At 38.0% G+C, this 144,179-nt stretch overlaps 1 protein-coding gene and 1 pseudogene across 1 annotated transcript; one reads left to right on the forward strand and one right to left on the reverse strand.

Annotated features, from left to right (window-relative positions):
* The first annotated feature begins 8,868 nt into the window (after window positions 1-8,868).
* ARSJ (arylsulfatase family member J) lies at window positions 8,869-110,402 on the forward strand. Its single transcript, XM_049885463.1, has 2 exons — window positions 8,869-10,131; window positions 106,054-110,402. The coding sequence occupies exons 1-2, from the start codon at window positions 9,734-9,736 to the stop codon at window positions 107,453-107,455; spliced, it is 1,800 nt and encodes a 599-aa protein (XP_049741420.1). The 5' UTR covers window positions 8,869-9,733; the 3' UTR covers window positions 107,456-110,402.
* A 23,784-nt stretch (window positions 110,403-134,186) lies between these two features.
* LOC126076839 (ras GTPase-activating protein 1-like) lies at window positions 134,187-137,062 on the reverse strand (annotated as a pseudogene).
* Between the last annotated feature and the right edge of the window lie 7,117 nt (window positions 137,063-144,179).

The following is a 144,179-nucleotide window of genomic DNA, read 5'->3' on the forward strand; positions in this document are numbered from 1 at the left end:
CTCATAACATGGATGAATCTGGAGGGCATTATGCTGAGTGAAATAAGTCAATCACAAAAGGACAAATATTGTATGAGAACACTACCGTAAATACTCATGAAAAGGTTTACATACAAAAAGAAACAATCTTTGATGGTTACAAGGGAGGGGAGGGATGGGGATGGAAAAACACTTAATACAGATAAATGGAAACTTTGGTGACGGGTAAGACGGTACACAATACTGGGGAAGTCAGCACAACCTGTACAAGGCAAGGTCACAGTAGCTCCATAGGCACATCCAAACTCCCTGAGGGACCAAAGTGCTGGTCTGAGGGCTATGGGGACCACGATCTTGGGGAATATCTAGCTCAGTTGGCATAACATAGTTTACAAAGAATATGTTCTACATTCTACTTCAGTGAGTAGCCTCTGGGGTCTTAAAAGCCTGTGAGCACCGATCTAGGATACTCCATTGGTCTCACCCCTTCGAGAGCTGGGAAGAATGAAGAAAACTAAAGATACAAGGGAAAGATACTGCACACATGTGGACCACATCTACCACAGCCTCCCTCAGACTGAGTCCTGAACAATGAGATGGTACCTGGCTCCCACAACTAACTGCTCTGATAGGAATCACAATAGAGGATCCCAAAAAGAGCTGGAGAAAAATGTAGATCAAAATTCTGACTCAAAAAGAAAGATCAGACTTGCTAGCCTGACAGAGACTGGAGAAACCCTGAGAGTATGGCCCCCAGACACCCTTTCAGCTCAGTAATGACGTTACTCCTGAAGTTCATCCTTCAGCCAAAAATTGAACAGGCCCATGGAACAAAGCAAGATTGAAGAGGCACACCAGCCCTGGGGCAGGGACTAGAAGCCAGGAGGAACTGGAAAGCCAGTAATGGGGAAGCTAGGGTTGAGAGGGGGGAGTGTTGACATGTTGTGAGGTCATTAACTAATGTCATAGAATAATGTGTGTACTGACTGTTTGATGAGAAACTAGTTTGGTCTGTAAACCTTCATCTAAAGTACACTTAAAAAAAAAAGATTAATTCTGCTCAAAGGTTAACAGTTGGTGAGGAGGAGGCAAAGGCTAAAATGGAGTTGGGGCTTAGACCCAGGCAGTCAGTCACTTTGACAGAGATAAGTGCCTCAATTTTGGAACTCTCACACATATACATCACTTTAATAGCACTCATCATAACTATAACTAATCATCCAATATCAATCCTACCAGTGAACTAAGCTTTATAGAGGCAGAGATCATGCCTATCTTATGCCCTCTTGTATGCATCTCCAATGTCTAGAACAATGACTGGAGAATGGAGCTAAGGTAGACCCTCAGTAGGTGGCAGTAGAATGAATGGCAAGGTAGGAATAAGGAAAGAACAAAGAGGAAAAGACACCAGTATATCTTGGAAACCCTGGTGGCTTAGTTCCTAAGTGCTACGGTTCCTAACCAAAATGTCCACAGCTTGAATCCAGTAGGCGCTCCTTGGAAACTCAATGGGGCAGTTCTACTCTGCCCTACAAGGTCACTATGAGTCAGAGTTGAGTCAGTGGTAATGGGAATATCTCGGAAATTGATTGAGAGAGTGTGGGAAGGATATGGCTGAGCTGGGTGGGAGAATAGTAGAAGGGCCTGCCTATACAAGTTAATAAAGGAAATGGTCATCTACTGGGAGAATGATAATGAATAACAGTATTTTTGGTAGAAATGAAAGTAGAGGGAGGTCATCCACAAAGGTTTTCAGTTTTGAGGAATTAGGAGGCCCAAAGTGAACCTGAGCCTGAGTGTGGCTAAAGAGGAGCTAAGTAGGAGGTAGGGTAATTAAAGGGGTTGAGAATTTAAGAAGCCTGGGCAAAAGGAGCACTTACCCCGGACCCCACCATATAGAGGGCTACACTCTGTCCCTCTTCCAGTCCCTCCTCCAGAAGAGAACTGTTCCACCCAGAGACTACATACATCCTTCTAGATTACATTTTTAATACCTCTGACCCCAGAGTTCCATGTACAGATCTCTTTCCCTCATCTGTCTTCCTAAGGGTGGACAACACAGCCATTATCTCCCCTCTGGATCAAGCAGAGAACAGGAGATGGCTATCTTAGGGAGCTGAGGACAATTTGGACATGTGGTCTGGGGTGTCCGCATACATGTATCGAAGGCCCATGTGGTGCAGGAGTAGGGGTAGAAAGAGAATGGAGTGAGCCATGGGCTGGGAGCCAGGGGCTGCTCAACACAAACCACCAATTTATAATATGGAACTGTGACAAGTCTGGGAATTCTAATCTTGAATCAGACTTTTGGATCATTTTCGTAGTTGGTATACTTTCCACCTCCAAAATTGTATCCTTTGTTTCCTTCTTAATTCCTTTTCTCTCTCTTTAATAAAAGAGAATGCAGGATTTCTAGGGCAGAAACCAGTTGGACAACAGCTACTTTTATGAGGTCATATTTCAAACAGGAGTCAGAAGGAGGAATTCGTTGTAAAGGATTGGAGGATGAAAGCCTTTTTTTTTTTTTTTTTTAACAATTCATTAGCTTGATTTATAATTGTTAGATATTTAGATGTATGACAGATAGGATTCCATTTTTATTTTTGGCATAAATCCTGTAATGTTAGGGGTGGACCTGGCCAGGATGACTACATTACACTAGAAAGCTATGATTCTGAAATGATCTTTCACTGCAGGTTGGCATTAACTGGTTGTGGACTTCTCAGTACCAATAACTTTTAGTTTATATGGTAAGTTAACTGAACTATTCCATAACCGCTAACTTAAGTTTAAATTTCTACCCACTCTTTGTAGAGCAAAACTGAGTCATTCAATTACTGAGGCTCAGGAGTCCCCGTCAGCAAGAGATCTTTTGAAATCAGAGAAATGGAGAGAGACTAGGAGATTGTGTTGCTTGATGGTTACAAAACATTTTCATGTATGCTATCTCAATTTGATTCTTATAGCAACCCTGTAAAGTAGATAGAAAAGGTATTTGAGAAAAACTCAAATTCAAAGAGCTTGTGGTAAAATAGTAGAACTAAATCCTAGTCTTCTATAATTCTTTCATTTTTCAAATAAGGAAAGGAGTGTTATAGTTGCAAAATTTGAGATTTTTTTTTTTAATAAAACAAGGTATGTGAACATGGAGTGAATTTAACCATGAGAAGGTGGAGTAGTAGTGTTTCAAAGACACAAATTTCTCTAGTTGACTTCTGTTTGAAATCTCTCTGACTTCATCAATGCAGCTGTTGACCACCTGGTTTCTGCCCTAGAAGCTCTGCATTCTCTTTTACTAAAGAGAAAGAAGAGGAATGTAAGAAGGAAACAAAGGATATAATTTTAGAGCTGGAATTCATCAGACTCTTTATTTTTACTTGATGGCACTGAAGCTCAGAAAAGTTAAGTGAATTGCCCTAAATCACAAGGAGATAAAGGGAGGATCCAGAACCTGAAAGCACATCTATCTGACCAGAACTCTGAGGCTTCCCTCCTCTCTGTGGCCTGTCAAGTAGACTTGGCTTCCTCCATTTTTGTTCTTTCTTCTTTATGTTTTCTTTTCGTCCTTTATTCAATTTAACACTATCTCTGCCCAGTTACTCAAACTTACTAGTTTAAACCAATCATAAGATAAGCATGCATTTATCTCCTGTATCACTTGTATGTATATATTTTTATATAGTTATAATTCTTATCTATAAAGCATTTTGCATTTTTATTTTTACTATGCATGGCATTATAGACATTTTTTGTTTCTTTATGATATTCATAATTATGTCTAATGGTTATAGTATTACATCAAGTTACTTAATCCATTTTCCTATAAATTAATATTTAGGCTATTCTAATGTTTTCTATTATAGATGCCTCTCTCATGACCATCTGCAGGCATATATCCCTTTTTCTTCTATTGAATTATTTTCTAAGGATAAATGTCAAAGAATGATATTATTGAATGAATGTCTATAGATATTTGTATGGTTCATGATATGTATTGCCATGCTATTTTCTAAAAAGGGGTGTGATATATCAAACCAATGCTCTTGCTAGAGTTCCAATTTCATCCTGATCTCACCAAAATTGCATACCATATACCAATCCTTTTTCTAAATTAATAGTATACAAATGTAGCATAAGCTTGTGAACTTCCTTTCATTAAATATTTCTACTTTCTTTTGATACATTTACCTTGGGTTAAGTATTTGTACAGCTTCTTTACATATTTATTATTGATGATCATGTGACTTTTCTTATAAATTTGAATGAACTCCATATATGGAAAACATATAAACTCTTTGCCTGCTATATCATTGGAAATAATTATTCCATTTTTGAGTTTAGGCTTATAATTAACCTTCATACAATTAAAAATTATGTATATGTATGTGATTATACATATATATTTGTTGTTACTGTTGTTGTTAGGTACCTGTGCATCCATTCCAGCTCATAGCAACCTTATGAACTGGAACAGAGCTAAATGTTGCCCAGTCCTGTGCCATCCTCACAATCATTGCTATGTTTGAGCCCACTGTTGTAGTCACTGTGTCAATCCATTTCGTTGAAAGTCTCCCTCTTTCACTGATCTTCTACTTTACCAAGCATGATGTTCTTCTCCAGAGACTAGTTCTCTCTGATAACATGTCCAAAGTAAGCAAGACAGTCTCACCATCCTCACTTCCAGAGCATTCTGACTGTACTTCCTCTAAGACAGATTTGTTCATTCTTTTGGCAGTCCATGGTATATTCAATGTTCTTCACCAACAGCATTATTCAAATGCATCAATTCTTCTTTGGTCTTCCTTATCAATTATGTAGCTTTTGCATGTATATGAGGCAGTTGAAAAGACCATGGCTTGGGTCAGGACGCATTAGTCCTCGAAGTGACAACTTTGCTTTTTAACACTTTAAGGAGGTCTTTTGCAGTAGATTTGCCTGATTTTAATGAATTCTCCTTCCCCATCAGATAACATAACCACAGCATAGTTCTTTAACCTAAAGAATGTATTGGCTGTAGAAATTTTATACACTATGGCATTGTCTGATTCTTTTCTTTACTCCTTCAAATCTCCCCTTGCAAATGCCCTAGGATATATTTTACTCTATTTTTCATCAGGCCTTGCTTCCCTCAAAAACTTTCAATAAACTCAATGCTCTCAAGGTAAAATTACAACTCTTCAAATTTTTACAGACTGTAGCAGCTCACATGTAGCCTCCATACCCTTGAATGCAGCTCAGAAATGACTTTAATATATGATTTACTAAAATATTTCATCATGGTATACCCTACTCAAAGAATATCATTACACCTAATGCCCCAGGATCAAGTCCTAGTTCTTCATGGCTTTTCAAAGCCCCTCAATAGCTGGTGTCACCTGAACTTTCTAAAATTATATCCCATACTGTTCCAATTCTAATGTAATTTCAACCAGTTGGTCTTTTCTTTGATCTGAAATGTCCTTCCTTTAACTTCCTCTCCTCCTTTCCAAGTTTCAATCATCCTTTAAGGGATAGCTTTTAGTCCCACCTCCTGATTTAGCTTCAAAGAGGACTTCAGTATATACTGATTTCATCTCTAAGCAATTCTGTTTTTCTCATTTTTTTTTTTTTTTTTTACTGAATCAAACAGTACCTTTAATTTGTATGTAACTATAGGAGGCTGGTGGCACAATGCTTAAATGCTAGACTGATTACCAAATGGTCAAGGTTCAAACCCATCAGTGACTCCTCAGGAGAAAAGACCTGGAAATCTGCTCCCGTAAAGATTGTAGCCTATAAAACCCTAAGGGGCAGTTGTACGCTATGAGCCAAAATCAACTCGATGCCACCTAACAACAACATTCCATAGCTAGAAGAGTGTCTTTGTAATGTGTAACTTATCCAAGCTGAAACAAACCTAAGACAGGAATCTGTAAGGGAAGCTTACAGGGTAGTTACGGGGGAGGGGGGTCTTTAAGTTGGGACTTTATGGGATGTTACAACTATTGCTTAGAGTTCATGAAACACAATCCTCTAATGAGAAATTCAAAGTTTATGTACTTACAATATCACTATATATACAATGAAGCATAGGGCACGCAAAAGCCTCTGACTTCACTCTCCGTGTCTTACATACGGATGTGGAAATGACCCTTACCCCCTTCCCACTGTGGGGAAGGCACCGAGCTGACTTTGATTTTCCTCTTTGAGTCACATCTCATTTGGTCTACCGTGGCATGACCATTCTTGTTTCTGGGCTATTACTAACTGTAAATAGTTCTTAGTTTTCCTTAGCGTTAGTCCTATTGACTCCACAAATGGCTTTTTAGGGCCAGAGTTCTGTCCTTCTAGCCTGAGTGTGGTGAGTCTGCATGCCTTCTGTGGGGATTAGCATGCTCTAACTCTGGCAGCTGCATTCTCTCTGTGCTGTGTCACTGGGAAAGGTTTTAAAGCCTGTTTGTGGGAAGCATGGGCTTTGAAGCCAGATAGATTTCTAAACTCCCTGCAAAAAAGACTACATAAGCGCTATAAAGCAACTCTCATAATGTTAGTGTAGAAGGAAAGGAGATAAACTTTAGAAAGCACTATTATAATGGAATATATATATATATATATGTATATATGAGCCCTGGTGGTACAGTAGTTAAGAGCTCAGCTGCTAACCAAAAGGTCTACAGTTTGAATCCACCAGCTGCTCCCTGGAAACCCTATGGGGCAGTTCTACTCATAGGGTTGCTATGAATCAGAATCGACTCGATGGCTACAGGGTTTTTTTTTTTTAATACATATATACATATTCAGCTTACCTATCTATCTATCTATACTTATACATGTATGTATGGATGTATATCTTGGTATATAGACCACTGTAAGTATTCAATAAATGTTGACATTATTTTTTTTTTCTTACTCTTGCTTGAAATCTAAACTGAAAGGCCTTTTTTTGTGGCATAACAACATGGGCACTTCTCATCCTATGTCACTGACTACCCTCTAACTAAATAAAAGTGGCTGGATTGATCTGAATGTATGTTTGCATCTTTTCCACTGAAGTGCCTTGTCTGGCCCATGAAGGAAGGTGCCCTACCTCAGAGTGCTTTTTAATTGCCCAAGATTCAGTACACTCATTATATATCTGGCAGTTTAACTCACAGGATTGCTAAGATCCCCTCTTCAAACATGACTTCTAAAACTGACCATCTCCCCATGTACTAATTAGAATGACAACAGGGAAAAGCTTAGACTAATAGAAGCCCAACCCATGGTAGCAACATGAATTGCACTAAGCACCACTGTGTGTTTCAAAGTTGTTAAGCTTCTATTTTACACATGTTTTGCCTGGGAACTCAACAGGAACTTTAGCAACAGAACAAATTAATAATAAATAGCTAATAATGGGGGAAGAACCATTCAGAAAATGAGGGTGAGAATAGTTGCACAACTTGAAGAATGTAGTCAACGTCACTGAATTGTACATGTAGAAATTGTTGAATTCGTTTATGTTTTGCTGGGTGTACATTCACCAACAACCATAATAATAAAGCCTCGAGAAATCAAAACCCATTGCCATCGACTAGATTCCGACTCATAGTGACCCTAGAGGACAGAGCAGAATTGCACCATAGCGTTTCCAAGAAGCAGCTGATGGATTCAAACTGCTGACCTTTTGGTTAGCAGTGCAGCTCTGAACTACGACACCACCAGGGCTCTGAAGACTCAAGGAGCTCCAAAACATAAAGAAATAAATAGGTAAGTGAAGTCTAGCGTATGCTTTAGTCCACTGGAGAAATCTGACATTTTACATGCCAGCCCATAGTAGGTATTCAATAAATAACTGTTGAATGAATTTGAAAAAATAAATAACTCAAAGCCTCTTGGCATCGATGGCCTCCTCTATAAAGAGGTAAGTACTTTTCCTTTTTTTTTTTTTTTTTTTTTGAGCAGGGCCTTAAAAAGTTTTGATTCCATTAAAAGCAAGTTTATCTTCACAATCATGACAAGCTTTTTCAATGGTTTTCTTAACCCAAAAGAAAAAGCAGACATAGTTTTAAAAAAGTGATGAAGTTCCCCGAAATACTGGATGGGAAACCACGAGGCGACTTTTCTTTCCTGCAGGAACGCAGACCGGCTTCGCGGTTCTTGAGGGTGAAATGTAGAACGCTTCCTACTCTCCAGGTTCTTGGGTTGGCTGGGGACACCCTGTGGGTAAATTTGAGAAGGGTAAGAAGGAGTAAGCAATTTCAATATCTTCATCCTCTAAGGAGAAGCTAATGAGGAAGTCAGACTGTGAAGGTCAACTATTGTGAGAGGAAATGAACTGAACAACTGTAGGCCGTGACTATTTTAAAAAAAAAAAAAAAAAAGGGAGAAAAGAAGTAGGCAAAATTGGGGAGGGGGCCGGGGGGAAAGAAGGACTAGTAAAGGAAAACCACAAGAAAGAGGAAACAGTACGTCGCGCTGATTGCTGCTTCTCCTGTTGCTTCTCTCACTCCCTGCATCCGCAGCGATCCCCACCCAGCAAGGAGCTAAAACAAGTTTGCAAACGCGGCCTTCGGCCTGAGCAAGCGGGCTCCAAGTGCAGATCCACGAAGAGAAGCACCCGCTTCACCCTTCTCCACTGGCGCCGCGGTCGTTCTTACCCCTCTCCTGCTGACCGACGAGAGAGGGCAGACGGCGGGATGGGAAGCAATAGCTCTGGAGGACACCCCAGGATCCCAGAGGGCTCGGGCAGCCGGCAGCTAACTCTCTCTCTTTTTCTGGCAAAACCTCCCTCCCTCCTGCACGCTCCTCCCGGAAAAGAAAAAGGAAAGATCGAACCTCTAAGCCGGCCTTGCTGCCACCCGCCTCTTCCTGGGCCAGCTAAAGCAGAAAGGACCGTTCTGTGATTCACTGGACAAAGGGGGAGGAGGCAGCAGAGAAGTCTCAAGTGCCAAAAAACTAAGTGAGTTAGCTGACAGAACGCGCGCGCTCGCAGGCGCCTCCGCCGGGTGCACCGACTCCGCAAGGAGACCAAGTGGGCTCTGCGTGGACTGGCTGCCGGGGCAGGGACCCCGCTCAGTCCCCACGCCCTCCAGCGACCCCGGAGGACTCGTTGCCCGAAGTTCCAGAGAAAGGAGTGGTTAGCGGGAGAGGAAGATCAGGAAACTGGGCTTTTTTTTTTTTCCTCACTTCGCCGCCTGAGGAGTGTCGGGAGATTCTCAAACGCCTCAAATGGACCGGGAAAAATAAAGCGCCCTGGAAAAGTGGAGAAAGTGATCCGACAGCCGGTCCAGAGCGAGACGCGGCGGCTCAACTTTCCCAGTGTTTTCCAGGTAAGTGGACCACTGGGTGCACCGTCGATCCCGCAGCCAACAGTGCTAGCGCGCCCTAGAAAGCCTCGGCCCCCAACTTTGAGGACGTGTGGGTCATGAAACTTACTGTCCTGTGTGATTCTCAATTCCTTACTTGATTTTTTTCATTGGAGAACTCTTCAGTGGAGACATTAACTTCTTTGGTAGAAGCTGCTCTAGGGAATGAGGGAGAGAGGAAAGTGAAATCTGTTGGAGAAGAGTGACTCCTCCTTAGGTTCCCGAAGTCCCGTCTCTTGGACCATCACTTCTAAAAGAGAAGGATTAAAGTTGTTGGACGTGTTGACAGCTGCGAGGGGCACAAGACCTCATTCCAGGTGAAGACCCTCCACAGCCTGTCCCGTCTACCCCTCTGTGTGCATGTGTGCGCCGGCCGCGGCGGGGAGTGCGTGCTTCTGCGCTTGGAGCTTCAGCTGGGACCAGAGTGAATGGCCCCCAGGGTCTGCGCGGGGCCGCCGCCTCCGCCGCTTCCGCAGGTCTGGGTCTGGCCTGGAAAGATGCTAGCCATGGGAGCGCTGGCAGGCTTCTGGGTCCTCAGCCTCCTCACCTATGGTTACCTGTCCTGGGGCCATGGCTTGGAGGAGGAGGAGGAAGGGGCCATGCGAGCTCAAGCTGGAGAAAGAATGGAGACCAGCACAACTGCCACCTCCCAGCCCCATCTCATTTTCATCCTAGCGGATGATCAGGGATTTAGAGATGTGGGTTACCACGGATCTGAGATAAAGACACCCACTCTTGACAAGCTCGCTGCCGAAGGAGTTAAACTGGAGAACTACTATGTCCAGCCTATTTGCACACCGTCTAGGAGTCAGTTTATTACTGGAAAGTAAGTATTACTGGATCTTTTATTTATTCCTTGGAGAAATCTTAAGCATTTAATTAAGATTCAGCCTGTGATTTAAGGGAGTAACAGAAAGTATGAGGAAAAAATGAGCGAATGAATGGGTGAATGAATGTATGACTGATTTAAGGTATTGGGTCATGGTGAGTATTAAAATGAATACCCTGTTAACGTTCTGGAAAGTCTGGTTACCTTTCCTTACCCTCAGAGTCTTCTCTGAAGTGACTTCAGAGTTTATGACGCCATCAGGGCTTGCAAACACTCAACCACCCTCAAAAGATCTCCAGAAGTGTCTCCTGTTGTAACTCTATCCTGACTTTTGAGCATGTTCACATTTTGTTTCAGATGTCACAACCGTCACTAATAAGAAAGGCCAAAATATTTCTGGGACTCATGATTTGTTCTTAAATTTAGCATTTAATTATCAAAGCGATAGGTCATCACAGAGAGGAGGCCTAGGAAACAGATGGAAGGCATTATAAAATATGACCAATGTAATTCTGACTCTGCTTAGGTCTTTGATAGGTAACTTTTTCTTGTGGGATCATTAATACACAGTACAAATAAAGGCCGTATTTAATTATCAAGGCAATTCTCAAAATACAAGAAATTCAATAGTAAATATTCAACAGAAATTGAACTTCCTTTGAAGGTTTCCGCTGCTGATTCTCACATCTCTGAAACTTTCCTGATTAACAAAAATAAGATGATTTGGATGCTCAAGTGTTCATAATACTGTTGTCATTTTGCTAAAGAGCTAAATCTTCTACTTAAGGTGTTCACACATTTTCATGTTTTTACTCTATCCTATTAGAATATAGGTTACTCTAACTGGTTTGGATGCCCAAATTCAGCCTATGGAACAGACCTAAATTAGGAGTTGAGGGTCAAGCTACCACTGGGACAACCTACCACTGAGGCAGAAGAGAAGCCTTTGTTGGTTTTAGTCTATATATCTGGTGATTTCAGTTGCAAGGAAACCTTGATTCAGTGAAGTTGTTCTTGGAAATAGATCTTGTAAAAGTAGCCAGTATCCACTGGAAAAATAAAGACTATTTTGTAGGAATCTCTGTCTTGCAGGGACTTTTGCTTACAGCATGATTTCCACTACTTAGCAAACTGTCAGAACTTAGCGTCACTGCCAGAAAGGAAAAAAAAAAAAACCTCATCCTTCCTTCTCTTTAGAGAGAGAAAAAAAGAAGCTTTGCTGTAGTCCAGAGTCCTTTTAAAGGTTAATTGTGGCAAAAGGAAGTCAAGAGTATTGGACACTTATAAAGGAGCAGATTGTTGGCTGGAAAATAATAAGTCCATGTGGTGGCCTGGAAGTCAAATTCATGTCTAATCGCAACTACTCGTATATTTAGTTCATGAAATAAATGTGTCGTAAACGCTTACTCAGTCTCTTCAAGTAATGCATAGAATTTAGATTTACCCCTATCATCATTAATTGGAAAACATAGGACTAAATTATATGATTTTATCTTTCACAATAATGCATATGTTCAAAGTTTTTCACCAAACGAGAATTTAGTTCCTAAATGTTATCTTCCACTGATAAACTGTCTGGGTTTAATATCTTAATTTTTATGATGACTTAATTAAAGAAAAGAGAAACTAAGCTGGAAATAATTCCTGATTTTTCCCTTTGGCCAGATACTGACTCTCCTGTACTTTCAATGCCGTCAGACATTAATGACAGGACATCTTTTCCTATTAAGATTTGCTGTTCAGTGCAACATGTTGTGAAACTGCTTTGTTACCAAAAAGTTCACATAGCTACTGCAGTTTGATTCCAATTTCTATTTGAATTACACAGTTGAGGATGCTTTCACTTGCAGTCTTCCTTTTACACAAATTGCTGGAAGGAATTATAACTTTCTTTTGAATGAACACAGACTAACAGGAAGAAAGTGGCTATGGGCTAGTTTGGGCTAAGTTTCAATAATGTAGAGGAGCCAGGAGGATATGATCATTTGTCCTTTCCAGCAGGACAAATAGGGATAGTAAAATGCCTGTGCTTTCTGGATCCTATAATGTAAAAAAGGAAGCCATGAAAACCTAAATGGACTGAATTATTTTAAGGTAAAATTAAGCTATTGGAAATGTGAGAATATTGCAATATCTCTAGGTTACAAAGAAAACTAGTTTAAATAATTGATGCTGAAGTTGCTTTTGATGGTATTAGCAAACCTACTCTCCTCTTTACATTTTGCTAGTCAAAGTGTAAAATCTATTTACTTCCTCTGTACAAATCTATAGCAAATTCCAGATTTCTTTAATAACATACATGATATAAGTCTGGCAATACAGAGCATCAGTCAGTTTCTCAATGAGCATTCATTGTGTGCCAGACTTGGCATTGGAGGCATGAGGAACAGACAAGAAACAATCCCTAATCTCTAGAAAGTGGTTCCCAAATCCGAGTGTGCATAAGAATCCTTCAAACTTCCAGGTAAAATGCAATGGGCGCAATGAATGATTCAGCTTCAGCAGGTCTGGGGTTGAGCCTAGAAATCAGTATTAGTTTAATGTACAGGTTAGGTTATTCTGATAAGAACACTATTCATAATAAATTAAAAGTATTATTATTGAATGCTAGCATCTATTGAGCAGTTACTGTGTTCTGGGATAATGCATTTTCTCTCCTTAATCCTCACAATCATTCTATGAGGTAGTTGCTATTGGTATCCCTATCTTATAGACTCAGCAACAGATTCCGAGAGGAGTAGTGGTGCAGGGGTTCTGTACACTGGACTTTGAGAAACAGCACTGTAGGCATTTATAGTCAGCCTGGGGAGATGAAAGTTTTATTGAAAAACTGGCTACCTGAAATGAATTTATTTCAAAGTAATTTTCTCATCTTAGCAATTTTTTAAGAATTTTTTTTTCAGAGAAATGACACATTTTCTTGTCAAAAGAGGTCGTAGCAATGGATACATAAAGAAAATTACAACTTCTACAAAATTGAGACATGAGTTTTATGCAGTCGGACTTCAAAGTAGGAAAGGTTGACAGTCTGAACAGGATTTTTAAGTTTGACAAGAACTTTGTTTTTACTATTTTGTTACTCATTTATCCCTCTTGAAGTACCACGATGATTGTTTTTAACAAATGCAGAGGCAACCCAAGTCATGTGTGCCAGTTATAATCAGAATATTTGATGAACTTATTTTGTTTTAAGACGAATTTACATACTTTTCTACATAAGGTCATAGGTCCAGTGATCCCCTCCAGGCAATATTATTGAGAAAAAATGTATGATGGCAGTTTAATCTGGAAAATCAAGATGCTAAAAAGGCCTTATCAGAGAATAATTTGATTCATTAAGCCATTCATTCAGCAAAAAATAGTGAGCTCCTAATTAATGCCCAACGCTTTTGTGTCATTGGGGAAATACTGGTGAACCAGACAGAAACCCTCCCTTCAAGGATCTTATGGGAAAGGACAGACAATAAATGTGCACCAAATTACACATATGATTTCACGCGGTGGTGATATTATGAAGAAAAACAGAGTAGGGTAAGTAGAAAGAGAATGATGAGGATGGTGGTGGTGTTTTCAGTAGAATGGTCTGAGGGGACCTGAAAAGTAAGGCAGAAGCTATGCGAAGGCCTGGAGAAACGACATTACAGGTAGAGGGAAGAACAAGTGCAAGGGTGCTGGTGCAGGAATGAGCTTGACATGATCAAGAGTTTAAGGCTCTTAGAAAAAGTTTAAGGCCTTAGACAAAGAAGGGCAGTGGTTGAGAGGAGTGACCAAGAGGATGGTGTTGGGAAATAAGTTTATGTGGATGTATGACATAGGCCAAGGTTAGAACTTTGGATTTAATTCTAAATGTTACAGAAAGCCATTGTGAAGTACTGAGCAGAGAAAAGGCATATCTAATTTGCATATTTTAAAGATTAAATCTTATTACTGTTGAAAAAATAGAATCTAGGGAAGCCAGAGTAAAAGCAGAGGGACCAGAGTCCTGGTGAGCAATGAAGAATGGGGGCAGTGACGGTGGTGAGAAGGATAGCACACACAGAGAAAAATGCACAAATAATAGATGCATAGCTCAAAGAAGGAAACCCTGGTGGCGTAGTGGTTAAGTGCTACAGCTGCTAACCAAAAGATCGGCAGTTCAAATCCACCAGGCGCTTCTTGGAAACTCTATGGAGCAGTTCTACTCTGTCCTATAGGGTTGCTATGAGTTGGCATCAACTCAACGGCAACAGGCTTTTAACGGGTTAGCTCAAGGAATTTAAAAAAAAAAAAAAAATCAAGAAACAGCATTACCAGTATACCAGAAGCCTCGCTCAGCCTCTTTCTGAACATTTGTCACTATCCCTCTCACTGCTCACTAAGGGTTATCACTCTCCCCACCTTATATAAATGGAATTACAGAGAATATCCTCTTTCCTAGTTAGCTTTTTTGTCTCAACTTTGTGTTTGTAAAGTGTTTTCATGTTGTTGCCTGTAGACATAATTCTTACTTCTCATTACCGAATAGTATTCCTTGTTTTAAATATACCATAGCTTTCTTATCCTCTGACAGACATGTGTCTCTCAGTTTGTCGTACTGTGGGGGCTTGTGTGTTGCTGTGATGCTGGAAGCTATGCCACCAGTATTCAGATACCAGCAGGGTCACCCATGGAGGACAGGTTTCAGCTGAGCTTCCAGACTAAGACAGACTAGGAAGAGAGACCCGGCAGTCTACTTCTGAAAAACATTAGCCAGTGAAATGCTTATGAATAGCAGCAGAACATTGTCTGATATAGTGCTGGAAGATGAGCCCCCCAGGTTGGAAGGCACTCAAAAGATGACTGGTGAAGAGCTGCCTCCTCAAAGTAGAGTCGACCTTAATGACATGGATGGAGTAAAGCTTTTGGGACCTTCGGTTGCTGATGTGGCACAAGTCAAAATGAGAAGAAACACCTGCAAACATCCATTAATAATCAGAACCTGGAATGTGTGAAGTATGAATCTAGGAAAATTGGAAATTGTCAAAAATGAAATGGAACGCATAAACATCAATATCCTAGGCATTAGTGAGCTGAAATGGACTGGTATTGGCCATTTTGAATCGAACATTCATATAGTCTGCTATGCTGGGAATGACAACTCGAAGTAGAATAGTGTTGCGTTCATCATCAAAAAGAACGTTTCAAGATCTATCCTGAAGTACAATGCTGTCAGTGATGGGATAATATCCATACACCTACAAGGAAGACCAGTTAATATGACTATTATTCAAATTTATGCACCAACCAGTAGGGCCAAAGATGAAGAAATAGAAGATTTTTATCAGCTGCTGCAATCTGAAATTGATTTAACATGCAATCAAGATGCATTGATAATTACTGGCAATTGGAATGCAAAAGTTGGAAACAAACAAGAAGGACCAGTAGTTGCAAAATATGGCTTTGGTGATAGAAACAATGCCGAATATTGAATGATAGAATTTTGCAAGACCAACGACTTCTTCATTGCAAATACCTTCTTTCACCAACATAAATGGTGACTATATGGACCTCGCCAGATGGAACACACAGAAATCAAATTAACTACGTCTGCAGAAAGAGATGATGGAAAAGCTCAATATCATCAGTCAGAACAAGGCCAAGGGCCAACTGCAGAACAGACCATCAACTGCTCATATTCAAGTTCAAGCTGAAACTGAAGAAAATCAGACCAAGTCCATGAGAGCCAAAATATGACCTTGAGTATATCCCACCTGAATTTAGAGACCATCTGAAGAATAGATTTGACGCATTGAACACTAGTGACCGAAGACCAGACGAGTTGTGGATTGACATCAAGGACATCATCCATGAAGAAAGCAAGAGATCACTGAAAAAACAGAAAAGAAAGAAAAGACCAAGGTGGATGTCAGAAGAGACTCTGAAACTTGCTCTTGAGCGTCGAGCACCTAAAGCAAAAGGAAGACTTGATGAAGTAAAAGAACTGAACAGAAGATTTCAAAGGGTGTCTCAAAAAGAAAAAGTAAAGTATTATAATGACGTGTGCAAAGAGCTGGAGATGGAAAACCACAAGGGAAGAACACGCTCGGCATTTCTCAAGCTGAAAGAACTGAAGAAAAAATTCAATCCTCGAGTTGCAATAGTGAATGATTCCATGGGGAAAATATTAAACGATGCAGGAAGCATCAAAAGAAGATGGAAGGAATACACAGAGTCATTACACCAAAAAGAATTAGTCGATATTCAACCATTTCAAGAGGTAGCATATGATCAGACACTCAGGGTACTGAGGGAAGAAGTCCAAGCTGTTCTGAAGGCATTCGAGAAAAACAAAGCTCCAGGAATTGATGGAATATCAATTGAGATGTTTCAACAAACAGATGCAGCGCTGGAGGTGCTCACTCGTCTATGCCAAGAAATACGGAAGGCAGCTTCCTTTCCAAATGACTGGAAGAGATCCATATTTATGCCTATTCCCAAGAAAGGCGATCCGACCGAATGTGGAAATTATAGAACAGTATCATTAATATCATACGCAAGCAAAATTTTGCGAAGATCATTCAAAAACGGCTGCAGCAGTATATCAACAGGGAATCGCCAGAATTTCAGGCTGGCTTCAGAAGAGGACGTGGAACCAGGGATATCATTGCTGATGTCAGATGGATCCTGGCTGAAAGCAGAGAATACCAGAAGGATGTTTACCTGTTTTTTATTGATTATGCAAAGGCATTTGACTGGGTGGATCATAACAAACTATGGATAACACTGTGAAGAATGGGAATTCCAGAACACTTAATTGTGCTCATGAGGAACCTTTACATAGATCAAGAGGCAGTTGTTCGGACAGAACAAGGGGATGCTGATTGGTTTAAAGTCAGGAAAGGTGTGTAGCAGGGTTGTGTTTTCCACCATACCTATTTAATCTCTATGCTGAACAAATAATCTGACAAGCTGGACTATATGAAGAAGAACTGGGCATCAGGTTTGGAGGAAGACTCGTTAACAACCTGCATTATGCAGATGACACAACCTTGCTTGCTGCAAGTGAAGAGGACTTGAAGCACTTACTAATGAAGATCAAAGACCACAGCCTTCAGTATGGATTACATCTCAACATAAAGAAAACAAAAATCCTCACAAGTGGACCAATGAGCAACATCATGATAAATGGAAAAAAGATTGAAGTTGTCAAGGATTTCATTTTACTTGGATCCACAATCAACACCCATGGAAGCAGCAGTCGAGAAATCAAAAGACGCATTGCATTAGGTAAATCTGCTGCAAAGGACCTCTTCTAAGTGTTGAAGAGGAAAGATGTCACCCTGAAGACTAAGGTGTGCCTGACCCATGCCATGGTATTTTCAATCACATCATATGGATGTGAAAGCTGGACAATGAATAAGGAAGACCGAAGAAGAGTTGACGCCTTTGAATTGTGGTGTTGGTGAAGAATTTTGAATATACCATGGACTGCCAAAAGAATGAACAAATCTGTCTTGGAAGAGGTGTGGCCAGAATGCTCCTTAGAGACAAGGATGGCGAGACTGCGTCTTTCATAATTTGGATATGTTGTCAGGAGGGATCAGTCCCTGGAGAAGGACATCATGCTTGGCAGAGTACAGGGTCAGTGGAAAAGAGGAAGACCCTCAACAAGGTAGATTGACACAGTGGCTGCAACAAGGAGCTCAAGTATAACAACGATTGTAAGGATGGCTCAGGACCGGGCAGTGTTTCTTTCTGTTGCGCATAGGGTCGCTATGAGTCGGAACCAGCTCGACGGCACCTAACAACAACAACATTCTTATCCTCTCTATTACTGATGAACATTTGGGTTGTTTTCAGTGTTGGGCTACTATGAATAGTGCTGTGTGAACATACTTGTATAGGTTTTTTGGCAAACGTATGTATGCTTCTTTCTTGGATATCTATCTAGGAGTGGAATTGCTGGGTTATGGGGGTACGTAGGGCCAGTTTTTGTAGACTCTGTCCAACTGTTTTCCAAAGCGGTTCTTCCAGTTTACAGTCTCACCAGCAATGCTTGCAGAGGTCCATTTGCTTCACATCTTTATCAACATTTGTTTTTGGTTTTCATTTTAGTCATTCTGGTGGCTATGCAGTGATAGAGCATTATGGTTTAAATTTGTATTTCCCTGATGACTAAGTTGAGCATCTTTTCATATATGTATTGACCATTTCAATATCCTTTTTTAAGAAGTGTCTTTTCAGATTTTTTGCCCACTTTCCCATTATATAATTGCCTTTTCCTTATTGGCTTGTAGGAGTTCTTCATATATTCTAGATGAGTCTTTTGTCAGATATATGCATTGCTGATATCCTCTCCCATGCTGTAGCTTGCCTTTTCACTCAGTTAGTAGTCTTTTTGCTAAACAGAAGGTTTTAGCTTTATTGTGACTAAACTTATAATTTTCTACTTTTTATGTCCTTTTTAAGATATCATTGCCTACCCCAAGGTGATAACAATGGTATATTTTTCTAAAATGTTTTATTTTTATATCTAAACCTACAGTTCATATTGAATTAATTTTTAGTATGGTGTGAGGCAGAGTTCAAATTTAATTTTTTCCATCTGTATATCCATTTGACCCACACCATTTAAAAGATCATACTTTCTCCACTGCACTGCAGTGTCATCTTTTCCATGAATCAGATGAACATACATGATTAGGTCTGCTTCTGGAATCTATCTTGTTCATTGGTCTCTTTGCCTATTCTTGTGTGGATACCACATTCTCTTATTTAAAGAGTGTAAGTCCTCCTGCTTGTTTCTTCTTTGGAATTGCCTTGGCTATTCTTTACCAGCTCATTCATTTTAATATGAAAAGAGGGACAGGGTGGGTGTACAGATGCAAATAGGTTGGAAGATTTGGTTATGGTAATATGAGGTAGTTCTTTTCTGAATTCTCCTACTTCCTAAGTGAAATAATAAATGAGGTCATTCACTGAGAATGAGGATCTGGAGGTTTAAAGAGAAAGATAGATATGGAATATCCTTCTAGAAGAGTGAGAAAGTGAATTGAGTGGGAAAATGCAGTAAAAGTACTGACCAGCAATGAGAACCCTCTTGAGATTTGTGGTCATAAATTTAAACAGAGACCAATCATTGGGTAGTTTGTTTTTCTCCCACCATGCTTAGGTGTTTGTGTGCAGAAGCAGCACAGTTGAAGAGGTAAATTTAACTAGATTTGGGGCTTTGCCAAATGAATAGAGTGGTAGATCATGACTCTTAACTTGGCAAGGAAAGGGAGAAGACTATAGAGGGCTTATGTTCTGTAAAAAAGTGTCGAATCAATGCATTGACTGGATGGAGTTGAAGTGAGAACACTACCATAAACTTGAAAAACTGAAGAGGTAATGATGGTAGGGGCAGTGTATGCTTGAGATAAGATTTTGCAAGTCGTGCAGTTTTTATAAATGATAAGTGAGTAAGTGCTAAGGTGAGATGGAGGAAAATATCTTTGGGAATGAGGAAGGAAAGGTATAAAAAGGCAGGACATTGGATTAATTATTTCTCTGAATATTAAAATCATTGGGAATGATGAAAAGTAGTAGTAAAGAAGACAGTGACCCAGGTGCTGGAATCATCTGTGAATAAGGAGTACACCCACTGCTGCCAAGTTGATTGCTACTCATAGGGACCCTAAAGGACAGAGTAGAACTGCCCCATAGGATTTCCAAGGAGCGCATGGTGGATTCGAACTGCCAGCCCTTTATTAGCAGCTGTAGCTCTTAACCAGTACGCTTCCAGGTTTTCCATAAGCTTAGAATTAGGCAAAGGACTTTAACAGGGAAAAATAGTGAGTTTGTTGCCTAGATTTTCAAGAGAGTTGAAGTTTTAAAGGGAGATGGGCGCGAACATTGCCTAGAAGTGCCAATGAGGAACTAGGAGGACCCCCAGCCATGCTGCAGGCTCTGTAGTAATTCGGATGTGCATACAAGACCAACCCCAAGTTGAGGAGTAGCAGGGATAGTCAGCAGTTGCCTGGAGCAAGAAGGTGGAGAAAATATTTAGGGAAGGAATTGACGTTATAGGAGATTATGCTCGTGACTGACTTTCAGTAACAGAGTACTCATTGGCAAGTTTTAGGAACTTGGAGAGGAAAGAGATTGAATCAGAGCAGAGGATGTACAGAGATGTGGAGACTAGAACCTGAGTGAAAATACATCAGGAAGACTGAAATTATGGCGAAGATTTAAATAAACATGGCTGAAAGGCTTTTTCCAGATGATCTCTTAGGAAATGGTAGGTGTTCGGTTTTAGCTGTAGTCTCTTTCTGGAGACTGGTTGATCCAGCCATCCTGGTTGTCCATCTTCAACTTCTGCAGCCATGCTGTGTACAGTGAAATGCACAGTCAGGAGCTCTCAGGGCCCAGTTAAGTTCAGGAAGACCGGATCCACATAGACCTCCTCTGTGCACTGCAGTAGGCTGTTGAGGCAATGGAGTAAGGTCTCCAAGGAGTTTTCATAGTATTGCTTTAAGATATTAAATTATCAGTTGACAATTGTCCTAGTGTTGGAAACGCTGACAAAGCAGTTTCTCTCTGCTACTCTCACAGGAGAAGAGTCAAAGAAGCAAAGGGGAATAAAAACCAGTTACTACAGAGTCAGTTCCAACTCATGGTGACCCTATGTGTTTCAGAGTAGAACTGAGCTCCATAGATTTTCATTGGCTGATCTTTAAGGAGTAGATCACCAGACCTGGCACCTCGGGGTAGATTATAACCACCAACCTTTCGGTTAGTAGCTGAGTGTTTAACCGTGGTTATTCCATATCATAGACATGTGTACACACACACACACACACACACACACTTCCCCTCAGCTTGTATTTGAAACCTAAGGATCATGTGTGCTTCTTCTTCCATCCACTTCTTTTATCTTTTCGTTTTAGCTAGTATTCTACACCCAGAGGGACTCAATAAATATCAGTTACTAAGAGTTCACTCATTACATTCGTCAGTATTTGGTTAATACATAAACATCTAGAAAAACTTAAATGTTTATGGTTAAGAGTTTAGAAGAAAAAGGAGATTCTTCAAAGCTTTGCATTGTCTTTGAAAAATGAATATAACAACAAGCGGAAAGAGTGGCTTTAAAACCTCAGACACGTTCTTTTCAAAAAGAATATCTCAGTAGTCAAGAATATTCAACAAAATAGCTACCCTTTTTCTATGGAGCCATATGGATTTTTCTAACAGTGGAATCATGGTCAGGTAAGCTATTGGCACTCACTTACGATCAAAGTTTCTGCCTTCAAATGACCCTTTTTAAAAGACATGCTTTGAAGTGAATTCCTATTCAGGTAATTCTGTTGTGCTTCCTGAATAGCTATTCTGAAAGGTAGAAATTTACACAGGTGCAGAGGCTGAGAACATCTTGTTTCATCCAGGTGACCTCTCCCAAACATCAAAGATGGAAGGAGCAAAAGACTTGGAGTCCCTGCTTCTAATATGAGCTCAGTATGAAAGCTTCCTTTATTTCAAATTTTGATATCATCCATTTTTTTTCCTATAGCAATATTCTAGAATTACCTGATTTAATCTTCTTATGTAAGTATTTTACTTTGATATAGTGTTGATCAAATGTACTTTTATCATTCTAGACATTAAATATTCCCATTTAATATTCTAGGTATTAAATATTCACATTTGAGGCATTTATGCCTCTCCTGTGCTCTATTGCAAAAGAAGTTTTTTACCTCTAATATTTTACTCGGCATTTCTGGAGCCCTGGTAGCATAATGGTTAAGAACCCAGCTGCTAAACAAAAGGTCAGCAGTTCAAATCCACCAGCTACTCCTTGGAAACCCTATGGGGCAGTTCTACTCTGCTCTATAGGGTCGCTATGAGTTAGAATCAACTCAAAGACAATGGGTTTTGTCTTTTTTTTTTTTGTAATCTTTTACTCCCTCTCTCCTAATACATCTAACACATTTGCTGCACTAAAATATGACTTCCATTACATCACCACCCTCGGCAGACACCCTCCCTGGTTCCCCACTGACTACCCGAGAGTGGGAAAGAAATGAATTTTTACTAAGGGCCTTCTTTGTGCTAGTCACTTTTCAGACATCCTGTCACACGACCGTCACATCTACCCTGAAGGTAAAATATTTTTATTATTTTGGAAAATATTTAGCAAATGTCTTCATTTTATGGGTGATCTATGAAGGTTTTAGAGGGATTATGTACGTCCGTCATGGTCACACAGCTTCTAAGAGGCAGAGCGTCTATTTGAACCTAAACTTGTGTGACTTCAACAAAACCCTTGCTGTTTTCATCTCCACATTCTCCCTCCTGTGGAAATCGTGGACACTTTAGTCCAGTCTTCAAATAAATTTTTCAGCCTTGTATTCCTCTTCCTACCTTCAAACTTTTTGCCCCAGAAATGTATAATTCACTGTTTCTCGAGCAGATCTCACAGTGACTTCCTGTCTTCTTTTGCTCATACTGTTTCTGCTCCTTGGAATTCACACTTCACCTCTCTCTTTGCCCAAATGCCAACCACTCATTAAGACTCAGCTAAAATTCCACTCTCCCTGTACAGCTTTCCATGATTCCCTAGCCAGAAATAATTTATCCCAACAGTGACCTTTCAAAATTCTTCCTATAACTATCTTATTATGCATGATTTTCCACCTTGTTCAGAGCCATTACTCTACCTTTTACCTCCCTTGCCGGTCCCCTTGTAACCAGACTCTGATTTATAATCTTCATAAATCACACAGCACCCAGCCCAGTGCTTTGTACTAAAAAAAAAAAAAAAAAAATTAATAGGTACTAAATAAATGTGTGAGGAATGAAGGTATGATGAATAGATGAATCAGTATTTCCTTCTGGCAGGCAAAATGATAGAGTATAAATAGCGTAGACTTTATAGTGAGGAAATCTAAATTACTGTGCTGATTCCACCAACAGATTACAGTGACCTTGAATAAGTCATTTAATCTTTCTGAAACTCCATGTTTTCAACTGTATAATAGGGATAATGACAATATATACCTTACCAAACTCAAAAGTTACTCAGTTGACCAACTGAGGTAATAATGTATGAAAATACTTTCTTACTACATGCTCTTTGAGTTATCACTCCAGGGTACTTATACTTCCCCCAAAGTGCTATGAACCCTTACACCTCTCTTCCCTTCTAAGCAGGGTTCCCTTTGCTGTAATACCTATAATTCTTCTCCGGGAAAACTCCATTGCCTCCTTCCAGATCCTCTATCACCTTCATCTCTCCAATCCTTTTCTGACCGTATTCTCAGCCCACCCCAGATTTCTGTTTTGCATGATTCCCTCTTAATGGAAGTGCATAGAGAATTGCCTGGCATAATGTATTAGACGCTCAGTACATGCTAGTTTTAGGTTTACGTGAATCCTTTGGGGCATTTATTTTAAACAGGAAAGGAAAAATCTTTCCAGAGACTCAAAGAACTACTCTTCTACATTTTATTTCCAAAATGGGCATATGTAGGAGCCTTGAATGAGGACAGAAATGAGGACAACACTCACGAGCCTTTTGGGTTTACCTTAAATAGGCTTTTACACAATTTCCTTTGGGGTATAATAAGATGAGGTAGCCAACATATACTGATAGAATTCTTAGTGCACAAAAGGATGCTGAGTGTCATTTTTTTTTTTCCAACCCTTTCATTTTATAGGAATGAATGGCACGTCTCAGCTGAGAGAGTAGGAACAATAATAAAATCTCTCTATCACATAAGCCACACCAAATCTACCAGCTACCTAGGCCTGGGCCTGATAGGGAGACATGGCAGAAAATAATCAGTAGGTAATTATTTCCTTACTGAGGAAATATATCAGTATGCATTTGTCAATCTTGGTTGTTCTCAGTCTTGGCAGTTGGTGAAGACAATAAGGGAACTAGAACTAGATGAGGAAGAGCCTGGGAAAACTGACTGGACCCCATGGTAGTACTGGATTGCTCCACACACATTGTCCAAACAGGCTTGGCAAATATGGTTTGGCAAAATTCAGCATCCAAGAAGGTCCAAACCAGCAGGGGAACACAGCAGCAGGAACTTGGGTGGCAACCGACACTTGATTAAATTAGATTCATGACCACAGATCTTAAATGAGGCCTTCATAAATGTCCATCAGTCTTTCTATTTTCCTCTAGTATGTGTCCCGTTCTTCAGAACTACTGTTCTAAAATTTCTTTTTCTGTTCAAACTACCAGTATCTTCTCATCAGCTCATGACCTTACCTCAGAATTCTGCTGAAAGAACAGAAGCAAAAATAAAATACCTCTATCATGTGTTGCTGTTAGCTGCTATTGAATTGATTCCAACTCATGGCAACCCCATGAGTCAGAGCAGAACTGTTCCGTAGAGTTTTCAAGGCTATAACCTTTCAGAAGCAGATCACCAGGACTGTCTTCCAGGGGGCCTCAGGGTGAGTTTGAACCACCAGCCTTTTGACTAGCAGCTCAGCACTTTACCAATTGCACCACCCAGGGATTCCCCCCTACCATAGTACCCACTGCTGTCCAGTCTATTCCAACTCATATTAGCAACACCAAATGTGCCAGTCTACAGGTTTCAATTAAAAAAAAAAAAAAAAATCTGTTGCTGTCAAGTCAATTCTGACTCATAGCAACCCTATAGGACAGAGAACTGCCCCATAGAGTTTCCAAGGAGCGCCTGGTGGATTCGAACTGCCGACCTTTTGGTTAGTGGATGTAGCTCTTTACCACTGTGCTGCCAGGGTTTCCACTGTATCAATAGACATTTGTTTTTTGCCTTCCTGTCTGTATCAGGGATTGAAGTACACACACCTGTCATTCCCCTTGAGTTCCCTCTTCCCTCCTCAAGGAATTGATTCCTGCAATTTTACTCTTTCTCTCCTTTGGTATTAACTACTTGTCTGTACGTTTGTCACACAGTGGTAACTTGCTTATTGCTATGATGCTGGAAGCTATGCCACCAGTATTTCATATACCAGTAGGGTCAACCAGGACGGGCAGGTTTCAAAGGAGCTTTCAGGCTAAGACACACCAGGAAGAAAGACCTGGTGATCTACTTCTGAAAACTAGCCAATGAGATCCTATGTATCACAATAGAACATTGTCTGATTTAGTGCTGGAGGATAAGCCCCTTATATTGGGAGGTGCTCAAAATAGACAGTGGCCACAAGGGACTCGAGCATACTGATGATCACGAAGATGATACAGGACTAGGAAATGTTTCATTCTGTTGTATGTCAGGTAGGCATGAGTCAGAGCTGACTCAATGGCAAGTCACAACTCCTTCATAATTAATTTTTCCAACTCTACTATATCTTTTTCATCAACATGTAAATGAGTTAAGTTCCTTCTATCTAAAAACAAAGCAAGAAGCTTGCTTGACGTAATTTATCTGCTGTCCTGCAGAGCAAAATTCCTGCAAATGTTATTTGTACTTGCTAACTCACCTCAGCAAACTCTACTGAGACTGTTCTGATGCTTGTCAACATCATTTGAGACCTCCATGCTTTCAACTCGGTGGTCCTCATCTTACTCAACCTCTTTATAGCATTGGACATGAGTTCTCCATCTTGAATCAGTTTATCCTCATATCTTCAGTAATCTGTTTTTTGCCTACCTTAATCCCTGTTTACTTTCAGGCTTACTGTTCTCAGTTCAAAATCTAGTGTGCCTGAATCAGTTCTCATTGTTCTTTGTTTACATTTTTATACTTTCTTTTCCAGTTCTGAGACTTTAAATGCCATCTATGTGTCAATGCTTCTTAAATCCACATCTTCAGCTCTGACTTCTCCAAGCTCCATGCTTGCATAAGCCAATGCCTACTTAGCATCTCTATTTGAATGACTAATAATATTAATAAATAAAATATATGTCCAAGGCCATTTTCTGATCATTTTACATGCGTTAAATCACTTAATAGTTAAGAAAACTAAAAAGTTGGTATTTTATTCACCCATTTTACATATGAGAAAACTAAAGTGCACAGAGGTTAAGTAAGTTGTCCAAAGACTATCTGTCTCTGTCTCTCTTTGCCTGTGTGTCTGTCTGCCTCTGTGTGTGTGTGTGTCTGTCTGTCTCTCTCTCTGGCATCGCCCAGTACCTCAAGTCAAACACTTGACAGTCATCTACCACTTTACTCTGTCTCTTCTTCAGAATCTCCTTCATCAGCTCTACCTCCAAGGTATCCTCCCAATGCATCAAATTCTTTCCATTTTATTTACTACCAATTTTTTTTTTTATCCAAGCTACTTCTTTACACATACTGCTTAAAATCTTTAAATGTGAAATAAGATCATACGTTATGCTTTCCCATTGGAGAACTAGAGAAGTCGTCACCCATTAGTCCAGAAATATATATTTTTCTAGAATATACATTAGGATTAGGGAAATCTGACACTTGGTATATACATGGGTGCTCAGACTTGGTAACAGCAGTAGAAATTCCAGGCCTCACTGTCTTCTGGATTGGAGTGCTGATCCATGCCTGCATTCTAGGATTAGCCTCAATAACTAGGCTAGGCTGTAGGTGCTGCTTACAATCTTTAAATGGGATATAAGACCTGTCTTCATCTGGGTGCTCTAGAGAAGCGATACCAGTGAAGCTTGTATGTATCCATAGATAGATTAAGCTCAAGGAAATGGCTCATACGACTGTAAAGGCTGGCAAGTCCCAAGTCCATGGGCCAAGTGTCAGGTTGGAGGCTCCTCCTGACTAATGTAGCTGCAGTGGCTGACGAACCCAAGATTGGCAGGTCAGACCTCAGACTGCTAGATCATGAACTACAAAGGCTGATGAATCCAAGATCAACAGGTAAGATGCCAGGCTGCTGGCTCACAGCAGGTCAGATGGCAGACCACTGGCTTACAGGCTGCAGAGGGTGACAAATCCAAGACTGGCGGGTAAGATGGCAGGCCGCTGGCTCACAGGCTGCAGAGGCTGACAAATCCAAGATTGGCAGGCAATATAGCAAGGCACTGGCTCAAGTTCCAAGAGCTGGAGGTCAGATGATGATGAGCCAGATGCAGCGTCCAGAGCAAGCAAGTGAGCTTTACTAGAATGTCTATAAATATATTGGATGCTGTCTGTAATGCTAGAAAACTCCCCTTACAACTGATTGGCTGATCGCATCAGATCACATCATGGAGATGATTACATTTGGCATAACTGCCAAATTACATCAGTACATAACTGCCAAAACACTGAGAATCATGGCCCAGCCAAAGGTGACACACAATCTTAACCATCACAAGACTGTACATTATGTTTCCCTATTGGAGATCCAGAGAGGTAGTCACCCAATTTGAAAGTTCAGAAATAAGTATTTTACTAGAATATATATTAGGATGGAAACCCTGGTGGTGTAGTGGTTAAGTGCTGTGGCTGCCAACCAAAAGGTCAGCAGTTTGAATCCACTAGGCACTCCTTGAAAACTCTGTGGAGCAATTCTACTCTGTGCTATAGGGTCGCTATGAGTTGGAATCAACTCGACTGCTATAGGTTTGGTTTTTTTGGTTTATATATTAGGATTAGGGAAGTCTAAGACTTGGTGTACTCATGGATGCTCAGACTTGGTAATAGCAGTAGAAATTCCAGACCTCAGTGTCTTCTAGGTTGGGATGCTGATGTATACCTGCATCCTAGGATAACCTCAGCTGGGCTAGGCTGGATGTGCTGGTAAAATACAGAGACGCCCTGTCAAAGAGAATTTTAGGGTTTATTTAATCCTCTAACCTGGTAGTGAGGTCCATTCATTCTAATTCTGATAATACATCTCTTGAATCTATCTTTCCATTTCAGTTATTAAGCTATACTGCAATTTTGATCAGAGAATTTAATATTAAATCTGAAGAACTCAAGAGCTTAAAATTGGTTTATCAGACTTTTACAATTAACTTTTGAGTTGAACATTACGAAGTTAAAGCCTGTGGTGCATCCTTTAAACACTCCAGGTTCTTGCACAGCGTCCAGCCATAATAATTGAATGTGAACTGAGTTTAGGCTCATAAAATTAAAGTTTAACTTGGCTTAGGGATTTTTTTCTTTTTTTAACATTTAAAAATACAAACTCAAATACTTGAAATTCCCAGGTGGTGCAAATAGTTAAGTGCTTCACAACTAGCTGAAAGTTTGGCAGTTCAAACTCACCCAGAAGTGCCTCAGAAGACAAGCCTGCCAATCTGCTTCAGAGAGGTCACAGCCTTGAAAACCCCGTGGAGCAGTTCTCCTCTGCGCATACGGGGTTGCCATGAGTCAGAATCGACTCAGCAGCAACTAACAACAACAGCAACATTGCTTCTGTTTCTCTGGACAGTTCTGATTGCTACAGTGATCCTTGACCTAATTGGGCTCTTTGTTTTTATTTGCCTGAAATTCATTCATTCATTCATTCAACATTGAGCACCTGCTCTTTATCAGGTACAGTTCTAGGCACTGGGAAACTTAGCAGTGAACAAAACATACAAAAATCCCTTTTCTCAAGGTGTTTGTATTTATATAAATGAAATATATAATATGTGATCCAACAGAATGTGGAAATTATCAAACAATATCATTAATATCACATCTAAGTAAAATTTTGGTAAAGATAATTCAAAAAAGGCAGCAGCAAGACATTTACAGGGAATTGCCAGAAATTCAAGCCAGATTCAGAAGACATTGAGCCAGGGATGTCATTGCTGATGTCAGATGGATCCTGGCTGAAAGCAGAGAATACCAGAAAGATCCTTACCTGTCTTTTATTGACTATACAAAGGTATCCAACTGTGTGGATCATAACAAATTATGAATAACATTGCAAAGAATAGGAATTTCAGAACACTTAACTGTGCTCATGTGGAACCTGTACATAGACCAAGAGGCAGTTCGAACAGAACAAGGGGGATACTGCATGGTTTAAAATCAGGACAGGTGTGCATCAGGGTTGTATCCTTTCACCATACTTATTCAATCTGTATGCTGAGCAAATAATTCAAGAAGCTGGACTATATGAAGAAGAATGGGACATCAGGATTGGGAGAAGACTCGTTAACAACCTGTGTTATGCAGATGACACAGCCTTGCTTGCTGAAAGTGAAGAGGACTTGAAGCACCTACTGAGAAAGATCAAAGACCACAGCCTTCGGTATGGATTACACCTCAGCATAAAGAAAACAAAAATTCTCACAACTGGACCAATAAGCAACATCATGATAAATGGAAAAAATATTGAAGTTATCAAGGATTTCATTTTGCTTGGATCCACAATCAACACTCCTAAAAGCAGCAGTCAAGAAATCAAATGATGTGTTGCACTGGACAAATATTCTCCAAAAGACTTCTTTAAACTGTTGAAAAATAAAGATGCCAGTTTGAGGACTAAAGCATGTCTGACCTAAGCCATGGTATTTTCAATTGCCTCATATGCATGTGAAAGCTGGACTGTGAATAAGAAAGACTGGTGAAGAATTGATGCATTTGAATTGTGGTGCTGGCAAAGAATGTTGAATATTCCATGGACTGCCAGAAGAACGAACAAGTCTTCCTTGGAAGAACTACAGCCAAAGTGCTCCTTGGACTTAGTCTCACATACATTGGACATGTTATTGGGGGGTCCAGCCCCTGGAGAAGGACATCATGCTTGGTAAGGTAGAGGGTCAGTGAAAAAGAAGGCTCTCAACGAGACAGATTGACACAGTGGCAGCAACAATGGGCTCAAACATAACAATTGCAAGGATGGCACAGGACTGGACAGTGTTTCATTCTATTGTACATAGGGTCACTATGAGTCGGAACTGACTTGATGGCACCTAACAACAACAACATAGTATGTTAGAGGACAATACGCTCCTTGAAGAAAATAAAGCAAGAAAGAGAAGAGGGAGTTTCTTGGGTTGGGAAGGCAATATTATGGAAGCCAGGGGTGGCCTCAAATAAAAAAGGAGACAAGGAAGGGAATCTTGTGTGTAGCTGCTCCAGGCAGAAAAACAGAAAATGCAAAGGCCATGTGGCAGAAGCACCCTTACTGTGTTCAAGTACCATTTAGAGGCTCAGAGTGAGTGCAGGAGCAGGTAACAGGAAGTGAAGTAGAAGTGTTTAATGGAGCCATATGCTGTAGTGTGATACAAGCCAAAGCAGGGACCTATTGGAGGGTTTTCAACAGAGGGATGACATTATCTGAGTTAGGTTTTAACAGAAATGTTGAGAATAAATTGTAGAGGTAAGTTTGTCAACAGGAAGGCCATCACAATTACCTATGTGAGAGATGGCAGAGAATAGAGAGGGGTGATGAAAAGTGGTGTGATTGTGAGTATATTCTACAGGTAGATCAGATAAGATTTTTGGATGGAATACAAGTGGGATGGGAATAAAAAAAGGAGGAGAAGATGTCTTCAGAGTCATTCATTCTGTTATTAGCAAAAAAATGCTTGCTAAAGCAGACAAAAAGTTACTACTGATCACAAGTTGCGGGAACCTGTTCAGCGGTAACATTTTGAACTTCAAAGCCCATCAGGTAATGATAGCCTTTGTCTCTCTCCTCTCCATTGCCTGACTCCTTTAGGCTTTACTTTGAGTAATTGCAGTAATATATATATATATGAGTCGGAATTGACTGGACGGCAACAGGTTTGGTTTTTGGTTTATACATATATACAAAAACCAAACCTTTTGCCATCAAGTCGATTATGACTCATAGCGACTCTATAGGACAGAGTAGAACTGCTTCATATGGTTTTCAAGGAACAGCTGGTGGATTCGAACTGCTGGCCTTTTGGTTAGCAGCCAAGCTCTTAACCACTGTACCACATGTATATGTGCATATACATATGTGTATATGTATTTGTTATTATTAGGTGCTATGGAGTCGGTTATACATATATATTTATATGTGTTTGTTATTAGGTGCTGTGGAGTCGGCTATACATATAAAAAAATACATATATGCATATGTGTGTGTATATATATATATATATACACATATATATAGAACCTTTTTTTTTTTTAGCAGTGTGGTTCAGGAAAAAAGCATAGTACGTGGAGTCAGAAGACCTGCATTTGAGTCTGATCCAGCCACTTACTAATATTTCAAAAGAAAGACAAAGCAGCCCAAGGGATGTGGTGGAAGCATGCCGTGTGAGGACAAGGATGGCTGTGTGGCCCTAAGGCAGTCCTGGGGTCGCATTGACTGGGTGAATTTGCCATTCTCCATCACCTTGCTGCCTCGGGCTTGTAGGCACAAACGCTGAACATTATGACCACTTCCAGATTTGCTCAGACAGTTGATGAAAAAAGGAAACCAACCAGAAGAGCCAATGTATGAACTCAACATTCCTCTCTGTTTCCATCACAGTGAAAATGCTGCTACTTTGGACTATTGATGGGTTTAAATATCAAGTGTTCACCCACCCACACACAAAAAAATTAATTTCTCTTGGGTTAGTGTTAAGCCGAAAGAGTATGAGTGGTACCTGGTGGTTGGCTCTGCTCCTGAATTTTTAGAGTTATGATTTTTAAGGTTTTACTTCTGGCAAGATTTAAAAGAAAAACTTGAGGCACACTCATTTGTCAGCTAATAATGACTAAAAATATATCATTTGCTTCTATTTTTAGAGAAAAATCGTTTTTTAAACTTTACCACATTGGTGATCTCTTCGTTTTGTTCTCCAAGTGGAAAGCATGCACTAAACAGTTGATGAACTACCCTGACTCAGTTGTGTTACTGCTGGCTTCTGCTGTTGTTTTCTGGGCCAAAGAGTTAACAGCTGTTCAGACACTGAGGAAAGCTTTATTGATATGAATGTTTGTTTTAATGCATTCACCTTAGTTACCACCCCAGTATTGAAATCAAAAGGTCTAGCCTCAGTCTGATATAACATGTTAACCCAAAGAACTAGCAATATTCAACACTGTAAAAAAAATCTCACTGATGCAAAAAAAAAAATTTTTTTTTTCAGTCATAGCAACCCTATAGGACAGGGTAGAACTGCCCTGTAGGGTTTCTGGGGCTGTAAATCTCTATGGAAGCAGACTGCCACATCTTTCTCCCACAAGGGGCTGGTGGATTTGAAAAGACCACCTTTCTCTTAGCAACCAGGTGCTTAACCACTGCACCACCACGGCTTCTATTTCTTAAATAATGCTGAATCTAAAGAATCTTTTACAATTTCAAATCCCTCCTCTAAGTCCCTTTGTGTGAAACTTTAGTCAAGCCATTGTCTTGTGTTATAGATTGAATTGTGTCCCCCCAAAATATGTCTTGTAAATCTTAACCCCTATACCTGTGGGTGTAACCCCATTTGACAACAGGGTTTTCTTTGTTATGTTAATGAGACCATGTAAGTGTAGGGTGTGTCTTAAACCAATCATTTTTATACATAAAAGAGCAAATCAGGCACAGAAGCAAGCAAGCACAAATGGGGGAAACATAGATGCCACGTGGAGATCACCAAGGAATACCAAGAAGAAACCTGGAGATGCTGAGACAAGGATTTCCCCCAGAGTGGGCAGAGAGACTTCCCCTATAGCCAACTCCCTAAATTCAGACTTCTAACCTCCTAAACTCTGAGAAAATAAATTTCTGATCATTAAAGCCACCCACATGTGGTATTTCTTACTGCAGCACTAAGAAACTAAGACATCTTTGTACACAGTTGTTACTTATACTTTGTAAGTTTTGGAGGCCTCCTCCTGGTCTCCTGAGCGGGGTTTGAGTATCATTTTTTCTAACTGTAGGTACTCAGTGGTGTAAACAGTTTATACTCGGTTGTTAACCTAAAGGTTGGTGGTTTGAACCCATCCAGTGGCACCATGAAAGAAAGGCCTGGAGATCTGCTTCTGAACTGTCACAGCCTTGAAAAACCTATGGAACAGTTCTACTCTGTAACACATGCAGTCTCAACAGCAGTGGGGTTTTTTTTGTTTTGTTTTGTTTCTCCTAGCTGTGGAGCTGCACTGTAGTCTCTTACTCCTATTACTTATTTTTGACCGGGAGAAACTGGCCAGTTCATACATGTTTGTCTGCTGTAGGTAAATTAGTTTATTTCCTTTTGGTTTTGAAACTTGTTCTGTGGTTTGAAAGCTCTTTTTTACACAGTGCAACTTTTTATTCAAATGAAATCTTTGATGGAAAAGCCTGATGTATAAAACAGATGGACCCAGAGCTGCTTGGGGAGGTTCCTATCCTAGAGCACTCCTCTTTTCCCTCCTCTGAGAAAGGTTTGAGGGATTTCTGCCCAATTTCCAGGGCTGCTGGGTCATAGCTTGAAATATTCCAACCAATTTAATCTACTTTAAGTACTTTTCCAACACATCAGGGAGATAATTTACTTGATTTATTGCTATAACTGAGGACCTTGCTGATAATGCAGTCATCCTCAAGAATGACTCAGCAGCAGCAACAACAAAATCTTAAATATCTTTTATAAGAAAGATTGTGTACAATCTCTGAAAACACTTTGATTACTTTTTTATATAAATTATGACTTTCATTTTGATGCATACACCAGAATTGATTATAACTATTAAAGATGAAATAGTTCAGTAATAATCACGAGGCGTTGTATCGCTACAGTGGAGGTGGGCACGAAACTCTTTAGCAACCAAACCAAGGTATATGGAGGTATGGGGAAATAATAATGAAATAACAATGTCTGTAAAGTAGAGAAGACTTTTTAGATAGTATCAGACTTTCATATTTTTCTCTTGTCATCAAATATCATTTCAACAGCCCATTAGAGAGGGATGAGTATAAGGAAGCTATTATACAATAGCCAAGTTGTGGGTCCCCCACATGTCTGTCAGTTTGTCGTACTGTGGTGGCCTGCATGTTGCTGCGATGCTGGAAGCTACGCCACCAATATTCAGATACCAGCAGGGTCACCCATGGCAGACAGACTTCAGCTGAGCTTCTGGACTGAGACAGACTAAGAAAAAGGACCCGGCAGCCTACTTCTGAAAAGAATTAGCCAGTGAAAGAAAACCTTATGAACAGCAGCAGAACATTGTCTGATATAGTACCAGAAGATGAGGCCCCCAGGTTGGAAGGCACTCAAAATATGACTAGGGAAAAACTGCCTCCTCAAAGTAGTGGTGTTGGTGAAGAATACTGAATATACCATGGACTGCCAAAAGAATGAACAAATCTATCTTAGAAGAAGTACAGCCAGAATGCTGCTCAGAAGCAAGGATACTGAGACTATGTCTTATATTCTTTGGACATGCTGTCAGGAGGGATCAGTCCCTGGAGAAGGACATCATACTTGGTAACGTACACGGTCAGTGGAAGAGGAAGACCCTCGACGAGATGGATTAACACAGTGGCTGCAACAATGGGCTCAAGCATAATGATTGTGAGCATGGCACAGGACCGGGCAATGTTTCATTCTGTGTCACATAGGGTCGCTATGGGTCAGAACCAACTCGACAGCACCTAACAACAACAAGTTGTAAGTGGAAACACTGGTGGCATAGTGGTTAAGAGCTACAGCTGCTAACCAAAAGGTCAGCAGTTTGACTCCACCAGTTGCTGTTTGGAAACTATATGGGGCAGTTCTACTCTGTCTTATGAGGTCACTACAAGTTGGAATCGACTCAACAGCAACAGGTTTGGTTTTTTGGGGGTCAGTTGTAGGTATGGGGGCAGTGGTGATTCAATGGTAGAATGGTTGCCTTTCATGTGGGAGACCCAGGCTCGATTCTAGCCAACACATCTCGTGTGCAGCCACTGCCTACCTATCACGTGAAGCTCCAGACTAAGACAGACTAAGAAGAAAGGCCTGGTGATCCACTTTTGAAAATTAGCCAGTAAAAACTATCTGGATCACAATGGTTCTATCTGTAACCAATCATGGGGATGGCACAGAACCTGGCAGTGTTTAGATCCGCATGCATAGCATCACCATGAGTCAGGGGCCATCTTGACAACAGCTAACAATAACAACAACTAGTTGAAGGTAAGCATGTTACAGAACAGGTAGTGGGTACTAACACTTAATATTTACTGTTCTTCAACGCATGTTCTATAAAGTCTACTATAACGCTATCGTCTCATTGTTATTTCCCTAATGCTACAACAGGGAAACCAATAGGAAGCTGTTCGGATGAGAAATAAGAGGCTGGAAAAACATAAAGATAACAGTGAGAATGCAAAAGAGAACAAATATTCAAGAGACAATCAGTAGTAGAAAGGACATTATTTAATGCCTAATTGGACATAGAGCCAAAGTAAAGAGAGGAGAATGTAGAGGATATTTAGTCAAAGTTCTGTTCGGATGGCTGGTAGATCATCATGCTTCTGAGGAGCATTCTGGCTGTACTTCTTCTAAGATAGATTTGTTCATTCTTTTGGCAGTCCATGGTATGTTCAGTATTCTTCGCCAACACCACTACTTTGAGGAGGCAGCTTTTCCCTAGTCGTATTTTGAATGCCTTCCAACCTGGGGGCTCATCTTCCAGCACTTTATCAGACAATGTTCTGCTGCTGTTCATAAGGTTTTCACTGGAAGCTCCGCTGAAGTCTCTCTGCCATGGATGACCCTGCTGGTATCTGAATAGCAAAATAGACATTAACCAAAATGCAAGGCAAGGAATAGTCTGATTTTAAGCTGTGCTATTTGGTTTTGTATTTGCATTCCATTTTTCAGAAACCAAATACCATTTGATGATATGCAACCACATGAGCACGTTTTGATGAAGCAGTTAATTCCATGTTAATAGCCAAATGGTCCAAAAAAATCATGCTAAATAAATGAACACAGTGAACAGTCCATGCAATTTTTTGCTTAAACGCTGGACATCATCATCGTACCTATGTAAATAGAAGAATTATTGCAAACTGAGGTTCCCCTAATAAAAGTTGTAAATTCAGAAAAGTTAAGACCTGAAACCAGTAAAATGCTGTTTCTCTCTTATTCTGGTCTCTTGTAAAAGCTAAAAATTGTGTCCCCCTTGAGGGTGTGAAATTGTTCACAGATACACATATGTCCCTAATGTTCTTAATAGCTAAGTGTCTCATGGAGCTTGATTACTCCGACTCATGTTTGGCCAGAATGATTCAACGTTAGCGAAGTGATTCACTAGGTCAGAACTAGTCTGTGCATTTGCAACATTAAACAGAAGAGTTTTGAAAGGAAATGTCATGCATATTTAGAGGCGAAGCTGTTAATGGGGCCGAACACTAGTCTAAGAAATTATTTCCCCCACGGAGTGCTGCTGGCCTGTGAAGTTTATGTTCTGCATGAGCCATTGAGAAAAATGTCGACAGCAACTTGAGGCAGATTACTTAATTTAACCATATGTGTCTGAAAAGAAATTTTCTCTACAGACAGTTCTAGTTATTATTAAAAATATTGCAGTCTTTTTAAATTGCTATTTTAAGAATGACATCATTTTTATTCCCTTCGCCCCCACTTCAAAACATGAATGGCTTTGATTCTACAGAGGTTATTACAAGGGCCAATAGAGTAGAAATGGAGAAAATGGGTATAACCTGAGTGAAGGATTTGGCCGTGAAACAAATGGAGGAGAGAAATACTGTGGTAGTGTAACCCTTATGGGCACCTGTAGTACTTTTTCTGCCTCTAAAAGCTATTGGGAAGCTACTGCACCACTGATAGTGCATGTTGCTGCAAGGCAGGGGTCTTTATGACTGTTTGAAACTGAAGAAATGAGTGTGTGCCACAAATTACCGTTTTTACAGGGTGTTGTGTGAGGTGTCTGAATTTGGGGTAGGAAAAACAGAAATGTTGAAAATTTTTCTTTGTTACACATATGTACCGATAGACTCTGGTGGGGACTCTGGGTTATACTTAATTGTATTTCATTTGTACCACTAAACACTTAGGGTAGGCTTGTGGGAGGGGCAAGAAAAAAAAAATCCATACTGCCTACCAAAAATTCAGACACACTCAATGATTCAACAGGCTTCTGTTAATGAAGACTCATGGTATCAGCAAAAAAATCAAAGCAAAAAATAATTGATTCACAAACGGGTTAAAAAGTGGTAGGTTCAAAGATAGGATGTTTTCAAGATAGATCATATGCTTGGAGATATGTGTGAAAGCATAGGAAGACATGGGGAACTAGTTAAAAGGAAATGATTGAAGAAATGGGAAAGGGAAACGTGTACCACCAACACCCTCTCTTCAGCCTGTTTGGAATTTTACTTACCATTCAAGATCCTACTCAGTGTCAAAGTCACATCCTTCTCTAAATCCTCCATGCCTTAAATTCTGTTATTATTTATACATTTTCATGTGTGTAACAGCTAACGTTGTGGGGGTTCAGTGGTAGAATTCTCTCCTTCCATGCGGGAGACCCAGCTTCAATTCCCACCAAATGCACTTGAAACATAGCCACCACCCATCTGTCAATGGAGGCTTGGGTGTGGCTGTGATGCTGAACAGGCTTTAGTGGAGCTTCCAGACTAAGACAGATTAGGAAGAAAGGCCTGGTGACCTATTTCCAAAAATCAGCCAGTGAAAGCCGTATGGGTTGGATAGTCCAGTCTTGTTGTGCATGGAGTCGCCATTAGTCAGAGGCTGACCAGACTCATGATATAGCACCTGACCTTTATCAAGGCTAGTGGTTTAAAGATATTCCTTGGTTATTATAGGTACCTGGCTTGGGGAAAATAGTACAAATAGAAAAATAATTTATAGATTCCTTAATTTCTCAACACATAATTAAATATTAGTTATAACATTAATAATAACTATGCCTCTGCTATGGTTATGTGCATAATTTTTTACTTAGCATTAATTTTGCCTATTTATTTGTCTCTCCAATTAGATTGGATTTTCTTAGCATATTTTATGTACAACAGCACTCAGTAGAGTGGCTGTTTTCTCATCTGCTTTTTAACAGACTACATCACTCGGTTGAAGTTGAACTCAGTAGGATTTCTGTTCATCCTTCTTTTCCAGGCTATGTTTGGAAGGAGAAAGTAAGAGGAAATACAGGCTCCAGGCAGTGGCAACAGCTGGAAGGCATCTCTAGTTAGATTCCAGGTGAACTTGGGCCACGTTCACTACTTTCCATGTGCTAGCTTAGAGTTTCTTTTTAAAAGGTTCCCAAAACAACATGCAAATTTAAAAAGATTTACTGCACTTGTGTATGTCACTCAATATGAAGTTATTTTTCTTGAGCACCTTAGCATGGAGCTTAGAATCCTAAAACGGAGTCCTAACTTAGAAGATGTTATCCAGAAAGGATATCTTAGAAGGTCTGTGTGCTTCACAGATTTTGCTATTTATCCATAATCATTTTAATACCACCATTAGATCATAAAATTAAAAGATGTATTTAAGCCATGTAAATTAAATTCTATGTGACTTTTAAGTTGTTTTTCTCAAAAGCAATTTGGAGCCTTTCTTTGCAAGTTAATGCTATTTATTTGTTTTTAAGAAACACAAAAGAAGCACACCAATGAAACTGTTTGGATTTGATATAAAAACAAATCAGTGGTCATGAACAATGAAAACACATGTTGTGCATTTGTGATTCTGGTTTTGAGCTCAGTCAAGAGAGAGCTTGGGGTTCTTGGTTTTGTTTTTCAAGCTCTATCCTGGAAAGATTAATATAAGATTTTCCTGCTGATAGGACAGAAGATGATATTGATTGCAGAAGAATAACTTTAAAGAACAATTTCTACTCTCAAATACATAATCTACCTATCTTTACTTTCTGTGTTCCAATAAAATTAATTTCTTATTAGCATTGCAAACATAAAGAATTTGTTTTTTCATTCACTCTTCTCTGAAATTAATTTTTAAAAAGAAGAAGAAACTCCTGATGTTGAAAGATGCTAATAAAAATATGGAAATACAATGGTAGTAATACCTTTTAGAGAATGGTACCTAAGAGAATTGTCACCTTAGCAAGGCACGAGACATCATGAAGCCTTTTATTGCTATTGATTTACCGTGTAATGAGTCTTCCTCAAGGCTCCCCATGCAAACCTTGCTGGAAAACTTTTCATATTAGGAGCTGCTCACAATTATTAAAACCATTAATTATTCTAAAGCAAAATGCATCCTCTAACTTATGACAACTAATATAATTGTATAGGTTCATCTTCCTGGTAAAGTGGCAAAAAAAAAAAAAAAGTGGCAAGAGCCTCTGAAATGGTCCATTTGCCACCAGTCTCATTTCTTCCGCCATTTTTCCTTCATTAAGCCACTGGAATTGTCTTTCTGAATTATGCATCATCTGGCACTATTGTCAATTGAAAAGTATAAGGCTATTAGCAATGTGGGACCCACAGAGTCTCAACACCTCATCTTGGCATAAAAGACCCTTCCAAAGTCAGTCCCTCGCCATCTTTGCAGACTCCTTTCTCACCACCTCCAACTGCCCTATTATAATCTAGTTTTACTGATCACATCGCCATTTCCTGAGTTTATTTCTTTCTCATACCTCCATGCCTTCTCACACGATGTTCCCTTTGATCCAACTTATCCTTCCAGACTCAGATCAAATATTATTTCTTTCTCTGATTCCTGCAAATGAGTCTCTCCCTTTTTATTCCTGTACGTTTTACTTTCACTTAACTAGTAATATAGCACTCATCACTAGACTCCCCAGTACACTTTGAGCTCCTCAAAAACTTTGGCCTTCTTTTACAAATTTACATTTGCCCCAGATTCTAGCATCATATGGCACATAGTAAACAAATATTTGTTAAGTGAATGTGTGGACCCACTGATTTCTACTGTATTTGTAACATTTGCTAATATTTTAGCTTTTAACTTCATAGATCCCTTTCTTTTCAATTTTTCCTGTTAAATGTTTTAAGAGAACAATATATTAAATATGGCCTGTATGAAAGTAAGCCTCCTTTGTATTATGAATAATTTGGATCTTAATCTTTTTTTATTCTAAATGTATGTTTTTCATAAAGTAGGCTCTACCCTACTGTCTCTCAAAATCACTACCAACTCATCTCCCCTGTTATTCTCATATTCGGAAAGAAATGAAATAAGAGATTTTAAACATTTTGTGTTCTTGTTTAGCTAAGGCATATAGCTCAATAGATGCTCAACTTCTCCAGTGCTGGTTTGAAAAAATATTATATTTTAATTCATGTGTCTTTGTTAATATGTCCCATATACTACACATCTAGTCTTGGTTAAGAGATGGAGCCCAATGAATAACTGGTTATAAATTAAATGATATATTTTTTTAGCTAATGAAAAAACCCACTGCTGTTGAGTCGATTCTGACTCAAAACGATCCTATAGGACAGAGTAGAACCACCTCCCCATAGAGTTTCCAAGGAGCGCCTGGTGAATTCGAACTGCCAACCTTCTGGTTAGCAGTCGTAGCTCTTAGCCACTGCACCACCAGGGTTTCCAGGTAATGAAAGAGCAGCCTAAATAAAGTCAGTTGGAAATATAAAGACAAGTAGAAGAGAAAAGGAAGAAAAGAAATTATCATCAAACTATAAGCCAAACAACCAGCATCTGGGTGTAGTTGTAGAAGCATAAATATATACTGTGCATTTTCCAGATGGTTTTATCCTTTTTGGGCTTGATCATTAATATATCATCTAAAAATACAGTTCTCTTATATTCCTATCTCCCATAAATTCAAATCAAGTCTTTTACAGTCATAAAATTGTTTTGTCCTTTCTGAATAAAACACATTAATTTTACTTACTATAAATGAAAATATTTTATCTGTTCTATTCATTAATATATTAATTTTCTAATTAAAACTAGGATATAATAAGCAGAGATTGAATTATCTGCTTTGTCATATCATAAGATGAGATATTGTTTTCTTAGCACAATTAGGCAAGACTTTTATTTCTTTCTGTAGCAGCACTGGATGTGATCCATTTCCTTATGTTAAGTTGGAGTTACATGATAAACAAACAATCCCAAAAAAGTAATTTCCATGAAAAAAAAAAAATTCTAAGAGTAGAAACTTCCAAAGCTTTCTCTGATGTAAAAAAGTCATTAAAGCACTCAGCTGCTAACCAAAAGGTCAGTGGTTCAAACCCACCTGCCACTCCAAGGCGAAAGATGTGGCAGCCTGCTTCCGTAAAGATTACAGTTTTGGAAATGCTATAGGGTCACTATGAGTCAGAATCGACTTGATGGCAGTGGGTTTGGTGTTTGGTTTTCGTTTTATTTTCAACCACATGATCCAGAAATTTCCCCTTCATAACTAGTTTTAAATCCTACTTAGGCTTCTTCTGTGGAGCCCTGGTGGTACAGTGGTTAAGAGCTATGGCTGCTAACCAAAAGGTTGACAGTTAGAATCTACCAGCCACTCCTTGGAAACCCTATGGAGCAGTTCTGCTCTGTCCTCCAGGGACGTTATGAGTCAGAACCGACTGGATGGCAATGAGTTTTTTGGCTTTTTTAGGCTTCTTCTGTCCTTCCTCATACTCAGTGGACTTAGAACACCATAAGTTATCGTTCTCATAGCTTATAAATACTTGAACTCTTTCCTTAGCATTCATTTCCTTTAGCTTTTGTTTTTGTGGAGTTTTTTTTTTTTTCCTTGCTTAATCATGGCTGGATTACACATATAATAAGAGCTCAATTAGAGATAAGTGTTAGTGAAGCATTGTAGTCTTCAAAAACTATATAATAATTTATATAGATACATTTATATTATACTTCATATATAATAAATTCATTTTTGTGAGAAAAAAATTTTTGTGACAATAACTAATCTCCTTTTAAAATAAACAAAAGAAAATAGGGAGAACCCAACTAATTTTACATGTTTACTAATAGGGGTGGATTTGCATGAAATTTTTTTTTCACTTAAGAAAGTATACATCAGTAAAGGTAAGCAGATAGGTTACATGTAAATTTAGTGGATATATCATTTAAATTCCTGATATTTGACCTATAAAAATGATACTACAGAATCTAACACTTATGTTAATAAAAATAAGATATAATGTCAAGAGGTAGTAAATACTGTACGCAAAAATAAAGCAAGTACGCAGAATGAGAGAATGAGGAGAGTTGTTATATAGGGCACTCAGGGAAGGTGTCTGTGGAGAGGAAACATTTGGCACCTGAATGATATGAAGGATAAACTAAGCTAAAATTGGATAAGGCTGAGGAAACAGCAGTGGCAAAGGTCCTGAGATTATAGCCAGCTTGGCAAGTTTGAGAAATGGCCAGTAGGCTGGTGTGGATGAATGACCTGAGTGTGGTAGGAAATGAGAACAGAGACAAAGTCAGGGGCCAGACCATATATGGTCTTTCATTCCATGGCCAGGACTTCAAAACTTAACCAAGCGTGATGGGATACCTATCACTGGAGGTTTTGAGCAGAGGTGTAACATGATCTAGTTTATATTCCAAAATGATTTTTCTAGTTCTTAGAACTCAGTCAGAGTTTATGGAGTAGTGTTGCTACAGTCTCACAGAATAAAGGATGGTACATCCCCTAGGATGCAGCCCTGGTGGTTAAGTGCTTGGCTACTAATCTAAATGTCAGTGGTTCTATCACACCAGTCACTCCACAGGAGTAAGATATGGCAGTACGCTTTTGTAAAGATTTACACCCTTGGAAACTCTATGGGGCAGTTCTGCTCTATCTTATAGGGTCAAAATTGACTCAACAGCAATGGTTTTTGTTTGTTTTTTATATATATATTTTTTTTTATCCCCTAGGATAAGTGAAATTTTCTTTCTCTACTCAGCCTTTTGAATATTGGATTAGATTAAAGAGATCTGGTCCCCAGAAGCAAATGCTGACCCCCAAACAAGCCTCTCACTGCAATCTCTGGGCCCGTCACCTGCACAAATGCAGAGTGTGACTCCCCATGCTTCCAAATCAGGCTTCCCCACTCCTGTCCCAACCAAAATGTTCAGAAACAGGGAACACCACAACACCTCATTCTAGGCTCCAGGAACTTCCACAAATTATCTACCTACTATGGTCAGCTGGCCCAGCTTGGATCTTTGTCACAGATCCCATCCCACTAGTGAAAGAGTCAATGGTGGTAGGGCAACGTCAGATTCTTACACATCTGAAGCTCCTGAGTTAATTATAGGTCCTTCACTGAGACTCCTATACGCTGCCACCAGAGGTTTGATGAGAACCAAAGAGTCACTTTATTTTGGCTGGTGGCCGGTTTGAAATCTATAAATAGGAAACTAGCTAATTAAATTTTTGTTTCTATTACATTTATAAAGTTGTAATTGGTGATGTTTTCAAAAATAGTATTCTGATTTTAGGCTCTCAGAACTTTATAAACTATTCCTATTTCAACTAAATATTTTCATGTTTTGCCCCAAGTAAGGGTGAACTTGCTTTCCTTAAAAATTTGAGAAAGAAAAAAAAATTTTCTTTTTTTTGAGAGAATTGTCTTCTAGTATTCTTGAATATTTCCAGGATAGGAAGATTTCAGTGCTTTTTTTAAAATGTGAGCTCAAACACGCTTAACATGAGAAGAAAAACTCTTTTGGAATTACCTTAAAGAGTATGCTAATTAAAATTACCTTAAAGAGTTATCCATTTGTCCCTCAGCAACCTGAATATATATCCTTTATCTTCAAAAACAGTGATAATTGGGACAAGACTTTTGTCAAAGGTAATCAAAATCAGTGTGCTTTGAAACTTTATTTACAAAAAAAAAAAAAGTCATTTTAGATCAGTGTTCTTCATTCTGAGGCATCTCATTGTTTGTGATTTATTGGCCCATTAGTGGAGAGTACATGTCAGTGACCATGAGGATCCCTGGGTAGAGCTCTAAGGTTTTGTTTTGCTCTGTTTTTTAACAGCTACCATCTATGCAAACAGCACACTTCAGTGTGTGGAAAAATGTCTTTGATCACAAATGGCACTACATAAAATTGTTTAAATAGATTGCAATAATGTTTTCAATTTAAAAGAGTTTGCTTCCATACCACAAATGGCTCAGAATCCTAATAAAAGATTAAACTATAGCTTCTATTGCTGACAGTACTAATTTTCTAAAAATTATATCAAAGATATAATCACCACATTATATTGTCCCTAGGACATCCCCACAACATTATATCATCCCTATAATGTAGACATCATCCATGAAGAAAGCAAGAGGTCACTGAAAAGACAGGAAAGAAAGAAAAGACCAAGGTGGATGTGAGAGGAGACTCTGAAACTTGCTCTTGAGCGTCGAGCAGCTAAAGCAAAAGGGAAAATTCATGAAGCAAAAGATCTGAACAGAAGATTTCAAAGGGCCTCTCAAGAAGACAAAATAAAGTATTATAATGACATGTGCAAAGAGCTGGAGAGGGAAAACCAAAAGGGAAGAACTGAAGAAGAAATTCAAGCCTCGAGCTGCAATAGTGAAGGATTCCATGGGGAAAATATTAAACGATGCAGGAAGCATCAAAAGAAGATGGAAGGAATACACAGACTCATTATGCCAGAAAGAATTAGTTGATATTCAACCATTTCAAGAGGTGGCATATGATCAGGAACCGATGGTACTGAAGGAAAAATCCAAGCTGCTCTGAAGGCATTGGTGAAAAACAAGGCTCCAGGAATTGATGGAATATCAATTGAGATATTTCAACAAACAGATGCAGCACTGGAGGGGATCACTTGTCTATGCCAAGAAATATGGAAGACAGCTTCCTGGCCAACTGATTGGAAGAGATCCATATTTATGCCTATTCTCAAGAAAGGTGATCCAACCGAATGTGGAAATTATAGAACAGTATCATTATTATCACAAGCAAGCAAAAGTTTGCTGAAGATCATTCAAGAACGGCTGCAGCAGTATATCAACAGGGAACTGCCAGAAATTCAGGCCGGTTTCAGAAGAGGACGTGGAACCAGGGATATCATTGCTGATGTCAGATGGATCCAGGCTGAAAGCAGAGACTACCAGAAGGATGTTTACCTGTGTTTTATTGATTATGCAAAGGCATTTGACTGTGTGGATCATAACAAACTATGGATAACACTGTGAAGAATGGGAATTCCAGAACACTTAACTGTGCTCATGAGGAACCTTTACATAGATCAAGAGGCAGTTGTTCGGACAGAACAAGGGGATGCTGATTGGTTTAAAGTCAGGAAAGGTGTGGAGCAGGGTTGTATTTTCCACCATACCTATTTAATCTCTATGCTGAACAAATAATCCGAGAAGCTGGACTATACGAAGAAGAACGGGGCATCAGGATTGGAGGAAGACTCATTAACAACCTGCACTATGCAGATGACACAACCCTGCTTGCTGAAAATGAAGAGGACTTGAAGCACTTACTAATGAAGATCAAAGGCCACAGCCTTCAGTATGGATTACACCTCAACATAAAGAAAACAAAAATCCTCACAAGTGGACCAATGAGCAACATCAAGATAAACAGAGAAAAGATTGAAGTTGTCAAGGATTTCATTTTACTTGGATCCACAATCAACGACCATGGAAGCAGCAGTCAAGAAATCAAAAGATGCATTGCATTGGATAAATCTGCTGCAAAGGACCTCTTCAAAGTGTTGAAGAGCAAAGATGTCACCCTGAAGACTAAGGTGCGCCTGACCCAAGCCATGATTTTCAATTGCATTATATGCATGTGAAAGCTGGACAATGAATAAGGAAGACCGAAGAAGAGTTGACGCCTTTGAATTGTGGTGTTGGCGAAGAATATTGACTATACCATGGACCGCCAAAAGAACGAACAAATCTGTCTTAGAAGAAGTACAACCAGAATGCTCCTTAGAAGCAAGGATGGCAAGACTGTGTCTTACATACTTTGGACATGTTGTCAGGAGGGATCAGTCCCTGGAGAAGGACATCATGCTTGGCAGAGTACAGGGTCAGCGGAAAAGAGGAAGACCCTCAACAAGGTGGATTGACACTGTGGCTCTCAACGAGGTGAATTGACACTGTGGCTGCAACAATGAACTCAAGCATAACAATGATTGTAGGGATGGCTCAGGACTGGGCAGCGTTCCGTTCTGTTGTGCACAGGGTTGCTATGAGTCGGAACCGACTCGATGGCATCTAACAATAACAACAACATAATGTAGACTGGAAACCCTGGTGGCGTAGTGGTTAAGTGCTATGGCTGCAAACCAAAGGGTCAGCAGTTCGAATCCGCAAGGCGCTCCTTGGAAACTCTGTGGGGCAGTTCTACTCTGTCCTATAGGGTTGCTATGAGCCGGAATCGACACAACGGCACTGGGTTTGTTTTTTGTTTTTAATAATGTAGACTAAGTTATATAACATTTTGAAGAGAGGGAGGGCAGTATAGTTTTAACACCGGACTTGGAACCAGAAGACCTCATTTTGGAGTGGAAAGTTGACATTTAAAACACTGCGTTTTGCTATGTGAGCCTAACTAAATAGCTTTTCTTCCCTAAGTCTGTTTTCTGATCTATAAATAAGGATGATATTAGTTATGAAGGTTAAATAAGGCAGTATATAGACTGGGAAGTACTCTGCATATGTTAGTCATTGCTATTTGCATGGCATTTATTGTGCTCTACCTGCTGTATGAACCTGGTGCTTGGAAATACCAGGCAGATCTCATCGATGTATTTTCTTGTGTATTAAAATCTATGGCATAGCCTCTGCAGAATGGCATGGAACCTGGGCTTCCAGATAATTCCTTTGATTCTTTTTTCTGAACCTACTGTTTAATTATGCTGTCATTTGGATTACCGTGAGTCCTTATAGATTTAAAACCTAAAAGATGTTGATTAATAGTGTTAATATTTGAATAATAATGTATCTTTCTTTTCACTTTGACATACTTTAGCTAGAATTTGAGGGGTGGGAGATAAGTGCAGTGTATTTGCCATAACTGTCCAAGAACTCTCTCAAACTAGGTTTATACAGCACCATTGGATCTGGTGAAACTCTGAGAGGTGGCTTTAGTTTATTCCTGATGATGTCTCTGTTTCTTTGGTTCCTTCTATTATCTACCCTTCCATTATCTCCTGCCTATGTTGGAGAAGTACAGCCAGAATGCTCCTTGGAGATGAAGATGGAGAGACTGTGTTATCAGGAGGGACCAGTCCCTGGAGAAGGACATCATGCTTAGTAAAGTAGAGGGTTAGTGAAAAAGAGGAAGACCCTCGACGAGATGGATTGACACAGCAGCTGCAACAATGGGCTTAAACACAGCAATGATTGTGAGAATGGCACAGGACTGGGCGACGTTTCGTTCTGTTGCACATAGGGTTGCTGACTCGACGGCACCTAACAACTTGTTAACAGTACCTTGATCTCTCTTTCCTCAGATTTCTCCCATAATTAATTTTATCCATCTGGTATAGGCTCAGAAACAAACGCTTGTATGTGCACGTATGCTAAAGAAAACAGTCAAGACATTGAAAGGAAGAAAAAAAAAGTAGCTCCATTTACAGGAGAAATGAGGGTACCAAAATAACACAGGACAGATAAGTACACAGAGAATAGCAAAGGGAAAGGCATTACTGCATTAGAACAAATTGAAAATCATCTCTAAAAGGTTCCAGGCAGCTGGCTCCCAGGGAATAGCTGTTGAGTGTCCATGGACATCTTAGAAACAGTCCACCTTTTAAAAGGCCTGTCTCTATTTTCAGCAAGTGGACCCTTGGTGAATCACTGCCCAGTATGAGTTAGGTTCATCCGTGGAAACCTTTGTCTGTCTTTGGGACAATTTTTGCAGCAAGAGGTAAGAGAGACAGATGCAAACTTTTAAAGTATGATTTTATATTTAACCTTTAATGAAATAAAAGAAGATATTTTTGGTTTTTGAAACAGAGAGCTTCCCAGGTATTTTGTTGGAGGCAGAAGTTGAAACAAACGTTTCTTTTTTTTTCTTTTACAAGTATTTAAAACATATTTCCTCAAAAAGGGTAAAAACATAAGCAAATAATATGAATTATAGGTCTATATTCCATAAATTGGATTTTTTTTCTATTTCATATTCCTCGATGATTATTTTTGTTTTGTTTTATTTTTTTGGTTCATATCCTTTATTTTATTGTGCTTTAGATGAAGTTTACAGAGCAAATTAGTTTCTCATTAAACAAATAATACATAAATTGTTTTGTGGCGTTCATTGCCAACCCACAACATGTCAACACATCCCCCTTCTCCACCTCGGGTTCCCCATTACCAGCTTTTCTGTCCCCTCCTACCTTCTCATCCTTGCCCATGGGCTGGTGTGCCCATTTAGTCTCATTTTGTTTTATGGCCCTGTCTAATCTTTGGCTGAAGGGTGAACCTCAGGAGTGACTTCAGTATGGAGTTAAAAGGGTATCCAGGGGCCATACTCTCAGGGTTTCTCCAGTCTCTGTCAGACCAGAAAGTCTGGTCTTCTTTTGTGAATTTGAATTTTGTTCTACATTTTTCTCCAGCTCTGTCACCCTCTATTGTGATCCCTGTCAGAGCAGTCAGTGGTAGTAGCCAGGCACCATCTAGTTGAACTGGACTCAGTCTGATGGAGGCTGTGGTAGTTGTGGTCCATAAGTCCTTTGGACTAGTCTTTCCCTTGTGTCTTTAGTTTTTTTCTCATTCTCCCTTGTTACAGGTGGGGTGGGACCAGCGGAGTATCTTAGATGGCCTCTCACAAGCTTTTCAGACCCCAAATGCTACTCACCAAAGTAGGATGTACAACATTTTCTTTATAAACCATGTTATGCCAGTTGAACTAGATGTCCCCGGAGATCATGGTCTACAGCCCTCAGCCCAGTAATTTGGTCCCTCAGGGAGTTTGTTTGTGTCTGTGAAGCTTCCATGACCTTGCCTTGGTCAAGTTGTGCTGGCTTCCCCAGTAATTGTGTACTGTCTTACCCTTCACCGAAGTAACCACTTATCTATTGTCTATTTAATGTTTTTCCCCTCCTCCCATTTCCTCCCTCATGACCATCAAAGATTGTTTCTCTCTGTGCGTAAACCTTTTTGTGGGTTTTATAGTAGTGGTCTCACGCAATGTTTGTCCTTTTGTGATTGACTTATTTCACTCAGCATAATGCCCTCCAGATTTATCCATGTTGTGAGATGTTTTGAAGATTCATCGTTGTTCTTTATTGTCACATAGTATTCCACTGTGCCATAGTTTATCCATTCATCTATTGATGGGCACTTAGGTTGTTTCCATCATTTTGCTATTGTGAATGAAGATTTATTTGTTTATTTATTTATTTTTTAAGATCAGAGAAAGCTTCTGTGGAAATATTAATTTTAAGAAAAAAATTGTATTAATTTCAAGGAATCTTTTATTTACATATTCCAGGAAGGATGGAGGCAAAGGGATATCCTCGTAAAGAGGTTTCCATATATTAAAATATTTAATGAAATATTAGTGACTCTAGGAACTCAGAGGAAGCCCCCTTCAGAAACCTTAAAATAGATTTTGTTGGTAATATATTATTTTAATTACTTTTTTGCTATTCTTCTAGGTTTTAAGACCTCTTCTCTATTTTAGGCACATTTGATGTGCAAGTTGAATATATGACTATTTTAGAGGCAGGAAGAGCAGAGTAGGGGGTATACAAGAATAAAGTAAATGGCATAGGTACTAGCCGGGACTTTACTTCAAAAGTGTTTTGTAATATTGGAGGATTCAGTTCGGCAAACATTTATGGAACATCTGTTATATACTAGATACACTTCTCTGGAGAGAAATAAACCTGAGTTAGACATAATATTTGCTCTCAAGGAGTTAAACTTCTCCTGGGCAAGTTATTTAAACCAAGTTCCTCATCTGTAAAAAGATTACTTTTATTAACCTCTAAATGAAGAAAGTAGTTAAATATTTAATTTCTTAATTTAGTTATAGATAAATATTTAAGGTTATCTACTTGTGAAATAATGTATTTAGAATATTTTGTATAATACATAATTTAATATATAATATTTTTTGATATAATTTAGAATAACTTTGAATCTGACATTTGTCGTAAGAGTTTTATTCAAACCTATGTCATGCGTCTTTGACATCGGTGACCTAATCATCTCTTGAGCTACTTTTTGAATCATCTTTCTTTTTTCCCAGAGCACATTGTCTTCACTTCCATCTAAGTCACCTAAGATTCAGCACTTTTTAAATCCTTTTATCATGCTGCCACGGGTCATTTTATCTCCATTCATTTATTTACTCATCCACCTACGACTGGTTTTGCATATTCTAAAATTCAAAGCATTTTATCCTTTTACATATTTCCTCCCTTAAATAATTCATATGCATTTTCACTAGGTGGATCTGGTGCCATCTTTCTGTGACCATTATTTGGAACTAAAAGGTACAGTTTGTATTTGAAATTCAAATTATTACTGAATTTTTTCCTGGGACTAAGTTTGTATTAAATCCCATGAATTATGAGTCTATCTTCCATAAACTGAATGTTTCAGTTGCATTAAGAAAAAAAGTCATACTGTGTGTTTCGAAAGGAAGCTTTTGCCTCAGAACTTTAAAGAAAATAGAATGTATATGTTTGCATTCTCCTTAAAAGAAGAATGAACTTCAAACTGTGAAGGACTGATGAAATAGGATTACTAGGAAATAGAGCCCCAAGATAAATGGAAGATTGGAAGATATGTCCACTCTCCACAAATTCTCAGAGAAAAGACCAGGTCTTTGAAGCAGATTGCCACAAGCTTTTGTCATGCTTTCTTCCCGAAGTTCTAATCACTGAGTCAGGGTATATCAGAATTCAACATAGACAGTACGTGCTTTGGAGCTCAACAGACCTCTGCCCAAACCCAGTTCTGCCACTTGAATTTCTTAAACCTTGTTTGCTAGTTTCGTCTTGTGCAACTGGGATAATATTACTTCCCAAAGATTGTTCCAAGGACGGGAAATATTGTTGGTCATTGCTAGACATATAGTAGAAAATAAATCATAGTTGTCATTACTAAACCTATACTATTTTGATCTTAGCTTTAAACACAGACTTAACCATGACACTAAAACTCCTCGTGACAAGGCTATTTTCTGGCTTTGAGATCAAACTTCCTAAAATTGTTTGTCATTGTGTGTTTTCCTACACAGTACTGACTGGCTGATCCATCTTGATCTTGCCCCATTTCTATCGAGGTTCTTATATGAACCATTTCTAAACCAGAATTTTTGGGTAAGCCTCAGAAATCTGCCTCTCCTACAGAGAGCTAGGCTTCTCTAGCCTATTGGTCTCATGGTCCTTCCAACCAGCTGTCACTGAGTCCTGTACTTATTTTTCAGCCCGCTATTGCCCTCTAGTGACTGCTTTTAGCACTACCTCACACGGGAGTTTATCCTCATATTGAAAAAAAACACTTGGTTATTTGGGCTAAGAGATTGTAAGAAGTTAGTTGACTTGAGAATCAACACTGGATTAAAATTACGTGCCATGTGGTAAACATTAATATGGGCATAAATATTTAAAATCAGCCACTGAAGACTCATGAAAAGTAAGAATATAAAAAATTGAAGACATAGTATCTCAATATCAAAAAGAGAAAAAGCTGGCTTCTGGATAGAAGACAAATAAACAGATTGATTCATGGTGCCCTGATAAAAAATTCTACTTGATTAGGCAGTTGATTGTTATTGAGTAAGGTAGTAAAGGAAGAAGTGATCATTAAAGGTGCTTTTTTTTAGGTTCACTGAAAACAAATCATTCCTCCTGAGATATCATTTAATTTTCTTTCGGCAGGGCAACATCAGGGAAAGTTATAGGTATGAACCAAAAAAACCCTTTGCCATCGAGTCAGTTCCGACTCATACTGACTCTATAGGACAGAGTAGAACTGCCCCATAGGGTTTCCAAGGAGCGGTTGGTGGATTTGAACTGCTGACCTCTTGGTTAACAGCCAAGCTCTTAACTACTGTGCCACCAGGCCTCCAGTTATAGGTATATTACATCTCAATTTCAATAAGGCTTAGAAAAAGAGACGATTATCTTAAATTTAAAAAATAGACTGGATGGTAGTAAAATTAAGTTTTAAAAAAGTCTGCTCTTCAAAGTTAGTTGAGTAATAAATCAGTTAACCTATGTGCATGTCTCCAGGAACATTTTGTAAGGCTTTGTCCTGAGTTAGTTTTGTCCTCTCAAAATATATAATAAATGATTCAGATGAAGACATGGAAGACATACTTACCAAAATTAAAAGGATGGAATAGCTAACACTTTGGATGGCAAAACTATCTTCTAGATCTTTAAATGAGGAATGGAGAAAGCATCAAAAATGGAAAGTTCTCCATGTAGATTCACAAAATAAGTTGCTCTTCTGAAGATGCAGGAAAGCTGCCTTCAGAACGGTTTGTGGGGGCGGGGGGGCCCTGGTGTTTTAGCTGCCTGCAAGCTCACCATATGCCAGTAGTGTGATGTGCTGCCAAGTAAGTTAATATGAGACGTAATGAAATGTAGACTTCAGATCACGGGGTAATAGTCCTGCTGAACTTTGCACCGTTCAGACCACATCTGGAGTATTGTGTTTAATTCAGAGTGCCAGATTTTGAGAGGAATACCGACAAACTGAAATGCTTGCCAAGGAGGGGACCTGGCAACCAAAGAGCATAAGAATTGGCTGAAATAACTAAGACAGCTCAGGAGCATGGTAACTGTCTTCACGTATTTGCAGAACTGTAATGTAGACAAGATTTTATGTTTATTAAGATTCCAGACAAGTAGACCCTGGATCAATCCCAATTAGAACCTTCTATCAGAACACTATTCAGAAATAAAATGAGCTCTCTGGTGAGACCGTGAACTTTCCGTTGCTGGACGCATTCTAGAACAAGCTGTAGGACTAAGTAATGAGTGTGGTTCTGGGTTTCTAATGCCTCCCTCATAAATCTTCAATTTTTATGATTCTAGTTCCTTTCCTTTTTTTTAACATTTGTTGCTGTAAACATAGAAAACATAATTTATTTTCTTTTACTCCTAACTCATCCTCTGAATCCTTAGTCTTGTACAAGTTGGACAGGAAAATGCCATAAAAAATTCAGGGAGATTATGGCCAAGCCAGTATGCCAGTGCTTCAACTGTATGTAAATTTTTTAAAGAATAAGAAGCTGTCTCAGAACAGACTTCAGGAAAAATAGTTCTCATTCCTATACCTAAAAAAAAAAAAATGGTATAATCAGAAAAACATAGCCTTACGATGTGCAAACCTTTAATGGGTAGCTATAAAAATAAAGAGAATACAGCCACTTTAGCATAAACCTAAGGAGCTGATGTGCAATATTTTGATATTCATATTACAAAAGCAAATAGAAGTTATATACCACCAGAATTTGCAGGCCTTTTGAATCGATCTTTTCTCTCTGCCTCTCTGCCTCTCTGCCCCCTCTCCATTTATCTCACAGCTGTAGCGTAATGTTTCTCAGTAGAATGATTGAGTGTCCATTTCCTATGTTTCTCTTGAGCTATACCCTTACCTTATTACCAAACCAACTGCCCGTCCAGGGCTCATCCGGCTGGTGCCCCTACATCTACAGTTCTAGGAACAGCTTTTCCCTTCGCCAGCTGGCCATAAAGCAATGGTGAGGGTGAAGAGGGAGACAGGTATTGGGGAGGTATAAAAGGAATGGGGTGGGAGTAGAACAGAAACGTCCTTTCTTCTCTGTGATAGATTTCCTTCACAGAGAATCTAGACAGCTGAGATCACCTCAAAGGGAGGGAAATGGAGAAGCTGTTCTTTCAGAAGCAGGTTTTTCTTTCCAGACAGCCCAATATTATTAGTCCAGTGTGATCACCTTTTAGTACATTTTATTAGGATTTCTTCCTATTTCCTGAGAAGCCACATAGTTTGCATCTGTGTAGCACGCATTTCTGTGGAGCCCTGGAGCCTTGGCATTCCCAAATTAAAGGCAGGGAAAATCTAAAGGAAAGAAAATCCTCCACAATTCCTCCAACTCCAAAGGGATTTTTAAAAAATCAAGTGGAGGTAAGACTGTGAGCCATTATTACAAACAGCTACTTCTACTTTCACGGGGTGTTGGGAGGCATAGGAGCTAATAAAATGGATGTGGAATGCAGTACTCTACAAATTTCAAAAGTGCATTCTCATCACCAAAGAAGACATTCAGGCAGCTAACAGACACATGAAAACACTCTCAGATCATTAACCATTAGAGAAATGCAAATTGAAACTACAATGGTATCTCACCCTGACAATACTGGCACTAATCCCCCTAAACAGAAAATAACAAATGTTGGAGATGTTGCAGGGAGATTGGAACTCTTATGCACTGCTGGTGGGAATGTAAAATGGTACAACCACTATGGAAAACAATATGGCGCTTCCTTAAAAAGCTAGAAATACCATACAATCCATCAATTCCACTCCTAGGAATATATCCTAGAGAAATAAGGGCCATCACATGAAAGACATATTATGCATATCCAAGTTCATTGCAGCATTATTCACAATAGCAAAAAAAAAATGGAAACAACCAAAGTGCCGATCAACGGGTGAATGGATAAACAAATTATGGTACATACAAACAATGGAATTCTATAAGCAACAACTGAGAACCATGATGAACCCTGGAAACATCTCACAACATGGATGAATCTAAAGACATACTGAGTGAGATAAGTCAATCACAAAAGGACAAATACAGTATGAGACCACTACTATTATAAAAACCCAAGAAAATGTTTATACACACTGACACACAAAAAACAATCTTTGATGGTTATGAGTGAGTGGAGGGGTGGGGAGGGGAAATCACTAACCAGATAGTAGACAGGTGTTAACTTTGATGAAGGGAAAGACAAGAATATAGGGGAAGTCAGCACAACTTGACCAAGGCAAAATCATAGAAGCTTCCTAAAAATACAAAAACCAAACCCACTGCCATCAAGTTGATTCTGACTACGCACATCTAAACACCTTGAGGGATTGATTTACTGGGGCTGAAGGCTGGGGACCATGGTCTCAGGGGACGTCTAGGTCAATTGGCGTAACATACTCATAAAGAAAATGTTCTACATTCTACTTTGGTGAGTAGCATCTGGGGTTTGAAAGCTTGTGAGTGGCAACCTAAGATACATCTATTGGTCCCGTCGCATTCGGAGCAAAGAATGAAGAAAACTAAAGACATAAGGAAAATGTTAGTCCAAAGGACTAATGGACCACATGAACCACAGCTTCCACCAGCCTGAGCCCAGAAGAACTAGATGGTGCCCGGCTACCACCACTAATGGCTCTGACACATATCATGATAGAAGGTTCTGGACAGAGGGGAGAAATATGTAGAACAAAATTCAAATTCATGAAAAAGACAGACTTACTGGTCTGACAGAGACTGGAGGAACCCACAAGATTATGGCCCCCAGAGACCCCGATAACTCAGAACTGAAGCTACTCTCGAAGCCTACTTTTCAGCCAAAGATTAGACAGGTCTGTAAAACAAACATGAACACACATGAGGAACATGCTTCTTAGTTCAATCAAGCATATGAGACCAAATGGGCAATACCTGCCCCAAAGCGGACAAGAAGGCAGGAAGGAACAGGGAAACTGGATAAATGCACACAGGGAACTCAGGGAGTGAAGGGAAAGGGGGAGAGTGCTGACACGTTGTGAGGATTGCAACCAACGTCATAAAAAATTTGTGTATAAATTTTTGATTGAGAAACTAATTCGGGCTGCAAACTTTCACCTAAAACACAATAAAATTTTTTAAAGAAAATTCGAAGTGTAAAGCCAAATACAATCCAAGAAGCTTGGAAAAGAGTGTGGGGTAGCTACCACCAACTCACCCACAACACGGTGCTGCACTCTGTTCTGTGAACTCCTGCAGTAATATGATTGTTAGTCAGTACGTGCTTTGGAATTTGATCCTAAAATATGATTGCCTAGGCATACAGCAATAAAATCAGCGAGGCATAGTATATAAATAATTCAGTGCTAAAAGAATAACATTAGCAGTATGCTAGGAAAAAAAAACCCTAGAATATGGCATACTTGCAGCTATTAACAGGGCATCATAAAGTATAAGTGGTTTGGTTTTAAGATAAATAAAACTGCCTAGATATTATAAGATATGACATATCGTAGCTTCAGAGTTCCAGGGAATGCTCACATCTTTGTTAACTGTAAAGATGTTCCGGAGGAAAAGAATAATGTTAAAGTTTTCCATGGTTCAAATTTCTTGGTGAAGACGTTAGTATTTACTGATCATATATAGTTAGGATACAGCATAAATCTCAATGAGTAATTCCCTACATAGGCTCATATGAGTAAGAAAGCAGAATAAAACAGTACATCACTCACAAGCGTAATACTTCATAATATGATAAACAAAATACTATAATATAGTTTGATTAGGTGAAAGCTTTAGAGACTTACTTGGCAAAATGCTGTAATTGAAAAAGTAATATCCAAATAAACTTGGTAATAATTGACTCTACATTTTATCATCTTGTGCTTGCTCAAAGAAAGTATAAGTTTTCTCAGACTAAATGAGGGAGAAAAAGCAACATTTATCACGTAATCTGTAAAATACAGTCCATATAATTTGTTAATTTAATTTTTGAAGGAGTTTATTCTTTACCAAATGAAGAAAACTGCTATTTTCTACTTTCAAATCACTGTTAGAGGACCTAAAAAATTTTGCACTTTGAAATAGTTGAATATATTTGTCAGTATCATATAAAGCATCTTAAAGACCCTCCCAAAAAAAAGCCAGTGCCGTCAAGTCGATTCCGACTCATAGTGACCCTATACAACAGAATAGAACTGCCCCATAGAGTTACCAAGGAGCTTCCAATTTGTCTTAATGACAAATTATAAAAATCTAATGTTTTCCCACCAAGTTCATAGAATTGATGAGAGGTGATATTCATTAATATATTTGTAAGCGACTCACCAAACATTGGATACAATTTCATTTTGCTGATGTCTTACCTGTAATGGATCAAGGTTTGAATATATTTGCTTTTAAATTATGTACATAATTTTTGTCATTACAGCATCTTTAACAATTTTTTTTTATAATTTTTATTGTGCTTTAAGTGAAAGTTTACATATCAAGTCAGTCTCTCACATAAAAACTTATATACACCGTGGCACATATTCCCAATTATTCTTCTCCCCATGAGACAGCCTACTCCCTCCTTCCACTCTGTCTTTTAGTGACCATTTGCCAGCTTCTAAACCCCTCTACCCTCCCATCTCCCCTCCAGGCAGCAGATGCCAACATAGCCTCTGGTGTCCACCTGAACCAAGTAGCTCACGCCTCACCAGCATCCCTCTCCAACCCATTGTCCAGTCCAATCCATGTCTGACAAGTTGGCTTCAGGGATGGTTCCTGTCATGGGCCAACGGAAGGTCAGGGGGCCATGATCACTGGGGTCCTTCTAGCCTCAGTCAGACCATTAAGTCTGGTCTTTTTAAGAGAATTTGGGGTCTGCATCCCACTGTTCTCCTGCTCTCTAAGGGGCTTTCTGTTGTGCTCCCTGTCAGGGCAGTCATTGGTTGTGGTCAGGCACCACCTAGAACTTCGGGGCTCAGGATGATGCAGTCTCTGGTTCATGCTGCCCTTTCTGTCTCTTGGGCTCGTTATTATCTTGTGTTCTTGGTGTTCATTCTCCTTTGATCCAGGTGGGTTGAGACTCATTTATGCATCTTAGATGGCTGCTTGCTAGCATTTAAGACCCCAGATGCTGCTCTTCAAAGTGGGATGCAGAATGTTTTCTTAACAAATTTTATTATGCCGATTGACTTAGATGTCCCCTGAAGCCATGGCCCCCAAATCCCTGCCCCTGCTTCACTGAGCTTTGAAGCATTCAGTTTATTAAGGAAACTGCTTTGCTTTGGTTTAGTCCAGTTGTGCTGATCTCCACTGTGTTGAGTGTTATCCTTCCCTTCACCTAAAGTAGTACTTGTCTACAATCTATTTAGTAAATACCCCTCTCCCACGCTCCCTCTCTCCACTCTCTTGAAATCACAAAATTGTGTGCTCTTCTCAGTTTAAACTATTTCTCAAGATCTTATAATAGTGGTCTTATACAATATATGTCCTTTTGCATCTGACTAATTTCACTCAGCGTAATGCCTTCCAGGTTTCTTCATGTTATGAAATGTTTCACAGACTCATCACTGTTCTTTATCAATGCATAGTATTCCATTGTGTGAATATACCATAATTTATTTATCCATTCATCCATTGATGGGCATCTTGGTTGCTTACAGCTTTATGCTATTGTAAACAGTGCTGCAATAAACATGGGTGTGCATATATCTGTTCGTGTAAAGGCTCTTATTCCTCTAGTATATATTCCGAGGAGTGGGATTGCTGAGTGGTATGGTAGTTCTATTTCTAGCTTCTTAAGGAAGCACCAAATCGATTTCCAAAGTGGTTATACCATTTTCCATTCCCACCAGCCGTGTATAAGTGTTCCAATCTCTCCACAGCCTCTCCAACATTTATTATTTTGTGTTTTTTGGATTAGCGCCAGCCCCGTTGGAGTGAGATGGAATCTCATTGTAGTTTTGATTTGCATTTCTCTAATGGCTAATGATTGAGAGCATTTCCTCATGTATCTGTTAGCTGCCTGAATGACTTCTTTAGTGAAGTGCCTGTTCATATCCTTTGCCCATTTTTTAATTGGGTTGTTTGTCTTTTTGTGGTTGAGTTTTAGCAGAGTCATGTAGATTTTAGAGATCACGCACTGGTCAGAGATGTCATAGCTGAAAATTTTTTCCCAGTCCGTAGGTGGTCTTTTTACTCTTTTGGTGAAGTCTTTACATGAGCGTAGGTTTTTGATTTTTAGGAGCTCCCAGTTATCTGGTTTCTATTCGGCATTTTTAGTAATCTTTTGTATTCTATTTATGCCGTGTACTAGGGCTCCTAACGTTGTCCCTATTTTTTCTTCCATGATCTTTACCATTTTAGATTTTATCTTTAGGTCTTGGATCCATTTGGAGTTAGTTTTTGTGCATGGTGTTAAGTATGGGTCCTGTTTCATTTTTTCGCAGATGGATGTCCAGTTATGCCAGCACCATTTGTTAAAAAGACTCTTTTCCCCAATAACTGACACTGGGCCTTTTTCAAATGTCAACTGCTCATATGTGGATGGATTTATATCTGCATTCTCAATTCTGTTCCATTGGTCTATGTGTCTGTTGTTACCAGTACCAGGCTCTTTTGACTACTGTGGCGGTATAATAGGTTCTAAAATCAGGTAGAGTGAGTCCTCCCTCTTTGTTCTTCTTCTTTAGGAACGCTTTACTTATCCAGGGCTTCTTTCCCTTCCATAGGAAGTTAGTGATTTGTTTCTCCATCTCATTTAAAAATGTCATTGGAATTTGGATCAGAAGTGCATTGTATGTATAGGTGGCTTTTGGCAGAATAGACATTTTTACAATGTTAAGTCTTTCCTATCCATGAGCAAGGTATGTTTTTCCACTTATGTATGTCCCTTTAGGTTTCTTGCAGTAGTACCTTGTAGTTTTCTTTGTATAGGTCTTTTACATCTTTGGTAAGATTTATTCCTAAGTATTTTATCTTCTTGGGGGCTACTGTGAATGGTATTGATTTGGTGATTTCCTCTTCAATGTTCTTTTTGTTGATGTAGAGGAATCCAACTGATTTTTGTATGTTTATCTTGTATGCTGATGCTCTGCTAAACTCTTCTATTAGTTTCAGTAGTTTTCTGGCGGATTCCTTAGGGTTTTCTGTGTATAAGATCATGTCATCTGCAAATAAAGATAATTTTACTTCTCCCTTGGCAATCCAGATGTTCTTTATTTCTTTGTCTAGCCTAATTGCTCTGGCTAGGTCCTCCTGCACAATGTTGAATAAGAGTAGTGATAACGGGCATCCTTGCCTTGTTCCTGTTCTCAAGGGAAATGCTTTCAGGCTCTCTCCATTTAGGATGATGTTGGCTGTTGGCTTTATTATGTTGAGGAATTTTCCTTCTATTCCTACTTTGCTGAGAGTTTTTATCATGAATGGGTGTTGACTTTGTCAAATGCCTTTTCTCCATCAATTGATAAACTCATGTGGTTCTTGTCCTTTGTTTTATTTATGTGGTAGATTACATTAATTGTTTTTCTAATATTGAACCATCCTTGCATACCTGGTATAAATCCCACTTGGTCATGGTGGATTTTTTTTTTTTTTTTTTTGATATGTTCTTGAATTCTATTGTCTAGAATTTTGTTGAGGATTTTTGCATCTATGTTCATGAGGGATATAGGTCTGTAATTTTCTTTTTTTGTGCTTTCTTTAGCTGGCTTTGGTATCGGGGTTATGCTGGCTTCATAGAATGAGTTAGGTAGTATTCTGTCCTTTTCTATGCTTTGAAATACCTTCAGTAGTAGTGGTGTTAACTCTGAAAGTTTGGTAGAACTCTGCAGTAAACCTGTCAGAGCCAGGGCTTTTTTTGGTGGGAGTTTTTTGATTACCTTTTCAATGTCTTTTTTTGTTATGTGTCTATTTAGTTGTTCTACTTCTGCTTGTGTTAGTTCAGGTAGGTAGTGTGTTCTAGGAATTTATCCATTTCTTCTAGGTTTTCAAATTTGTTAGCATACAATTTTTCATAGTAATCTGATATGATTCTTTTAATTTCAGTTGGGTCTGTTGTGATACGGCCCATCTCATTTGTTATTTGGGTTATTTGTTTCTTTTCCTATATTTCTTTAGTCAGTCTGGCTAATGGTTTATCAATTTTGTTAATTTTTTCAAAGAACCAGCTTTTGGCCTTGTTAGCTCTTTCAATTGTTTTTCTGTCCTCTGATTCATTTAATTCTGCTATAATTTTTATTATTTGTTTTCTTTTGGTTCCTGATGGTTTCTTTTGGTTCCCGATGGTTTGTTTTGTTGCTCTGTTTCTATTTGTTCAAGTTGTAGGGACAGTTCTTTGATTTTGGCTCTTTCTTCTTTATGTATGTGTGCATTTGTCGATATAAATTGACCTCTGAGCACTGCTTTCGCTGTGTCCCAAAGGTTTTGATAGGAAGTGTTTTCAGTCTCTTTGAATTCTATGAAATTCTTTATTCCCTCCTTAATGTCTTCTATAACCCAGTCTTTTTTGAGCAGGGTATTGTTCAGTTTCCAGGTGTTTGATTTCTTTTCCCTGGTTTTTCTGTTATTGATTTCTACTTTTATGTCCTTATGGTCTGAGAAGATGCTTTGTAATATTTTGATGTTTTGGATTCTGCAAAAGTTTGTTTTATGACTTAAAATATGATCTATTCTAGAGAATGTTCTGTGTGCACTAGAAAAGAAAGTATACTTTGCATCTGTTGGGTGGAGTGTTCTGTATAAGCCTATGAGGTCAAGTTGGTTGATTGTAGCAATTAGATCTTCCATGTCTCTATTAAGCTTCTTACCGGATGTCCTATCCTTCACCGAAAGTGATGTGTTGAAGTCTCCTACTATAATTGTGGAGGTGTCTATCTTACTCTTCAATTCTGCTAAAGTTTTTTTATGAATCTTGCAGCCCCACCATTGGGTGCATAAATGTTTAATATGGTTATATCTTCCTGGTAAATTGTCCCTTTACTCATTATGTAGTGTCCTTCTTTATCCTTTATGGTGGATTTAGCTTTAAAGTCTAGTTTGCCTCTTTTTTGATGGTTGTTTGCTTGATATATTTTTCCCCACCCTTTGAGTTTTAGTTTATTTGTGTCTCTAAGTCTAAGGTGTGTTTCTTGTAGGCAGCGTATAGACAGATTGTGTTTTTTAATCTAATCTGCAACTCTCTGTCTCTTTATTGGTGCATTTAGTCCATTTACATTCAGCATAATTATAGAGAAGTATGGGTTTAGTGCTGTCATTTTGATGCCTTTTTTTGTGTGTTGTTGACAATTTCATTTTTCCACCTACTTTTTTGTGCTGAGAAGCTTTTCTTTGTAGATTGTGTGTTCCTTCTTTTCATAGTAGTTGAATTTATTTTTGCTGAGTCATTATGTTTATCTCAGTTTTTATTTTGAAGTTTGGAATTGTTAGACCTCTTTGTGGTTACCTTAGTATTTACCCCTATTTGACTAAGTAAAACCTAACTTGTATCGCCCTGTATTGTCTTGGTTTCCTCTCCATATGTAGGATCTACGCCTCCTGTATTTAGTCCTTTTTTAATTATTGTAATCTTTTACATAATGACATCAATGATTCCCTGTTTTGAACATTTTTTTTTTAAGTAATCTTATTTTGCTTTTGTGATTTCCCTATCTGGGTTGATATCAGGATGTTTCGTTCTGTGACCTTGTGTTGCGTTGGCATCTGATATTATTGATTTTCTGACCAAAGAATTTCCTTTAGTAATTCTTGCACTTTTGGTTTAGTTTTTGCAAATTCTCTAAGTTTATCTGTAAATGTCTTAATTTCACCTTCATATTTGAGAGAGAGTTTTGCTGGATATATGATTCTTGGCTGGCAGTTTTTCTCTTTCAGTGCTCTATATATGTCATCCCATTGCCTTCTTGCCTGCATGGTTTCTGCTGAGTAAAAAATAAAAAAGAAAAGTCCAAACTTATTCTTATTGATTCTCCTCTGTAGGTGACTTTTCATTTATCCTTGGCTGCTTTTAAAATTTTCTCTTTATCTTTGGTTTGGGCAAGTTTGATGATAATATGTCTTGGTGATTTTCTTTTGGGATCTATCTTGTATGAGGTTCGATGAGCATCTTGGATAGATATTCTTTCATCCTTCACAATGCCAGGGAAGTTTTTTGCCAACAGATCTTCAACTAGTCTCTCTGTATTTTCTGTTATCCCTCCCTGTTCTGGAACTCCAGTCACACACAAGTTATTCTTGATAGAGTCCCACATGATTCTTAGGGTTTCTTCATTTTTTTTAATTCTTTTATCTGATTTTTCTTCAAATATATTGGTATCATTTGCCTTATCCTCTAACTCCCCCACTCTGCATTCCAATTCCTTGATTCTGCTCCTCTGACTTCCTATTGAGTTGTCTAATTTTATTGTTAATCTTTCGAATTTCTGAATGCTGTCTCTCTATGGATTCTTGCAGCTTATTAAATTTTTCACTATGTTCTTGAATAATAGTTTTGATTTCTTCAACTGCTTTATGTGTGTGTTCCTTGGCATTTTCTGCATATTGCCTTATTTCATTTCTGAGGTCATCCCTGATGTCTTGAAGCATTCTGTATATTAATTTTTTATATTCTACATCTGGCAATTCCAGGAATGTATCTACATCTGGGAATGATTTTGATTCTTTGATTTGGGGGTTTGTAGAAGCAAACATGGTCTGCTTCTTTAAGTGATTTGATATCGACTGCTGTCTCCAAGCCATCTATAAGATATTGTAGTGTTTTCTTTTATATTTGCTCACTGAGTCTTATCTTCTTGTTTTGTTTTGTTACAATACACCCAGATGGGCTACTAGATTGCACTATCTTGCTGTAGCTTTTGAATCACTTATGTTTATTACCAGCTGGTTTGAGCTGTTACCAGATATATAAGCCTATGAGTCCATTCACTATTCTTGAATAGAATCAGCTCAGGTGTCCTGATAATAGGTCACCTAGTGTGTGGTGTATGCTCTCACCTATTAACTTAGAGGAGTAGTGGTGATGGTTGTATGCATCAGTTTCTAGTAGCGGCAGGGTGTCACACTCTGAGGAGGGCAGGATGCTGACAGCCTTCCCCCAAGTGTCAGTGAGGTAGGAGTGGCTCTATTCTCTGGAGCGCGCTGGTGGGTGGGCTCTGCAGCTGTACCTTAGGCACCCAATGTTTGTACCTCTATAGATTGGTAGGCATCAGTATCCTCAGACCCCTTTAGCAGGTGGCTAGGTGGTGCAGGTGGAGCCTCGGGCCTCAGTTCCCTGGTGTGGATCAGTGACCTCCAAAACTTGCCTTTCCATTGCTCAGCAAAAACAATTACAGTCAAATTGCTATCAGAATTGTCTTTGCATTATAATAGCCACCTGGTTCCCTGTAGGGATGAAAGCCAAAGACTGTGGGTCTCTTATGCCTGGAAGGAGTTGGTTCTGTATTGTTATTCCAGTTTAGGGAAGTCAGGGAAGGATTTTTCCTTTGATCGTTAAATGCTGCTTTTCTAAGGCCAGGAGAATGGGTTAGAAAAGAAAGAAGAAGAAAAAAAGAAAAAAACGGCAGTGCACTTCACTCTCTGGCCCAGGGAATTCCAATGTTAATGAAGCCGGCTGGGGCAGGGAGGGGAGGAATCAGATAGATAGTAGAGAGTAGCACGGCAAGATAGACAAGGGCAAGATAGACAAAGTTACTTATCTTCTTTGGTGAGGACTGTTTTTTCTGAGATTCCAGAGAGGTGTGTAGCTTGCATGCACTGGCTGGATACCCGCTGAGACTGCCCCAGAGGGTTGGGGCTAAGTCCTGTGCTTATGCCGTCTCAGGAAGGCACAATCAGCTCCTCCACGTTTAGTCCAAAGCCCAGCACCAAGGTTTCCTGTCTGGGACACTGTGCTCCAGGCTCCAGAAACAGCCACTGCTTCCCCGTGGTTTTTTGTTTGCCTGTCAGCCACATCAGTGTGCAGCCTTTGTGCACTGGCTGGGTCCCCTCCGAGGTTGGTCCTGGGGGTTAGGCCTGCATCTGTGCTTGCTCCGTCTCAGTAAGCCACAATCAGCCCTACCACTCTGGCACCAGAGAACTGCAAGGGCTCAAGGCTGTGGTGTGGCACACTGGCTCCAGAAGTGGTCGCTGCTTCAGCGCATGGCTTTTCACTCCCCTGTCACTCAGGTCAACTCCGTAGTTCTGTGTTTGATGGTCAGGGTTTGTAGATTGTCCTATATGTAATGGATTCACTTGTTTTTTTGAGTCTTTGTTGCAAGAAGAATAAGTGGTCCCCCCCTTAGCCCTCCTTAATAAACTTATAATTGAAAATGAATAAAAACATTTAGGAAGAGAAAATAAGACTCTAGAAACCATCGCACAAGAAAAATAAAGCCATCATAATTCAAATAACTTAAATTATTTTAATTCTGTATTTTGTTTCCTCGTGAACTTCCCACTGAGCTCAGCTGTAATAATGTGTATAAAAGTAAATTGTATGATTTATGCAAACACAAAGTATTCTGGCTGCATTATTATTGCTATTATTGAGGTCAAGAAATGCAAATTTATGTAAATTACAGTAGAACCTGGAAATGGAGGCATATTAAATGTATAAATCATGTATTTATTAACGTGTGTGTGATTTCTTTTTTAGTCTAAAATATTCAATGGAGACCACGTGCAAATTTTCCATATAAAATATGACATATTTAAATTATCTTCAGTCTTGTACATTCTTTTCTTTTAGTTATAATTTTTTAGGCTCCTAAATATGCTTCCTGATTCACAAAGGAGAGTCTTCTTTGTGTAAACCTTCAGCGTGTGTACCTGCATCATTGCACTTATGCATAGTGATACACAAGTCATTTAAAAGATGGCAGTTATGTTTAGAATTTCTTTTCACTTTAATTTTGGAGACCAAGCATGGTCCCAATTGTTTCCAGTTCTAGGAAAACATAAAGGAGGCTAGTAAAAAAGAGGAGAAAAAGATATCTGGCAAAGAGTGAGAGAGTAAATGTAGTTTGATGTGACCTACACCTCCTTTATTTTAACCATCCCAATAACCACAAAGGACATTGTTATTATACATAGGAGAAAAACTGATACTTGGAAAAAATTTGAAGAGTGGAAGGAAAGTATGATAAATTGTTTTGCTTGATAACTCTGCCTGCAACTATGAACAGATTGATATTTTTAAGCCCCGAAACCTTGGTGGTGTAGTGACTAAGAGCTACAGCTGCTAACCAAAAAAAAAAAGGTCGGCAGTTAGAATCCACCAGGCGCTCCTTGGAAACTACGGGGCAGTTCTACTCCGTCCTTACAGCATTGCCATGAGTCGGAATAGACTCAACTGCAGCAGGTTTTTTTTTTTTTTTTTCTAAAGGTTCCTATGCTGGGCTCCTGGAAACCCTGGCGGCATAGTGGCTGCTATGGCTGCTAACCAAAAAGGTCGGCAGTTGAAATCCACCAGGTGCTTTTTGGAAACCGTATGGGGTAGCTCTACTCTGTCTTCTAGGGTCTCTATGAGTCAGAATCGGCTGGACAGCAGCGGGTATGCTGGGCTGCTAACCAAAAGGTGCTCAGTTCGCACCCACCAGCCACTTCTTGGATATCCTATAGGGCAGTTCTACCCTGTCCTATAGGGTTGCTATTAGTTGGAATCCACCTGATGGCAACGGGTTTGGTTTTTGTTTTTTTCTTTTTTTTTATGCTGACTACCAAATTTGTTAGTTCGAAGCAGAAGAAAAGTTGTCCAGAAATTACTTGAGACAATTATTTGTCTTTTCATTAGGAAGAGACAAGAAATCAAAAGACAGGCAAAATGCAAGTACTTCTAAACAATGGTTATATCTGTTTATATAGATATCAGATACATAAAGGTAAACTGCATTAAAATATTTAATATGTAAATGAAACAATGTGATTTATGATATTAATTAAGCTAGTTTTCTCATACTTGTTTATAATCTCTCTTTTTGAAAAAATGACCAAAACTAATTTCTCTACAATCTGAGGGCTTTAGTAAAAATCTCATTTACTCAATATTAGGAATAATATTACCTATATATCTACAGATCAATTATAATCCTAACTATTAACATTTTACTTATTTCTGCTTCTATATCATTATCAGAAATGGGCATTTTAAGAGAGACAACCAAAGTGCAAATCACAGTGATCATGTGCATTAGGATAATAAAACTATTCCTTGACTTCCAATGCATTATTGTTACTCTTTGGTAATGTATATCTGAAAAGTTAAAAGTATTACCTTATCCAAATGTTAAATAAACATGTCAAGGATTTTATTAAACTCATTCATTAAGGGGAGGGCCATTAAAATGCCAAGATAGGCTCAAATGAGAATTTGAACAAGAATATATATGCCATCAAGAATGATGAAATGAAATTGTTAGTAAGTGCGAAACTGGGTAATATTCATAGGGCAAAAAATATTTGGAGTCATCACTTCTATAAGGGCAGAAATCAGTCGTATCTCTATAGGACAAAATCCATTTACAGTACATTTCTATGGACAAGAATCATTTGTATTGCTCTCAGTTTTCCACAACTTAAACTTCAGAGTTGTAAAATAGCCTAGTCAATAGTAATAAACACACCCCTATTAGAATTTACAGGGGCATTAGTGGTTCAGCGGTAGAATTTTTGCTTTTCATGAAAGAGATACCAGTTTGATTCTTGGCCAATGCAACTCATGAGCAGCTACCATCGGTCTGTCAGTGTTGCTAAGATGCTGAACAAGTTTCAGTGGAGTTTCTAGCCTAAAATGAACTAAGAAGAAAAGCCTGGTGATCAGCCAATGAAAATCCTATAAAATCGCAATGTTCTGATCCTCAGTCACAATGATCTGATCATGAGGATGGCTCAGGACCAGGCAGCATTTCTAGAACTGATAATACCAAAGGATCTGCTAGAGCACTCAACCTCCCAGAATTTCCCTGAAAGGACACCAAGCGTTATGGATTGAATTGTGTCCCCCCAAAATACGTGTTGTAAATTCTAACCTCTATGCCTGTCACTATAATCCCATTTGGAATTAGTTGTCTTTGTCATGGAACAGGATTAATGCAGAGTGTGTTTTGAGTCAATCTCTTACAGATTATAAAAGGAGCAGATTAAGGAAGCAGGGATGGAGGAAGAGAGATGCCAAACTACATGAAGACCATCCAGGAGCAGAAGCTCAAAGACACAAGGCCCTTCCTTCAGAACCAATGGGAATGCTTTCAGTCTCTTTCCATTGAGAATAATGTTAGCTGTTGTTTTTGTATATGCCCTTAATTATGTTGAAGAATTTTCCTTCTATTCTCATTTCACTGAGGGTTTTTATCAGGAAAGGTTCGATTTTTATCAAATGCCTTTTCTGCATTGATTGAGATGATCATATCCTTTTTCTTTTTTTAATTTATATGGTGAATTACTTTGATTGATTTTCTAGTGTTGAGCCATCCATGCTTCCCTGATGTGAATCCCACTTGATTGTACTGTATTTTTTTTTTTTTTTATATGCTGTTGAATTCTATTAGCTAGAATTGGAAATTTTTGCAGCTATATTCATGAGGGATATTGGTCTGTAATTTTCTTTTCTGGTGGTATCTTTACCTGGCTTTGGTATCAGAGTTATGCTGGCTTCATAGAATGAATAGAGTGAGTATTCCTTCTTTTTTGTGTGTTCTGGAATAGTTTGAAAAAAAACTGGTATAAACTCTCCTCTGAATGTTTTGGTAGAGTTCTCTAGTGAGGCCATCTGGGAAGGGTTTTTTGTTGTTATTGTTGTTGGGAGTTTTTTTTTTTTTATGACTTCTTCAATTTCTTCTTCTGTTATGAATCTGTTCAAGTTTTCTACCTCGGTTTGTGTTAGTTTAGGTAGGTAGTGTATTTCTGGAAATTTGTTCATTTCTTTTACATTTTCAAATTTGTTGGAGTATAAGTTTTTGTGATATTCTGTTATGATCCTTTTTACCTCTGTTGGTTCTGTTGTAATGTCTGCTATCTCATTTATTTTGGTTATTTGCATCTTCTCGTTCTTTTCCTTTGTTAATTTAGCCATTGGTTTGTTGATTTTACCGATTCAAAGAGCCAACTTTCAGTCTTGTTGATTCTTTCATTGTTTTCTGCTCTAATCTTTATTTCCTTTCTTCTGGTGACTGTGGGTTTCTTTTTCTGCTCTTTTTCTATTTGTTTGAACTGTAGGGTTAAGCTATTGATTTGAGCCTTTTTTTTTTTTTTGATGCATTTATTGTTATAAATTTTCCTCTGATCACTGTTTTTGCTGTATCCCAAAGGTTTTGATAAGTTGTATTTTCATTCCCATTTTATTCTAGGAATTTTTTATTTCATTTGAATTTCTTCTGTACCCAGTGGTTTTAAAGCAAGGTGTTATTCTGGTTCCACGTATTTGATTTTTTTTCCGTGTTCTTCCTATTATTGATTTCAAGTTTTATAGCATTGTGATCAGAGAAGATGCTTTGTATTATTTTGATGTTTTTTAAATTTATTGAGGCTTGCTTTGTGGCCTAAAATATGGTCTGTTCTAGAGAATGATCCATGTGGGTTGGAGAAGAATGCATATTGTACAGTGACGTGTTCTGTATATGTCTATGAGATCAAGTTGGTTGTTTTTGTTATATAGGTCTTTTGTGTCTTTGTTGAGTGTCTTTCTAGTTCTGTCCTTTGTCAAAAGTGGTGTGTTGAAGTCTCCTACTGTTACTGGGGAACTGTCTATTTCTGTTTTCAGTGCTGTTAAAGTTTGCTTTATGTATTTTGGAGCTCTGATATTAGGTGCATACATATTTATTATGATTATCTTCTCTTTGTTGACCCTTTAATCATTATACAACGCCTTTCCTTGTTTCTTGTGATGGATTTTGACTTAAAGTCTGTTTTATCAGAGATTAATATTGCCACTTTCACTCTTTTTTGGTTGTTGTTTGCTTGGTATATTTTTTTCCATCCTTTGATTTTTAATCCATTTATGTCTTTATGTCTAAGGTGTGTCTCTTCTGGCAACATATTGATGGGTCTTTTTTTTTTTTTTTAATCTATTCTGTAGCACTCTGTCTCTTGACTGGTGCATTTAAACTATTTACATTGTGTGATTTTTGATAGGTATGAATTTATGGCTGTCATTTTGATAGGCTATTTTTTGTGGTGCTGATGATTTCTTGGTTCCACTTAATTATCTGTGCTGAGTTCTTTTTGTTTATGGATTTTCTTTTCTTTTCCTTCATTGTTGTTAACTTTGTGTTTACTGAGTCTTTATGGTTTTCTTCTTTTTTATTTTGGTGGGTAGCTTTATTAATTTTCTTTGTGATTACTCTGAAGTTTACCTTTATCTTCCTAAGCTTAAAACAGTCTTTTTTTTCTTGGCATCACCTTGACTTCCTCTCCATATGGAAGTTCTATAACTCCACCATTTATCCCCCCTTTTTGTTTTGAAGTTGTCATTGTTTACAGATTGGCATCTCTGGGGTTCCCTGTTTTCAGTTTTGTAGTTTTATTTCACTTTTGAGAAGTCTTTGTCTTGGTTGGTATCTGGGTGATGCTGTTGTGTGTCTTAATCTCAGGTTGTTACCTGATGTCATTTGTTCTCTGTGTGAAGGACTCCCTTTAATATTTCTTGTAACGTTGGTCTGGTTTTTACAAATTTCTTCATTTCTGTTTATCTGGGAATGTCCTAGTTTTGCCATCATATTTGAGAGACAATTTTGCTGGGTGTATGATTTTTGTTTGGCAGTTCTTTTCTTTTCAGGATTTTATATATGTCATCCCATTTCCTTCTTACCTGCATGGTATTTGCCAAGAAATCAGAGTATATTCTTATCGGTGCCCCCTTGTAGGTGATATTTTGTTTCTTCCCATGTTGCTCTTAGAATTCTTTCTTTGTCTTTGGTTTTGGAAAGTTTGATTATGATACGTATTTGTGACTTTCTTTTGGGGTCTATTCTGTATGAGGTTCATTGAGCTTCTTTGATGGAAACCTTCTAATCTTTCACGACATTAAGGAAGTTTTCTGACAGTAAATCCTTGAAAATTCTCTCGGTTTTTTTTTGTTTTTTTTTTTTTTGGCTCCTCCTGGAATTCCAGCCATGTGCAAATTATCTCTGTTAATAGTTTTCCACATATCTCTTAAGCTTTCTTCACTTTTCTTCATTCTTTTTTTCTGATTATTCCTTGAATAAATTAGTATCAAGGGATTTGTCCTCTATTTCATTGATTCTTTCTTCCATTGATTCAATTCTACTTATATGTCCTTCCATTGAATTATCTCTTTCTGATATTTTGTTGTTAATTTTCTTGGTTTCTAGTTGCTGTTTTAGGATATTTTCTAATTGTTTATTTTGTCTTTTTGTTCTTGTATTGTTTCCCTGAATTCTTTTAGGGTTTTGCCTGTGTTTTCCTTGGTTTTCTCTGTGTTTTCCTTGATCTTAAGGATACTGTGTGTAAGTCTTTTGAATTCCTTATTAGGTAGTTCCATTACCATTTCTTCCTCAGAAAGGTTTACTGTCCTTTTATTCTGGTCACTTGCTTGAGCTGTCTTGTCCTGTTTCTTTATATGATTTGATATTGTCTGCTGTCTCTGGGGCATTAAGATGTTACATATGTTTATGATTTTTTGTTTTGTTTTGATATACCATTACGGGCTGATTGGGCTCGCTTCACTGATCACTTGTCTGGTAGTACAAGAGCATTGACCATGTGAATTCAGGTGAATGCAACAGTGGCAGGCAGGATGAGCCTGTGTCACTGTTCACTGTGTGTGTGAGACTGTTAAAGGCATGTTGAGCAGGCATTGTCTGCTGTTTGTCATCAGTCCAGTGGTGCAGGAGTGCTCAGAGTCACTCACTAGGAGGGCGGGCACAGTGTGAGGGTTGGGGCAGATGGGTAACTGGCAAATGTGCAGATGCTCTCTCTGCCCATTCAGCAGGTCATCAGACAAGGGGGGAGGGACAGATGGGTGGTCAAATAGTGTGCAGGCACTCTCCCCACTTGCTCAATAGGTCAGTGGGCAAGTGGCAGGGTGGGCAGGTCACACAGGTGCTCTCTCCATCTGCTAGGTGGGTCAGTGGGAGAGGGGTGAGGCAGGCAGGTGGCCAGGAAGTGCACAGGTTCTCTCTCGCACACTCAGCAGCTCAGCAGGAGAGGGATGTGGTGGGCAGGCAGCCAGGGGACATGTAGGCACTCCTTCTGCCCACTCAGTGGGTTCATGGGAGAGGGGCCAAATGGGGAGGTGGCTGGGGAGTGCGGAGGTGAGGAGCAGGGCGCCAGACAGTGTGGAAGCTTTCTCCCCTCCTGCTTGGTTGGTGGGAGGGGGTGGTGGTAGATGGGGCTGGGTGGCGGGAGGAAGCAGGGGCTCATGCTATGATCCCCAGCATTTGGGGCTCTAGGGGTGAAGTTCATGCCTCTTATCACCCGGATGGTGAGGGGAGGGGGAGTGTTCTCCTCTGGTCGCTGGATGAGGGTGCCTGTACCCCCACCAAATGTGAGGAGGAGGAGGTGGCTGCCCAGAATCTGTTTGAGTGGGGAACCACCTGCTGATGTTCTGTGGCTCTACTACTCCATGCATGTCACCTGCCCTAGTGTTCAGGGACCACCACTGCTGAGTCACCCTGTCTCTAGATCCTGGCTCCCTCCCTGCTCTGTGGATGCCAGGATCCCTGAATCTCTCACCCTCCTTTCTGTATTTTCCCTCCTAAGCGCCAACACCTGTCCTGCTCACCTTGTTTCACTCTGGGTATGTCTATACAGTTTCTCTGTCTCCTACCGGAAGTTCCATAACGTTGCCTTCCTGTGTTTCTCACCAGGATTGCTGCTGGTTTTGTCTTAAGATGGCCACACTGTGCTGGGCTGGCTGGCAGGACATCTCCACTCCATATCTCTCTTCAAGTGCTGTTTTTGTTCTGTTTTTTCTTCCAGTTGGTGTTTGATCTAAGTCTTTATCCTTTCATTTCATGTTCAGGACTCCAGGACTGTCATCTGTATCTGTTTCACTTGGTTTCTTGGATCTTGCTGTAGAGGGATGGCATGGTGTGTCTGACTAAGCCACTATCTTCCTGCAAACTCTCATACACTCTTGACTCTTTAAACCTCTAATTTTCTAATATGTTATAATAATAATAATGTCTGTCTCAGAATTATGTTAAGGTAGGTAATGAATGGAAATGTTTTTGAGCATTCTTGTTTATGAATTTTTGTGGCTTTAACTTGGTAATAGTAATTTAGCATTTTGTCTTGCTTCCAGTAATTTATATACATGTACTATTGCTTCATCTAGATTGCAGTTTAATTAAAAGTGGAAATTGTATGTTACTTTTGTTTCTGCTACTGAGTTTAGTGTGGTGCCTTTCACACTAGACATTTAATTCATGTTTTTAATTTGAATTAAGTGACATTTTATAATTTTGAACACATCTGTCTTGTATTATGATTATTTGGGGGTTTTCAGCAATTCACTGATACCAGATACTCTGTTTTGTAGCAAGACACTTCAGGGCATATAGACGATGTCTTCTTATCTTTGCACCATTCCATTAGACTACTAATAGATTTTCTTCCATGTGATAGGAACTAAATAAATATTTGCTGAAGCAAAACATGAACACAAAGGAAGAGACTCCTGTTTTCTCTGAGATGCCACAGAAATACATATGGGCTTTCTTATATATTGAGAAAGTGTTTGTTTCATTTTGCAACTTGCAAAGTTCTTAGAAACTCTGAACAGAGCACCTTTTTTTTTTTTTTTTCAGAATATGGGGTGTGCTTTCATGTTGCTGTACAGGTCACATTTACTTATTCAGTATTCTAGAAATATCTGTGAGCCTATACATTGGTTTGGAAACCCTGGTGGCATAGTGCTTAAGAGTTATGCCTGCTAACGAAAAGGCTGGCAGTTTGAATCCACCAGGCACTCCTTGGAAACCCTATGGAGCAGTTCTACTCTGTCCTATAGGGCCGCTATGAGTTAGAATTGACTGGATGGTAATGGGATACATTGTTTCAGGCCCTGCGAGGAGTACAGTTCAAATGTAGAACCAAAATGGAAAGATCTATTTGCTCTCTGTTCATAAACCCTCGAAGGCTACTCAGCTGGCAGGCTATCTCGTTTTCTTTTTTCCCATAACCTGGAGTTTTACTTCAGGGAGAACATTGTAGACATAGGAAGAGAACTAGGAAATCAAATGTGTAAGGAACCTCTAAGAACATTACCCCAAGAGTAATCTATCTTAACACTACTCAAATTCAAGAAGTATGCATGTAGCCTGTGAAGATACTTGGAATTAATGTGACAAAAATATTTTCTCTCATTTGAAATTTGTAACCCATTTTGAATTTATTCTTTAATGTACCTCTTTTTTAGAACCAATTCTAGGCAAACTTATAAAGTGGATGAAATTCATCGTTAGTAACTCCACCTCCATTCTCTGGCTTTTTTTGGTCTTTATCCATACTTCCTAGGCATTTGGTGCTTTCCTGCTGCTTTGATTCTGAAGGACCTAATTCTCACTAAGGTTTTAGTGTACCTGTGGTCCACTTTCAGTGCAGTGAGTTTCTCTTATATGGCCTGTCTAGCCGTAGGTTTGCATTTCTCCCAAAATGATTGATCAGACAGCAAACTGCCAAAGGATTGGTTGGTTTGCTATCCACATAAGCAACTAATAATGCACCTTATAGGATTGGTCAGTTTACAATCTGCCTATAAGATTGGTCAGTTTATGAAAGCAACACCTTGAAATTGACAGTTTTCCTATATGAGCAGCCAATCTCACAAAAGTTTTTTGAGGACCTCCTGATCAATAGCCTAGAAAGAAGCGAATCCTTTGGACCCAGGGTCCCTGCATGGGAAACCTCCTAAACCAAACCAAATCCATTACTGTCGAATGGATTTTGACTCATAGCAACCCTATAGGGCAGTAGAACTGCCCTATAGGGTTTCCAAGGAGTGGCTGGTGGATTTGAACTGCCGACCTTTTGGTTAGCAGCCAAACCCTTAACCACTGTGCCACCAGTGACCATTGATAACCTCCTAGATCCAAGTAAAGGTCTGTACTGAGCTGGTTACACTGAGCTGATAACACTAAAGACTAAAAAGAAACAGCAGCAAGCACAGCAGAGCCAGACAGCAAAGAAATGTGGCAGTGGTGCAAGCACCAGGAACCACAGACCAGCAGATGGCAGTGGTGGGTGAGGTTGCCAACGGAGCTGGGCGCCCCCTAAAGGAGAAGCAGCTGCAATCTAGGCCCATACAGGCAGATGCCCCAGCAAAGTAAGTGGCAGCGTGGAGGCCCAGCTGGCTTGCCTTTGGCAATGGCAGAAGTCCCAACTGTGCTGAGAACTGTAACCTGAGAGCTAAGGGGAGGCCTGTTTTGAGGGGCTAAGAAGTTGTCCAGTAAGTTCTGTTATTGTCATATTACAGATGAGGAAATTAAGGCACAGAGAGGTCAAGTTCACATGGGTAATAAGCCTTGGAAGTAGAATTTTAACCCAGTTTTACTTTAGAGAAGCAAGGACCAGTAGAACTTTATTTAATGATGTAGATATTTTATATCTGTACTGTGTCTATTGAACACTTGAAATGTGACTGAGACACTGAAGTTTCAATCATATTTAATTTTAATCAATTTTAATTTAAATAGCTGTGTGTGGCTAGTAAGGAGCCCTGGTGGTGCAATAGTTAAGCATTTGGTGGTAGTTTGAACCTACCCAGCAGCTCTGCGGGAGAAAAACCTGATGATCCCATAAAAAAAGAAACCTGTAGAGCAGCTCTACTGTGTTACATGAGGTCACTATGAGTCGAAATTGACTTGATGGCACGTAACAACAACAACAACAACATGTGAATAGTGGCCACCCTGTTGGGCAGTATGCAGCAGTCTAATTCTACATCACTGTATTCACTTCGGAAACCCTGGTGGCATAGTGGCTAACTAAAGGCTAACTAACTAAAGGGCTGGCAGTTCAAATCCACCAGGAGCTCCTTGGAAACTCTATGGGCAGTTCTACTCTGTCCTATAGGGTTGATATGAGTCGGAATCAACTCAGTGGCAATGGGTTTGGTTTTTTGGTTTGGGTATTCACTTCATCCACTTTTAAATAAGGACAGTGTAAGCAGGATGTTGGAAATGTACATACCACTGGCACTGTTTTAGCTATGTGGCTAATTAAACCCATGTTTTCTTTTTAAGAAGAAAATATAAAAAGAAATTAAAGAACAAAAACTTTCCTGTCTAAGCTTTTATTGAACAATGAAGAGAATCTAATACTAATTAGAGAAACTGGTCTACGGCTGATATCTTGAAATAAAATTTTACCTCTTTCTTAATTTTTGTTTTAATATTTTCTTTTGAAAATTAAGTTGATTTCAGTTTACTTTAATCTACACAAGGCTGAAGATTTAAGAGCTTGTTCTCCAAATTTTAGCTTCTGTATTGTTAGTCCCTAAAAGTTCAAGAAATGCCAATACCGTTCAAGAATAATATATTTTAAGACACTTTTAAAGGTATCTTTTATTATTCAAGTAATAAGCCATTCAACATTTTTGTATGTAATATGACAGATTGCATTGTTCCATGGTGTATATTGGAAAGGTGGTTGACTAGTACTAAAGTAAATTGCTTTTATATAATCAAAAAAGAAAAAACTGGCATGTTTAATAAATCACCAAATAAAACTTTATGAATTAATGTTATATTGTTTCCTTGTATTCTGAGACTCTTTGAGGGTATGTAATTATAAAAATTAACAGGCTTTCTTGTTTTTTATAATGTGTGAGTGAAAGTACGAAGACTAAATATTATCATTTTCTCCATAATTAAAATATAATAGTGATTGATGGAAGTTGAATATACTTCCATAAATGACTGCATAATATGTCTAGTATACTAGAAAAAAAAAGCATACCAGTAAAGTTGATAGAATGATGATATATTACACCTGCTGTAATTAAGCATAGAACAATAGCTAATCATGAAAGAATAACTAGAATATTTGTTAATAATCCTCCTGTTTATACCTCAAATATGAAAATTAAGTGTTAAATTATATTTCCGTGCTGATTATTAACTCTTAATAATTGAAACTATTGAAAATTGAATAACAGTACTCGATTTGGGTGAGTTTTTAATTTCACACCAAGAATTTCAGCTCAGTACTTTCCTAACATAACATCTTTAACTAAGGCATGAGGTATCAAGCAGAGGGCTATCTTGGAACAGAAGTATAGACACAGAGATATTGCCTGGATTCTTTTTTTTTAATATAGTGTCTATATTTCATATAATTTTATAAAATGTATATATTAGTCATTACTTCCTCACAAACTATGATTGACATTACTCTCACATTTAAATAGGGACGATGGATCACAGGGCAGAAAATAATCGTCCTTCCATGTTGTACAGGCATGATGGCTGTTATTTGATTTAGTCTTAGAATTGTTTGAGAATTCATGACTATTTGCCCATTTGTTTAGACTCATTGTCCACCTGAAGTTTTAACCAAGCTACTCCATTCCTGGTTGGTGTAGACCAGGCTGTCTGTTTGTGGCTGTTGTTAAAGATGAAATTGTACATTGCATTTAGATTAGAAACTGCTGGGTGCAGCCTTTATTTCAGTGGTTTTGAAAGGAAAAAGATGGACTCAGAGTGACTGAAGCTTTCTGACTAGGCAGCTATCCAATGTGGTGAGTTTAATTAACATAAAACCTGGTGTGATTATTCCTAGAGTGATGACTTAATAATTGCTAAACTGGTGGCTTTGTTTATAGCCTAGGTGAGCAAAATTTCCCTTAACAAGCATGTTTAATCAGTTTTTCTGGTATCTGGAGCCCCAAGTCTCTTAGTTAAAAATTACATTGTTGTTAGATTAAACAAATTTTGTAGTGTCAGGTAAATAATTCCAAAAGCCTCTTGTACCTTTTCAATAAACATTAAATTTAGGAGTTGTCATTCAAGATAATGAGAAAAAACAGCATCTAAGAGAAACTCAGCTAAGTCCTTTATACACACACACCTCACCCCCAGTCCCCTAACAGCCCGGGTTCTTTGTGCTCTTCCTTCCCTTACCGAAGTGAGTAGTGTTCAGCACAGCTTGTGGAAGTCACAAAGCACTTATGTCAACAGAGTTCTTTCCTCTCAAGGCTGGTCATCAAATACCATTGTGTCCTATAGTTTGTTTTTCTTTTCACCAAAGCTAACTTGAAGTTTGAAGCTTATAATTTTTCTTTCTACACTCTGTGGTTCCACAGTTATGGTCATTTTAAAAATGTGGAGACTATGCATATTCTCTACATTTCGTATCAGGGAGTTTTTAACAATATCCTACACTCTCTGTTTGATGAATCTAATTCAGTTCCATACAGTATCTACACATGACTAAATCCCGCCATCTCATGATTGCAGTAAGCCCAGTTTTAATGCTCCAGGATGTTATTATTAGGACCATTGTTCCAGATTTTTGTCTCACATTGTTTTCTGAGGGTCCCCCCACAATGTATTTATTTTTATTTGTACTGTGGTAAAATATATAACATAAAAGTTGCCATCTAAACTATTTTTAAGTGTACAATTTAGTGACATTAATTACATTCACAGTGTTGTGCAAACATCACCACTGTCTATTTCTAAAACTTTTTCATCAACCCAGACACTCAGTACCTATTAAACAGTAACTCCCCATTCCCCTCTTCCTTTGGGTAGTATTGCCATCTTAACAACGTTAGGTCTTCCAGTACGTGAACACAGGCTGTTTTTCCGTTTATGTAGATCTTCTTTAATTTCTTTCAACAATGTTTTATAGTTTTCAATGTACAAGTCTTTCTCTTCCCTGGTTAAATTTATTCCTAGGTATTTTATTCTTTTTGATATTATTGTAAATGTTTTTCTTAATTTCCTTTTCAGACTGCTCATTGCTAGTATATAGAAATTCAACTGATTTTTGTATGCTGACCTTATATCCTGCAACTTTGCTGAATTAATTTATTAGCTCTAGTAACTTTCTTATGGATTTTAGGGGATTTTCCCTATATAGGATCATGTCATCTGCTGATATGGTTTTATTTCTTCCTTCCCAATTTGCATACATTTTATTCTTTTTCTTGCCGAATTACTCTGGCTAGAATTTCCAGTGCAATATTGAGTAGCAGTGGTGAGAGCAGGCATCTCTGCCTTGTTCCTGATCTTAAAGGGAAAGCTTTTGGTCTTTCACCATTATGATGTTAGCTATGAGTTTTCATAAATTCCCTGTATCAGATTGAGGAACTCCCCTTCTATTCCAAGTTTGTTGAATGATTTATCATGAAAGAATGTTGGATTTTGACAAGTGCTTTTTGTGTATAGATTGAAATGATCATGTGGTTCTTTCCCTTTCTTCTATCAATGTGGTATATTACACTGGTTTCCTAATGTTGAACCACCCTCGCATTCCTGAAATAATTCCCACTTGGTCATGGTGTTTAATCATGTCAATATGGTGTTGGATTTAGTTTGCTAGCATTTTGAGGAGGATTTCTGCATCTATAGTCATAGGGGATACTGTCTGGAGTTTTCTATTCTCGTGGAGTTAATGTCTGGCTTTGGTATCAGGGTGATGGGGTGTCAGGTCTTCTTTAAATGTTTCACATAATTTCCTGTTGAAATCATCTGGTCCAGGATTTTGTTGTTGCTTTTGTTGGGAGTTTTTTGATTACTGATTCAGTCTCTTAACTTTTTGGGTCTATTGGGATTTTTTATTTCTCCTTGAGTCAATTAAGGTATTTTATGTGTTTCTAGGAATTTATCCATTTCATCTAAGTAAATTTTAATCTAATTTGTTGGCATACAGTTGTTCATTGTATTCTCTTATCATCCTTTTTATTCCTCTAGGGTCAGTTTTAATATCTCTACTTTCATTTCTGATAAAAAGATATTTGCATCTTCTCTCTCTTTTTTTTTTTTTTTTTGGTCAGGCTACTTAAGGTTTGTCAATTTTGTTGATATTTTCAAAGAACCAACCTCTGGTTTTGTTTAATCACTTTGTTATTTTTCTGTTCTCTGTTTTATTTATTTCTACTCTGATCTTTGTTATTTCCTCCTTTCTGGTAACTTTGGGCTTAGTTTGCTCTTCTTGTTCTGGTTACTCAAGTTGTAAAAGTTTGGTTATTGATTTGAGATCTTTTTTTAATATAGGTGTTTGCCTCCAGTTCTTAAGAGTTAATTGTCTACTTCAATGGCACCACTTAATCTCATGTGACTAAGGGTAGTCACAGCCTTCTGTCATTGTTCACCACACTCAACCCTATCCTGTTTGAATTTTTTGAGTCAGGCCAAACTGAGACATCAGCCCCTCAGGGAGCCCCCAAACATATCAGAACAGACACACTGAATAGTCCACCACCAAAGTCTGCCCTACTCACTTCTGTAGTGAGTCAGAGATAAGGCCCCCTCTTTGAGAAACAGATCGTGGTCCACCTCCACCACAATGCAAGCTGCTGATCCAGGAGGGGGAAGGGCAGAGACAATAGGGAAAAACAAAAGTTTTTCTATCAATTAAAAGCTGCCTTTTTCTTTTTCAGCATATGGACAGTTGCTACACCCCTCCACTTGTTTTTCAGAGTTCTTGCAGAGTTGAGTTTACAGATATCTCGTTACTTTCCTTGTTGACCATGGTGGGGGTGGGGTCAGGACTGTGGTCATACTTACAACACCATCTTCCCAGTAGAGTCCCATTACTTTTTTTTTGTCATTGTCAGGTGCTTTTCATCTGGCCCCAACTCATAGCGGCCTTATATATAATAAAACAGAACGTTGCCTGGTCCCGCACCATCCTCTTTTTATTTAATGCCTTCTAAAATTTGGAAACCCTGGTGGTGTAGTGGTTAAGTGCTACTGCTGCTAACCAAGAGGGCAGCAGTTCGAATCCACCAGGTGCTCCTTGGAAACTCTATGGGGCAGTTCCACTCTGTCCTAAAGGGTCGCTATGAGTTGGAATCGACTCGAAGGCAGCAGGCTTGGTTTTTTTGTTTTTGGTAAAGCTTGTCAATGGCCCAGATTAAAACGATCAAGAATATGAATGTAACATTTGTGGTTGTCCTGGACTTTGTGACTATTTAAAAATTCTAAAACCTCCTTATTGTTCTAAAATGTGATGATACATTCTAAAATGTGATGATATTCTAAATGTGATGCCTTATTATTCTAAAATGCAGTGATTCTAAGATGCTTTCCAGACTAATTTTCCCAGAGTAGGCACTCAAAGCAGACATTGCCTATGACTCATGAATCTTCATGGACTTTCACTTGATCTGGACTTTGAGGCTCAGTGTGTGTCACACGTCTTCAGTTCACCTCCAAAGACACATACAGGCATCTGGATACCTTATATTTATCTTTTTAAACAAAGTGTAAAACAAAATTTTGGAAGAATTCAGCCCACCATTCAGCTTTTAATTGCTAAAAAATGTTATTGGTTCATAAAATGTTAGACCTGTTCTTTGGGAGCCTTTTCCTCCCCGACTGACACTGTCCTATTATAAGAATGAGGGAATAATGATAATCTGTGGCAGAATGGTGATATTAATTTTTCTGATTCTCAGAAACTACCTCTAAGGTCATACTTCAACAAATATGCAGAGCAATATCAAGCTAACTTCTGTTTTATTAAAATTTGAAAGGGAATGGAGAAATGTGTGCAATACATAGAAGTGGTTATCTTATATAAAAACAACCTGTTTCTAGTTCTTACTGTAAATTTTTGATAAAATTTGGCCAAACTTATTTTATAGAGAATGATTCTTTTAGATATAGAACTATTTCAAGACGCGGTTTATCTCTATAGGAAGTATCTGCAGGACTCTGTCTTGTACCTGTTATTTAATAATGATAACTAGACTTGCATGGTATCTCCTTTTACAAAAGACCTTTACAAATATTGCCTTATTTAACTTTCATCATAAGCTGTTTAGAAAGATGGGTGTTATGATTATGACCATTTTAAATGAAAGTCAGATGTCACTTATGGATTCCCTGCTCCTCAGAGATTTCGTTAGCCGAGATCCACAGCCCATTTCCACAGTCAGGGCAAGCCAAGGCCTTTCTCATATGTCTTTGTCTTTTCTCTGGCTGCATCTGCCAATCTTCCAGTTTCTTCCTCTTGTGACTCTGAGTCATGAAGCTTTGCCCTACTCCTTTTCCCTGCTGTAATAGCCACAGGTTTCTGCCATCCCTTTGGCCATCCACTTCACACACTATCCCTTCTCAAAGTCCACACACACAATACGTGTCCTTCCTATCTGATAAACAGATGATGAAAGGTAGGATCCAAATTATGGAGCGTGATCCCAAAGCTATATTTTGTGAGCTCAGATCCAGAGCTCTTTTCATTAGTAACAATATCAACAATAACAATTACTATTTGCTTTGCACATTATAGTTTACATAGCCATTTCATTTATACTCACTCGTTGAATCTTGTGAATAACCCTGGGAGGTAAGCATTCTTGGACCATTTTACAGAAGCAGATGTGGATGCCTAGAGATGTGACTTATTTAAGGCAATGCCTGTAATTTTTTTGTCGCCTGAGTTCACCCTTTCCTTTGAGATTTCACTTATATAAAATTGATTTCAACTCCAATCCACATTTTATGGGAAATTCAGCAGTCTCCCAGTGATCTCTGTTAATTACTAAGGATTCACAGTCTCATGGTCACCTCTTGCTACAGCTGAACTCCTGATCTCAGCTGAATCTCATCTTCTAATCCTCAGGGCAACCAAATATAATACAGTCTTTTTAATTTTTTTTTTTTAAGTTTCTTAAAAACCAAAGCCACCTACTCTGAAAGATGGAGGAAGCAATATAGAAAATTTTCATCACTAACATGAATTATGACAACATTGGCATGCTGTTTTGACTTTTTAAAATATTTTTTTCATCCTGCTACAGAATTAGTAGTGGATTCAAGATGAAACTTTCATGCCAAGCTTATTTTTTTTTTTAACTACAAAATAATGTTTCATAAAATAATTTATTACTTACGTTTGGTAATGGAGTATTTTTAAAATGTAAAGGAATAATGTTTGGCACTATTTTCTTTTAATGAAACCAAATAAAAAACCAAACCCATTGCTGTCGAGTGGATTCCGATATATTAATTAATTAGCATTGATTAATACGTTGTTCTTGAGTGTCTTCGAGGCGATTCCAACTCATGGTGACCTATAGGACAGAGTAGAACTGCCCATAGGGTTTCCAAGGCTGAAATCTTTATGGAAGCACATTGCCACATCTTTCTCCTACAGAGCAGCTGGTGGGTTCCAGCCACCTACCTTTCAGTTTACAGCCAAGCGCTTAACCACTACACCGCCACTGGGGCTTTTATGATTGATACATCTGTTCAACAAAATTTTTTTAATTGTGCTTTAGGTGAAAATTTACGGAACGAATTAGTTTCTCACTAAACAGTGAATGCACAAATTGTTTTTTGACATTGGTTGCCACCCTGAGTTTCTTGTTTCCATTTGTCCAGATTCCCTGACCCTTCCTTTCTTGTCTTTGCTTTTGGGCTGGTGCACTTTTTTAGTCTCATATACACGATTGAACTATGAAGCACGCTCCTCATGTGTTTTAGTTTTTGCCCTATAGATCTGTCTAATCTTTGGCTGAAGGGTGAACATCAGGAGTGACTTCGGTACTGAGTTAAAAGGGTGTCTGGAGGCCATACTCTTGAGGTTTCTCCAGTCTCCGTCAGACCAGCAAGTCTGGTCTTTTGTGTGTGTGTGAATTTGAATTTTGTTGTACATTTTTCTCCTGCCCTGTCCGAGGTCCTCTATTGTGATCTCTTTCAGAGCAGTTGGTGGTGGTAGCCAGGCACCATCTAGTTTTTCTCTATTCAAAAATTTTAACCATACAGTAATGTTGACAAATTTAAGACATCAGTGGTTCTTATACTAGTATCTTCAATTTAAACTTGATGGTCATAGGACCCCTTTGAATTCTTAAAAAATAACTGAAGACCCCAAAGAGCTTTAGTTTATATGAGTTACATCTATCGGTATTTACCATAATAGAAATAAAAACAATTTTAAAAATATTTACTTATTCATTTTTAATTATTTACTAATTCTTAATATTATTATAACCATTACATATTAATGTAAGATATAGTTACGAATATACCTGATTCACCAAAACAAAATAATGAGAAGAGTGACATTATTTTTCATTTTTGCTAACTCCTTTAACATCTAGCTTAATAAAATATAGCTGGATTCTTATTGATATATGTTGCTTCTATTGAAGTATATGAAGATAATTCAATTTTATAGAGATATGTAGTTAGAAAAGAGAGATGGATTTTAGTAACATTTTCAGATAAATATGGATATTCTTTGATGCTACACCAAAATTTGGTAAGTGGTGGTTTCTTAGAGATTTTTATTTATTACTTAGGGATTCTTAAACTCTCTTACATGAGACCAAACATAAACATTGTTTTTCCAGCAACCAATAGTTTGGGAGAATATACTAAGTTCACAGAATTCTAGTGACTACATTGGACTCTCTACTCTTTTCTATTTTGTTTTCTGTGTGCCAGACACTGCTCTAAGCACTTCACATAAATTAACTCATTTAATCCTCATAATAACTCCATAAGAAAGGTGCTATTTTTAATTCTGTTTTATGCAGATAAGGAAACTGAGGCATAGAGAGTCTCTGAATTAAGTTTGCTAGTCTAGTCTTCAGCTATGTGTTTTACAGGATAGTAATTTCAAAGTAAAATAAACCTCATGAAAACAATGAGTAAGAGAACTAGAAGTTATTTTCTGTAAAGGTGACATATTGAACACTTCAGTAATATATTGGTAAATTACAAAAACAAATCATATAATCCTCTTTTGTTAGCCCAAAATCACATATTATTCCCTTAATACACCTCTAATTATATTGTTGTGAGTGATCTATGTTTTTTAACTTAGGTTTCCAATATAATTTTTATAAATATGACATCTTAAGAATCATATTAATATAGCTTCTGTCTTAGTTATCCAGTGCTCCTACAACAGAATTACCACAGGTGGGTGGCTTTAACAAACAGAAATTTATTTTCTCATAGTTTAGGAGGCTAAAGTTCTGAATTCAGGATGCCATCTCTAGGGGAAGGCTTTCTCTCTCTGTCGGGTCTGAAGGGAAGTCTTTGCTGTCTTGAACTTCTGCTCCTGGGCGATCTTCATGTGGCTTGGAATCTCTCTTTCCCCATCTCTGCTACCTAGCTTGCTTGTTTAATCTCTTTTATATATCAAAAGAGATTGACTCAAGATACACCCTATACAAGTCCTGCCTTATTAACATAACAAAGACAACCATTTCCAAATGGAATTATAACACATATGTTAGAGATTAGAACACACATTTTGGGGGGGGCACAATTCAATGCATAACAGCCTCTAAATATAATTTTTAGCTAATCATTGTGGAGGGGTGGCAGGTAGAGCTCAGCATAAAGGCACAGGAAAGCAGGGCACAGGCACTAGGAGAAACAGCATCATGAAGGACAACTTTTGCTGTGGTGAATCTTAATGGTACTTTCTGGGAGAACTTTCCAGGATGCAGTCAGCTGAAGAATTGGGACATGCTTTGCCAGAGTCATTGATGTCGTATTTGTGTAATATTTTGTGCTCTATTTTTTATGGTGTGAGTTAGTTTTATGGATTGAATTGTGTCCCCCCAAAATGTGTGTCAACTTAGCTAGGCCATGATTCCCAATATTGTGTAGTGGTCCTCTATTTTGTGATCTGATGTAATTACCCTGTATGTTATAAATCCTAACCTCTATGATATTAATAAGGCAGGATTAGAGACAGTTATGTTAATAAGGCAGAACACAATCTACAGGATTAGGTTGTATCTTGAGTCAGTCTCTTTTAAAATATAAAAGAGAGAAACAAGCAGAGAGGAGAGGGACCTCCTACCACCAAGAAAGGCCAAGAGTGCAACACATCCTTTAGACCCAGGATCCCTGTGCTGAGAAACTCTTAGACCCAAGGAATATTGATGACAAGGACCTTCCTCTGGAGTGGACAGAGAGACAGCCTTCCCCTAGAGCTGGTGCCCTGAATTCGGACTTCTAGCCTCCTAAGCTGTAAGAGAATAAATTTCTGTTTGTTAAAGCCATCCACTTATGATATTTCTGTTAAAGTAGCACTAGATAAACTAAGACAGGGATAACTCATGCCGCCTATATCGGATGGAATATCCCAGCTAGGTTTAATCATGAAACCTCCCTTCTGACAGAAAAAATAAGAATTAATAACATTAAAGCACACCAAGGAAATTTTTGGGAAACAAGTTTATCTCCACTTCTGGAATATATTAAGATGCTTGAAGTCTTAGTCAGGCAATTAAAACATCGGTTAGTTTTTGTTTCTAAATCATTACAGCTCAGCATACCATAAATATTTCTATAGATTCAATAAGTTTTTGAACACTGTCTCTATTCAGAATATATTCATTTTGTAAAAACAAAGCTGAGTAATTGACAAGTAACTTGAATTTCCCCATACAGCCATGTGAATTATTTCCTTGTATTCCTCCATGGACATTTATGGAAACTGGCACATTAGTCAAATAAATGGAAAAAAGAATTAATTCCATGGACTAAACTTAAGTTTAACAATTAGAAATTCCAATCTGGTTGCCAGTAGGAAGAAAGAGAATGAGCAAGATACTACTTCAGTAGTCCCAGGAAGTATCATGTTTTGCTTCAGGTTGGATTTGGTTTCATCACTTGCATGCAATAGGGTAGGAGGAGGAGGAGGTAGAGATGAAGAGATGATGGGCAAGGAGGGCAAAAGGAGAGAGAAGCTGTGATAACACTTAGTTATAACTAACATATGTGTACAATTTTACAATTTCCAGTATATTTGTATATTTTATTTTATTTAATCCTCAGTTTAAAAACAAAACAAAACCCTTTAAAGTTGTTTACAAATAAAGAGAATGAGGTTCTTGTTGAGTGGTTGGTTCAAAGTTGCACAGCCAATAAGGAACAGGATTCAAATCCAGGAATTTTGGTTCTTAGTATTATGGGCTTTTCTCTATACCAAAAGATGGGCTGGATTGTTTCCATACTACCTGCAGAAAAAATTCTTATGACGTCACCCCTCCAGGCAGAATGTCCAGGGCGAAGCCTATACTAATCCCTCCTCCAACCTGATTTCTAACAAAATATAAAAAACAGATACCATTGAGTAGGACTGTGTTCCAGAGAGTTTGCAGTGGCTGATTTTTTTGGATGTATATAACCAAGCCATTCTTCTGAGGCACCTGTGAATGGACCTGAACCTCAAACCTTTCAGTTAACAGCCAAGCACTTTAACCATTTGTGCTACACAAGGACTCCCCAACAAATATAAGGTACACCTTTTACCCCATCCTTGATGAAAGGTTAGTAGGTCCGACCCACCCAGAGTTGTCTCAGAAGACAGGTCTGGTGATCTGCTTCCAAAAGATCACAGCCTTGAAAACCTTATGGAGCAGTCCTACTCTGCACACATGAGGTTACCATGAGTCAAAATTGACTTGATGGCAACCAACAAAAATAAAACAACAACTTTGGAAATGGGTGGTTGCTGAGATGTTGGGCTGTGCATCCAGCCCTAGCCACCAGGAGCAAACCTTTTGCAGAAAATAAAGAAGAGGGTTGCCAGAGAGCATGTGAGATAGAAACTGACTTTGAGCTCTACAGTTAGTGCACTTTCCAGTCTATAAGCAGTTAGCCCTCTCCGGAGGAAAATGATCTGCCCATAACAATGACTAGTTCTCACTTTACTTTTTCGATAACTTCTCCGGGAAAAGTTTTCATGCTCAGTGATGACAGAACAGAGGAAACTAATTTCACCTGCAGAGAAAGGGATGACTGTTACCTGTGATAAAGATGTTCTGCTATTGACCAGAGTGAGCAGAATTTCCTTTCCTGGGGTGTGTTACAAGGTTTTATCTATCAGAGATCCTGAGGGTATATTAATTTTGTCATTTTTATTTCCAGTTTTATAAACTGATATTATTATCATTATAAAGTGTTTCAAACATACAGAAAAGTATTGTGAATGATATAGAAAATACTCTGGGTATTTTTCTTCTCAGTAATTATGTTCAAAGAGAAAAAAAGAGAGAAAGTTGAATGCAAAATATTACTATGTAAAAATAAAGCAGCTGTAACCATGATATTGTACGTGTGATAGAGGAAAGAGGATCTATAATAAATACTGGGGCAAGGGATCCGTTTTAATTTGCTAATTTTCCTAGAGTTGGAGCTATATATAAATTTCAACACTTAGAATATAAAATATTAATTCCACATTCTGATCTGCCAGCACTAATTGTTAATTAATAATGTCATTTTAATAATAAATTCTAAGGTATTCAAAATAGTTCAATACTTGTATTCAGAACAGAATCAATAGTCCTTCTTGTTAGAATTTAGAAAAGACACTAATAAAAGGCAAAGTTACAGATAGATTAGAAGGTCATGAATTTATCTTTTAGGGGAAAAAAATATCTAATACCTGTCATTTGGTGCCTATGTCTTATTTCCAATGATGCCTATGTGAAATTGCATGCCTTTAGTCTTAAGAATTTGGTCATACAAATTAATGCTGGTTTTTACTCAGTAATTATCTGTATCTTTAGTTGAAACTGCTTTATAACATAGCATTATAAACGTCTTTTAAAAATAATGCTAATCATCTGAAAGCATAGTAAACCCAGCTGTCTTGAGGAAAAAGCAAGAATGTTCTCTTCTTAGCTTTCCTCAAAACATAAAAATCATTCTCTACTTTTGATACTTGAAGCCCTGGTGGCTGTTCCATAGGGTCACTATGAATTGGAATCGACTTGACGGCAACAGGTTTGGTTTTTTTTTTTGTTTTGATACTTGGTGCATTTGGGCCTCCATATCCACACTTCCCACATCTGCAGATTCAACCAACTGTGGATTGAAAATGTTCCAAGAAAAAGAGAATGTTCCAAAAAGCAAAACTTGAATTTGCCATGCGCCAAGCACTATGCTGAATCCATGCAAATGAAGGGATGTGTCAGCACCCCCGGCTGTAGCCTCCTGCCATTTCACAGATCCTCAATCTCTCTCCAGCACTCTCTGTTAAGCATTGTTCTGGTGTCTTGTGTTTTGTGCTTCACTACTTGTGTTTTGTGCACCCTTTGTTGCTGTGAAAAAATGGCTCCTAAAAAGCCATTAATGGATCAAAGCAGTCCCTCGAAGGCTAAAAGGGGCCTTTATCTCTTGATAAGAAAACAAAAATTTTAGATGTTTTGAGAAGTGGAATGTTGCTTGCCGAAGTGGGCCATGAGGTCCCTAAGAATGAATCAAGCTGGAAGTGTTAGTGCTGCCCCAAATGGTCTCTGGTTCATGACAAAGTGCTTGCAAAGACTGAGACAGCATCAACTGTTAAGTGTAAGCATTAACTATTTACATAGCATTTGCATTGTATTAGGTATTATAGGTAATCTAGAGATGATTTAAGGTATACTGAAGGATATGCATAGGCTATAAGCAACTACTATGTTATTTCATATAGGAAATTTGAGCATCCAAGGATTTTGGTATCCACGAGGGTCCTGGAACCAATCCCCCATACTCTCAGAGGGACAACTGTGTATCACAGCATGTCCCATAGAGCTATTTATCATAAACTTTTTCTTTCCTATCTATTCCTCCATAGTACCAAAAAGACCCAGATCCATTCCCGTCAAGTCGATTACGACTCATAGGGACCCTGGCATTTATAGGCGGTTAATGAACGTTGAAGCCCTGGTGGCACAGTGGTTAAGAGCTCAGTTGCTAACCAAAAGGTCAGTAGTTTGAATCCACCAGTCACTCCTGGAAAACCCTATGAGACTGTTCTAATCTGTCCTATAGGACTCACTATGAGTCAGAATTGACTCAATGGCAGGCGACAGGGTAATAGGAGATAAAAGTCATTTCTACTGAATTAAATAGGTTGAATTATTCTGGAGACTGCCTTTGTTTTCTCTACTAAGCCATCTTGAGTTTCAGTTTGTTTTGACCTGGCTCGAAGCTAAGACACTGATGGATTCCACGTGAGCTTAGCATGAAATACTTTTGCCTGTGTGTGGCTAGTTTCAGCTGCAAAGATACTCAGCACTGACAGATATTTCCTAACCATGGCTAAGAGGAAATAATTATGCTGAGGAAGTCAAGAATCTTACCACTTTGCTGTTGGGCTAATTTCTAGAGAAGCCACCTGGTAAACATAAATGTCAAGCTCTTCATAATCTTTCTTCAAAGTGAGAACTACAAAGAAAATGTTGGACTTCTTAAATATGGTGGTCATATCTCCAGCAGAGTAACTAAAAAAAGATGGACTAATGCATAAGAAGAAAGTGAGAGATCGTAATTTTTAAAACATTGAAAGGATTTTTTATTTTTCTTATGCAATCTGTATTTTACTTTGAGAATTCTAACTAATATCACTAAGATTTTAGTTAAGAATATTTTTGTGAACACATCCCTATTTCTAGAACAAAGTGGGTAATATGAGACATGGTTTAATATTTAAGTTACTCCCTAGTCTATACCTGTAAGTGCATTTTCTGTTTAGAACAGAGGAATTTAAAACTTTCGCGTTTATTAAAATTGATTTAGTCTCATTCTGTGGTAGTATTGAAAATGGCAAAAAATATACACAAATTTTCTTTTGACAGAATGGGTACACTATGCTTCATGGAATATATGTGTCCTTGAAAAGTAGCTTTGGTAAATTAAATAGTTTTTAAATGCACTATTGGAGTTTCCCCTTAAACTTTAAATAATTTGATAGATGAGAAATCCATTAATTATATAAATGATTATTCATTTGGGTAGATGTTTGGAAGTCTTCAATTTATACTAAATCATATTAAAAAAAAAAAAATTAGTACAGAAAGTGTGGCTATTCAAAAGGAATAATTCCAAAAAAGAAAGAAAAAGGCCAGGGAGACTAGTCAGGGAAGACATTTACTATTTGATCCACAGTAGATTAGATTAAAGGTCAAGTGGGAACTTTCGGAAGGAACCACCTAATGTGGTTTGCGACCGTGTCTTTAGGGAGACCAGGACAACTATAATCAGTGAAGACTATGATTTGATGTTATAAATGTTAACATACTGTGTGAATTTAGGATGAGCAAAGCAGTTGTCAGGACCAGCATCGGGCTCTGGTGACCAGGAAAGACCATTAAAAGGCAGGAATTGTAAAGTTACTTGACAAGTTATTCTTGTTTGCTTATTTCGTGAGAAGAAACATTTCTCTGGCTTTTTAGAGGATAATTAAAGAATCCATTTCGCTCGTTTTGCTCCTTCTTCTGATCTTAACATAGACTCTGGGCAGACTTCCCTGCTACAGAGAACATGTCTGGATAAAAGGAATGAGTGTTTCCGCTCACTAGGCATTTAGATTGATCTTTTATCATTTTAAATTATTTAGTTGCCTTGGTAAAATTAGTCCCATATTGGTCTGCATAGAATAAGCCAGTTTTTTTTGGAGACCCAATCATCCAAGTTTGATTTACATATAAAGTCATATAGCAGAAAGTGAAAGCTCTCTCTTCTCCCACAATTATTATATCCCTGAAAATAATCGTGTTTAACAGTTTGGTGTATATCTTTACATTTTTTCTTTCTCGTTCTCTATGAACACATGCATAACCAAAAACCCACTGCTGTCGAGTCAATTCCGACTCATAGCAACCCTATAGGACAGAGTAGAACTGCACCATAGAGTTTCCAAGGAGCAACCGGTGAATTCAAACTGCCGACCTTTTGGTTAGCAGCCATAGAACTTAACTACTATGCCACCAGGGTTTCCAAACACATGCATATTTGTGTTAATTATTCATTCATTCAACAAATATTTATTAAAGGGCTATTATGAGCCAGGCATTGTTTTAGATGATGCAGATACAGCAATGAAAAACAAAAACAAAGTACTTGCCCTCATGGAACATATATAGATACACATTTTTTATTATAAAAATGTACTGGTACAGTAGATACTGTGTCATAATTAGATTTCTTTCACTCAAAAATACATTATAAGCATTTTTCTACACCAGCACCTATAACTCACTGTATGTTTTCAGTTTTTTTTTTTTTTCTTTCATCTATACATCTTGAAATAGTAGTCTATGCTCACTGTCTTAGGCTGAGTTCTCTAGAGAGGCAAAACCAGTAAAGTCTATCAATATAAATGACTCACACAGTTGTAGAGGCTGGAACGTGTGTTAGGATAGAGACTTCTGATTCACTCAGCCTCCGGGGCTGGCAAACCCAAGATCATCAAGTCAGATAGCAGGGCCCTGGCTCACAGGCTTCGAATCCCAAGATCAGCAGGTAAACTGCTAGCTCAGGTCCCAAGAACTGGAGGTCAGATGAACAGGGTCCAGCTGCAGGATCCAGAGTGAGCAAAAGACTGCAAGCCTTGCCAGGAAGTCCACCTATATTGACTATTGAATGCAGGCCACACCCCCAAGGAACCTCCTTTTCAACTGATTGGCTACTCACAGCACATCCCATCATGGAGACGATCACATTATATCAGCTCTCATCATGGAAGTGATCACATCATTATGCAGCTGCCACACTACATCATAACTGCCAAACCACTCAGAATCATGGCCCAGCCAAGTTGACACACAACCTTAACGATCACGCTCACCATCTATACTTTTTGACTTTCCATTCATATCACTAAAAATCTGAGCTTCTTCCAACGCCACTCTATTTAAAATGTAGTTTGCAAGGTCATACATGCCTTTACATATGTATATAGAAATGTAAAAATTACAGTTTACCAAGTCTGGTTGATGCTTTACAGGTCTCACCTTTGTGTGAGGAACTTTTAAATTTTAAGGTGCCAGCAGGTCTAACTGGGGGGATTTCAGAAATAAAATTAGGCACTCCATTCAGAAATTAAACTGAGAATTTTACTTCTACATTCCTGATAACCATCGGTCTTCTGTTAAAGTTGCCGTTTGCAAAACAAAGCTCAGCCTTACTTATTATGTTAATAATGTCCCAGCAGCTGGCCTTAGAAAAAGCTTCATTGAGTCATTAAATTAAATTAGAGCCTATAGATAAACATGTTGTTTTAACTGCCTTAAGAAGTTCCCCAGCCAAGTGCCTAGACATTATCTCTTTTCTCATAGCTAAATAAGCAGAGCTTTTTTACACTTTCCTAACTAATAGTCAGAAACCCTGGTACCTTAGTGGTTAAGAGTTACGGCTGCTAACCAAAAGGTCTGCAGTTCAAATCCACCAGGCACTCTAATTGTCAGTTCTGTATCCAAAGATTCCAATTAAGTTGGCTGCAAGTATATCACTGACTTCCATATCACTAAACTTTCATGTCAAAATTGTTTATACTTTTCATTGTAGAAACACTGCCTTAGTTAAATTGTATCAAGTATGAGATATTTGTGTTAGACTAGAAACTGATGTAAAGAAAGTTTCATGGTTAATTATCACCCTTGTAAATCCTTCTTCCTTTCCTACATTGCTTTGAAGTTATCTGTGCTCACTCTACTTGTTAAATGTTTCTTTGTTTTGCCTGTAAGGCAGAGCATACCATTACAGCCAAATTGAATGCATGCTCTCCCACAGTTCATTCCTTCAGTAAATTTAATTTGTTTAAATATCGAATTGGAATGTTGGTCCAGTGACTTCACGTGAACACCTTCCTTGGCTTCTATATCGTATGCAGTATAGCTGGTTCTCTAAAACTCTTCTCTACTACTCCAGTTTGTTCACACAGTAGTTGTTTCATCTCAGACCCTTTCACTGCTGCCACTTGCTTTTCTTGTAAAAGATAGTATTTCCGGGTTTTCGTCTTTGGCCTTCACTCTCCATTCTGTCATACATTCCCGTGAATTCAGTTACCACCTATATGCTAATGAGTCTCAAATCTTCATGTTATTTGCTTACTCTGTATCAGTCTATACATCTCCAGTGTCTTAGTGATCTAGTGCCGCTATAACAGAAATATCACAAGTGGATGGCTTTAAAAAAGGGAAGTTTATTTCCTCACAGTAAAAAAGTAGGCTAAAAGTCCAAATTCAGGGCGTCAGCTCCAGGGGAAGGCTTTACTCTCTGTCGACCTTCTCATCAATCGTCCGCCAGACTAGGAGCTTCTCCACGCAGGGACCCCGGGCCCAGAGGATGCACTCTGCTCCCAGCACTGCTTTCTATGTGGTATGAGGTCCCCCTCTCTGCTTGCTTCCCTTTCTTTTTTAATCTCTTGAGAGATAAAAAGTGGTACAGGCCACACCCCAGGGAAACTCCGTTTACATTGGATCAGCAATGTGACCTGGGTAAGGGTGTTATAATCCCACCCTAGTCCTATTTAACATAAAATTACAATCACGAGATGGAGGGCAACCACACAATACTGGGAATCATGGCCTAGCCAAGTTGACACATATTTTGGGGGGACACAATTCAATCCATGACATCCAGGTAGATATCCTCTAACTAAATGTTAAGCAGGACTTATCATTTCCGCATTTGTTCTTGTCCCTCTGGCTGGATTTCTTAAGTCAGTGCAAGTAGCCTCCTTTTTTTGACCCAGTCACCCAGATCCGATACTGTGGGATCATTTTTAACATTTCCCTCTCCCATGCTCGCCACATATAGTCAGTAATCCTATTTAATGTCCCTCCTTAAAATCTCTTATCTTTCCCCTTCTCTCATCCTCGCTGTCACCAATCTCAGTTTGACTGTCATCATTTGCCCCTTAGATAAGTGCAAATCTCCCTGCCTATGTCTTGTCCCATTCTGATCCATTCTCCATGTGGCAACCAGAGCGATTTTTCTTATGCAAAACTTTTACCTTGTTATTCTCTTTTCAAAAATATTTCTGTGGTTTCATGTGACCTTACATTAAGCCTGAGCACCTTAGTACAGCATATAGCTCTCTGTAATTTGGTCCCTATTGCCTCTAAAAGTTTCAACTCCTGTCAAGATATGAGTTGAATCTCTGCTCTGAATATTCTGAAGTGGTCAAACTCTCTCCTTTTTTTTGCATTTGAACATTCTGCACCTCCTACTAAAACACTCTGTCTTTGCTTAGTTTCAGCCTTTCACCTAAATGACGCCTCCCTTTAAGAAGCATCTCAGATTCATGCTGTGGTGTGACTATGTGCTTTTGTCCACGTTGCTCCAGCTGCCTGGAATACCTGCCTTTGCTCTGCATTCGCCCAGGCACTCCTAGAAAAGCACTAAAACTGAGGTCAGATATTGGCATTCTGAGATTCCTTTCTGACACAGTGCTGTGAAAACTCATAGAATGCTGTGGTTGACTCGTTGTAGCACTTCTGTCATGATGGTTCTCTAATTGTCTGTCTTTTCCACTAGACTGAGTTCCTTGAGAACAGGAGCCATCTTTTTCATCCTTGTGACGACCAAAGCTAGCACAGTATACAGCACAGAGTCGGTATATACGAGTGTTAAATGAGTAATTCTTTTATTCATTCATTCATGAAGTGAAAAACAGCATAGACTTTTGTGACAGCCCTTCCTGACCCTTTCTCCTACTCCTGCCAGAAGGTATAATTAGCTGAAAGATGAAATTAAGGTCTATAAATAGAATTACAGACTCTGAGGCAGAAGAGTCTTTTGGAAGGAAGTGATAAATGAACACTTTTCAGAATATGAAAAATTATATTTTTCTAATTTACAACTATGTGAGTGATATTTAATTTGTAAACTACTGGATCTTGAACCTGTTTCTTTCCCTTCAGGATATCAGTTTCTGTTCCACTATTGGCTTTCTGTACTCTTTAGCCATTCTGAACTGTAGAGTCTGCATGGAAGTATTAAGATCCGTATTATGGTACATTAAATATGTAGTTGGATTAAAGCAATAGTATTAGACATTCTTAGACAAAAAAATTCATAAAGTACAATATCCAGCATCAAGTGATAAAAATTAATATAAAAAAGATTACAAAATTCTTCTCATATTCCAGTCCCAAACTGGAAGACCCATTTAGCTTTTTTCTTTTAAATTAGTAGGACGTTGAGAATGTTGGCTGTAGATTTTAACAGATTTGACATCAACTCTAGGTTTACTCTTGTTCATAAGGAATTTTCTTCATGTGGAATGCATATAGTGACAAAAAATCCACTAAAATATCCAAATTATTTTATTTTTAGTCAAGGTAATGCATACATGTAGAATATGTTATAATGAAAACCTCTTTTTAAATTAACTGTATTATGCAAAGAAAGAAGTTAAATATATGGCGATGTATTGTGGAAACTTCTTTAACAAATACCCATATGTTCTATTATAGAGTTGATTTTGTAAAGCTGTTCTGAAGTTACATGAAGTCCTTTATTGAAACATTGAACTATAGTCCTTGGCCCATGGATTCTTACAGTTAAAAGGAATCTTTGAGGTCATCTAGTATTTCTCTTACAACTCAGGAATCTCTTTTACAGAATCCTTGGCAGATGGTCATCGAGCTTATTTTGCTGTTTTTTGTTTGTTTTCCTTTTTTAGAATTTTATTTTGTTTGCTTTGAGTTGAAATCTGCTTTCACATAATATTATCTGCTAGTGCCAATTGTGTAGTTTGGCGTAAAACAGAGATCAGCTGGTCCATCCCCCATTCACCAAGCTACAAAAATCACAAGTCTAGAAGTCACTTCTTGTCTCTTCCCTTTTCTTCTCCTTTCTGCTACCTACCTAACTGATTTATTCCTACCAGTTCTAAAACCAGAATATATACTCAATGCTTCCATTTCTTTCCAGTTCAACTGCCACTAGGTAGTACTACAAGCCACTATCATCTTTGACCTGGACAACTGTAAGAGCCTTCTAAATAATCTGTTCTTCAATTCCCATCTCTCTAAAATCCACTTCCTATCCCAGTGGTCTCCAAATCAAGAAATGTGCACTGGATGTACAACACTGGATGATTCATTGGGATACAAGAAGAAATATCAGAAATTCTGTTTATATTGTTATCTCAAACATTTTAATTTCTATATTTGTGTATTTTAATAATGTACATAAGTTATCAGAGAAGTGCATGTATATAATTTATAAAGCTCTTGACTGCTAATCACTCTATGGTAGAAAGATGTGGCAGTCTGCTTCTGTGAAGATTAAAAACAAAAAAATTCTGCTGCTGTCAAGTCTATTCCAACTCACAGCTAAGCAATAGGACAGAGTAGAACTGCCCCATAGGGTTTCCAAAGAGCTACTGGTAGATTCGAACTGCTGACCTTCTGGTTAGCAGCCGAGCCCTTAACCATTGCGCCATAGCCTTGGAAACCCTATGGGGCAGTTCTACTCTGTCCTTTAGGGTTGCTATGAGTTGGAATCAACTCGGAGGCAATGGGTTTGGTTTTTAGTTTAAAGTGGGATTATTACTTCTCAGAATTTGCACATTGCCTTTGTATTTTTAATGTAAGACCTTATTAATATTTTAGCTTTCGTTTTTCTCTTGTTTTTTATTAAATTTGTAGTCTGTTGCATCCAACTTCCCAGATCCATTTACAGTTTTATATAACTGACACTTGAATAACTGATTTTTAAACCAAAGTATAGTCTCTTCCATTTGTCCCAGGTAGAGTTTTTTCTTAAACACCTTTGAAAAAATTGAGGCAATCTTATACTTACAGACAGGTTTCAAGTATAGAACAGATAACATATTTGTCTGATTCATTTGAAAGTTAATTGCAAACCTGATGCCCAGTCATTCCCAGTTCTTAAGTGTGTACTCTCTACGAGTGAGAACATTCTCCTATATCACCACAAAATAACCATCAAAATCAGGAAGGTAATATTATTGTTCTCATTTATTCCTCAGATCCCATTTAAGTTTTTCCAACTTACAAAGTATGTCCTTTATTTTAACGTTTCCAACTGAGAATCACTTGTTGCATATATTTGTCGTGTCTTTTTATAGTCTCTCTCAATCTAGAAGAGTTCCTCTGTCTTTCTTTAATTTTCATGACGTTAATACTTTTGAAGGTATTTTGTAGAATAGTCCTCAATCTGGCTTTTTCTGATGTTTACTCAGGATTAGATTCAGGTTGTACATCTTTGGATGGAATCTGAAAGAAACAATGTTGTGTTCTTTTATCAGGGGTGCATGATTTTGATTTGTCCCATTAATGATATGTTAATTTTGATCACTTGACTAAGATGGTGCCTGCCAGGCGTCACCAAAGTGAATTACTCTTTTTCCCTATTTAATTAATAAGTATTTCGTGGTGAGGCTCTTTAAGACTATGGCAATAGTCCATTCCATATCAAACTCTTTATTTTTGTACTGATTTATTTATATTAGTGTGGACTCAGGTTTCCTTTTTTTATTCAGTGGGTATAATTAATTCCTCTCACTATTTATTTTGATGCTTGAATTGTCCCAGGTTTACCCAGGGATAGCCCCTTCAATCAGGCTTCTATGTCCTTTTGATACATTCTCCTCATTTAGCCCTTTTTTTTTTTTTTTTTACTTTCTGTCCCAGTTATGTATGTCCTCTTTTTTGTTTCATCAGCATTTCAGATCGTTTAGATTACTTTGAATCTTGATTCCACCATTTATTAACTATTCCTCCCAGATAATAAGCATCTCTTCTGCTTCTTTATTCAAGTCCTGGATAATATTGATCAGTGAGTTGGGGCCAAAGAAAGAGCTCTCTTGTGCTGCTCTAGAAACTACCTTTCAGATCATGGATGCTCAACTAATTAATCAGAACTTTACAGTATATTTTAAATAATTATCTGATTGGTCTTTAAGGTAGTTGCTGCTTCCAAGTCAAAGTCACTATCAAGCCAAGTCTTCAACTGTAGTTCTTCCCTATATTCCAGCCATTGCCTTCCTGATATTAAAGGAGTTATTGAGATTCTTGATGCTAGGGAAAAAAGACGAGTGGAACGAAAACCTAGTTTGCCTCTCAGAAGCATAACTGATGGCATTGCCTCCATCCTCACCTGAATCCAGGGCTTAAAGAACTCGTACCTGCAGGTCATCCCCACTGCTAGTAGGATCTTTACTTATAGCCCATTCAGTGATTTCGAATCTTCGAGGAGGGAAAATAAACTTAGTTCCTCTTCCACTTGGCATACAGTATACATTCAGGAATAGGGCGCAACCGAGCCAATGAATGAATAGGTAAGATTGATGCAAATCAATTAATCCAAACTTTAAATGAATTTAGTGGTGAATGTTGGAAGATCCTATGAAGCCAAAAATCTGTATTCCAGTGTATCCTTCAGGATTTACAGCTGTACAACCTGGGCAACCCATCCAACTGCTCTGAGCTTCATTATCTTTTCTTGGTTAAATGGAATGAATAAATGGAACACATATGCCTGCCCCACAGTTGTAGGCCAGAGGAGGCATAATGTAAATGAAAATTTTCTTTAAGCTATTAACTGCCATTAAATTATAAGATTATCATTCTTATCACCAATATACAGTGCTGTCATACAGCTGATTTCCCATTATATTTTCTAAAAAAAGAATCATAGGAAGACTTTCCACATGCCACATCATTTTCCTAAGCTGTTTACCTAATACTGATCCCTTAAAAAACATAATGAAGTTAACTTGGCAGGGATTTTCTTTTTGACTCTGCCTAATTCATTCTTTTTGAAATGCTCAAATCATCTACTTTAAAAATTGTTCTCAAATTTTTTCTGGGATCAGCATAAGCCTCACTATCTGGTTTACAAATCCTTTCTTTCTTTATTTGGAACTTTAGAGCAGATTTGCTTCTCAAGGCTTCTGGCATCTTTGCTCTTTGATTTAAAAAAAAATTACTGATATCAACTCTTAAAATGAGTAGGAAGAAAATCAGATTCAGTCTATGTTCAGGAATCCATTTTACATCCATAAAATGAACATAAAGAATCCTATTTTTCACTTTTGTAGTGAGGACTTAATACAATAAAGCACATGAAAAAAGGTTTGTAAATTTTAGAACTTTATATGTTAGCAACACACGATTCATTACCCTGGAATAATAGCAGTCAGTAAACGCTATCATTTTCTGAGCGTTCTCTCCTCACCAGTCTGTGCTCTCTTTTAATGCTTGCAATACCAAATGTGTATTATTATCCCTACTTTACAGATGAGGAAATTGAGGATCAGGAAGGTTAAGTACTGTCCAAAGTTGCACAGCTAGTAAGCAAAAAAAAAAAAAAAAAACCGTTGCCATTGGGTTGATTCTAACTCATAGCGACCCTATAGGACAGAGTAGAACTGCCTCATAGGGTTTCCAAGGAGCAGCTGGTAGATTAAAACTGCCAACCTTTTGGTTAGCAGCCAAATGATTAACCAGTATGCCACGAGGGCTCCAGCTAGTAAGCAGTGGAGCCAATTTCAAACCCAGGTCTGTCTGACTCCAAACCTATACCCTAATCCGTGCCCCAAATTCTACCCCAGACTCCTTCCTATTACCAGAGGGTTGAACTCATTTAAGTGGGAGGTGCCCTGAAAATCTCTCATCTCTCTTCAGCTGCTGCCAACTCTTTTTATGTTACTGGTTCTACATTTTCTAGTTTGAAACGTTCTACTTTCTGGAGAGACAGAAATCATAGTTGATTAATAGTTCAGAATGCTCGTATTTTTCTGCTAACACTATATACCATCTACTGAAAGCAGCAGACTTCTCTTTTTTCCTGCAAACATTTCCTATATTTGACGTGTTTTGTAATCCTTAGTTCCTTTAGCCTTTAGAGCTAGATGAGAAAGTGACTGATTGAGTTCGAAAGGCTTGAATTGGTAAAGTAGACATTTTGACCTGTATATATTCTGCAGGAGCACTGGTGGCACAGTGGTTTAGAACCAGGCTGTTAACCAAAAGGTATCAATTCTGCTTCGGTCTTCCTTATTCACTGCCCAGCTTTCACAAGTGTGTAAGGTAATTTAAAACTACATGGCTTGGGTCAGGCACACCTTAACCCTTAAGGAACATCTCTAAAGTGTTGCTTTCCAACACTTTAGTCTGTTGCAGCAGATTTGCCCAATGCATTGTGTCCTTTGATTTCCTGACTGCTGCTTCCATGAGTGTTGATTTTGGATCCAAGTAAAATGAAGTCCTTAACAACTTCAATCCTTTCTGTATTTATCACGATGTTACTTATTAGTCCAGTTGTGAGGATTTTTGTTTTCTTTATGTTGAAGTGTAATCCATACTGAAGGCTGTGGCCTTTGATCTTCAATCAGTAAGTACTTCAGGTCCTCTTCACTTTCAGCAAGCAAGGTTGTGTCATCTGCAAAATGCAGGTTGTTAATGAGTCTTCCTCCAATCCTGATACCCCATTCTTCTTTATATAGTCCAGCTTCTTGGATTATTTGCTCAGCATACAGATTGAATAGGTATGGTGAAAGGATACAACCCTGACACACACCTTTACTGACTTTAAAGCACCAGTGTCCCCTTGTTCTGTTTGAACGACTGCCTCTTGATCTATGTAGCAGTTCCTCATGAGCACAATGAAGTGTTCTGGAATTCCCATTCTTCGCAATGTTAGCCATAATTTCTTATGATTCACACAGTTGCATGCCTTTGCATAGTCAATAAAACACAGGTAAAAGTCTTTCTGCTATTCTTTGCTTTCAGCCAAGGTCCATCTGACATCAGCAATGATATCCTTTGTTCCACATCCTCTTCCGAATCTGGCTTGAATTTCTGGCAGTTCCCTGTCGATGTACTGCTGCAGCCACTTTAAAATGATCTTCAGCAAAATTTTACTTGCTTGCAATATTAATAACATTGTTCAATAATTTCTTTATTCAATTGGATCACCTTTCTTTGGAATAGGCATGAATATGGATCTCTTCCAGTCAGTTGGCCTGGTAGCTGTTTTCCAAATTTCTTGGCATAGACGAGTGAACACTTCCAGTGCTGCATCTATTCGTTGAAACATCTCAGTTGGTGTTCCATCAATTCCTGTATCCTTATTTTTTCCAATGCATTCAGTACAGCTTGGACTTCTTCCTTCAGTACTATCGGTTCTTGATCATTTGCTACTTCTTGAAATGGTTGAACTTTGACCAATTCTTTTTGTTACAGTGACTCTGTGTATTCCTTCCATCTTCTTTTGATGCTTCCTGCATCATTTAATAATTTCCCTGTAGAATCCTTCAATACTGAAGCTCAAGGCTTGAATTTTTCCTTCAGTTCTTTCAGCTTGAGAAATATGAAGCATATTCTTCCCTTTTGGTTTCCTAACTCCAGGTCTTTGCACATTTCATTATAATGCTTTGTCTTCTCAAGCCACCCTTTGAAATATTCCACTCACCTATTTTCTTCATCATTTCTTCCTTTCACTGCAGCTACTTGATTACTTGACGTTCAAGAGCAAGTTTCAGAGTCTCTTCTGACATCCATTTTGGTCTTTTCATTCTTTCCAGTCTTTTAATGACATCTTGCATGATGTCATTCCACAACTCTTCTGGTCTTCAGTCATTAGTGTTAAATGTATTAAAACTATTCTTGAGATGGTCTGTAAATTCAAGTGGGATATACTCGAGTCGGTACTTTGGCTCTCTTGGATTTGTTCTAATTTTCTTCAACTTCAGCATGAACTTGCATATGAGCAATTGATGGTCTATTCCACAGTCAATCCCTGGCCTTGTTCTGATGGATGGTATCGAGCTTTTCCGTTGTCTCTTTGCACATATGTAATCAATCTGATTCCTGTGTATTGCATCCGGAAAGGTCCATGTGTATAGTCACTGATTATGTTGTTAAAAAAAAGGTATTTGCAATGAAGAAGCAAAATTCTATCATGTGATTTCTGGCATCATTTCTATCACCAAGGCCATATTTTCCAACTACCAATCCTTCTTCTTTGTTTCCAAATTTCACATTCCAATTGCCAGTAATTATCAGTGAATCTTGATTGCATGTTTGATAAATTTAAGACTACAGAAGTTGGTAAAAAACTTCAATTTCTTCATCTTTGATCTTACTGATTGGTGGGTAAATTTGAATAATAGTCGTATTACCTGGCCTTCCTTGTAGGCGTATGAATATTATCCCACCACTGATAGCATTGAACTTCAGCATAGATCTTGAAATGTTCTTTTTGATGATGAATGCAATGCCATTCTGCTTCGGTTTTTCATTCCCAGACCTTAAGATAGTCTGATTCGAAATGGCGAATACCAATCCTTTTCAGTTCACTAATGTCTAGGATATCAATGTATATGCATCCCATTTCATTTTTGACAATTTCCAACTTTCCTAGATTCATAGTTTGTACATTCCACATTCTGATTATTAATAGATGTTTGCAGCTGTTTCTTCTCATTTTGAGTCATGCCACATCAGCAGATGAAGGTCCCAAAAGCTTGACTCCATCCATGTCATTAAGGTCAGCTCTACTTTGAGGAGGCAGCTCTTCCCCAGTCACCTTTCGAGTGCCTTCCAACCTGGGCGGCTCATCTTCCGACACTTTATCAGACAATGTTCCGCTGCTATTCATAAGGTTTACACTGGCTAATTCTTTTCAGAAGTAGACTGCCAGGTCCTTCTTCCTAGTCTGTCTTAGCCTGGAAGCTCAACTGAAACCTATCCACCATTGGTGACTGCTGGTATTTGAACACTGGTGGCATAGCTTCCAGCATCACAGCAACACACAAGCCCCCACAGTATGATAAACTGACAGACAAGGGGCTTTGAGAAGTTTATTACATTTGAAATGAGCAAAATTGTGATTATTGAAACTTTCACAGCTAAATGATCAGCAGAGGAGACAGTTCATGTGAATGGTGCTTGGCATTAGTCACCAGATATCACAACCAATTGTTGTGGAACCATTTCTTACTCAGGGTGACCCGATGTGTATCAGAGTATAACTGTGCTCCATAAGATTTTTAATGGTTGATTTTTCAGAAGTAGATAGCCAGACCTTTCTTCTGAGGCTCCTGAGTGGTCTCAAACTTCCAATCCTTCAGTTAGCAGCCAAATGTGTTAACACTTTGCACCACCCAGAGACTCCCAGTATCGCTACCAAACCAAAATCAAATCCATTGCCGTCGAGTTGATTCCAACTCATAAAGACCTTATAGGACAGAGTAGAACTGCCTCATACGATTTCCAAGGAGCAGCTGGTAGATTCAAACTGCTGACCTTTTGGTTAGCAGCCATAGCTCTCAACTACTGCACCATCAAGGCTCCAAATCACTACAGTTCCTACAAAGCCATCTGTCTTAGTTATCTAGTTTTGCTATAACAGAAATACCAGAGGTGGGTGGCTTTAACGAACAGGAATTTTTTCTCACAGTTGAGGAGGCTGGAATTCCAAATTCAGGGTGCCGGTTCTAGGACAACACATTGCCCAAATGGGCTTATAACGGCAGTCACAGAGGTTAGGATTTATAACACTTATTTTGGGGGGACACAGTTCAATCCATAATACCATCTGTGTCTTACTGCAAGCGGCACTTCCAAAGAACTCACAGGTGTATTATACTTTCATTTGAACATTTAACAATAAATTGAATTATTCACCAAAGATATGTATGACACGTTGGCCTTTCAGATTAAATCAATATGGAAAAAGTTTTGGTTTGGTCTCAATATTACTCTTTATAATTTGATTCCAAGAATATTTTTATATTTACCCTAACACTCTCAGCAACCTTCATTTTCTTAGACTTTCTATATTTTCTTTTTAAAAAGTCCTTTTGAACTCATATAACAACTATAGAATCAATCACTTTTAAAATGTCATGAACTAATAAGCACATCTTGACCCAATTGAAAACTCACACACTTAGGTGATAATAACTACTTCTGGGAAAAAGCTGTTGGCAAAAATGTCCTTATGAAAAGAACAGTACCAGAAATTAACATTCACTTAGTTTAATATACAGAAAGGGTTACCACATTTCTTTAGACTATATTAATAAGAAATTGTAATAAAAAAGAGGGAGGCACTCTGGGAAACATATGTGAGGACTCATTTCCTGGATACTTTTTAGGAAGATGTAATCCTTCATACTTGTCTTGGAAGATGTCATGGATTGAATTGTGTCCCCCCAAAATATCTCTCAATTTGGCTAGGTCATGATTCCCTTGTATGACTGAATGATTGCCTACCATTTTATCTTCTGGTATGATTTCCCATGTGTTGTAAATCCTATCATTATGATGTAATAAGATGGATTAGTGGCAGTTACATTGATGAGGTCTACAAGATTGGAAACCCTGGTGGCGTAGCGGTTAAGTGCTATGGCTACTAACCAAGAGGTCCGCAGTTCAAATCCACCAGGCTCTCCTTGGAAACTGTATGGGGTGGTTCTACTCTGTCCTATGGGGTCGCTATGAGTCGGAATCGACTCAATGGCAGTGGGTTTGGTTTTTTTGGTTTTAAGCCAATCTCTTTGAGATATAAAAGAGAGAAGCAAGCAGAGAGACATAGGGACCTCATACCACCAAGGAACCAGTGCCAGGAGCAAAGTGTATCCTTTGGACTGGAGGTTCCTGCACTGAGATGCTCCCAGACCAAGGGAAGACTGATGCATCATGAGGACCTTTCTCCAGAGCCAACAGAGAAAAAGCCTTCCCTGGAGCTGGTGCCCTGAATTTGGACTTGTAGCCTACTCAACTGTGAGAGAATAAACTTCCCTTTGTTAAAGCCGTGCACTTGTGGTATTTCTGTTATAGCAGCACTAGATGGCTAAGACAGAAGAAGTCCAGACAGAATGCTCCTTAGAAGCCAGGATGGTGAGACTACGTCTCACGTACTTTGGACATGTTATCAGGAGGGATCAGTCCCTGGAGAAGGACATCTTGCTTGGTGAAGTAGAGGGTCAGCGAAAAAGAGGAAGACACTCAATGAGATGGATTCACAAAGTGGCTTCCACAGTGGGCTCAAGGGTAACAATGATTGCAGGGCAGGGCAGTGTTTTCTGTTGTACATAGGGACGCTATATGTTGGAACTGACCCGACAGCACCTAACAACAACACCACCGATCCTTCATACTAGTTAAAACATTTAATCTAAAATGGTTTTTCAACAATAATGTATTATGTAGTCAGAAACATTTTCTTTACAGAGATCTAACAGTTTGGGGACTAAGTATGAAATACCGTCTGACAATAAATCAAGAGGTTTTTGTACATTTTTGTGTGTATTTCAGTACTAAAAACTTAGCTTGAAATAAATGATCTTAGGAAATGATTTAGACTAAGAAAATAATAATACTTTGATTCTGTATGATGTTTTCCTAATCTTGTTGATTTCCTATGTTACATAATTAAGAGATTAAAGTTTATTCAGAAAAGAATTTTAGAAGAGATAAGTAGTAAAATCTTAGTTTCAAAAGTACTGATTTAGATTTAAATGTATTTCATATATTAAATATGAAGTTAAGTAGAGTAAGACTTTTGAGTCAACAGCAGAAATAATTGATCATATATTTTTTGGGCAAAGTTTCTCTTCATAGAAACATTTAATTTAAGAATCAGTTTTTGTTTGTATAGAATCTCTCTTTTATCCTGTATTGACAAAGTTTTTGCTCTTTTGTCAAGGTATCAGATACACACCGGACTTCAACATTCTATCATAAGACCTACCCAACCCAACTGCTTACCTCTGGACAATGCAACCCTACCTCAGAAGCTGAAGGAGGTTGGATATTCAACACACATGGTTGGAAAATGGCACTTGGGTTTTTACAGAAAAGAGTGCATGCCCACCAAGAGAGGGTTTGATACCTTTTTTGGTTCCCTCTTGGGAAGTGGTGATTACTATACACACTACAAATGTGACAGTCCCGGAATGTGTGGCTATGATTTGTATGAAAATGACCATGCTGCCTGGGACTACGACAATGGCATATACTCCACACAAATGTACACTCAGAGAGTACAGCAAATTCTAGCTTCCCATAACCCCAGAAAACCTATATTTTTGTATATTGCCTACCAAGCTGTTCACTCACCACTGCAAGCCCCTGGCCGGTATTTTGAACATTACCGATCCATTATCAACATCAACAGGAGGAGGTATGCTGCCATGCTTGCCTGCTTAGATGAAGCAATCAACAACGTGACCCTGGCTCTGGAGACATATGGTTTCTATAACAACAGCATTATTATTTACTCTTCAGATAATGGCGGCCAGCCTACAGCAGGAGGAAGTAACTGGCCTCTCAGAGGTAGCAAAGGAACGTATTGGGAAGGGGGGATCCGGGCTGTTGGCTTTGTGCATAGCCCACTTCTGAAAAATAAGGGAACAGTGTGTAAGGAGCTTGTGCACATTACTGACTGGTACCCCACTCTGATTACACTGGCCGAAGGACAGATTGATGAGGACGTTCAACTGGATGGATACGACATCTGGGAGACTATAAGTGAAGGTCTTCGTTCGCCCCGAGTGGATATTTTGCACAACATTGACCCCATATACACCAAGGCGAAAAACGGCTCTTGGGCAGCAGGCTATGGGATCTGGAACACTGCAATCCAGTCAGCCATCAGAGTGCAGCACTGGAAACTGCTGACAGGAAATCCTGGATATAGTGACTGGGTTCCCCCTCAGTCTTTCAGCAACCTGGGTCCGAATCGGTGGCACAATGAGCGAATAACTTTGTCAACTGGCAAAACTATATGGCTTTTCAACATCACAGCTGACCCATATGAGAGAGTGGACCTATCTAACAGGTATCCTGGAATTGTAAAGAAGCTCCTACGGAGGCTCTCTCAGTTCAACAAAACTGCAGTGCCGGTCAGGTACCCCCCCAAAGACCCCAGAAGTAACCCTCGGCTCAATGGAGGAGTCTGGGGACCCTGGTATAAAGAGGAACACAAGAAAAAGAAGCCAAGCAAAAATAAGGCCGGGAAAAAGCAGAAAAAAAGAAAGACAAAGAAGAAGAAACAACCGAAAGCAGGCTCATTTCCAAAGTGCCATTCAGGTACTAATCGTGGATAAGTACAAATTTTCTGCTGTTAAATCAATTTTTAGCCTTTCCCCTGTTTTCTAGGCAAGCCAGCAAATTTAGCTCAATAATATCACTGCTGTAGCATCAGACATATTTTCATGTTGTGCCGTGCCAGAGACTTCTGCGACCTGGACATCCACGGTGGAGAATTATTCTACTCAGGTGCCAAAGGTGCTACTCATGTAAGCCACACTTGGAGGAGAATGGAGGTGCTTACTTCTGTCGCTCTGTTATAAAAGGTGGTCGATAATGAGTTCAACTGCTGTGCTTTAGTGAATTGACCAAATACAATGCTTTAAATTGTAAGAGGGGACCAGAACCTACAAGGGATGAACATGCTAATTTGATGGACATTACAGGATAGCATGATTAAAAACTGTCTTTAATAAAGTGTAGTCAAAGGATATATCACCTCAAACACCTTGAAAAAGATATGTTCTTAGTGAATTTTTGAATCTCAGTCATATGATAAAAAAAAGGTTCTTAAATGAATTTAATTTCATGTATCTTTTTTTTTTCCTGTGAAAATAAGATGGTTTTCTCACACGTGAACAGCTTGCACCTCGTATTTTCATGCATGAGAAAATGGCAAATCAGAATGTTTGAGCACATTGCCAAATATGAATGTAACTATTTTCTAAACACTTTAATGGAATGACGTTTCAGCATTGAATACATAATTTATTTTTACAGAAAAAAATTATTTTGTTATAAAAAGTTATGTAAATGACTTTTTATTATTTTATTCCTATTTTCTGCATACCATTAGAGTTTTATTTCATGTCTTCAAGATTAGCAGACACTGTAAAACTATAAATTACTGTAGTACTGTGTGAATTCATATATTAGAAAAAGAAAATTACTCAGAAAAAATTACAGTCATCATTGTTCAACCATTACTTTGAATGTAGTAAGATGAATATTTTCCTTACTAATTATTTGAAAATTGAATATTTGTATAGAGCTGAGACATCTTTATTGTTTCTAGCATAAATGCTATTTATGTAGCTATTAAATTGATTTTATTTTATGGCACTAGCAAATTTAGTTTGGCTTTTCTGATCTAACGTCTAGATAAAATTGTATTATTCATCTTAACAAACAGCAGTCTTTGTAAATAGGAAATTGAAGATATGGTGTGCTAACTGCCACAGTAGTATAATTTGGACTTTGCAAATAAGAGATGTATTTCCTCTTGGCTACTGCATGGAGAAAGATGTTCACTTGTTATTAATAAATAACTTTTATAATGACCCTACTCAAAAACCAAGTGAACACTGTAAGGACACACAGAGAAATGTAAGATAGGGATCCTGCCTGGAGTAGTTAAATAGCTGGTTTGGGAGCTCACACATGAAAACGTCATGAGGAGGGCTCAGGGAACATCATCTGTAATGAAGTTCATCAAGGGTCATCAGCGAGTGTAAACAGATGTGGTTCCTGCTGGCTCTGAAGCTTCCTTTGTAATGCCCTCTCCTAATAAAAGGAACAGTGGCTTCCACGTCTCACGGTTTACACGTGAAAAGTCACAGATACCGAGAACTGTGACCTGTTAAGTTACAGTTGTTACAAGAAAATGTACAAAGTGCTATAACAGCATGCCATTAAATATGTTTCTATCAGAACGCAAAGGGCTACCTTTGACAGTTTATGAAAATCTATAAAAGAGTCTATAACGTACTACTGAGACAACTAAAATGAACAAAATGATTGAAAGATTATTTTAATTTTAATATTTTATTTCTGGAATATACACTTCCATTTTATTATGTAGTATAAAGTAGCATTTCCCGAAGTTTGTGCTCTGTTGGCTGGATATTTTAAATGAGTCTTTAAAAATCAAAGACATATGGTCAGTGTATTTTCCCTTTCTTATCAAACCCAGCAATACCTTGGAAGAAAAAGCCTGGCGATCTTCTTCCGTTAAGATTACAAACAACAAAACTCTATGGAGCAGCTCTGTGTTACACGTGGGGTTGCCATGAGTAGGAATCAACTCCACAGAAGCTAAAAACAGTGGTAAAGCGTAAAATGATGACGTGACTTACAACAGCTAGCATCTTATAAGTTGGAAAAGGTAGAGTAATTGTGACATTAAAAGAAGAGTTTTGAGGAAAAAACAAGTTGGGGAAATGCTGAGTTAAATTAAGTTAAAAGTGAGTTAAAGTCAGCGCAGACTTTCTTAAGAGTTTTTAAAACCCTAGTTTCCATTGTATATATCTAACAGAAGGAAAATTACACACTGTTTTCCAACTTGTTATACCATAAAACCCTTCTCTATACCACATTGCACAGGACTAAAGTTCTGTGGAACAGACTTGGAAAAATGCTTGTGTAAACATATAATCTTCCAGAAGTTTTTAGCAAGACAATAAAGGAACAAAGAGTTACAAAAAGTTACTCATATTTGAGCCCAATAGGCATTACTGACTGTGATGTGATATTGTTTGTTATAAATGCCCGTAACATTCTCAGTGAAAATAAATTTGTCCACAGTTTTCCACCAGGAAATTGCTGCATGGATGTTGATCAGTGTCTTAAGAAGAGTATCTGCCACCTACGTAGGGCATTGGCTCAGCTATGGTTTAAGAGGAGTCTTAGCTTTCCTGCCTTCAAGAAGCTAAAAATCTAATATTCTAGTCATGTATAAATAACACACAAAAATGTTTTCAAAATGCTATCAGCAGCAGCAAATCATTAGGTATTTCAAGATGGCCAGGAAGGAAAACACTGTCACTTGATTTTTATGCCCTGAACGCTAAAACTACGCTAACAATGAACATTGATTCTCAGGTGTCTTTCTTCTAAATTGTAATCCTCAGGTTACATTTCTAGAGCCATCTGTGGCTCTTTCAGATGTAATGGGCATCTATTTTAGACCTCTGATCCCTTTATTAGTACAAAAAAGGAAACTCCAGTATTGAAAAATATGTATCCTATTAATTTTGTCAAAAAAAAAAAAAAAAACCTGTGTCTGGGATATGAAAAGATGTGGATATATATATATTTTTTTAATTAAAAATAAAAACCTTTGGGTTGACTTTCAACCAGAGAAAAATGCCTACAGATCTGTCAAGTCTATCTAAAGGACAAGCATCCTCAGTTTTTACAAACTCTTTCTTTACTTTCTAAAAATTAAATGAATATTACAGTTTTCCTGAGCAGACCCCTTTAAAAAATCTTAAGACTGGGAAACAAAGACATGGATCTATAAATGAGGAAAATGTCAAAACAATAAAAGGGGGAATAAACGATGTAGGTACAGAACTTTCAATGGAAAAGAAGTCCAGGCGATATCAAGTAATGAAAGATTGGTTAAAATATAGGAAAATAGGGTAAGTTTCAAGGTAAACCACAAAGAAAACTAGCAAATCTACTCATCAAAATAAAAACGAAGAAAAACATAAAGATTCAGTAAACACAAAAACTATAATAACAAAATCTACAAACAAAAAGAACTCAACACAGGAAAGAAAATGTCAGTGCCACCAAAAAATAAGTAAATAAACAACAATGACAACAATAAACTCATGGCTACGGATAATCACACTGAATGAAAATGACTTCAACGCACACATAAAGAGACAGCACGGCAGAATGGATAAAAAAGCATGACCCATCAATATGCTGTCTACAAGATACACATCTTAGACACAACAACAAATATGTTAAAAATGAAAAGATGGAAAAAATACACCACGCAAACAGTAGCCGAAAAGGGCAGGAGTGGCAATACTAATCTCAGATAAAAACAGATTTTAAGGCAAAATCAGCCGTAAAAGACAAGGAAGGATGTTATATAATGATTAAAAGGAAAATCCGCCAAGTAGCCATACCCTAATAAATATCCTTGCTCCCAACGACAGGGCTCCAAAACACATAAAACAAACTGCAACAGCACTGAAAAGAGAAATACTTTCACAATAATAGTAGGAGACTTCAACAAACCACTCCTGGGAAAGTATATAACATCTAAAAAGAAACTCAACATAGATATAAAAGATCTAAAGTCCACAATCAACCAACTTGACCTCATAGACGTATACAACACTCCACCCCAAACCCAGCAAATTGCGTCTTCTTTTCTAACACACATAGAACATGCTGATGTCAGCTGGGTCTTGGCTGAAAGAAGACAATGCCAGAAAGAAATTGACTATGCAAAAGCTTTCAACTGTGTGAATCATAACAAATTATGAATAATATTGGAAGAAAGGGAATTCCAGAACACTTAATTGTGCTCTTGAGAAACCTGTACATAGACCAAGAGGCAGTCATTTGAACAGAGCAAGGGGATACTTCATGGTTTAAAATCAAGAAAGCTGTGTGTCAGGGTTGTATTCTTGCACCATACTTATTCAATCTGTATGCTGAACAAATAATTCAAGAAGCTGGACTATATGAAGAAGAATGTAGCATCAGGATTGGTGGAAGACTCATTAACAACCTGCAATATGCAGATGACACAACCTTGCTCGATGAAAGTGAAGAGGGTTTGAAGCATGTACTGAGATAGATCAAAGACCACAGCCTTCAGTATGCATTACACCTCAACATAAAGAAAACAAAAATCTTCACAGCTAGACCAAAAAATAAGCAACATCATGATAAATGAAGAAAAGATTGACATTGTCAAGGATTTCATTTTACTTGGATCCACAATCAACACCCATGAAAGCAGCAGTCGGGAAATCAAATGACATAGTCCACTGGGCAAATCTGAGGCAAAAGACCTCTTTAAAGTGTTGAAAAGGAGAGATGTCACTTTGGGGACTAAGGTGCACCTGACCCAAGCCATAATATTTTCAATCACCTCATATATCTTTGAATTATGGTGCTGGCAAAGAATATTGAATACCATCGACTTCCAGAAGAACAAAAAAGTCTATTTTGGAAGAAATACAGCCAGAGTACTTCTTGGAAGCCAGGATGGTGAGATTCATCTCACGTACTTTGGACATGTTATCATAGGACAAGTCCCTAAAGAAGGGCATAATGCTTGTTAAAGTAGAGTGTCAGCAAAAAAGAGGAAGGACCTCAACAAGATGGATTGACAAAGTGGCTGAAACAATGGGCTCAAACAACAACAATTGTGAGGCTGGTGCAGGACCAGGCAGTGTTTCTTTCTGTTGTACATAAGGTAGCTATGAGTTGAAATGGACTTGATGGCACTTGATGACAACAACAACAAAAAAAAAAAATGCACTGTTGGTGGGAATGTAAATGGTACAACCACTATGGAAAATGATATGGCACTTCCTTAAAAAGCTAGAAATAGAAATACCATATGATCCAGCAATCACACTACTAGTAATATATCCTAGAGAAATAAGAGCTGTCATATGAATAGACATATGCACACCCATGTTCACTGCAGCATTATTCATAATATCAAAAAGATGGAAACAATCTAAATACCCCTCAACAGATGAACGGATAAACAAATTATGGTACACACACAATGGAATACAATGCAATGATAAAGAACAATGATGAGCCTGTGAAATATCTCACAATATGGATGAATCTGTAGGGCATTATGCTGAGTGAAATAAGTCAATCAAAAAAGGACAAATATTGTATAAGAGTGCTTTTTTAAAAACCCAAGAAAAGGTTTACACACAGAAAAAAACAATCTTTAATGGTTACAAGGGAGGGGAGGGGTGGGGAGAGGAAATCACTAAGTAGATATTAGAAAAGCATTAACTTTGGTGAAGGGAAAGACAACACACAATATAGGGGAAGTCAGCACAATTTGACTGAAGCAAAGTCATAGACACTTCCTAGACACATCCAAACACTTAAGGGACCTAGTCACTGGGGATGAGGGCTGGGGACTATGGTCTCGTGGGACAACTAGGTCAATTGGCATAACGTAGTTCACAAAGAAAATGTTCTACATCCTACTTTGGTAAGTAGAGTCTGGGATCTTAAAAGCTTGCAAGGGGCCATCTAAGATACATCTATTGGTATTATCACATTTGGAGCAAACAGAAAATGAAGAAAACCAAATATACAAGGAAAATATTAGTCCAAATTACAGACCAATATCCCTCATGAACATAGACGCAAAACTCCTCAACAAAATTCTATCCAATAGAATTCAACAACATACCAAAAAAATGATTCACCATGACCAAGCAGGATTCATACCAGGTATGCAGGGATGCTTCAATATTAGAAAAACCATCAGTGTAATCCACCACATAAATAAAAAAAAGATAAGAACCACATGATTTATATCAATTGATTCAGAAAAGGCATTTGACAAAGTCCAACACCTATCATGATAAAAACTCTCAGCAAAGTAGGAATACAAAGGAAATCCCTCAATATAATAAAGGGCATTTATACAAAGCCAACAGCTAACAGCATCCTAAATGGAAAGAGTCTGAAAGCATTCCCCTTGAGAACGGGAACCAAGCAAGGATGCGCTTTATCAGCATTCTTACTCAACATTGTACTGGAGATCCTAGCCAGAGCAATAAGGCAAGAAAAAGAAATAAAGGGCATCCAAATTGGTAAGGAAGAAGTAAGTATTCCTATTTGCAGATGATATGATCTTATACACAGAAAACCCCCAAAGAATCCACAAGAAAACTACTGTAACTAATAGAAGATTTCAGCAAAGCATCATGATACAAGATACACATAAAAAATCAGTTAGATTCCTCTACACCAACAAAGAGAATGTCGAAAAGGAAATCATCAAATCAATACCATTTACAATAACCCCCAAGAAGATAAAATACTTAGGAATAGATCTAACCAGAAACATGAAAGACCTATACAAAGAAAACTAGGAGATGCTACTGTAGAAACCAACAGAGACCTACGTAAGTGGAAAAGCATATCTTGCTCGTCAATAGGAAGACTCAACATTGTGAAAATGTAGCTTCTACCCAAAGTGATCTACAGATACAATTCAATCTCCATCCAATGCCAATGACTTTTTTTAATGAGATGGAGAAATAAATCACCAACTTCATATGGAAAAGGAAGAGACCCTGGATAAGCAAAGCATTACTGAAGAAGAACAAAGTGGGAGGCCTCACACTACCTGATTTTACAACCTATTATACCACCACAGTAGTCAAAACAGCCTGGTACTGGTACAACAGGTACATAGACCAATGGGACAGAATTGAGAATCCAGATGTAATTTCATCCACCTATGAGTGGCTGATATTTGACAAAGGCCCAAAGTCCATTAAATGCGGAAAAGACAATCTCTTTAATAAATGGTGCTGGCATACCTGGATATCCATCTGCAAAAAAAAGAAACAAGACCCATACTTCACACCATGCACAAAAACTGGCTAAAATGGATCAAATACCTAAATATAAAATCTAAAATGATAAAAATCATGGAAGAAAAACAGGGACAACACTAAGAGCCCTAGTACATGGTATAAACAGAATACAAAACATTACTAACGATGCACAAACACCAGAAGATAAACTAGATAACTAAAAAAGGAGCTCCTAAATATCAAATGATTATGCTCATCAAAAGACTTCACCAAAAGAGTAAAAAGACAACCTACAGACCAGGGGAAAAAAAAAATTGGCTACGAAATATCCAATCAGGGTCTAATCTCTAAAATCTACAAGATACTTCAAAACCTCAACAACAAAAAGAGCAATAACCCAATTAAGAAACGGGCAAAGGATATGAACAGACATTTCACCAAAGAAGACATTTAGGAGGCTAATAGATACACGAGGAAATACATCACTAGCAATTAGAGAAATGCAAATCAAAACTGCAATGAGATATCATCTTACCCCAACAAGGCTAGCACTAATCCAAAAAAATAATAATAATAATGAATGTTGGAAAGGTTGTGGAGAGACTAGAACACTTATGCACTGCTGGTGGGAATGTAAAATGGTATAACCGCTTTGGAAATCGACTTTTTGCTTCCTAAAAAAGCTAGAAACAGAAGTACCATACAATCCAGCAATCCCACTCCTTGGAATATATCCTAGAGAGATAAGAGCCCTCACACGAATAGATACACGCACACCCATGTTCATTGCAGCGCTCTTCCCAAAAAGATGGGAACAACCTACCTGCCCATAAACAGACAAATGGATAAACAAATTATGGTACATACACACAATGGAATACAATCAACAACAAAGAACAATGATGAATCCGAGAAACATCTCACAACATGGATGAATCTGGAAGGTATTATGCTGAGTGCAATTAGCCAGTGGCAAAAGGACAAATATTGTATGAGACCACTATTATAAGAACTCAAGAAAAGGTTTAAATACAGAAGAAAACATTCTTTGATGGTTACAAGGGTGGGGAGAAAGGGAGCGGGGAATTCACTAGATAGTAAACAAGAATCATCTTAGATGAACGAAAGGACAACACACAATACAGGGAAAGTTAGCACCACTAGACTAAACCAAAAGCTAAGAAATTTCCTGAATACAACCAAATGCTTAGAGGAACAGAGTAGCAGGGGCTGGGGTACTGGGACCATGGTTTTGGAGGACATCTAGGTCAAATGGTATAACAAAGTTTATTTAAAAAAATGTCCTGCAACCTATGGTGAGGAGTGTCTTGGATCTTAAAAGATGCATCAATTGGTCCCAACTCTAAGGTGTATCAACTGGTCCCAACTCACTTGGAGCAAAAAAGAATGAAGAACACCAAAGACACAAGGAAAATATCAGCCGAAGAGACAAATGGGCCACATAAACCAGAGACTCCATCAGCCTGAGACCAGAAGAACTAGATGGTGCCCAAGTATCACCAATGACCGCCCTGACAGGGAACATAGCAAAGAGTCCCTGACGGAGCAGGAGAAAAGTGTGGAGCAGAACTCAAATTTGAGTAAAAAGACCAGGCTTAATGGTCTGACTGAGACTGGAGGAAGCCCTGAAGCCATGGCCCACAGATGCTCTGTCAACCGAGAACTAAAACCATACCCAAAGCCCACTCTTCAGACAAAGATTACACTGGACTATAAAACATAAAATAATGCTTGTGTTGAGTATACTCCTTAGATCAAGCAGATACACGAAACCAAATGGGTGGCTCCTGTCCAGAAGCAGGATGAGAAGGCAGGAAGGGACAGGAGCTGGTTGGAGGAACACGGGAAACCCAAGGTGGAAAGGGGGAGTGTGCTATCACATTATAGGGATTGCAACTACTGTCCCATAAAAATATGTGTATAAATTTTTGTATGAGAAATTAACTTCAGCTGTAAACTTTCACCTAAAGCACAATAAAAAAAAAAAGAAAATATTAGTCCAAAGGACTAACAGACCACATGAACCACAGTCTGCACTAGCCTGAGCCCAGAAGAACTAGATGGTGCCCAACTACCACCACCAACTGCTCTGACAGGGATCACAATACAGGGTCCCAGACAGAGCGGTAGAAAAATGTAGAACAAAATTCAAATTTACACACACACAAAAAAAACAGACTTACAGGTCTGACAGAGACTGGAGCAACCCCAAGACTATCGCACTCAGACACCATGTTAACTCAGAATTGAAGGCCCTCCTGAAGCCCAACTTTCAGGCAAAGATTAGACAGGTCTATAAAATAAACAGCAACACATGTGAGGAATGTGTTTCTTAATTGTCAAGTAGATGAGACCAAATGGACAACACCTGCCCAAAAGTAGGAAGGGGCAGGAAAAGGGGACGAGTGGACATGAGGAGCCCAGGGTGGAAAGGGAAAAGGGGAGAGTGCTGACACAATGAGGGGAATACAATCAATGTCACAAAACAACCTGTTTATAAATTTTTAAATGAGAAACTAATTTGTGTTATAAAAGCACAATAATATTTAAAAAAAAAAAATTCTTAAGAATAGAGCGGAAACTGAGCCCCTGACAAACAATTATATGGTTAATATACATTCATATTTGATTTTGCAAGATATATAAATTTGGCCCCAGGATCAGCTTCCTAAGCATTTTATGAGCACACAAATTATGAATTGATCAGTAGCAGTCAGAATATGTGTTGTTGTCAGGGAAAAGCTGGCTTTGCCAAAAGTAGCAAACGAAACTGTTTTGTTTTTAGTTAATAACTACATTCTTTCTTCTTAGGAAAAACTACTTCTTAAAATTTGTTCATTCATTCAACACATATTTATTCAATCCTACTCTGCGTCTGGCAATTTTCTAGATGCTTGGGAAGTACAAGTGAACAAAACAGATAAAAATTCTTGCCCTTGTGCAGCTTACATTCTACCCAAGTGAGACAGACAATAAACAGTAAATATAACTAACGAGTACATTATATACACTATTGTTGTTGTTAGTCGACATCTGGTGTATCCCGACTCATGGTGACCCCATGTGTGCGGGGTGGAACTGCTACATACGGCTTTCAAGGCTGTGACCTTTCAGAAGCAGATCGCCTGGCCTGTCTTCCGAGGCACCTCTGGGTGGGTTCAAACCACCTACGTTTTGGTTAGAATTTGAGCACCTAACCACTTGCACCACCCAGGGACTCTTTCGATTAAGCAGTGTAAAAAAAGAAAAAGTAGATTAGAATAAGGGTAGGATTCACCCAATACCAAATTCATCAATTTGCTCATTCCACATTTATTAATGCCACACATGATGAGAGATTCTGGGGTATAATGAGGAGCAAAATCTGACAAGGTCTCTGTCTTCAGGTAATGTACATTCTCCTGGACGATACAGCCATAAACTAAATATCCAAAATTCTGCCCCCTCACCCCATGTGCCCATCACCGCTACTATCTGTCCCTGTTTGATCATTCTCCATAGCACTTTCACCGTTTAATGTATTGCATATCTTATTTATCATTTGTTTCCACTAGGATGTAAGCTTCTTAAGAAAAGGGATTTCTTTTTTATTTACATCTGTATTGCCAGTAGATGAAACTGCCTGGCTCATAGTCAATACTCACAGGTGAGGAATGTGTTTCTTAGTTCAGTCAAGTATATGAGACCAAACAGACAACACCTGCCCAAAAGCAAAGATGGAAGTAGGAATGGACAGGAAAAGTGAACAAATGGACATGAGGAACCCAGGGTGGAAAGGGAAAAGCGGAGAGTACTGATGCAATGTTGGGAATACAATCAATGTCACAAAACAACCTGTTTATAATTTTTTAATTGAGAAGCTAATTTGTGCTATAAGCTTTCACCTAAAACACAATAAAATTAAAAATAAATTTTTAATTTTTAAAATAAATAAATGAAATCATCACATATATCCATATGTTTAGCTACATTTCCTTGGGTCTCCATTTTCTATATTTTGTATAGGGATTTTAATGCTGAAAAATAGAACTAACCATCCCTAATATCATTCCTTATGATAATAGCAACAAAGTGAAATGCAGAAATTTCTAGTATTGTAAAATCTAACTCCAAAATTGTATAGTTATACAAAGTGTTACAGCAAAAGGCAAGCAAAAATCAAAGTTGAGAGAAAATTTTATCTATATCATCTTTATTGCCTGACAAGGAAGAACACAAGTATTTAAACACTACTTTGAATATCACAGAATTTGTTGTTGTTAGGCGTTGTCAAGTCAGGTCCGACTCATGGAGACCTTATGAATCACAAAACAAAATAATACCTAGTCCTGTGCCATCTGCATGATTGTTGCTATGTTTGTGTGGATTGTTTTGACCATCAGATCAATCTATCTCATTGAAGTATTCCTTCATTTTCACTGACTCTCTACTTTACCAACCACGAGGTCCTCTTCTAGTGATTGGTCTTTCCTGATGATGTGTCCAGAGTAAGTGAGCCAAAGTCTCACCATCCTCACTTCTAAGTGGCATTCTGGTTGTGTTTCTTCTAAGGCTGATTTGTTTGTTCTTCTGGAAACTCACAGTATTACAGAATTAAAAAAAAAAAAAAAAATTTTTTTTTTTTTTACATTAGCTTAAATGAGAGTTTCTAGAAAGGAGAGATTGTGCTTAAAATGTGCATAATTTTTTTGTAACAAATCATGACAAGGAAAAATGCAAGTAGCAAAGAAAGCTCTGTCTCCATAGAATTAGGAAACAAAATTTACTTTATACCTCACAATGTTGAGTATTTCATTACAAAGCTCTCCAAATTGGCAGAGTCAGAATTCTGCTTTTTTAAAGACATATTTTTCTTAAGTGTTTTATTCATTGCAGCATTTCTATGAAGTTCATTGATTCATTAGTTGTTGGTAGGTGCCATCCAGTTGGTTCTTACTCGTAGCGACCTTATGTACAAAAGAACAAGACACTGCGCAGCCCTGCACCATCCTCACAACCATTGCTATGTTTGAGTCCATTGTTGCAGCCACTGTATCAGTCCATTTCATCGAGGGTCTTCCTTTTTTTCACTGACCTTCTACATTACCAAGCATGATGTTCTTCTCTAGGACCTCTTTCCTCCTAATAACACATCCACGTACCTGAGACAAAGTCTTGCCCTCCTTACTTCCATGGAGCACTCTGGCTATACTTATTCCAAGACAGATTTTTTCATTTTTCTGTCAGTCAGTGGTATATTCAATATTCTTCATCAACATCGTAATTCAAAGGCATCAATTCTCCATTCTTCCTTATTTATTGTCCAGCTTTCGCATGCATGTGAGGCGATTGAAAATATCATGGCTTGGGTCAGGTGCACCTTAGTCTTTAAAGTGACATCTTTGCTTTGGAACGCTTTAAGGTCTTTTGCAGCAGATCTGCCCAATGCAATACGCTCTTTAAGTTCTTGACTGCTGCTTTCATGAGTGCCGATTGTGGATCCAAGTAAAATGAAATCCTTGACGTCAATCTTTTCTCCATTTATCATGATGTTGCTTATTGGTCTAGTTGTGACGGTTTTTGTTTTCTTTATTGCTGAGGCATTATTAAAAGCCCAACACCAAGATGTTGCCTTTGAGAAATAGACTTAAACATATTTATCTTGCTTTCCATTTTATTTCTTGGTTTGAAGTTTCCTTCTTCTAGACTTTGCTATAATACTATAACATTCTTTGTTTATTGACTCATGCAATTTTGGATAAAATCAGTCCAACAATTGAAAAGAAACAAGAAAATTACATAAAACCATTAGAAATGTCTATGCTGCAGAAATTCTTTAGCTCATAATTAGAAGTGGGGGGCATCTTGTCTCCTGAATCTAATGTGAAATATGCTTTTCAGAATAAAAATCCAGAAACTATTTTCACTATAGTATTGCATTATTTTACATAATTTTTACTTTTATAATATCCATATTCACCCACACCATTTAACACACACTCACATGCACACATATCCAAATCTAAACATCTTCTATAACATTTTATATCATATTAATCCATCTTGAAATAAATGCCCAAAGTTGACTGAAATTAGTTATCAGAAATGGAAAAAAATAGAAATAATGCTTTAAAACTTTAAGTTTATTCAGCTGTAAGAATTGTAAATGACTGGAGAATACCTTCAACTGACCTTTTAAATTCTAAATAAAAAAACACTATCAGAAAATACTTTTTTATAGCTAAGGTTAAAAAAAAAAAACTTGATTTCATTTAGTATCTAAAACAATATTTTCTCATGTTTCCACCACCAGAACATCTAAAATAATTTCTCCCTGATGTGTCTATTCCTCTAAGAGTAGAATCTATGGATAAAATGACTATAAAGAGGAGCCAAGGATCTGAGCAGGATTGTAGCTGAGAAGGGTGAGTTGCTCAGTGGAACTGCCAAGAGGTTTCATTCTCTGCATTGTGAGGTACAGTGGAGAGTAAGATTGAGAAGTGAACCTGACTTAGAAATTAAATGCAGGTCATTTTAAGAAACAGCAGATTTTCTCTTCTCTCCAACCCTCTGCATCATTGTCTCCCTGCCTATAGAATTGCAGACTGCTAGGCAAAATACTGTAAAACCCTTTTCTAGAGAAAACGAACCACCTATCTAGAAAAAAGGACAGTTAGTTTAGCTGCCCCAGAGTACCAGCCTGCCCAACAGGACTTTTGAGGAGTTCATGGAATAACAATTGATTTCTCATTCTTAGTAAAATAAAGCTGCCAGTCATTAAAGCCTATTCTTCATACTCAGTTATCTCATTTTCACATTTTTAAATAGAATGGGAAACCAGTGATTACCAGACATTTGAAGGAAATCCGCAACTTAAAAGGGAAATATAAAAGTAAAGAAAATATAAGGTGATCCCAGAGGAAACAGATAATTCAGAGAACAGTGGACAGCTTACAAACAACAAAAAGATGTTAGTGTCACATCTACAGAAAGATTTAAGAAGATATATTAAAAAGAGCAATTAACCATTTGTACCACTTCAAAAAAACCAAACCTGTTGCCGTCTAGTTGATTCCAGCTCATAGCGACCCAGTAGGAAAGAATTAACTTCCTCATAGGGTTCCCAAGGCTGAAATCTTAACTGAAGCAGACTGCCACATTTTTCTCCTGCAGAGCAGCTGGTGGCTTCCAACTGCCTTTCGGTTACCAGTCAAGCACTAACCACTGCGTTACTGGGCTCTTTTATATAGGTTTATAGTAGATAACATACAAATGGAAGATAGATGGTGAAAAGTTCTAATATACATGTACTTGGAAGTTCGAAACCTGTAATCCGTTGCTATCAAATCAATTCCAGCTCATAGCGATCCTACAGGACGGAGTAGAACTGCTCCATAGATCTTCCGAGGAGCAGCTGGTGGATTCAAACTATCAACCTTTTGGTTAGCAGCCAAGTTCTTAATCACTGCACCACCAGGGCCCCTGAAGGATCAGAAGGAGATGAAAAAAATGGGACAGTGGCAATATTAGATGAAATAATATTCAATTATTTTTCAAAATTAATGGAAGAAGTGAAGTCAAAAGATAAAGAATGGCTAATACTTTAGTAGTATTCTGAACCATGGATCAGGAGATAGCCGTTCAAACAGAACAAAAGGATTCTGCTTGGTTCAGAATTGGGAAGGGACTGTGGCAGGGCTGTATCCATTCAGCTTACCTTTTCAATAGAGCATATGATAGTTCAAAGAACAAGATTCAATAAATTTAATAGGACTGAAACCATACAAAATATTTTTACTCAGCACAATGAAATTAAATTAGAAGCAAATAACAAACATAAAGAAATTCAGGAAAACACCAAGTATTTGAAAATTAAATGACCAGGTCAGAGAAGAAATCACAGGGGAAATTAGAAAATGTTAACTGAATGAAAATAAAACCACAATTTCAGAAAGTATGGGATTTAACGAAAGCATGTTTATAGCTTTAGATATTTATATCGCAAAGGAAAAGATTCCTAAAGTCAATACCCTAAGTATACATCTCAAAAACTAAAAAAATAAAATAGTCAAATCAAGCCTAAAGTAAAAGCAAATAATAAAGACCAGAGCAGAAATCTATGAAATAAATAACAGAAAAATAATAGAGAAAATCAATGAAATCAAGTTAGTTCTTTGAAAGCAGTCACTTAGAGAACTGTGTCCAACAGACCTATTAACACTTGAATCCCTCCCCTCCCTGAAGTCCCCTGGTATAAAAGAACAGGTGTGTACATTTACTCATTTAATTCACAATTGAGTCATATCCAATAATCACAGTGCAAACCTAATTTCAAAAAAACATAAATTTAAAATTAAAAAAATACATATATCGTAGATCCTGCATACTTGCCTTTCTGATTGTATGATACTCTATTGAGAAAACATAAACTCCCCTGGAATCGCTCTTTAGTGTTCTTATCTTTTCGGTGACTAACCTGATGTTCCCCTGCCCTGCCCCACTCCACCCTACCGCTACTTCCTCTGCCTATTCCTCTGTCATCGACACCTCTCCTCTCGGCTCTTTTCTCTTTCTCATCTTCATCTTTCCTTTCTCTTCTTTCAATGACTGTAATCTGTTTAACATGTAAATAAATGCATATGTTGAAATTGAATGGTATCTTCTGTTCTGTGCACTTTAAAAAGTCTTCGAGCAAACTTTGACATTACGATACCTTGGTCCAAATAGCCACCTGTGTGCTAAGGTAATCTAAGAGCAAAAAATGACTGTTGATCAAAAATTCATATTTTTACATGCAAAGATAATGATCATATTTCAGCAATAGATAACTTTATTTACTGTAACTATAAAGATTCATTCATATCTGTGTATGTATTCATTTTTTAATTAAAATCACGTTTGCTTGAATTATGATTCACAGCATTACAGCTGTTCGTGACCATTAAATAAAAAAATGTGCTTGGAGCTCAAAAATTTGCCTTGTTATATTTCCTAGTAGAAAAGGGAATATATTCACATGATTTTAATTAATTTCAATGAATTCATGTTGTTACCCTGCACAATAAACAGCCTCTGCTTTGTTGATTGTGAATTGTAAATATCTGTGAATATTATTTTGTTTGCCTAAATTGTCCCTATTTTGATACACCTGATCATTTTTGCAATTATAGTTGATGTAAAATTTAATGTAAATACTTATGAGCAAAAAGATGAACCACAATAATTTTTTAAAACTGCATTAATAATTTCAAGCAAGAAATAATTTATTAAATTATATCCTACTACCTTTAAAATATTGATGCATTTATCAAATTGCCTTATTTATACTGTATTAGGAGAATTTTTAATAGAATACATTTCTAATTGTTTTCAATTGTCTTCAGTAAGTGAACTGACAAATTTGAAGACACAATAACTGTTTTAGGAGTTATCTAATTCTGCCTCTAAATTCCATCTAGCTATTCCCATTAAAAACAAATTTATAATGTCATTAAATCTCCTTTTCCCTCTAAACACCTATTGTACCTCTGACTATTTTTTCTACCTTGAATTAACCTGTTTCCCTGACAATTTTTAAATAAATATTACTTTTATTCAACATAAAAATGTTTTAATTTCCTTATAACTTGCTTGATGTTAATTTACTCCACGATTTATTTGCCCTTTAAGGCATATCTTCTTCCAATATGTATCTTTAAAATTGTCTTGTAAGCAGCCAGTTTTTAAGCTGAGGCATTTCATTGTCTAATTTGAATGTTGTACATACTCATGAAATATTGCCAAATCCTAAAAAATATTCCCTGTAGTTACTTTGTCTTTTCTCTTACACTAAAAAGGTGTTATATACATAACTTGAGTTAAAAATATAAATTTCTGAAGTCTGATTTCTGACATCTACTATCTCAATTTTATGGACTGGATAAACTTGGACACATCATTTCAACTATTATAGTTCAGGTAGTCTAACATCTTAGAAAATGTACTATTAGTAATATTACTATTATTATTTAATATTTCTTTGGAGAAGCTTGAACTATCCTTTAAGGTGTATGTGTAACGTGGCCATTATAAATACACCCACTCCTCTATTGTTGACATGGTTTGGTTCCAAAGACCAGATTGTTGTGCAAAAATTGACATTATGTAAAAATGGAGGATGACCACATCAGATCACAAAATGGAGGATGACTACATCATTATAGAATTTCCAAATTATATTATTACATAAGCGCCAAACCACTGAAAATCATAGCCCAACCAAGTTGACGCATAGCCTTAACCCTCATAGCCAGCATTTCTCTCAGTGTTCATTAATGCCCAGCCTACTTTGTTAATGTGCAAAATAGTGAAATAGTAGATTTTTTACTACTGTTGTAAAGGCGAAATGTCAGATAATGAGATAATCAATAAGGAATGGCTATAATGAGCAATAGGGTCAAATTTGCCATGCTAGAACCATTTAACCAATTCCACACTCACAATCACAATGGTGGACTTTGAAATTGTTCAGTAGTCAGAATTTAAACCAGTATTACGTGAACATCATGTAACTGTGAACAAAAAAGAGTGCCTATTACATGAACACATCAATAACTTTGTTTCTTTTATTATACTGCTTTCGTCTGAGTCAGATAACCAATCCTGATGTACAAGAGGAAGAAAAAGAGGTAGCTAGAAGCTTCTCATTGGACAGCACCTGATAATAATAATAATAGAAGCCTCCCATTGCTGATGTATTTCCTCCACAGAGAAGAAAAAAAGAAAAAAAAAAAACACAAACATTTTATTGGTTAGGAGAGTTTTTGTTTTGTTTTCTTTTGTTTTCTTTTGTTTTAAATGAAAAACTTGAGAATCTTGTAGGAAAGCTTTATGCTCTTAGACCAGCCATTTGTACAGCAACTTAGATTTTTACAAATGAAAGAGTTGGACTAAATCATGCAAGACAGCAAAAGGCAAAATTGATTTTTTAAATGACATCATAACATTTAGAATAGATGGCACCTATCCGCTTGAGCATGAAGTATCCCCCATGAGTCTCATCTGAGTCTCAGCTCATCCTCTGGCTGTAGGCAGTAACAAACCCAAAAACAATAAAAAGCCTAAAATCAATCAAACGATGATTTCAACCCTTCTTCTCCTCTTAACTCATCATTTTATTCTTTAGCTGAGAGATTCACAGTGAGAGCTGATGTCTATATTTGTTAATAAAAAATGATGTATGCATAACTACAAATAATAATGTTGTTAGGTGCCCTGGGGTTGGTTGCAAATCATAGCGACCTTGTGTACAAGGGAACAAAACACTGCCCAGTCCTGCAGCATCCTCACAGTCATTGTCATGCTTGAGCCCACTGTTGCAGCCACTGTGTCAATCCATCTTGTTGAGGGTCTTCCTCTTTTTTGCTGACTCTCGACTCTACCAAGCATAATGTCCTTCTCCAGGGACTGATCCCTCCTGACAACACGTCCAAAGTGTGTGAGAAGTTTCGCTATCCTCGCGTCTAATGAGCAATCTGACCGTACTTCTTCAAAGACAGATTTGTTAGTTCTTTTGGCAGTCGATGGTATATTCAATACTCTTTACCAACACCATAATTCAAAGGCATTGATTCTTCTTCAGTCTTCTTTATTCATCGTCCAGCTTTCTCAAGCATATGAGGCGACTGAAAGCACCATGGCTTCAGTCAGGTGCACCTTAGTCCTCAGAGTGATATCTTTGCCTTTTAGCACTTTAAGGAGGTCTTTTGCAACGAATCTGCTCAATGCAAAGTGTCCTTCAATTTCTTGACTGCTGCTTCCATGAGTGTTGATTATGGATCCAAGTAAAATGAAATCCTTGACAACTTCAATCTTTTGTTGCTTATTGTCCAGTTGTGAGGATTTTTGTTTTCTTTATGTTGATATGTAATCCATACCGAAGGCTGTGGTTTTTGATCTTCAACAGTAAGTTCTTCAAGTCTTCTTCCCTTTCAGCAAGCAAGACTGTGTCATCTGCATATCAAAGGTTGTCAGCGAGTCTTCCTTCAATCCCAATGCCCCGTTCTTCTTCATGTAGTCTAGCTTCTCGGATTATTTGCTCAACATACAGATTGAATAAGTATGGTGAAAGGATACAACACTGACACACATTTCCTGATTTAAACCACTCAGTATCCCCTTGTTCTATTATATCTACTGCCTCTTGGTCTAAGCACAGGTTCTTTATGAGCACAATTGAGTGTTCTGGAATTCCCATTCTTCACAATGGTATCCATAATTTGTTATGATCCACACAGTCAAATGCATTTGCGTAGTCAATAAAACACAGGTAAACATTGTTCTGGTATTCTCTGCTTTAAGCTAGGTTCCATCTGACATCAGCAACGATATTTCTGGTTCTACATCCTCTTCTGAATACAGCTTGAACTCCTGGCAGTTCCCTGTCGATATACTGCTGCGGTTGCTTTTGAATGATCTTCAGCAAAATTTTGCTTGCGTGTGATATTAATGATATAATTTCCACGTTCGGTTGGATCACTTTCTTTGGAATGGGCACAAATGTAGATCTCTTCCAGTTGGTTGGCCAGGTAGCTGTCTTCCAAATTTCTTGGCATAGATGAGTGAGCTCTTCTAGGGCTGCATCCATTTGTTGAAACATTTCGATTGGTATTCCATCAATTCCTGGAGCCTTGTTTTTCGCCAATGCCTTCAGTGAAGCTTGGACCTCTTCCTTCAGTACCATCCGTTCTTCATCATATGCTACCTCCTAAAATGGTTGAATATTAACTAATTCTTTTTGGTACAGTGACTCTGCATATCCCTTCCATCTTCTTTTGATGCTTCCTGTGTGGTTCAGTATTTTCCCCCATAGAATCCCTCAACATTGCAACTTGATACTTGAATTTTTTCTTCAGTTCTTTCAGCTTGAGAAATGCCAAGTGTGTTCTTCCCTTTTGATTTTCTAACTCCAGCTCTTTGCACGTTTCATTATAATACTTTACTTTGTCTTCTTGAGCTGCCCTTTGAAATCTTCTGCTCAGCTCTTTTTTTTTTTCATCATTTCTTCTTTTCACTTTAGCTGCTCTAAGTTCAAGAGCAACTTTCAGAGTCTCATCTGACATCCATTTAGGTCTTTTCTTTCTCCCCTGTCTTTTTGATTACCTCTTGCCTTCTTCTTTTATGATGTCCTTGTTGTCATTCCACAACTCGTCTGGTCTTTTGTCATTAGTGTTCAATGCATCGAATCTATTCTTGAGATGGTCTCTAAATTCAGGTGGTATACACTCAAGGTCTTCCTTTATTTGGCTATTGTGGACTTGTTCTAATTTTCTTCAACATCAACTTGAACTTGCATATGAGCAATTAATTGATGGTCTTTTCTACAGTAGGCCCCTGGCCTTGTTCTTATTGATGATATTGAGCTTTTCCATCATCTCTTTCCACAGGTGTAATCGATTTGATTCCTGTGTGTTCCACCTGGCAGTGTCCACTTGTATAGCCACCATTTATGTTGTTGAAAAAACATATTTGCAGTGAAGAAGCTGTTGGTCTTGAAAAGTTCTTTCATGCAATTTCCATTATTGTTTCTATTACCGAAACCATATTTTCCAACTACCAATCCTTCTTGTTTCCGACTATCCAATTTTAATCACTAGTAATTACCAATGCATCTTAATTGCGTATTTGATCAATTTCAGACTGCAGAAGTTGTTAAAAATCTTCATTTTCTTCTTTGCGCTTGGTGGTTGGTGTGTAAATTTAAATAATGGTCATATTAACTGGCCTTCCTTGTAGGCATATGAATATTATCCTATCATTGACAGTGTTGTACTTCAGGATAGATCTTGAAATGTTCTTTTTGACAATGAACGCAACATAATTCCTCTTCAAGTTTTCATTCTCAGCATAGTAGACTGTACGATTGTCTGATTCAAAATAGCCAATGCCAGCCCATTTCCTCTCTCTAATGTCTAGGCTATTGATATGTGTGTTCCATTTCATTTTTGACAATTTCCAATTTTCCTAGATTCATATTTCGTACATTCCATGTTCTGATTATTAATGGATGTTTGCAGCTGTTCCTTCTCGTTTTGAGTAGTGCTACAACAGCAAATGGAGGGCCCAAAAGCTTGACTCCATCCACATCCTTAAGATCAATGCTACTTTGAAGAGGAAGCTCTTTCTTAGCCGTATTTTGAGTGCCTTCTAACCTGAGGGGCTCATCTTCTGGTACTATATCAGACAATGTTCTGCTTCTATTCACAAGGTTTTCACTAGCTAATTTTTTTCAGAAGTAGACTGCCAGGCCCTTCTTCCTAGTCTGTCTTTGTGTGGAAGTTCAGCTGAAACCTGCCCACCGTGGGTGACTCTGCTGGTATTTGAATACCAGTGTCATAGCTTCCAGCATCACAGTAACATGCAAGCCCTCACAGTACAACAAACTGATGGATGCGTGGGGGACAAATAACAATAGAATATAATATTATTATTATTGTTAATAATGGGATATTATTATTCTTTATGATTAATAATAGTGAAAGCTGGACGACGAATAAGGAAGACTGAAGAATTGACGCCTTTGAATTGTGGTGTTGACGAAGAATATTGAACATACCATGGACTGCTAAAAGAACGAACAAATCTGTCTTGGAAGAAGTACAACCAGAATGCTCCTTAGAAGCAAGGATGGCGAGACTGCATCTTACATACTTTGGACACGTTGTCAGCAGGGATCATTCCCTGGAGAAGGACATCATGCTTGGCAGAGTACAGGGTCAGCAGAAAAGAGGAAGACCCTCAATGAAGTGGATTGACACAGTGGCTGCAACAATGAGCTCAAGCGTAACAACAATTGTAAGGATGGCTCAGGACCGGGCAATATTTCGTTCTGTTGTGCATAGGGTCCTATGAGTCAGAACTGACTCGATGGCACCTAACAACAACAATAGAAATAAAATTACTAAGACACATATTTAACTTATACCACTGTTACACATTTTAGGAGATATTAACTTAAAGTTACTAGAACTGGTGAGTAGATTAAAAATGGTTTTTTTTTAAATTGTCAAAGTTGACCCTTTAAACCAAACCTAGAACTAAGAGATAAAAATTACTTAAAGGTAAATTTCAGCTCAATATAGCAAGAATTTTTAGCAGCCAAGCACCTAACCACTTTACCACCAGGGCTCCTTTTCTGACAATTAGTTCTGCTTTCAATGGAATCTGGCAGCCTTGGAAGATGCTATGTTTCCTGTTATTGAAAGAAATCTAACAGAAGTGGAATGGCTGTATGCATGGGGCATATCCACACTCCACGTGTTAGTGAGAGCTGGAAGAATCAGCCACAAGCACCAGCTGCTACAATAGTTTGGGTCCAAAGACACCTTACACAGAGGACCAGAGAAATGAGTCTCTGCAACTTCCCAGTCCAGTTCCAAGTGCAGTTCTTTCTCTGCAGTAATGTCAAGTAATATACAACAGGAGAGACGATGTAAATAGGTGGCTCCACCATTTATTTTTTTGCCCCCATTTCAACTGAAGTCAGTAGAGAAAACAATATGTTTGTGTCATATTCAGAAGCTCGCAACCATACAAGCTCAACTTACCTCTTTTGAACATAGCTCAAATTTACTCCCTCATGATTTCATCTTTTGTAGATGGCATAACCAAGTTGGAGATAAGGGTCACCCCTAACTACTATTTACTTCATTTGCATATGGATTTTCCTTATTATAATGTGTTGGCATAATAAGATATCCCTGTTGCTAGGGCAAGCTAACTGTACAATTTGTTTCCTTAAAACGTAATTCTCTCTGCATTTTTGGTTGGTCTCACTTTTGTGTCATTAAACCAAAAACATCCTATAGTTTCCCCCTTCTTACTTTGCCTGTTTTCTTAATAAGGTCTTGTTGGCCTACACTCTTTTACTTTGATTCACTGAAATTTTATTTTTATTGACTAAATCAAATGTATTTCTCCACCTTGTTACAAGACACTTTTCCAACCTATTACATATGTCTGTCTCAAATTTTTCATCTCCGTTATAAAAAAAATAAAGTGGTATCAATCTCTGTATTTTCAAAACCTATGAGTGATCAAAACCAGTATAAGTCTCAAATAATTTAGGTTGATAAGTGTAGTGTATTTTTTATACAAACATTGGAAACCTACACGAGCATTACAACTACTTTTAATGTGTGCTTTTTTAGTTTTATCATGGGATTATGACTCTTGATTTACTCAACCCCTTTCAAATTGATGTAATCCTTTTGTTTTATTTATTTATTTTCTTTTTGATGTTAAAATTTACTTGCTGGGTTCCTGTAAGTCCTTTCCCTGGATGGGCCCTTTTTCTGAAAGCATCCTTGTTTTTGATAGCATTTAAATGTTTCAAGTCCATTTTTACTTTTCTGGTCTTAAGATATGTAGTCAGCTACACTTCAAGGAGCTCTGGTTTTTTAGGAATAAAGAGTATTAGAAGTTGTAATATTGATAGATCATGGATTAGGCTGTCCCATGTGACAACAGGAGGCAGGAAGAGTGACATCAGAGGACCCAGGAAGTCTCTGTTTGAATCATTAAAGCCTATTGAATGATGGAATAGAAAGTATACTCACATAGTATATTTAGAATGGTGAAAGTAGTTTATAAAGGCAAAACTTTGACAGCAGGGATTTTTCTTAGCATTTTGAAATAAATCTTATGCAGCTACTAGAGTTTTCTGGAAAAGAACAGGCAATCGGTTAACAATGTACTTACCAATAAAGAGTTCTCACCTTTTCCATCTATATGTTCAAACCTGAGGAATGAAACTTGATGAAATTTAATTGAAGTTATTTTCTGTCAATGATTTAAAAAAAAAAAAACAGCTACTGTCAAGTTGATTTGGATTCATAGCAACCCAACAGGACAGAGTAGAACTGCCTCAAAGGGTTTCCAAGGACAGGCTGGTGGATTCGAACTGCTGACATTCAAGGTCGGCAGCCAAGGCTCAACCACTCTACCACAAGGGCTGTTTTAAATAGGTGGTTTCGGGAAAGGGTCAGAGACCTATTCTTTCTTATGCTTTTTAATCAGTTAACTATGTCAGAAAAAATTACCAAAATTAGTAATGAAGGAACTAAGATCTCAGATGACAGTCTGAAATTGTGGCTGTAATTCATACCTCACAAAAAGGATAAATATGCCCTTGTGTTCTTTCACCTCCTAATGATTAAATCAAAGGAGCACTGGTGGCATGGCGATTAAGCTTAAGTGCTCAGCTGCTAATCTAAAGGTTGAAAGTTCAAACTCACCAGCCACTCCATGGCAGAAAGATGTGACAGTCTGTTTCTGTGAAGATTACAGTTTTGAAAACCCTATGGGACAGTTCCACTCTCTCCTGTCAGGTCACTAGGAGTCTGAATTGACTCAGTGGCAACAGTAAAATTGCTAAATCTAAGCTCCACTCCATTAAATATATGGCCAAATATCTGGTGAAAATGTGACCCCTTTAAAAAACAAACCCATTGCAGTCAAGTCAATTCAAACTCATAGCCACCCTGTAGGACAGAGCTTTACTGCCCATAGGGCTTCCAAGGCTGTAACTCTTTATAGAACCAGACTGCCACATCTTTCTCCCAAAGAGCAGCTGGTGGATTTGAACTATGGGCCTTTCAATTAGCAGATGAGTGCTTTAATCACTGTGCCAACAGGACTCTTTGAAAATGTGATAGGCCAAAGTAATTTGGAAAGATTTTCATGTATGTTTGCTTCTGAATAATGTATAAGGTAAGAGGCATTTTCAAAATGAAGCTCTGGTAATTGATCTTGAATTTACATTTCTTCCACAAAATAAAAATTATTTCTCTTTTTAGGGTGTAGTTTTATGGATATATTAATATTTTTGCCCTTTCTTTTAACTTTATATGGAAACTCCAGGGACAGACCAATTATTGTCAAACTTTGTCCACCTGGCAGCCACTCATATGATGTAGATGTTTGTGATGAACTCTCCCCAGAGAGCTTGTTAAGGTGTGTTACATAACACTAGCTGATTCATAAACCTTAGTTGTGTTTCCAAGAGCTATTGTTTCTTCTAATTATATCAGCTGCAATTTCCTAAATTCTTCCATAGATGTATGTTGAGAATTACATCAAAATTAGTCTTCATTTCACCGTAACTCCTCTTTGCTTTTAACTATTGGAAGATGTATTAATGGAAAAGATTATTGCAAAAATGTTAAATCAGAATTTCTTAAATTCTCGTTTCCTCAAGAAATATAATGGTTTTACTAGATGCTAGACTTGAAAGAAATTTGAATAGCTCACCAACACATCAATCTTTTTTTTTTTTTGCAAGATATTCCTTGATTTTATTTTAACTTAACCTTTGTGATTATTACACAAAAAATACACATACAGAAGCAAATAAAACTATACTAACTAAATATGCGGCAGACACAACAAGTAGAAGTTTAAAGATGAGGAAGTTTTAAGTGGCTGGTAAAGTTTGCTTACATAATCAAAGGGGTACGCAAAAACCAACTTGGAATTAATGAACGAATACTTGCAACAAAAGCGTTCTAGCTTTTTGTATGTTTGTTTTACACAGAAAGAAATTGGTAATCTATAAAATGGCTGAATGAGTACATGCATTGATCAGTACAATGATCAATATTTATTGAATTCAAATTATTTACTGTCGTAAAGATTTAACAAAAGCATTATGAGATCTAGATAGTCTTTGTCAATTCCAACAAAATAAGTAATATGTTTAAAAAATAAAGCACTAGATCCATACCACATATTTTCTTTCAGCGCAAGCGAAATCACACAGTATTTTTTAAAAGTGTACAGCAAAGATCATTTCTATTATAAGGGCAAACTCTGGAAACTGTAAATACAAATAAAGTCATTGAACAGTCAAATGGTCATATTTCTAAGAACTCTCTATAATCCAGTTATAGTCAATTGTCAGTAGCAAATGCTTTTTCTTGTCAGTTGATTTCATTGTTCTTTTTCCAAGAGACAGCAAAACTTTGGCAATTGGATATATTGAAAACATATTATCAAAGTTCAAGATACAGGCACATCATTTTGTTTTGTCGAGGGCAATCTGTACACCAAAGCTCAAAAAAAAAAAAAAAGTTGCCATCAAGTCAATTCTGACTCATAGAGACCCTATAGGACAGAGTAGAACTGCCCCACAGAGTTTCCAAGGGGCTCCTGATGGATTCAAACTGCTATCCTTTTGGTTAGCAGCTGTAGCTCTTAACCACTATACCACCAGGGTTTCACACTAAGGCTCAGAGGATGGTAAAGATTGATTCCATGTGTAAATATCCTGTTTACATGCACATGCTTACAAAGCTGCTGGCACAGTTATTCACCAGCAGAATCTTGGGTTTTGTTTGCGTAGTTCATACACCACTGGGAATGTGGACAGTGTGCTATTTTTTGGCAGGAGCAAAGGAGACATTATACTGATGTGAGTCACCATGTTGGGCATGCTGAATCTGTGCAGAACACTAAGGTGAAGGCTACTACCTGACATCATTAGTTTTTGCATGCTGGTTTGGTTTTTGTTGAAGCAGTTCTGTTATTGCCAGAAGCTTTTTCAATACATGCTACTGTGCACCACGCTCATTACTGAGCGTTCACAGTTCATCTGAATGGGCCACACAAATCTCATACAATGCTGCTAAATCACAGGACAGGTCAGTTCTAGAATGATCTGTAGTGTCCAAAATTCAGGTACATTCCCAGGTTCATCCCAAAACATGATTATATGATGTTGGTTATTTATAGGGTTCCATATAGGGTTCCTAAGCACCAGACTCCACAAGATTTGATAAATTCTGCACGGACTCAGCCACTAATATCATTGTTCTTGCAGCAATAGGAGATGGGGAATCTGAGATGGTATTAAACATCCATAGATTCAGGATCACAGGACAGATAAGGTGAAGAAAAACATAACCAATAACAACTCTGGTTCCCATGGTGGTATTTGTAGGCTACTTGTGCTGCATATATTTTGTAAACACCCATAAATATATCACAGTGTCCGTGAAAGTATTTCTGAAGCCATGAATATTTTCCACAAGCTCTGAAAGTATGTTCAATAAAAAAAAAAAAAAACAGGTATGCTAAATTAGTGTTCAACATCTTTGTTTTTTTCTAACTTTGATGGACTTAATTCACACAACTCCTTGTTTTCCATTATCTTCAAAACAGTCCTTCAAAGCATGATGAACAAATTGTGTAGCAGTGGCTTTCATCCACTGCTCCATCAAGGTGTTTGCAAGTGTTGTGGCTCAAAATAGGGAGATGGCTTCATCTTCCATGCTTATTTCTTTGTCATTTAACGTACACAGCAAAAATGATTTAAGCTCTTCATGAAGAAAAATCCTCAGTAGGATGCTAGCCAGTAGTGTTCAGTCTTGTCAACACACACGTGATAAAGCATACACTACCTGAAGTTCCTTTTGCAGTGTAAGCTCTTTAAATTCACTGTACTCTTCTTCTGGCATGATTTTTTCCGTAGAACGTTGTTCTCAGACTCGCAAGATCTTTGCTCAATACCTTTTAATGGTATGTGGGAGCTGAGCAGAAGCCATTCATTTGTGGGATGCCCTTTCTGTAAATGATTCACCTGGCAACTCATAAATAAGATATCAGGATTTTTGGTTTTCCTTGTTTTATTTCTAAGAGTTATTTCAGATCTTTTGATGTCAGGAGGAAGATCATCAAAGACAAACTCTTTTGACCAAACAGGGTTTTGCCCGTCTCTTGCATGAGTTTTTGCTACCTGGACACTATTCAGGTAGATGTTACTATATGGGTTAGTAAAATGTTTTACTGGGAGTTTATGGGCTTCTTCAATATGGGAAACAAGAGTGCTGACCTGACGCAGGAGTTTATTAGATGTCCCTGAACTACTTTTCCGTAAATTACAAAATGCTTGCACACCTTTTATCCAGTCCTCTACTTGCTCTGGAGTTTCTTCTGCTGAGTAAAAGATGTAATATTCTTCACTAAAGTGTTGAACTACTATCTGAAAACAGTTTGGCCTGCCAAAAAGACTATCATGAACAACACAGACAGAACTGCCCTCCAAGATAAAGTGTAAATTTTTCCACCATTTTCCTTTGACCTTTTTTAGAAGATGATTTTTTAAACAACATTTTTCTAAAAGGCATCCTTTATTTTACGATGAATTGTATTATAGATTTCCTTGCCACCCACTGCATCTTGAGTACTCGTTCTTGATCCTGCATTGGCACAAGTTCCTTAAGATAATACCCTTCAACAATCCGTTCCTCTCGATATTGACCCACTATGTCCCCAATGCTGTTATAATATCCGCCTCCCATCATGGACTGGAAATCTCTGGTGGCGTTGTGGTTAAGAACTACTGCTGCTAACCAAAAGGTCAGCAGTTCAAATCCGCCAGACGCTCTTTGGAAACTCTATGCGGCAGTCCTACTCTGTCCTGTAGTGCTGCTATGAGTCAGAATGGACTCAATAGCAGTAGGTTTATCATAAACTGCTTGTTTGGTGGTGGACATGTTTTAAGTTGCTGGATATTTTCATTGGTCTGAAAATAAAGTGAATAGTCACCAGAAGTATTATCTGAAGCCCTCATAAGAAAATTGCAGACCTGGCCAACTGTCATTAGTAATTATAAGCTTTTTGTTTGGCAATCTTCCCGTGGAACCGTATTTTGCCTTCATGCGGATCTTCTTCCTGACCCACTTCTTCTATTAGGTCTTCAACAATAAAGCCTTGTTTATCTGTTCTTCAACTTGTAACCCACATCCATCCATCTTCTAATTCATTATGGGCAATAAACACATCACCTCTTAAGAAACTTATTTCATCAGCATCTGGTACTTTTGTGAAAGGGAGAGCAGTTCACACACGCCTTCTATCGTTTACTGGCTCTGGTGATGCAACTGAATAAAGTAATTTTTCTCCTTTAAGTAAACAAGAAACATGACTATAATAACCTATTAGGTCTGACAGTGGGTAAAATTGTCTTCCACCAATGTAGTAATCTCCACACATAGCAATAATCATAAAATGGTTGACAACATTTGTCTGGCTAAGAAATGAAAGTACAAAGGACCCTGACCTCCAATCACCCTCTCTTATAAGGTAACTGCCAGACTTCCCTGCCTGCCTGAGGCATTCTTCTGCTATAGTTGCATGAAGTTTTCCATGATACCACATTTTTGGAGGTCAGAAGTCCAAAATAGGTGTCACAGGGCTAAAATTAAGACGTCAGTAGGGCTGCATTCCTTTTTGGAGGTTCTAGGGGAAAATCTATTTTAATGCCTTTTCCTTGGCTATTGGCCTCCTTCCGTCTTCTCCTCAGCAATGGCTGCTTGAGTCTTTCTCACATCACATCACTTTGACACTTCAATTTTAAAAGTTAAGAGCCTGAAATTAACCTCTAGTAAAAAATTAGTTATAATCAATAGAGAAACAAACATTGAATAAAATAAGCCCTACTGATCTTTGGCCACCAAATGAGAAGACAAGAACGTGAATTGATTTTTCATTTAATAATACTTTTGGCTCAATATCCTGTGTGGACAGAACTTTCCGCTTTCTTATATTAGTTTATATAAATAATGGATTACAATATTTAGCATAGTCACTCAAAATGTATAATATTATTGTACTAATCTGGTTAAGGAATGGAGAGAATAGTTATGAGAATAGAGAAAGAAGTTCATCAGACTTTTTCTTCCAAGTCCCACGCAGTCTAGAATAGGATAAACCAGAAATAAAGAACTGAATCTATAAAGTATCCTGAAAGTTCTCGGGTCAAGAGTGTCTATTTACTCTTCATTCTGGACAATTCTGCAAGCAAGAACACTCTCTTACCCATGTTTAACTGCACATTCTTTACCTCCATGGCTTATTTCTTATGTTCTTTACAGTTTATCTCTAACAACTAATCAATTCATTGCCATCGAGTCAATTTCGACTTATAGGGACCCAATGAGTCAGTATCGACTCGACGGCTCTGGGTACTGGGATAGGACAGAATAGAAATGCCCCATAGGGTTCCCAAGGAGCAGCTAGTGGATTCACACTGCAGACCTTTCAGTTAGCAGCCAAGTTCTTAAGCACTGCACCAATATTTTAGAATTTGGTTTGTTTCATTACAAACATTAGTTTTAAATATAGCTCAGACAGTTCAATGATGTTAGTTATTACATGATAACATTTATGCATAGGAGAATTTTTTATGTAAGTTATGTCACTGTAGCATGGTGTTATAGAGTGCCAGTACAAATTTTTCTTATTTTCTCAGAATTAATGCCTAGAATCCATAGTCTAATGTCAAGTACTGTCAAATTCTACAATAAAAAAAAAACTACTATCTGGGGGGTTAACAACTTTCAAGAGAATATTGTTAAGAGGCACCATTTTAGTACAGTTGGAACCATACATCTTTCCAACTCTTCACTCTTCCATTTCCCCTGGACTATATATTAAAAAAAAAAAAAAGAGGGAGGCTAGAAGTCATCTGTGAAGGAAATGAGAGTTTGTGGAGCAGCTTTCATCCCTCTTCATATTCTTCCCATAGGTAAGGGGGAGCATTTAAGATCTTCTTCTCCATCATACAAGACTGAGATACCAGTACCATTGCTACTTCCACTAAATCATAACTGCTATTCTTTCCTGTGTGAAATTTTCTAAGCTACTGAAACAGCAAGGCACCTGATGTCCTAGATTTAAAGCTACCATTGAGAGATGAGAGAGGCAAGAGAGAGATGATAAGACACTGTATTATGTAGTATAGCAAGGATTATGCATTTCCCACAATCACTATGGATGTTGGTTAGGAATTCAGTTATTTTTCTAGTATTGCCCAAGAGAGCCACCCACTGGGATAGGGAATCTGCAACCACCAGAGTGAACTTATGATGGCATGAACTTCCTGTGGCAGGAATGAGGGATAGGAAGTGGTTAGAGTGGTTTAGCCTTAGCTGACTCTTCCAAGCCAGGGAACTATAAAGAGTAAGGGTCCCTTAGGGGTCTTCACAGGACCAACAAATATCTCCCCATTAGAAAACCAGCATTTGAATGTCTACCATTGAGAAGAAGTACAACGAAAAAGGAGGATAATCCATTCCAACGGTGGTTTTATTTAAGTTACGGAAGAGCAGCTTCACTAACGAAGCAAACATCAGCCAATTCACCATGGGCAGTTACATGTGGGAACATCTCTTTTACTCTTCTTTCCCTCTGCCCCAACACCAGAGGTCTAAGTGCTTGGAAAAAGAACAAGTTTTCTCCAACCCCACCAAAGCACAAATTCTAAGCTGTTGCGAAAAGAAGAAGACAGGACTATAGATTAACAACCAGTTTTTGTTTTTAATTTGTATTATTTTATTGTGTAAGATGCCTATTCACATCTTATTCGGGAAATAACATTCTGTTCAACACGTGATTCTATTATAAAGGTTGTTTTCTCTCAGCTTCTAGGATGTATGATTCCACAGTTTTCTTACTTCTGTTGTTTCTGTTGAGAAGCCAACTTTTAGTCTAATTGTCCTTCCTTTATGTATAATCTGTCTTTCCTCTCTGGTGCTTTAAACATTCCATCTATGTTTAATGTCTTAACTTCACTGTATCTAGGTGTGTATTTGTTTCTATTCATCCCCTTAGAATTCATTGCATTTCTGAATTTCAGTACTGGTGTTTTTATAAAATCTGAAATAGAAACTATATCTTAAAATATTTCCTCTTCACCATCCTTCTATTTTCTCCTTCTGTAACTATCGTTAAATGTGTTTTGTATCTTCCCCTTTATCCCCTCTTTCATATTTTCATCTCCTTCTCTCTGTGCTAAACCATGGGTAGTTTCTCCGCATCAACCCTTCATTTAGTAAATCACTCTTCGACTGTGTAATGTGTTATTTTATTCATCATATACTTTAATTTTTAGAACTGCTACTACAACCACAACTTGGTTTGTTAACAAAAAGCATCTTGTCCTTTGCTGTTTTTGAGTCCCTCTTTTTCTTTCCTTAAAGATTAAAAAAAATGTTCACTTTTTATATTATTTTTCTGGTTATTACAATATCTATGAATTTTGCAGATACAGACAGCAATGCTTTGTTTCTGCTAACCTTGCTTATGGCTATTTCCTCATGTGTTAATGATATTTTATTGTGAGATGATATTTGCTGGAACTCTGAAATTGTGCTTTAAGGTCTTTGTTCCATAGTGGATTTGTATATCCTTTCATCAGTCTCTTGAGACCACTATAATCCAGATTCATTTTAAATAAATGATCAACTTGAGTTTTGAGGTCATACAGTTAATGAATCCATGTCCCCATTTTCATGTAAGTAAGGTCTTCTGTTTAGAAATTCTCCAAAGATTTTTTTGGCTTTGTGTTTATTTTTTGGTTTTATATTCTTCACCCAAAGCAAGAATTCTCACCATCTTCTTCTGTAGGGAGACAATCCCACTAAGTTTAGTCATGGAGGATGTTGCCCTTTGGGAAGAGAGGTCTCAGATTTTTGAGGTTATCTCTGATCCAGCCTTTTACAAAATCCAGGCCCATGCTTCGCTTTCAGCCTGCTTGAGTGCATGGGACATTAAAATACAGGTTTGAGGCTACCAAAGACTGTCAGATACTCTCCAGAAGTCCTCTTCTGGATTTGTGTTTTCTTTGATTGTCAATTCTGGCCTTTAATGGTTTTTCTTAATTTACTGCCACATTAGATATAATTTTTAAGAGATTTTTACATTTAATTTATTATATCAGGCATGCAATCCTGAGAAGAGTTTCTATGCTCAGGTAGTCTGCCAGTTTGCAAAAATGAAAGTCTTAGATGTACATTTGTATTATCCCTTTGCTTGCTGAAAGTTATTCTCAATAAACTATTAAAAGCAAGAAAAAAATTCTCAAATGGTACTTAATGAAATTTTAATCATAGATTTTCTATTGTTCTCAAACGGATTTGTATAATTTGAACAACTGTAATACAATTGCAAGTTACTTAAGATTTTTGACTAAATGTTTTGCAATTTTTTCATTTCCTCTAATTAAGGAATTTTAAACCTTTTCTGTGGTTTCATATGTTGCAATTCGAAATCTAATTTTAAAGTGTGAGAACATCTGTCTTCCCTTTTCAATACTGAAACTATTTTCATAATTTACAGACCGTATTTTCTGATTCACTGATCCTTTTAGCATATAGAGTCCATTGACCCTATCATCTGAAGATACAATATCCTCTAAATGGGCAGTAAGAAAACATTTAAAAAGCCAACCAAAGAAGATTCAGTATGCATTAGACAAGCATATAGATAGTCTATATCCTGTATTCAAGATCTAAAATTTTAATTGCAGAGAATATCTCATGAGATTTAAATGTCATTAATTTTTATATATCATTGCTTTTTATTTTCAAGATCTGATAACACAAAAACATAAAACACCTGATAATTACAACTCTATTATCATAAAAGAGCATTGAAATGTAGACAACTACTCTTGATTGTTCATCAGAGCACTTTGGGCTTGATTTACTGTTTCATTTTTCATTTTAATTAAACTAACTTGAAATCCATAATAGTCATCTTAGCATGTATCATGTTACCAAATAACACAGGGAATTCAAGCAACTGTCATTAATTGATCATTATTTCTACTTTCTTAGGAATCAAGCCAGGCTTGAGAGCTTACTAATAAGAAGCTTGGGAAAGGCCAACTTAACACAAGGAACATGAGCAAACATGTCTTGTATGTAGTAACTACTCCAGAGTCACTAGCCAATTAAGTTATCTGCACAGTGAGAATTAAAGTACTCTAGACTATTTTTTATATCAAGATTAAAAGACAGATGAAAGAGGAAAAGATAGTTCTAAATAAACACATTTTCTTTTAGTGAGAATGAATTCAACCTCAATAGCAATCAAAGAAAAACACAACTTAAAACAAGATATATTTCAACTATCAGATTAGCAAAGAAAACAGTGTGATAAGGCCCAGGGATAGACAAAGAGGAAGTGAAATAGACAATCGCATGCACTGTTGGTATAAATATAAATTCCTAGCACCCACAGGAGGACAGACTGACAATATATCACTAAAAATATTTTGTAAATGTGTGCATACTTTAGCCACCTAATTAAGCTTCCAGAAAATTTTTCCTAAAAAATATGTGCAAAGATGTAGGTACAAGGATGTTTATCACAATTTTGTTTATAATTGTGAGTACTAGAAATAACTTCAATGTCCGCAAAACCAGTTTTTGTGGCGTCAACTCTGATTTATGGCAACCCCACGTGTGTCAGAGAAGAACTGCGTTCATAGGGATTTCAGTGGTTGATTTTTCAGAAGCAGATTGCCAAGAAAGAGAGTATTTATTAAAGTGTAGTATGTCAAGTTGCTCTGAAGGCATTGGCAAAAAACAAGGCTCCAGGAATGGATGGAATATCAATTGAGATGTTTCAACAAACAGATGCAGTGCTGGAGGTGCTTACTCGTCTATGCCAAGAAATATGGAAAAGAGCTTCCTGGCCAACTGATTGGAAGAGATCCATATTTATTCCTATTCCCAAGAAAGGTGGCCCAACCAAATGTGGAAATTATAGAACAATATCATTAATATCACAAGCAAGCAAAATTCTGCTGAAGATCATTCAAAAACGGCTGCAGCAGTATATCGACAGGAAACTGACAGAAATTCAGGTCGGTTTCAGAAGAGGACATGGAACCAGGGATATCATTGCTGATGTCAGATGGATATTGGCTGAAAACTGAGAATACCAGAAGGATGTTTACCTGTGTTTTATTGATTATGCAAAGGCATTTGACTGTGTGGATCATAACAAAACTATGGATAACACTGCGAAGAATGGGAATTCCAGAACACTTAATTGTGCTCATGAGGAACCTGTACATAGATCAAGAGGCAGTTGTTTGGACAGAACAAGGGGATACTGATTGGTTTAAAGTCAGGAAAGGTGTGCATCAGGGTTGTATTCTTTTACCATACCTATTTAATCTGTATGCTGAATAAATAATACGAGAAGCTGGACTATATGAAGAAGAACGGGGCATCAGGATTGGAGGAAGATTCATTAACGACCTGCGTTATGCAGATGACACAACCTTGCTTGCTGAAAGTGAAGAGGACTTGAAGCACTTACTAATGAAGATCAAAGACCACAGCCTTCAGTTTGGATTACACCTCAACATAAAAACATAAAGAAAACAAAAATCCTCACAACTGGACCAATGAGCAACATCGTGATAAATGGAGAAAAGATTGAAGTTGTCAAGCATTTCATTTACTTGGATTCACAATCAACAGCCATGGAAGCAGCAGTCAAGAAATCAAAAGACGCATTGCACTGGGCAAATATGCTGCAAAGGACCTCTTCAAAGCGTTGAAGAGCAAAGATGTTACCCTGAAGACTAAGGTGTGCCTGGCCCAAGCCATGGTATTTTCAATTTCATCATATGGATGCGAAAGCTGGACAATGAATAAGGAAGAGTTGACGCCTTTGAATTGTGGTGTTGGCGAAGAATATTGAATATACCATGGACAGCCAGAAGAACAAACAAATCTGTCTTGGAAGAAGTGCGGACGGGATGCTCCTTAGAGGCAAGGATGGCGAGACTGCGTCTTACATACTTTGGACATGTTGTCAGGAGGGATCAGTCCCTGGAGAAGGACATCATGCTTGGCAGAATACAGGGTCAGCAGAAAAGAGAAAGACCCTCAACAGGGTGGAATGACACAGTGGCTGCAACAATGAGCTCAAGCGTAACAACAATTGTAAGGATGGCACAGGACTGGGCAGTGTTTTGTTCTGTTGTGCATAGGGTCACTATGAGTCAGAACTGACTCGACGGCACCTAACAACAACAACAACATGTCAATACAATGTAACACACTACAGGCATAAATAATGATTCATTGGATGTTTACATACTGAAAGAAGGAAATGAGTGAGCCATGAGGAAGAAAGCCATCTGGGGAGAAACTTTTCAGTGAAGTCCTGACATAAGAGGAGGAATTACGTGTTTAAGAAACAGCCAAGAAGCCAACGTGGATAGAAATGAGTAAGCATGGGGAAGAGTTATAAGAGATAATTTACATATGAAAACATGATAAGTTGTTAAACCAAAAAAAAAAGATCCTGATGAAAAAATCCCTTTTATTTTTTTTAAAAATTATATATATTAGATGGAGCCCCAGTGGCGTACTAATTAAGAGCTTGGCTGCTAACCAAAAGGTCAGCAGTTCAAATTCACCAGCCACTCCTTGGAAATTCTATGGGGCAGTTCTACTCTGTCCTATAGGGCCACTATGAGTCAGAATCAACTCGATGGCAGTGGGGCAATGGGTCATGTATTATAAATATCTGTATATGAACATACTAAAATGTTAACAGTGATTAGTTCTCAGTAGTATTATTGATGGATGATTTAAAATTTACACTATAGGTATTTTTA

The sequence above is a fragment of the Elephas maximus genome, chromosome 5, assembly GCF_024166365.1.
Source record: "Elephas maximus indicus isolate mEleMax1 chromosome 5, mEleMax1 primary haplotype, whole genome shotgun sequence".
Lineage (NCBI taxonomy): Eukaryota > Metazoa > Chordata > Mammalia > Proboscidea > Elephantidae > Elephas > Elephas maximus.

Coding starts and splice junctions, on each gene's coding strand:
- ARSJ (XM_049885463.1), top strand. CDS start 9,734: ATGGCCCCCAGGGTCTGCGCGGGGCCGCCGCCTCCGCCGCTTCCGCAG. Junction 10,132..106,053: donor AGTCAGTTTATTACTGGAAA/GTAAGTATTACT, acceptor TCTTTTGTCAAG/GTATCAGATACACACCGGAC.